General features: G+C 35.5%; 1 pseudogene; it reads right to left on the reverse strand.

Annotated features, from left to right (window-relative positions):
• Window positions 1–15,556: 15,556 nt before the first annotated feature.
• LOC138856009 (uncharacterized) lies at window positions 15,557–76,640 on the reverse strand (annotated as a pseudogene).
• Between the last annotated feature and the right edge of the window lie 67,539 nt (window positions 76,641–144,179).

The following is a 144,179-nucleotide window of genomic DNA, read 5'->3' on the forward strand; positions in this document are numbered from 1 at the left end:
ATGCTCAGAACGTTTTGACTTACTAGTGCTATTTGTGTTGTTTACAGTGACTTAAAATATTATCTCAGCCTAGCGCGATTATTTTTTACAACTTTCGACATGGATTAACTCAGCAATAGTGCATCGGTCAACTTAATTCAAATCAGTTGTTGTTCCGGAATTTATTGATGTTGTGCGCAAACTGATATTGCAATATCGTCATGTGACCTATCCTGAGTTTGAGGGACCTATAGGCATTAGTGGCACCAGCATCCGTTCAATATTGCATGAATGTTTGTAATATTATTGAAAAAAATTTGTTCACATTGGATCCCACACAATTTGTCAACCACTCAAAAAATGGCTCGAGTCGATTAGTGGAGGAGAGAAATGTCATCGTGAGAGGTGAAAAATCGTGAATTTGCGCGTATGAGCCCAGCAGTCGACTGTATGGGTGTATCAAGATAAGCCGAATCCGTCAAAAGTTGTTCGCTCAAAGCACGAAAAACTGGACATGTCGCAACCATACCACTAGAACAACGCAGAACAGTAAATTCTGAGTGGTACACAGCCATTTGTTTGCTAGTTATCTTTCAAGAAATCTGGAAAATCAACTGCCGAAGACGGATCACTCTTCACCACGACTTTGCGAGCTCTCACTCATCGACTGAAACAACTACATTTTTGAGCACTTAAAACTTCGATTTGATGAGTCATCCACCGTGTAGTTCTGACTTTGACCGAATGACGTTTTTTTATTCCCGTACGTAAAACATACACTTAAAGGTCAATGTTTTTCGGCACCTAAAGAGGTGGTTGAAGCGTTCAGGAACGCATGTTTTGGAGATCAGTCAGAGTGGCAAAGAGCTTCGACTAAGTAGTCGGGTACTAAGTTGCACCAAAACACTCACCGCTTTCACTTGCTCCCGAATAAAAAAGAACAAATATGGTTAAAAATGTATAAAGGATTTTCCAATCCGCAATTTTATTATAGTCTTTGAAACTATAAAGTTGTTGAAAAACGATCTGAAAAACGATGTAAAAATATAGATTTGCGGGGTGGCGCAGAAAGTATTGGTGTGTGGTGTTTTCAGGAGTGGATGGTATTGTTGTGGTGTGTTGGAATGTATCAGTGTTGCTTGTAAAGTGGGGTGTGGTGCTTGTGCAGGGATGTTTGCTGGGAAGACTGATAGTTCATTTAGCCATCCCGGCCCCCCTAGGCGAATGTTTAGCCTAAGAGTCTTTGCAGCTGTCGCAGTGTTGCTCAGTCCCGTAAAGCGGCGATATTGCGGCCTAGAGTGCCGGCACATCATCGGTGCTTCGTTTCGGTGACTCCTTAATCGGGACACAGGAGGTTCTGCTGGTTGTCGGTGTTGTATTGCCCAAGTCGATGGTGGTTGTCTACATAGAGGGCGGCTGCGCGGGGAAGGCGGCCGACCGATGTCACGTCTCGGGTTGCGATGGAGCAACGTATGATGCAGCCTGCCGCATATTTGGCACAGATTGACGGACGTGCACTCCTGAGTGTTATGTGCCGCTGTCAAGCAATTGAGACAATGCCCATGAGCCTGGGCAATTTGCTGGCGTTGCATCGGTTGCATGCCTCTAAAAATGTTGCAGTGTTGTAGTCGGTGAGGGCGGCGGCAAATGATGCACCGGACGCGCTGCCGTTCCCTGCTTGGTGTTGGTGATGGTCGCGCGATACTTCGAGGAGCGGCTGTAGGAGCGGTTGCAGTTACAGATCGGGGTGCTGGAGAAACCCCAGGACGCGGCACATTGATAGCCGACCGAATAGCAGGCGTTGGCATAGGTGCATCTGCGTCCATAGTTATCTGTGTAGATAAGATTATTGGGCTTTATAAATTTGTATGATATAAGTTGAAATAGGCATTCTACAACTCTTGGTATCATGAAGGGGTGGTCATATTGATCGACTCGTTAGTTTATATACTTATATATACGAATTGCTGTCGAGTTTACGAGTTATTGTCTTTTTGATTTATTGAAACGGTTATGAATTACGTTTTCGGGATTATTATCGGGTTATCTTTTATCATTTGCTTTATTGTTTATATCTGCGGTTGGTAGAAAGCACAGCTTCACGAGCGGTCTGGTTAGCATTCCGCTTTGGGTACGGAGACCAACTACTCTTATATGTAATGTAGCTTTTCTATGCAACGAATCCGCCATTCGGTAGGGGGTAGACAATCATCATGAGTAATGACACAATCTCCAAGCTTTGGCGCTTGTTCAGGAGTCTTCCAACAATATCTTTTATAGAGATCCTTTATGTACTCTTCTTTCCATCGGCGGCTGAAATCGTGATGGAGAATTTTAATTCTTTCCTAGCGATTTAATAAGGATAGCGACTCCACGCCTGGCTCAGGTATGGCCAGAATGGGTTTTCCTTTGAGAAAATGCGCTGGAGTTAAGGCTGTGAAATCTGAGGGATCTTGCGAGAGGGTGGTGAGAGGCCGTGAATTGAGAACGGCCTCAATTCTTATTAATAATGTAGTGAATTCTTCATAATTGAATTTGTAATTTCCAGCTACTTTTTTAAAGTGGGATTTAAAGTTTTTTAGCACTGATTCCCATAAACCACCCATATGAGGAGCGCCTGGGGGGCTAAAATGCCAGTTAATGCCTTGTGGTGCGTACTTTTGTACGATCTCAGGTGAGACTTGTTGGATAAAGTCCACAAACTGTTTTTCGGTGGCTCTTTGAGCGCCGATAAAGGTTTTACCATTGTCGCTCATTATCTTCGATGGAAAACCGCGTCGACGAAGCGAGCAAATGCCGCAAGGAAAGCCTCCTTTGTCAGATTAGTACAAAGCTCAAGGTGTACTGCTTTTGTCGTAAAACAGACAAAGACAGCCACATAGCATTTCATCAGAGTGGGAGACCTTAACATGGACGCCTTTATATGAAAAGGCCCAGCAAAATCGACACCTGTGATGGAGAAAGGCAGAGCAAAGTTGCAGCGTTCCGGGGAAAGTGCTGCCATAATCTGTGTTCGCATCTTTTGCTTATGCGTGGTGCAGATTTTGCACAAGAAAATGCGCTTATTTATTTGGGGCTTAAGTCGGGGAATGTAAAATTCCTGGCGAACCATATGTTGCATGAGACGATGTTCGGCATGAAGCATTAATATGTGGATATAACTAATGAGCAATGTGGCAAGTCGAGACTTCTGTGGTACAATTATGGGATGGCGTTCGTTATACGTTAGGCTTGAATTGGCGAGCCGACCATTCAGAAGGGTTTAGAACTAAGAGTGGACTTCTCTTATCAATAGGTTTTGATTCTCTCAAAAGTGATATATCGCGGCTGAAGTAGCGCGCTTGATATATGCGATAAGAGCGACCTTTGCCTGTTGTAAGGTTAGGTGCGTCACTGTATCGCATTGAGAGTTTGCTGATCCCTTGACTTTGGTTTTGAGTTGCTCTATAAATCTTGCGAGAGTGTCGATAGTGGCTGTGAATTGAGAACGGCTTCAATGAGAATTAATAATGATGTAAGTTATTCATAATTAACTTTGTAGTTTCCAGCTGCTTTTTTAAAGTGGGATTTGAAACTTTTTACAGCTGATTCTCATAAACCACTCATATGAGGAGCGCTTGGAGAGATAAACTGCCAGTTAATACCTTGGGGAGCGTACCTTTGTACAATTTCAGGTGAGACTTGTTTGACAAAATTCTCGAACTGTGGCTCTTTGAGCTCCTATAAATGTATTGCCATTCTCGCTCATGAATTTTGACGAAAAATCGCGTTGTCCGACGAAGCGAGCAAATGCCGCGAGAAAAGCCTCCTTTGTCAGATTCGTACATAGCGCGAGGTGCACTGCTGTTGTCGTAAAACAGACAAAGACAGCCACATAGCCATTCATGAGGGTGGGAGACCTTAACATTGATGCCTTTATCTGAAAAGGGCCAGCAAAGTCGACACCTGTAATAGTGAAAGGCAGAGCAAAGTTACAGCGTTCTGGTGAAAGTGCTGCCATAATCTGCGTTCGCATCTTCTGCTTATGCATAGTGCAGATCTTGTACATGAAAATGCATTTCTTTATTATGGGCTTGAGTCTTGGAATATAAAACTCTTGATGGACTATTTGTTGCATGAGGCGATGCTCTGCATGTAGCAATAGAACGTAGACATAGTTAAGGTATAAGGTGGCAAGTTGCGAATTCTCTGGGATAACTATGGGATGACGTTCGTTATACGTCAGGCTTGAATTGGCAAGCCGACCATTCGCTCGGAGTACTCCTTTCGTGTCAATGAATGGACTTAGGACTAAGAGTGAGCTCTTTTTATCTATCGGCTTCGATTCTCTTAGTAATCATATTTCTCGGCTGAAGTTACGCGCTTGCGTAGATGCGATACGAGCGACCTTTGCTTTTTGTAAGTTTAGGTGCGTCACTGTATCCCATTGGGAGTATAATGAAGTTAATTCCTTAAGTTTAATTTTGAGTCGCTCTATGAACTTGAGCATGTAAGCGATTACCCTGAGGGCTTGGGGATACGAGGAAAATCGATCAAAGATGTCATTATCCTGCAATGTTGCGTCAAAGGAGTCGATTTTTCGACTTTCTGGGGCAATTATATTGCGCATGGGCGATTGTGGCCAAGAATCAGGAGATTCTGTTAACCATCGGGGACCATTCTACCATAGGGTGATGGTGACAAGGTGCAGGGATTTGCACCCTCTTGTACCTAGATCAGCAGGATTTTCAACACTGGCTACATGTCGCCAAGTGGCTGATCCTCCTAGTTCAAGCATTTGAGACGTTCGATTGGAAATATACGTCTTCCATGCATGTGGTGGTTTTTCTAACCATGCTAATACAATTTCAGAATCAGACCACAGATATAATTTGTATCTTGTCAAGTCGCGGTAGACTTATTGTTTTTAGAGGAGCTACTTTTGCTTTTGCCACTAGTAAGTGGCTTGTGGTCGCAACGTCGCTTTGTGTGCGAACATATATAGTGGCGCAATATTCCTCAGAGGCGTTACAAAAAGCCGTGTAGTTCGACTTTGTGTTCCGGGGCATAGTTTACCCATCGTGGGATTTGTATCTGGGAAATGTCTTCCAGATTGTTTGCGAACTGGGACCATTTTTCTAAGCGAAGAGGTTTCACTTGTTCGTCCCAGTCGGTTCCGTCTAGCCATAATTCTTGTATCAAGATTTTTGCTTGTATCATAATTGGCGAAAGCCATCCTGCGGGGTCGAAAAGTTTTGCCACAGAGGATAAAATTTGGCGTTTTGTTATGGCGGATAATGCTGATATTGACTCTGTAGTGTATGAAAACTGGTCAGATATCGCGTTCCATTGGATCCACAGAGTTTTTATTGTACTTTCCTTTTCGAATTTAAGGAAATTAGTGTCCATCAGATTTTCTTTAGGTATATCCTTTAAGATATTAGGGTGGTTCGCCGTTATCTTTTTTAACGGAAACCCTGCGGTTTTGAGGGCTTGTGTCACTTGTGCTAGTGACTCGTATGCTTGTGGAAGACTGTGACTTCCAGACAGGATATCGTCTACTTACGTTTGTGTTTTTAACACCTGGGTTGCCAGAGGAAATTCTGACTTTGTGTTTTCTGCCAATTCGTGCAGTGTTCGAACGGCTAAATATGGAGCACAGTTGACGCCAAAGGTAACTGTTTTCAATTTATAGTCGCGGAGTGGACTATTGGGAGATTTTCGGAAAATAATTCGCTGAAAATCTTGATCGTCTTTATGTACGACTATTTGTCTATACATTTTTTCGACGTCTCCGTTAAATACGTATTTGAATATACGCCAATTTAAAATTAGTAGCATAAAATCTTTTTGAAGCATGGGTCCCGTAAATAGAATATCATTTAGGGAATTCCCCGAGCTAGTAGATCTTGATGCATTAAAGACAACTCTTACTTTAGTTGTTTTTTTGTCTGGCTTTACTACTGCGTGATGAGGCAAGTAAAATGAGTAATATTTGCCATTTATGATTTTTTCGCCTCGGCTTACTTCCTCCATGTGGTCTAAATGGTGGTATTCTTCTAACATGCCATCGTATTCTGGCTTAAGCTCACCTTTTTTAAGTAAGTTTTTTCCATACTCAAAAACTGCTGTATTGCAGAGGTGCGAGAGTGACCTAAGGCGAGTGTGTTAGGAAATTGTTGGTTTAGTGGTAGTCGTACGACGTACCGACCATTATCTGATCTAGTAGTTGTGGCTTTGTAAAAGCTTTCACAATACCGATCTTCAGGGGTTGTGATTGATATGGGGGGGAGCTCTTCTAACTCCCAAAATTTCTTTAATTGTGAATTGAGGTATTTGTTTGAGATTTCCTCAACCTGAGTGGTCATGGTGATAACTGGTTCCGAAACTAGTCCACTTAGGATCCACCCAAAAATAGTATTTTGTGCCAGAAGTGTATTTGAAATTTTCTCAATACCTTCGAGTATTATCTGTGGTTTTTTCGAAGCATATGGCAAATACTTGTTTGTTCTACGAGTAAATATACGGTAAACTTAGAACCGTTCGTTTGGGTTTTGCACATCAAATCCTCCAATAAGACTGTCATTCATTTAAACGGATTAAAATCGGAGCATACGTGTGGAAAACTGCTTCGCAGCACCCACTGACTCGCTTTCTGTCTCTCTGCACAGTCCTCGTATTGGGTTATTGGTTCAGTGCGAGCGAAAAAGAGAATGAAATTTGATTTACCGAACACGTAAGTAACAAGTGAACATTGTTTGCGGTCGGCTGGTGGTCGAGATACTATTGTACCGCCGGGCGTTGATCGAACAGATGATTTTCGTTGCTTGTAGATGTGGATGTGGGTTGTAGTGGTGTGGCACAGCGGTTGCTTCTGGGCACTATGTGTTTCTTTGTTTTCAGTTGTTTAGATGGCTAAGCGGATCATTGTCAAGAGCTGGTTTAGCATTTGCTGCATGCAGTTTAATAAATCGGGTACTAAGTTGCACCAAAACACTCACCGCTTTCACTTGCTCCCGAATAAAAAAGAACAAATATGGTTAAAAATGTATAAAGGCTTTTCCAATCCGCAATTTTATTATAGTCTTTGAAACTATAAAGTTGTTGAAAAACGATCTGAAAAACGATGTAAAAATATAGATTTCCGGGGTGACGCAGAAAGTACTCGGAAGATGCACATACGATGGCGATCGAACGAAAAAAGAGAGCCGTGTCCAGTCGTCGATCCCTTTTGTTGGTTGGGTAGGGTGGGGAGATCGTGGGTGTGTTGGTGGTGTGGTATGTGTTGGTATCCCTCGGTGAGTTGTGTAAAGTTGTATGTATTGGCGTGTGGTGTTTTCAGGAGTGGATGGTATTGTTGTGGTGTGTTGGAATGTATCAGTGTTGCTTGTAAAGTGGGGTCTGGTGCTTTTGTTGCAATTGTTTTATTAGCTTTAGTTGATCGGAAATCATTGCTTTAGTTTCTTCGAACTGGTCTAAGCAATTTTCATATTATATTTGGCTAAGCCGAGGACTTAAAATTTTCTGGTAGATCTGAGTCGTCAGATTCGACTATGGCGTCATATGAAGCTTGGAAACAAACTTATCGTATGTGTACTACGATTCGTAAATGTGCACTCTCGGTATATAAATGATTTTCTTTACCTCCCTCTCTCTTCTTTTTTTTGTAGTTAAATTATGTTAAGAATATGTATATATGTATGTACTTGCATGCGCTCAAAATTATGAGTTTTTAACTATATATGTATGTATATGTTATGTCAAAATATGTATATAATGAGAGATTTGGTGTATGTATATAATGAGATATATATATATATATTATATACTTATATATATAAATTATATAATTATATATATATAAATAAAAATTATAAATATAATTATATATATATATATATATATGTACATTATATGTATTAATTTTTTCGGTAAAACCCATAATACCGCAAATACAACAGTTTGGCAACCGGTTTTGAAAACCGTAATAAATATACATGTACCCTGCAGTAATAAAGTACAAAACGGAATCGATACAACTCACTTGAATATCCGTCAAGGGATTTTGGGGACTATAGCTTGTATTTTGTATGCGGACTTCCTGTAGATGTATCCAATCCTTTTCTGGGATGTTCCAAGGGGTTTTTGTTGTATTAATTTCGCGCCCATTTTATATGTTAGTATCTATATATACATATATATGGGTTTTAATTCGCGCCCGTTTTCATTTAATTGTATTTTGTTTTTCCGTTTTATTTTTGTATAAGTATTGTTTTTTTTTTTGTTCACTGCACTATTAATTATGCACCAAAAGCATATGTATATATTTTTTTTTGTTGTTGTGGTCACTGCACTTTTTTGTCTTCTTTTTTCTCTTCGAATTGATTTTAGTTATTGAGGTGAATAGATCTTTCAGGCATTTACATAAATTTTAATTTTTAAGCTGTTCACATGAAAATGGAATGGAAAACAAAACAAACTATAATATTTATAGAAATTAGCAAATATATAACATATAATAATATTTATTATTCTATAATACTTTTTTATATGATATATAAATTACAATAATTACATCTATGACTTACACTTTATATTATAATACAAACTTAAATTTAATAATATTGAATCTAACATATATCTATATATATAATATATCTATTTTCTAAAGCTTAAAAATATTCCGACATGATCACTGTATGGTGTTTCATATGTTATACCTGAGGTCATTGCAGAATCCATGTTTGTCCATACCCAATCTATTGCTGTTTCCTGTTTTGTTGTGGCGACCTTAGCCAATGAAGATTGAAATCCTAACTGTTGTAATCAAGCCTCCAAATCATCACCAAGGACTACTGACGGTCCATTATACTGTTCATTTATCTTACCCCTGCGGGCAGGGGATAGAATATCCCCCCCGCGGCAAGGCATGCCTGTCGTAAAAGGCGACTAAAAGCCAATATGCACTATGACTGTTATTATATACCTTGCTCAGTAATATCAGCATAGTATGTGGAGTGATAGTGCTATAATACTCAGCTTGAACTGATATTAGAAACACTTTAAATGAAAAAAGCGAATAAAAAGACATTTGAAGTTCAAGCGACAAATGTCACCAGTCATTTGAGTAATGGGGAGCTCAACTGGCAGTAGTTTAGGCTACGCAGTCTGACCGGAGACTTTCCGGTACCACGGGGAGCAGAAAGCCCTTGGACTTCTGTTCAATCTGCTCATTGGGTTCGGCCCTTTGGGGAGTATCGTGGTGGCTGTGGTTTAGACCTAAATGCTGGAAGGACTGAATTTTCAGTTCGAAAAAAGAAGTTGCACAAGTAACTGGGTGCCGTACCCAAAAACGGAAGAGGTTTTAGGTCGGCCTCGAATCACACCAAGATGGTAGTGTGGACCCAGACACACTGCCACTGGTATCCAAATAAATACTTGCAAAAAGCTCGTATTGTTTGGGGCGCTGATCAACGCATTGTATTGATACGTTCTGTTTTTGAACACCGTGAGGTAAGGCCGTCGCCGGCAGGTACTCACGTAAATCTACAACGAAAGTTGTTCATTTATCTGACGGATATTATTTTCCACTTGGTTTCTAAATTCCGGAAGTCTATAGCGGGGGTTCCTGTAGACAAGTGATATGGAAACTGTTGAACTGTTTACGTTTAACAGTTGGTAAACGTTTGTTGAACCGGTGTTGTTCCTTGAAAATGTTCCATCTGATACACCTAGGCACCTATCTTGTTTGTAGTATATTATAAGGCCGTTGGCAGGCCGTCGTCGGGATGATCTTGTTTCTCCATCAAGGCGTGCGATAACACTGTACCCTTCTATCGGGAATTCTTATTGAGGTAAGGCCCATGTCTCGGCAAAGCACAGAATATCAGCAGAACAAATCAGCTTGTCTGATCTGATATCTTCAATATGCTTGTTTAGGCTCCATACATTTTGATAATAAATAGCTAGGCGTTGTTCCGATTTTTCAGTTAAAAATCTGTAGCATGTCGTCAATGCTCCTTCTGTCTTCAACCTTTTAAGTTGAGTTTTAATTGGATCCTGCGGTCCAAATGGGTTCGGGGGAGAAAATGTCCCGCTTATATATAATCCATTGTCACTTGTGGCTCTGCTAAATCCTACATATAAAGCTGATCTGCTTACTCTACCCTCTAGATGAACAGCAACTTGTATGTATGTTCCACCTTTACTTTTATGTATCGTAATGGCTTCAGCTGGAATGACCGGAAACTGTCTGCGTTCTATGGTTATTTGCTCATTTCTCTTCTATAGGAATGATGGGACCACGCTCATTATTGGTGTTCAATCTGCATTGCGACTCTGAGGCTGGTTGGAACGTGCAAAGCTTCCAACTCTTGATTCTGCGAATTGTATCCATAGTCACACCACTGAACTTTCAGATCTTTGTTATTCGGAATCAACCTGCATTAGTTCCCCCATTGATGACACCATCACTTATGCTTAGGTTGACTGTCACCATATATTTGATCGAAGTCTTGAGCTGCAATGTATAAAGCATTCCTTGTGTTTCCGATGGCTTAAAAGACTCCACAGCTTCTAAAATGTTTGCCCTGTTGCGTTCTCTTAAGGAACTTGACTTAATTGTATCCCTCGCAGTCAAAATGAACTCCTCGGTCATCGTGTTCGCCAGTTTAGTTACATTGAAATCATTTACTCCAGAATTTGAATAAAAAAGATTTTTTCAAAAATTACTAACTGTTCTGTAATTTCGGTCAAGGCTTTATCTTGCTGGAGAGTAGTGTATATATGTATTCTAGTCTATGTAGTCTAGATATATTTAGATCAAGGAAAACCGTATCTGAAATATTCCAATTAATTTTCTTCATCCAACCGAAATTATTTTCTGATTTTTCCCAAAATCCTATGCACGTCTTGTTGCCAAACTCATTAGTGAGGGCTCATTTCAAAAAATTCCAATCAAGCAACCCGGTTAAATAAATTTGTACCTCATTCCAATGTACTATTTGTGTACTTTCTTCTATCTGGCCGATTAACTTTTGTATATCGGAGGATCTTTAAGGGTAAAATCTGCACGATCTACGGGTGCAGGTGGCTCAGAACGTTTTCGAAGAAAATCATATTCTGATTGGTTCGACTGCATAGTACCCTTTTCACCGTTGGAGAGGTCTTTCCCTGAGCTCAGGTTTTCGTCCACTTACTCCTAGTCCCATTTCTCTGAGCTTAGCTTTTAAAGTTAGCAAGTCATTTTTAAAAAGCGTCCGCATCAATTTTATTGTCGCTATTCATGTTTAAAAACGTTTATAATAACTTTATTAAATATGAATAAAGTAGTTAAAATTATATCCTCCAAATTTCTTCTTCTCTTTCCTCTTCTTGCTTTTTTCTTCTTGCAATTTCTCTTTTGCAATGATTTCGCGAAATTTCTTTACCTTAACTTCATCTTTTACTTCTTGTTTATTTCGACTAATTTCTTTATCTACTGCTCTGGTCGTAACAACCTTTAAAGTTGCTGCTGATGAAAACCGCTCTGCTTACAATTCTTAGCTGCGAAGCTCTGCAAAAACCACTTTTTCGCTTATAATATTAGCCACAGTTTCATGTGTAGATTCTGCTGCTTATAGAACAATCTCGACGCATTTCCCTAGTTTATTAATGATAAGTGTGTTGTTGTCGTTCCAAAGAAAATCGCCTTTGTGGAAGCGATATTTGATTGTAAATATAAGCGTGTTTATACATTATTTTCCAAGTTGAAATGTTGGCGCCACATAAATGTTCAGTTTTTGCACTAAAATAAAATTATCCAACATAAAGGGTGTGTTCGAGCTGTAATTATTGCGGAAGTGTTCACATTTATAAAAGTACATCACGTTCTTTGGTAAAATTTCGACAACAATGGCAACATCAAGCGTTCGATAAGTAATATGTTGACAATCTGTTGCTCATCTCTAATAAATCAAACGCAATTGTAATGGATTTCTCGATAAGTCTTCCTTGTAACTCTTGAGTTCGATTACTGGATTGTTAAATAAAAGTCCCAATTTAATGGCTATACACTTATCTTTACTTCTAATTCCAACAACTTCACACTTTTGCTCTTTATTTGAGCTTACAACTTCTTGCTTATGCCTCAATTGCTCTGAAAACGACAACATTCTAACTAGAACTTGTACACACAGTTTGGTAGCTCTTATGTAGTAGATCTTTAACAAAACATCGCCTCTAAACGATTCTGGCAACTACGAATTCGCTATCTAGTTGCTTCTGGCAATTTATTCTCGATTCGATTTTGTTCTATCATCTGTGTTCGTCACACTTCCCTCCACCTAAGTTTGATCGTCCCGATTAAACATATATGCGGTACCAAACACAAAGCTTTTATGTCCCTCATCTCGTATTCTAGGCAGGTGTTAACTTCCTTAGCCGTCCTTTTCTTCTTGGAGTTAATTCCATCCGTTTTCTGGATATTCAGTTTCTAATACATCCTTTGACTTCAAGATTCTTGATCAAAACTTATCTCTATTGGAACATTGAATCTCAGAAATTCTAACCTTTGAAACAACCATAAGTACTTGGGAGGTTTGCCCATTTTCGATTTTCCATACACGATGCAACCAACCACACACCAACTTTAAACTACTCCGCTCTGCCCAATATGCTTTTGCGACTGAGCTTTCTGAATTTATTTCACCACTCGTTGTGCATTGGTTCAACTCCACTTCATTTATTACACCTTCCAATTCTGGACCATCTTGCAAAGAGTCATCCGTTTCAGCTTTAATTTTATGCTGCTCTCCCAACTGTGAGGACCCTTGTGCTGGTATACAACTTCTGGCTTCTGGCTCTTCTGACTATGAGGATCCTTTTACTAGCGCACACGCTCCCTCCTCTTCCAACTGTGAGGACACCTGCGCTGACAAACACACGTCCAACTCTTTCGCTGTTGACAACTGTGCTGACAAACTCTCAAAGAACGATTCCAACGCAGCACAAATAACCTCTAATTCTGGCAACTATGAATTCGCTGTCTAGTTGCTTCTGGCAATTTATCGTAGATTCGATTTTGTTCTATCACCCGTGTTCGTCACAATATAAGAAATGGTAGCTCGTTTTATAAAATTGTCTAATATATAGTTTTAGTTTCAAATTAAGCGTAACGGAAACCAAGTCTATGGAACTTGATATTCCATTTCTCCGCCAGCTCAAAATCTTCAATATACATTTAGTGCACTAATTGATAGAGAGCAAGTAAGGAAGGGCTAAGTTCGGATGTAACCGAACATTTGATACTCATGCAAAGTCAAATGGTATACTCGTTATATATTTCTTTGTGGATCTTGCCGCCTTATTCTATGTTGACCGATATTTACGGTAAAAAGTCAACTATAGGTACTGGGGTCCACATATTCAATACCTAGGGGCTTGAACAGTTTTGGTTCAATTAAGACAATTTTTGGTCACAAGGGGCATACTTTAAACGCATCATTCACGCAAAGTTTTACCCCGATACAATCGTTGTTGCTTGATTTGCATATTGGGAAGTGAAAGAATCAAGTAGAATTTTAAATGGTGTCATATGGGAAATAGGCGTGGTTGTAGAGGTGCTAAATTCATTTGCTTCCAGTGAATTTTGTTATTATAGCTTTAGTGGTTTAGGAGATATGCACATTAAACTTATTAGGGAGCGGAACCACGCCCACTTTTTAAAAAAAATTTTAACAGCAATTTATTTGTTTTTGATTAATGGCGTTTTGTGGGCGTGGTCCGATTATGCCCATCTGCAATACCAACAGTCTTACGGTACCAAGAAACATGTGTACCAAGTTTCATAAAGATATCTCAATTTTTACTCAAGTTACAGCTTGTAGGGACGGACCCCTCCCTAATGTAATCTCGTGTCCCAAATAACAGTCTTGTATCTTACTGCGGAGCTTAGTTATGACAATTTATTTGTTTTTGATAAATGGCGTTTTGTGGGCGTGACAATGGTCCGATTACGCCCATCTGCAATACCAACCGTCTTCCTGTACCAAGAAACATGTGTACCAAGTTTCATAAAGATATCTCAATTTTTATCACCCGGATTTCAACTCGTCTCTTTATCCTGATCATTTATATATATATAACTCTATATCTAACTCTATTAGTTTTAGATGATACAAACAACCGTTAGGTGAACAAAACTATTATACTCTGTAGCAACACGTTTCGAGAGTAACATTGGGGAACAATTTGCATGAATTTTTTGTATAAGAAGCTATTGAAGAAAAAGCAAGGCACAATGATGTGATTGCGTTGGAAGAATAAAAATTACTAGTGGAGAAAGAAAAAATTAAGAGCATATTAGAACAAAGGGAAGTTTTAGAAAGATTTGTAAATAAGTGACAAATGTGTTTTCTATGTTTTCTATAACCCAGAATTTATTTTCTGAAATTGATGAAATGCGCCCTTTTTTTTTAATATTTGCAGTGTTTTTATACTCTCGCAACCTGTTGCTACAAAGTATAATCGTTTTGTTCACCTAACGGTTGTTTGTATCACCTAAAACTAATCGAGCTGGATATAGTGTTATATATATATCAATAATTATAATGTAGAGATGAGTTGAAATCCAGGTGACTGTATGTCCGTCCGACCGTCCGTCTGTGAAAGCTGAAACTTGAGTAAAAATTGAGATATCCTTATGATACTTAGTACACATGTTTCTTGGTAATGTAAGACGGCTGGTATTGCTAATGAGCGTAATCGGACTACTGCCACGCCCACTAAACGTCATTAATCAAAAACAAATAAATTGTCATCAGTAAGCTCCACAAGAAGATACAAAACTGTTATTTGGTACACAGGATCAAATTAGGAAAGGGCATCTGCAGTTTAAATTGTTTTTAAAAAGTGGGCGTAGTCCCGCCACCAAATAGGTTTAATGTGCATATCTCCTAAGTCGCTAAAGTTAAAATAACAAAATTCACTGAGAGCAAATGTTTTTATAACTTCTATCTACAGTGTGAAAAACTACTAAAAGCGATAAATCAAGCACTAAACACGCGCGAGTCAGTAAATTTTAACTCAGGGATGGTATGAGATGGCTTTATAGGAACCGCGATCAAAATTAGACAGTGGGCGTGGAACCGCCTACATTTAGGTGAAAACCCATATCTTGGGATCTGCTTAACCGATCCACATTCGGTACACAACATTATTATGGCTTTTCCACGTCACAGTGTGAAAATGGGTGAAATCAGATAACAACCACACTTATTTCCCATATAACACCATTTTAAATTCCACCTAATTCTTTCACTTTTCACTATATAAATCCAGAAACAATGATTGTATTGGTGTAAAACTTTGCGTGAATAATGCGTTTAAAATATGCCAGTTTGTGACCAGGAACTGAGTATGTGGACCCCAGTGCCTATAGTTGACTTTTTACTAAAAATATCGGTCAAAGTGTAAGATATATAATTGAAATTCATATAATAAAATAAATAAATGAAACTCTCGATAATAGTATGTCTTTATGTCAAAAATGGGTTGAATCAGATCAATACTTCGTTGAATATTAAGTTTTGCCAACACCTGAAGTAACTTCCCGGGCTTTGATCCTTGCAAAGTGCGAGAGTATAACATGTTCGGTTACACCCGAACTTAGAACTTCCTTACTTGTTCGGCTAAAATTACAGCACAACTTGCGATTTGAACTTGACCAGTTGTTATGCTCTTATATATAGGACTATTTTTTGAAACATCAGCGTGACAACTTGCAGGAAATCCGGTAAACACATCAAAAACCGAAGTTAGTTGTCACACATAGCCTAAAATGAAATAAGAAAGAAAACTTTATATATATATATTATATATGCTAAATTACATATACATATGTATGTATATTTATATAGACATGATTTCTAACTAGCCTGCATAATTAAAGAATGATTCCCTTGCGGTCGTAATAGCTAATTTTTTGGTGCATTTATCTTAAAGTGAATTCTATCCATGCATCCGATAACGTACTTAAAAGAGTGCGTCCTGATCATTTGTCATTAAGTGTTGCTGCTCAATAATGGTTGGCCAAGAAATTTAATTCTTTAAGCAACGTATTGCCTTAATGGTTCTAAAAACCAATTTATGGGATGTTCCTTTCCCAACATTGAAACGATCGGAAAGCTTTCGATAAGTAACCCAGCTGTTACCAAGTTTCCACAATGGGATATGCAAACACTGTTCCATTGAACACTTGGTATCCATCGTGTGCCAAAAAGGGCTATCTCTAACATTTATGTGTGCATATTCATAACTAATAGCTTACAACAAATGTGTGTCGAGTCGTCCGAAAATTTCTTATCAAGTTTGGTCATGTCTACATTTCGCTTCGTGTCCGAAATATTTATCTTAGAATCATTCTAATTAACTAAAATGCGATATACGTCTGTGAAAGAAAATCATTCAAAGACGCTAAATTTAATGCATTGGGTATATTAGGAAAAATTCATCCAAATAAACGGAAGTCATTATATTAGAGATATGAGGTCCGATTCGATTCATATTCAACACTAAAGCACATTATTTTTAAGAAATCTACTTTATTTCGTTAAAATATCACACACACATTTTTGGAAATTAACTGTAATATTATAAGTTCACTAGATTTTGGTAAGACATGTTACTAATTGACTGATATATGTGGGGGCTAATGCTAGTGGGCCCGAGTTTTTCCTTTTTAGGCACAAGGACACACTATTATTAAGTGTGAAGTTGTTGGAATTAGAAGTAAAGATAAGTGTATAGCCATTTAATTGGGACTTTTATTTAACAATCCAGGGATCGAATTCAAGAGTGAGTTACAAAGTAGACGAATTATCGGGAAATCCGTTTGGTGTCAGAAGTGGGATTGTCAAATAAATTCCCAAGAAGATAATTATTTGAAAATGGCCAAGTTTAACGATCTGAAGATTCCACAACTGAAACAGGAGCTGGAAAAACCTGGTTTGGCGAAAATGGAGTAAGAATTGAACTACACTCACGGTTGCGAGAGGCCATGGAGGCAGAAAACATTAATGTTGAAGAATATGTATTTCAGTTGGAATTTGAGGAAGGAACCACAACGATAAAAGAAAAGGAAGAGATGCGCTCATCAAACGCTATGAAAATTAACATGATTTTGGCTGCAATGTCCCAGACCTCAAGGCAGATGTCAACGCAAATATCGACACAGTTTAAAGAGCAGTTCGCAGCTCAAAAGCAAATTACAGTTTCGTATCTTAATTTTTTAATTAGTTATAGCAGTTTATAGGTCCAAAATTAATGGCTTTTAGTGGGCGTGGTATTGGTCTAAGGAATACGTCGTAATGATATGTCCCGCGCAAATTTGGGTGTTATAGCTTGAGTGGTTTGGCAGATATACACATTAAACCTAATAGTAGGCGAGGCCACGGCCACCTTGTAAAAATTTTAAAACCACAGTTGCCCCTATCTTAATTTTTGGCTTATTTATGGCAGTTTATACGTTTTTAATGAATGGCTTTTAGTGGGCGTGACATTGGTCCGAATTCGTTCTCCCGATTTGATCAAGCAATACGTGTACAAATTTTTGTGACGATATCTCAATTTTCACTCAAGTTACGCCTTGTCATAATGATCATTTATATACCATATGTATATAACTCTATATCTATCTCGATTAGTTTTAGGTGTTACAAACAACCATTAGGTAGAAACAAAAGTTTAAAAATGTTGCGAAAAATTCATTATTCGAAAAAATCGAGAATGGGTTATGATCAAATACTTATATTGAAGGTCATAGACTTAGTCTATGGCTTAGTATTACTGTTATATTTTATGACAGTTCGTATTAGCTTAAACTATATTAGCGCTAAACTAATTTCATTTAAATGTATGTATGACACATTTAGACTATCCTAAACGGTTTAAAATCAGGTGCAAAGTTAAAGATCATTATGTAGGGTATATCGGGGCAGAGAAAGGGAATTGCAATAATTTTAACATTAATCGTGTATATTTAAGAACATACTTTTAAACAATTTTATACATATATAACGCACACACTCAACGACTTATTGTGGTAAAACTTGTTAGAATAACGAATATCATTCTAAGTAGTATATAAATAAAATGCTACCTGGGTTTTATTCAGGTATCTCACATACCATCACCAATATAGTACATGGCAAATCTTCTCCTGGTTTCATTCACAAATATGCACTGTTATTAGAAAAATTCAATTTTGAAATATACATAAATATATCCATCTCACACATTGACCGATACTGTGACATGGAAAAGCCATAATAATGTTATGTACCGAATGTGGTTGAATTTTGTAGAATACTTGTAGGTCCGAGAATATGTTATTTCATCTAAAGTTGGGCGGTGTCACGCCCATCGTCCAGTTTCGACATGGGGTCCTATAAGGCCCTTTTGTATTATCCCGGATGTAAAATGTGTAATGTCTTTGATGCATTTAGTTATTGATTTCTACTTTTTAACAAATTCGTTACATTGGGAGTGGACGGGGTTGTCCTCCGATTTCACCTATTTTAAAATTTGGGACATTTTGCTTAAATTGTTTGGGAGATATAAACAATAAACCTAATAGGGGGCGGGATTTTCTAACCACAGGTTCATCTCCCTAATTCGATTCGTTGTACCAAATAACAGTTTTGTATCTTAATTGACGGCTTAGTTATGGTACCTCATATGTTTCCGATTAATGGCGTTTTGAGGGCGTGGTCCAATTCTGCCCATGTACAATACCAAACTTCTTACAATTCCAAGGAATATTTTTACCAAGTTTCATCAAGATATCTTAATTTTTACTTAAGTTACAGCTTGCACGAATGGACGCAGGGACGAACGGATGGACAGACAGACAGTCACCCGGATTTCAACTCGTCTCATCATCCTAATCGTTTGTTTATGTATAATATGTTATATAATATATAACTCCATATCTATCTCGATTAGGTTTAGGGGAAACAAACAACTGTTAGGTGAACAAAACTGTTATACTCCGTAGCATGTTGCAATAGTATTAAAATGTTACGAAACAATTCAACCTAATAACTCCAGTGAGACATGCATATGTGATATATACTCGATCAAAGTTTAATACAAGGGGTTTATGAGGAAAACATCGACCACGGGATAGGAAATCCCAATTTCATTGTAATAATATCTTTCACTTAATTTCGCTAAGATATTGTACATAATGACCAATATATACGGTATAAAGCCAACCAGATGTTTGAAGTACTTATATACGAATATGTGATTCTTATAAAAATTTTTTATTAGGTAGATGGGAGCTAGGGATCTTTGACTCAATTGCATCCAGTTTTGGAATTACGACATATCATTACCAGAAATAGATGACCTTTGAATTTCATCAGGAAACCTTACAAATTGACCAATATATAAGGTAAAAAGTGAAAGCGTATGTTTTAAAATCCGTATATTTAGTATATGGGGACTAGAGGAAGTATTGCCCTGTTTCATCCATTTTAGGTAAGAGGACACGCTGTTTGGAAAAAGATTTCTTCTGAATTTCATTTAGATTTCTTACATATTGATCGATAGATAAGGTATAAAGTCAACCGGAAGTTTGGAATACTGTAATGGCAGAAATATTCTCCCCGAATTTCAATATTAGCACTTACAGAATAACCGATATATTCGGTAAAAAATCAGCCAAATGTACTGCGGTACAGATATTTGGTGTCTGGGTCCATGAAGAGTAATAGCCCGATTGCGAAACTTTTTGCCACAAGATTAAATACCGCGAGGGTACTACTTGTGCAAATTTTTATTTCAATATATTTATTTATGCTTGACTTGTATACTGGAAGTGAAAGAATCATATGGAAATTAAAGTTGCGTTATATGTTGTTGTCCGATTTCGCCCATTTTCACAGTGTATGATAGGTATGGTCAGAAAGTTCTGAGATATATGATTTCACATAAAGGTGGACGGTACCATGCTCATTGTTCAATTTTTACATATGATCTTATAAAGCTCTTCCCCGCCATCTTGGTTGTGAACTCTAATGTTTGTGGCTCTTTTACTCAGTAAGTTATCGCACTTTAAGTAATTTTCAACATAACCGTTAGATGTGGAGTTGGAGTTATTATCTGATTTTATCCATTTTCACAGTATATGAAGAGATGATACGATAGCTCCTTTTCAGCAAGTTTGTTTAATTAAGCTTTACCGTTTTGGAAGATATATACATTAAACCATTTAAGGGGAGGGGCCACGCCCACTTTTCAAAAATTCATAACCAAGTGTCCCTTGCTATTAGGATCTCATATACCAAACTATAGTTATGTATCTTAATTTAGTGCTTAGTTATGGCACTTTATAGGCTTTCGTTTAAAAGAGTTTTGTGGGTGAGACTGTGGTCTGATTACGCCGTCATTTAAGATATAAATCTGTAATTTGGTACACAGGCATGGGTAAATGTACATATATTTCTACTCGCTAAAGCTAGCTCAGCCAAACTTGCTGAGAAGAAATTTTTCTTCACACTTCCTTATACTTATATATATTGTGAAAATGGGTGAAATTACATAATAACCACGCCCTCACCATATATAACGGGAATGATGAAAACTACTACCTACCTTTACATGAACCAACCAAATTTAATGTGTGTAATTGTTCAAACATTCAAATCAAACATCTATGAACTTATAATAGAAATTTGCACAAACAGTGACCTCAAGCCATTTTATCTTACGCCCAAAAATTGTTAGACTATAACTTTTCAAGGACCCAGACACCAAATATGGCGACCCCAGTGCATATGACTTTTTTACCGAACGTATTGGATAAAATCAGCGAAATTGACTAAAAGTTTATTATTGAAAATACCATAGTTTAATGCTGAAAAATTAAGATATCTGGATGAAACTTGGTTCACATGTTTCTCGGCACCCAAGGAGGGTTGATATTGCCGATGGGTGTAATCGGACAAGTTCCACTCCCATAAAACGCAAATAATAAATCTACAAATTTCCATAAGTAAGCTCCACAGTAAGATGCTACACTGTTGTTTGGTACAACGAATCGCATTACGAAAGGACATCTGCGGTTTCAAAAAATTAAAAAAAATGGCCGTGGCCGCGCTCCCTTATATTATATGTTAAGTGCTCCCTTATATTATATGTTAAGATATATATTATACTCCTAAGCCATTTAAGCTATAACACCCAAATTTGCACAGGATAAATCATTTACACACTTTTTACGATAGTGTGAAAATAAATGAAACGGATGACATCTCCGCCCACTCCCCATATAAGTTATCTTAAAAATTACTGAAAGTGGGATAAATAAATACGCCATAGACATAAAATTATACCTGAGATGGTACGAGACGGTTTTTTTTCCCCAGTATGTAAACCCAGTACCAAAAATGTATCGGGACAAAATTTTTCCCAAATAGTGTGCTTAAAGTAGGCCACCTTATGAACAACAACTTACAAAATCGGACTACAACTGTTCAACCCCCAAATACTAAATATGTGGACCCCAGTTCTTCCAGCAAACATATTATCCAAAATATCAGTCAACCTGTGAGATATGTTATTGAAATTCGGAGAAAATCATTTCCTGATAACAGTATGCCTATATGTCAGAAATGAATTGAATCGGATTAGCCGCCATATACTTAATACAAAGATTTTCGAACTTCCGGTATACTTTATACCGCATATATCAGCCAATATCTAAGTTATCTTAGTAATAACGAGAGAGCGTGTTTTACTAATAACATTGTATCTTTGTGCTTAAAATGGATATAATCGGGTGGAGATTTGTCCTAGTCCACATACAGCTAATATTACGATTTTAGAACATCAAACTGACTTTACTCCATATACAATATACCTATGTGTGATGGTAAGTATCTTAATGAAACTCTGTGAGCATATTATTAGTATGTGGAATATTAATTGTATGTGTTATTCCAAAAATAGACTAAATCGGGTCAATACATCCCTTAGACCCCATATACCTAATATACAGTTTTCAAACATCCTGTTCGTCTTATACCATATATATGAATTACCCCCATCCTGCATGTGTGTGAGTTTTATGAGCTTCGTTTTTCTTACAAGCCTTATGACGAATATATCGTTCAGTGTATCAGTTACGAGTATATACTTGTATTTCTAAAATTACTTGCAAATGTGTTCTCAAGTATTTTAAGCGGGGATGATTCAAAAAAAAATTTTTTTTTTATTACATAAATTGTTAGTACAACTATTCAAAAAAGTGTTGCTTAAGTTTCAAAACGAAATTCCAATTAGTTCCGATGATATGAGCACTAAGGTAAACACCGTTTGACTCAGTGCCGAAGCGCACTTTTTATACTCTCGCAACTTGTTGCTACAGAGTATAATAGTTTCGTTCACCTGACGGTTGTTTGTATCACCTAAAACTAATCGAGTTAGATAAAGAGTTATATATACATATATAAATGATCAGGATGAAGAGACGAGTTGAAATCCGGGTGCCTGTATGTCCGTCCGTCTGTGAAAACTGTAACTTGAGTAAAAATTGAGATATCTTTATGAACCTTGGTGCACATGTTTCTTGGTACCGTAAGACGGTTGGTATTGCAGAGGGGCGTAATCGGACCAATGCCACGCCCACAAAACGCCATTCATCAAAAACAAATAAATCGCCATAACTAAGCTCCTCAATAAGATACAACACTGTTATTTGGTACACAGGATCACATTAAGGAGGGGCATCTGCAATATAATTTTTTTTAAGTGGGCGCCCCTAATAGGTTTAATGTGCATATCTTCTAAACTGTTAAAGCTATAATAACAAAATTCACTGGAAGCACCTCTACCTACAGTGTGAAAATGGGTGAAATCGGTGACACCGAGGTACGGCAAAATCGTAGAAAAATATTCTAAAAGCAAAGCCACAATCCAAAAGGTGATACAAGGCCCCACAAGGGTTATCACTGCCTACGAAACAACTTAAATAATTAAAGTAGTAAAGAAAGACCCGATATATTCATCAGAGCCTGCAGATCAATGTTTTTGAAGTTTTGATATTATCACTAATCAATAAATACATGTGCGCGCACTGCTCTATATATAAGTATGTTGTATGTACAAATATTCGTATGACCTTGCAAAATAAGTAATGCATACACAAATCTACATACACATACATATGTATATATGCGTACAAATGTAAGTATGTGAGCCAATAGAAAAAATACAAAAATTGTTGTACAAAAACAACATTTCTCTCAAATAGCATGAGCACCAGAAATCCATATAGCAGCCAAATCCTAAATTTGTAGTAAATCACACAACAACACCATTTTAATTCATGAACGCTGGCGCACATGCAATAAGGTAAGTCGTTTTATTCATAAAACCAACGTCTTACACATCTCCCCGAGCATGCGTTTGCCTAGAAGCGTTTTTTCGCGTCAATGGCAAAAGTTAGAAATCATAAATTGAACAAATTTTTGATGTTCCCTCTAGAAGGGAAAAGTGACAACCCTGCAAGCCCACAAAGCACAAAAAAAATTGACAAAAGTGGCAACAAAGCTTTTGTCGATTTAAAATATTTTACAATTCTAAAATATTTTTCCGTGACTCGCAAAAATATACGTCAATATGTATGCATGTTCATATTAAAACATATGTGCATATTTACAATGATTTGTAGGCACAGCTGAGCGACAAGGGAAGCGATAACAATCGGCAACCAACGTCTTACACATCTCCCCGAGCATGCGTTTGCCTAGAAGCGTTTTTTCGCGTCAATGGCAAAAGTTAGAAATCATAAATTGAACAAATTTTTGATGTTCCCTCTAGAAGGGAAAAGTGACAACCCTGCAAGCCCACAAAGCACAAAAAAAATTGACAAAAGTGGCAACAAAGCTTTTGTCGATTAAAATATTTTACAATTCTAAAATATTTTTCCGTGACTCGCAAAAATATACGTCAATATGTATGCATGTTCATATTAAAACATATGTACATATTTACAATGATTTGTAGGCACAGCTGAGCGACAAGGGAAGCGATAACAATCGGCAAGCATTTGTTTATTTTTTCGGCACATCTCGGAATTTCTACCAACAACACAATGTGGAAACGTTTTGTCATCGCGTCAGTCCTTCGACAGATTGACTCTTTGACATGAAAGCAAAAAACGTAAGCTCCGGTTATTGGTTGACCGTGTCAACGGAGATTTCACATGAAGTAATGAGTGTACATATCTACATACATATATTGTTTGTAGATAAATTTACAAATATCTATCTTTCATATGTACAGCTGTGTTCACAAAAATAGCAGTGCGAGAAATGCAATCAAGTAATGTTATTTTTTTTCAAGCTCCGTTACGATTATTCCAACTTCTACGCATTGTTGTTGTAGAATGGAATGTGTATAAGGAAGAAACGAAAAAATCCCGTTAGATTTGCGATTGTTAAGCAAATTAACAACTCTTTTTGCTAGAAGCACCAGTCTTTGGCTGTTCATTAATGCGTATCTTGATATGCCAAAAAAATTTTGTTAGACGTTTAATTGATAAAAAGTAAGTGGTTTTGTGTTAGTGACTATTATTAACATTAGAAAACAGTAAAATAAATTTATATTTTTTAACTTAGTGTTCAGGGGCAAACATTGTACTCCTGAAAAAAGAAATATTATAGTGCAACTCAGAAACCTGGGAAAAGCATATAAAGACATCCAAGAAATATGTGGATGTTCAGCTAAAATGATTCATATTGCTTTAAACTTTAAAAAAATGCCTGAAAATCGTGGTATCCAACGTAAAACCACGCCTCATGAGGACCGATCTATTGTGCGATAAAGCAGGGCGCAGCCTTTTGCATCGTCCAGCAAGATAAAAAATGACTTAAGCTTGAATGTTAGTGGCGTTACTATTCGGCGACGTCTTAAAGAACAAAATCTCAAAGCGTGCCATCCACGAAAAGTTCCACTGTTAGCCACCAGACATGTCAAAGCACGTTTGGAATTCGCCAAAAGTCACCTTAATTGGCCCATTACAAAGTGGCGAAATATTTTATGGAGTGACGAAAGTAAAATTGTGTTATTTGTGGAAAGGGCTCCAGATAATATGTCAGACGTCCACCTAACACAGAATACGATCCTAGGTACACTTTGAAGACAGTTAAACACGGCGGATTGAGTATTATGGTATGGGCATGTTTTTCTTACAGTGGAGTGGGTACTATATTCATGATTGATGGGATCATGGATCGATCTGTATATGTTAACATATTAGAAAATGTTATGTTTCCTTATGCCAATTGGAAAATGCCACTAAAATGGACGTTTCAACAAGATAACGACCCCAAACATACAAGCAAACTGATCAAAAGCTGGATGGCATCAAAGCGGATCGATCTTATGTCATGGCCTGCGCAGTCTCCGGATTTAAATCCAATTGAAAACATATGAGGAGATGTTAAACGATATGTTGCAAATGCAAATCCAACATCTCGATCACAGCTTTAAGAGGTTGTTCAAAAATCATGGGAGCGGATCCCTGTCAAGCGCTGCCAGGACTTGGTGGATTCTGTGCCTCGCAGATGCCAGGCCGTAATAAAAAATAATAGGTACACGACTAAGTACTAACACAAGCAAACAAATTAAAAAAGTTTTTTGGAGTTCAACAATGTTTTTTTCAACTACTTCCACTGTTTTCATTACTCACTGCTATTTTTATGAACAGCTGTAAACAGCACTTTTTTGTTTAAATTAATAATGTAAAAAAAATTAACAACATTTTGAATAAAAAATTGATTTGTTTTTGTTTAAAATAATCACAAAGTTAAAACAAAATTAAATTTGTGAACATTCATTTACTTTTTGATATATAAAATTAAGTTTATAGTTGCAGCTCATGAGCACTGCTATTTTTATGAACACAACTGTACATGTAATGATATGAAAATGCCGACGGCAAAACGCAATTCTGTACTTTTGTGACTCCAAATGGTGTCAAGTACATGAATTATTTTAAGAAATTTATCAAAATACTTTGAAATGATTACTAATACTTCATAATAAAGTAAAAAAGAATTAACATAAAATAAATTTAAAAAAATAATAAATAATAGTTCAATAAAATTGAATATATTTCAAATGGCAAATCAATATTCCCTGTTTGGCGTACATATCTATATATATTCTCTTCAATCTCCACCGCTTGGACACCAAACTGGGAACTAAAGTCTTTTTCTTGGAGCTGATTTCCTATTGTAGTCCCTGTAGACATTAAACAAATGTTCATGTCTCCAACAATTAGCACATTTTGATTGCATAACTCAGAAGTAAGGACTTCTAGTAGTTCTAGAACTACATTAAATGTCTGACAGAGAAAGCTGATTTTCTAAATAGAACCAAAATATTAATATTGAAATATTTAAACAAAACCGCTTCTAAAACTTTGCGGCCTGAATAAATTTTCTCTCCAACCTTTGATTCTATAGAGTTAGCAATACTATGCTTTGCATATATTATAATGCCCCGTTTATTTCTGTTTCTTGTTTCCGTTCTATCTATCCTCAGCTCGTAAATTGAAGTAAATTCTGGTATATTTCGCAAGGATAATTCCAAGTTTCTACAAAACATAAAATATCTGATGATATCATAGCATCATATCATTAAAGTTAGCGTGAAGACTCTGAACATTATGGAATAAAATATGATGTCCTGATGTTCGGGAAATCATAAAATTGAAACTTGTTGTCAAAGCTTTATTTGTGTTCAATTACCTCAGTTCCCTAAATACAGGATCCGATTCAGAAAATTTGTTAGGAGGAATAAAATTCCCTATGATGAATAGACCTTCTGCAGAAGTCTACAAGCGACATATATTGAAGCTCTAGGCATTCTGGGTCGAGTATGAACTAGAACTTTATTATATGTGGCACCCTGACTTTTATGAATAGTTATTCCCTCAGCCGGAACAACTGGAAACTGATTTCTTTCAATTGAAATTTGTTCATTTCTTTTATATTGAAAAGATTTTATAACTTCGTCAATTGATGTCCAAGAACTTTCTAGAGGATGAGGCTTTTTTGATCGTGCTATCAAACCAATAGAAGGTTCCAAAAATTTAAACCACGGAATTGTAGGTTTAACTCTTTCCTAAATATTCTCATTTTCACTTATACCAATTCCTTAAACTGAGTCTTTTGCAGTTGAAAGGATATCTTCAGTTGAGATTCGACTGAGATTAAGGGCATTGAAATTATTTGTCTCTTCATTGGACCAACCAAATGTATGGCATCATCGGGAACTTCTTCGAAATTAACTACTCGAATTTCAATGAGTGCTATGTCCTCACTGGTCATAGTACCAGATGCCATAATGTTTAATGCAATTGCAAACGCCTGGTCCTCCCATAGTCTCATTATTTCTGTCAATTCAAAGTATTTAAATAACTCATACAAAGGAGAGCCAACTAAGGAGCTGTATGCATCATTGGGATTAGGGGAGAATATCCACCTATCTCCAACAGGTGAGAGTTGCTTCAAATCACCAAACACGATGATCGGTATAACACCGAAGAGGCTGTCTGTTTTGAAAATTTGTTTTAATCTCGCATCAACAGAGCTAAACATACGAGCTACCATCGATATTTCATCAATTATGATTAATTTTAAATCGATAAGTCTGAAATACAATGAATTAAATGTGTCATTGCTAAGTGGCCACAACTCTCTATTCAACTGATTAACAGGTAAAGATAGATATTGAATGAAGGGTCATTCCACCTATTTCAAATGCTGCTTTATCCGTAGGTGCGCAAAGAAGAACTTTTAAGGAACTTGGATTGGATCGAGGTGTAGAATTGTAATGATGGTTAAGTGCTTGATATATTGCAGATATCAAACGACTCTTTCCTACACCTGCACCGCCGCCAATGAACTCATAAAATGGGCGACTTGTTTTTAGCTGGTGCATCAAATGTGTCAAATAGGTTCTTTGCTTAGAATTTAGACTTTGAACTATAGAAAATAATTCCTCAACTGGAATTAAAGGGGGTAGTTTAATAAGTCTAATATTGCAATCAGATTCAGTGCCATTATCTGTTGAATCTTTGCCATGCAAGTCCAGCAAATTTATATTTGGGTTTATTTCTGGAAGTGCCAACACAATTTTTCACTATAGGTAGTTTATTTTGAGCACCTTCCTCTAAGTCCATTTCATTACAAAGACTTTCTAGAACATTTTCAAGTTCTCTTTGATCAAAAACATCTTTGATTTTCCATGGATAGTAAAGCGTTACCATTTCGCGGCATAACTCAACTCTGGCTAAATCTGGGTTAAACCTTCTGTACCGAATTATACCAGGTTTGGTACGTTTTTTCACAAAACCGCTACCGTCTTTAAGCGGCATGACAACCCCGCTTTCTGGTAAATTGTCGTCTTCCCTCTCTTCTTTTTCATGATCACTGTCTTGTGCTCTTCTACTAGATTTAAAATATTTATACCTTGATGCAAAATCAGCTAAACAAAGAGTTTCTAACTGATCGGATCTTTGAACATAACGGTCTAAAAAACCGGCTACGAATATTCCAGTCGAACCTAAAGGAAGGTTCGGAAGTTCCGCTATAAGTTTTACCATTCGAACACGTTCCTCAGGTCGAGAGGTATTTATAAATATTTCTACATTACTTGCTTCCGAAAGATGGAGCCCAATGCAGCAATATACTGCTTCTTGTGCAGACATTTCTGTGCCTGAAATAAATTTGTGATCTATATGTGTAAGTTTTTGCTTAATAGTATAATTTCCAGCATTTACCTCTGATATAGCTTCATTTAAGAGCCTAGAAATTCCCCTGTTAGACATGTTAATATAATTAATTATATATGAACAGCAAGCATATGCATCCAGTATATATTGGATATCCCTATTTGCTCTATGGAGTTCCAATATCAGAGGATTATGCAACGATCCTGTAATTTTCTTTTTAGAAAAATTTTTTGTTTTGTTAAACTTGATCTAAGGGCTAACAAATAGTTATCAAAAGACATATTTATTCTACTATCAGACAAGAAATGTTCAAAATCGTTTAAATTAGAGATGTCTTCTGTAGTCATATTTGAATTTAAAAGGTTTTGAATTTTGAAAAAGTTTTCCTTGTGTCTTTCTGAGTTTTGACTTGTTTCTGTATGAGGTAACAGTATTTGCGTTGAAGGCATTGGTGGATATGGTATACCAAAACGATAAAACTATTTTCCTCTTATTTCCCTAGTACAAGACCGACTGTGGTTATGCTTTTGATAACCCAAATAATTTTCTAAGTGGCTGATCGAATCATCTGTAGAAATATAATTGTCAATAAAACTAATGACATCAGCGAATGTCTGAGGATCTTGTAGGTTGATCCTAGGAGCATTGTTAAGCCAATACATTCCATGTACATGCGGGGAACCTCTCTGGTGAAAATCGACTCTCCATTAGAAATTTGTGAAATGTTTTCCCAAAATGCCGGCATTATCTTTAAAAAGCTTAAGAATTTGTCGATAGCGGTAGTCAAAATATCTAGCACAAGTAACCGCGTCTGCCCGAATTAAGCGATATCTATCTTGGGTTGTTAAACTGTTGGCTTCCTCTTCCGAAATATCTTTAGGATCAACAGTTTTAGAGAGGATGACCAAAAGCTCAACCCACTGAGATTCTGCAACCGATAAAGTGATAAAGAAGGTTGGAAGTCAAATTGGCGAATAATAGCGATTGCCTTTTTCTTCTCAGCTTCCCAGTGCGCAGGTGAGGATCTAACGCCTTTCAAAACCTTGTAACCATCATCGTGTTGAATTAAGTTTTGAACAAAGTTTTCGTTTAATAGATTTTTGGCCGTAACTCGGTTGTGACCTGAAAACTTTCTAAGGCAAATGGATGTACTATTCTTAATTTGTAGCAGTTCTAATTTTTTGTAATCATAGAACAACTTTGGAATGGTACACGCTCTTCTGTCAAAACGGCGAATTTCAGAACGTATTATCTTGCTATACGTTTCAGAGCATGTACGCTTCTGCCCAACGTATATTGTTCCAAATGACAACTCTTATGAATTATTATCTTGAATTATGTCAATTGGTCTTTGTCCTTCACCTGGCGCTATAACTAAACGGTTATAGTTTAAGTTTTCTACAGGAATATTGTCCAAAAGAGTTTCTTGACCGCCTGGATTTAGCTCTGAAGGTAAAAGACCCGTGGGAATATTATTACCTGAGGGATTATCATGAGAAGTTTGTGCCGCATGAAAAGATTGAACCAATCGGGAATCCTCTGCAGATGCAAAAAAAGGAACTTCTTCTTGGTTATTAAATTCTGAAATCCAGTTCTCGTTAATATGTATATTGTGCTCACGATACAGAGAGGTATTCACTAAGAATTGCAAAGCTTCCATAATCATATAATCCAAATATGGTATCGATCATGTAATCATGATTGTACTCCAAACGCCTTCTTCAGTGAATTTGTATCACATGAGCATCATCAAAGGACCTTGGTAGAGGTGTCACAATATTGTTAACAGAAATTGTTATATTAACAACAGCACCTTTGAGAGAACTCTATCCTTGATATCCTAACGGACGGATTGTCATAAAAGGCAATCTAGGCATTATGAGTCGTTCTTCAATTGGGTTTAAACCTTTCAAACAATCCGGTATTTCAGGAAAGTCTAGACCGTTAGCTAAACATATTTTTGGAACGTTCTTTTTAACAATTTTGCAGGTAGCAGAAAAAATTGTAATTTCCATCTTCTGAAGGAAATTTTTGCATTAAAAAGAAGGCGGATGCAGCATTCGAGTGACCTTGCGCAATAGTTTCGAAATTTAATTTGCGAACTTGGTGTGAAAATCATAAGCCGCCGCAGCAAATACATATTTCAGTATTGGATTCATTGGAAATAAATGTTTTTGAAATCTGTTAAAATGCCACTATTATCAGTTTCTACAACATTATTTTCTCTCGTTAATCGGATTCGTTGGGACTGCCGTTGGTTTTCAATTTGTTTATTGAGTGGGTTATCTCTACGAAGGCGAACTTGACCTTGTCTAAGACGTCTCTGATTCAAAATTTCTTCCCTCATACCCCTCCTACTAAGCTGTCGACGTTGTGTTTCTCTATCACGTTCCTCCCTCCTTATTTCAGGATTTCTTCTTGCATGTTCTCTTTGCATTTGATCACGAATGCGCTCTCAATTCCTATACTCAGGATTTCCTGCGCGAAGTTCTCTATGATCCCTAGTGTTCCTACTTTGCTCATCATAACGTACCTCGGGATTTTCTAGACAATATCTGTGATCTCGAGTATTTCTTATTTGCTCTTCAGAGTGAATTTGGGGATCTTGCTGCCTTGTTCTATGTTGAACAGTATTTACAACTTGCTCAACATATCGTACCTCGTGATTTTCTCGACGAGATCTATGACCTTGAGTATCTCTTATTTGCTCTTCAGAGCGAATTTGTGGATCTTGCCGCCTTGTTCTATGTTGAACAGTGTTTTCAACTTGCTCAACAGATCGAACCTTGGGATTTACGGGCCGAAATCTATGTCCGCGAGTATTTCTGCTTTTGTATTTTTTCGGACAAACGTACATCTCTATATAAAAAGTTAGCAAGAAGAACTCTCATACGTGTTCTATTCTGAAGACGACTTAAAAATACATATTTTCTACTTAATCAAGGCATAATTAATAAAAAATAAATGGCTTAATATATAATATTAAATACTTATATAAATATAATACTTATATAATTCCGTCCGTCCGGGTGTGAAAAGTTAGATCCTAGGTGCTGCTCTCTTTAACTGTAATTGAGTCCTTGGTATGACTCCTTTCCTGTTCGGTGTATGGGTACTAAGGTGTACTGGTGCACATACATATGTATATGTATTCGCTCGCTGTATATAATAATAGTTTAAACTATATAACTAATACCCTGAAATTAGTTTGAAGAAAGCACTTTGCTGGTCAAGAAATGTAGTGTAACTGAAACTACAAACACAGTGTAGTGATATTTATTATACTCTACTATAACAGTTTTGTTATGGTGTATTTTTGTACACACAGCTTACATGCTTTTGTATACCTATGTATATATTACTTAGGTATTCACTAACATAATAATACCTAATATTTAGTTATATTTATATTTTAGAAATTAGTAGTTTATTTCATTGTATTGAAATTAAGTTCTCGGAAAACCCTTTTTAAAACAGGGAGATCTATGGTACCTCTTTTGAAAGGTCTGCCCATGAAGGCTAAAGTAACATATAATAAAGTATGGTATACACATCTCTAGAGCAGGGATGTAGACTTTCCTCTTTTTGTCTTAATATCTAAACCTTTAATAAGCTGCCAACGGCGCTAGGTAAAAATGTAATTTTCTTGAGTTTACAGTTCACCTCATGACATTCATATTAAAATGTGGCGTAAAACTGAAAAAATAGACAGTAGCATGTAAACCTTTTGATACTACATTACTAATATTTATTTCATGCGATTTTTCAATCATTCAAAACTCAAAATCTTTATAGTAGGTATATGAGGGCTATAAGAAATATTGATCCGATTCAACCCATTTTTGACACAAAATCATAATATTATCGAGAGTTTCATTTATTTATTTTACTATATGAATTTCAATCATATATCTTATACATTGACCGATACTTTCGGGTAAAAGTCAACTATAGGTACTGGGGTCCACATATTCAGTCCCTAGGGGCTTGAACGGTTTTGGTTCGATTTAGACAAATTTTGGTCACAAGGTACTTTAAATGCCTTATTCACGGGAAGTTTTACCCCAAGACAATCATTATTGCTTGATTTGCATAGTGGAAAGTGAAAGAATTAGATGGAATTTAAAATGGTGTTATATGGGAAATAGGCGTAGTTGTAATCCGATTTTGGGATAATTTTTGCACTACAACATACACATATAAGAGGAATATTATGTACCAAATTTAGTTGAAATCGGTTAAGAAGATGACAAGATATGGCTTTTCACCTAAGAGCGCGTGGTGCTACGCCCACTGTTTAATTTTGAACGTGGTTTCTATAAAGTCATCTTATAGTTCTTTTAGTTTAGTGCTCGATTAATCGCGCTGTGCCGTTATGTGGGGAGTGGGCGGGGTTGTCCCCCGATTTCACCCATCTTCACACTGTCAATAGCGGTGCTAAAACCTTTGTTCTCAGTTAATTTTGTTATTATAACTTTAGCGGAGATATGCACAATAAACCTTTTAGGAGCCGGGACCACGTCCATTTAAACAAAATGTTTAAACTGCAGGTACCCCTCGCTAATGCCTTGTATCTTATGGTGGAGCTTAGTTACGGCAGTTTATTTGTTTTTGATTTATGACGTTTTGTTGGCGTGACAGTGATTCGATTACGCCTATCTGCAATACCAACCGTCTTACGGTACCAAGAAACATGTGTACCAAGTTTCATAAAGATATCTCCATTTTTACTCAATTCACAGCTGGCACATACGGACGAACAGACAGACGTACATCTCTTCATCCTGATAATATATATACCCTATATCTAACTCGATTAGTTTTATGTGATACAAACAATCGTCAGGTGAAAAAAAAGGTGAAGTAAAAAGTTCGTTCCGATTTTATCTAAGAGACGTTGAAAGCGTTCGTCAAAGATGGACACCAGCAAAGAGAAAATTCGCTATATTTTACAATTTTTCTTCGATCAAGGCGAAAAAGCAGCCAAAGCGGCTGAAAAAATTAATTTAGTTTATGGGCCCGATACTGTAAACGAACATGTAGCACAAAACTGGTTTGCTAGGTTCCGTTCCGGTAATTTCGATGTCAAAGATGCACCACGCGTCGGGAGGCCTGTCGTCGAAAATTGCGATAAAATCATGGAAATAGTGGAAGCAGACCGTAACGTGCGCACTTATTTTATTGCTGAGGAACTAAAGATAAGCCAGAAAACCGTTTGGAGCCATTTTCATAACCTTGGATTCAAAAAGGAGCTCGATGTTTGAGTGCCACACGAACTAACGCAAAAAAATGATGGACCGAATTTCCATCTGCGAATCGCTGCTGAATCGCAACAAAATCGACCCGTTTCTAAAGCGGATTGTGACTGGCGATGAAAAATGGGTCACTTACGACAACATCGAGCGCAAACGGTCGTGTCAAAGCTCGGGGAAGCGGCCCAAACGGTGACCACGACCGGATTGACGGCCAGGAAGGTTTTGCTGTGTGTTTGGTGGGATTGGCAAGTAATCATCTACAAGGAGCTGCTCCCCTATGGCCAAACGCTCAATTCGGCCCTCTACTGCCAACAACTGGACCGCTTGAAGGCAGCACTCATCCAGAAGAGGCCATCTTTGATCAACAGAGGCCAAATTGTGTTCCATCAGGACAACGCCAGGCCACACACATTTTTGGTGACGCGTCAGCAGCTCCGGGAGCTCGGATAGGAGGTCCGAATGCACCCACCTTATAGTCCGGACCTGGCACCAAGTGATTACCATCTTTTCCTGTCAATGGCGAACGCGCTTAATGGTGAGAAGTTGGCCTCAAGAGAGGCCTGTGAAAATTGGCTCTCCGAGTTTTTTGCCAATAGGGACGCAGCCTTTTACGAGAGGGGTCGTTGGCAACAAGTTTACAAACAAAACGGCGCATATTTGAAATCGGACAAATGGACACAAAGTTATCATCTTTTCAAAAATCAATAACAGACCGAACGAACTTTTTACTTGACCAATATTATGAGCCCTTGACACGCCTCTGTGCATGGTGGCAAGCCAACTAAATAACGGCGATTTCGCGCGGACATTGTATTGAAAAAAACGAAAAGACGACTTTGGTAACAAACATACATATATACATACAAACATATGAGCTCGCATACATATTGACACCAAATTGTGCGAATCGTCGCGGAGTTGACAAAATATGTTTCAATCGTCATTTTTACGACAATGTCGGTCGGCTGCAGCTTGTTTGCAACATGCAAACGCAAGGAGATAGGTAGGATTTTCAGTGGTGGCTGTCAAATTGTAAATTTGAATTTTTCTCGTTTTACTGAAACCATTCAAATTCAATTTCATTCATTCATTTTATAAACTTAATTTTCACACATTTGAGTAGGAATTCCATATGAAAACCAAATGTGGTTGACCAGGCGCACAGAAAAAATAGCGCGGCGCAGAGTTATGAACGAACGCACTTTGCTTTGAAGCAGACCCACATTCCTTATGAATGAATTTGTTGTCGTTGTAATATAAAATACTTAGAAAATATGGTGCGAGTTAGCTCGAATCTTATTGGTCGATAATAATGCGTCTGCAATATTTTTTGTGGCTTGCGCGAATCTTTGATTTTTTTACAAAAGGCGTATCGAACGGCCTACATACATACATATGTACATCTGTATAAATAAATACTTAAAGAACACATATGACTCTTTTTAATTGTTTAGATTTTCCAATTGAACGAACTGTTCCATTAAACGCGTATGGTTTAATTGATTTTCGGTTAATTGAACCGAAAATTGAGCAACTTTTTAAGTGCAATTATCAGGGGCATACTGTATAATAGGTTTGGTCACGTAATGGCTGTTTGTATCACTTAAAAATATTCGAGTTAGATATAAGGTTATATTAATATGAATGATCAGGAGACGAGTTTAAATTCGAGTGGCTGTCTGTCCGTTTGTCTGTGGAAGATGTAACTCGAATAAAAATATATCCCAATGAAATTGAACCACTGTCAAGGCCACAGAAGCTATTAATTGAAAACCTATCAAATGCAATAACTCAGCAATAAATTAGGTTTAAAATTGTAATTTGGCACAGGCTATCACTAAACATTTTGAAAGAGTAGAACAAATTCTATAAAATCCGCCCTCTCCCCATATAACGGTTTTGTTAAAAATTACTAAAAGCAAAATAAATCAATAAGCAACTGCACCACCAAGAGAGCGTCATAAGAGCCGTTTTCGAAATTGGATGATAGGCGAGGCACCGCCTACATTTAATGCAACTCGGTGGGTTGCATTATTATGACATTCTTATATTGCAGTGCGAAATGAGCTCGGATTAGAATCATGCTTACTTACCATATAACACAATTTTAAATTCCATCTAATGCTTTCACTTTCCAGTGCACAAATCAAGCACTAATGAATATATTTTGATAAAACTTGGCATAAATAGTACCTTTGAGGTATGCCATCTCCCGTCTAAAAATCGTCGAAATCGGACCATAACTGTTCAAGCCCTCACATACCGAATATGACTTTCTGTCGAAAATATCTATGAGATATATTTCTGAAATTCGGGGAAAATTTTTCTCTGATAATAGTATACACTTATGTCAAATATGGGTTGAATTGGATCAATACTTTTCTTAGCCCCCATATAACTAATACAAAAATTTTTGAACTTCCAGTTGACTTTATACCACATACGTATGTTCAAGGAAACGGTGAATTTAGAAAAGTACTTATTTATTCATCAGTATACATTTTGACCCCTTCAAAGTAATCCCCCTCGGATATAATACACTTGTGCCAACGCTTTTTCCAATTCTCGAAGCACCTCTGAAATGTGCTTTTCGGTATGGCCATCAGCTCTCTCTTCGATTCTGACTTGATCTCATTAATTGTAGCAAAACGCTTAAATTTTATTGGGTCTTCAGTTATTGGAATAGGAAACAGTCGCAGGGAGTCAAATCTTGTGAATACGGTATTTCGGTTTTGTTTTTGGCCAAAAATAACTCGAATAAGCATTGATGTGAGAGCTGTTGCCTAATCGTGAAGCAGAATCCACGATTTGTTCTTCCGCAATTTCGATCGTTTGAGCCGTATTGCTTCAATCAAACGTTGTATAACTTACTGTAGTATTCCTTATTAACTGTACGACCTTTTGGCAGGAACTCATGATGCACCAAACCCTTGTAATCAAAGAAAACACTGAGCAAAATCCCACATTTGATCGAACTTGGCGTGCCTTTTTCGGTCTATTGCTCATCTGACAGATTCCATTGGGATAATTGTGATTGGGCCTTTGTTTCGATGTCATAACTATATACCCGCGTTTCGCACCAGTTATGCCGTTTGAGCAAACCCGGATCGTTGTTGACGTCATTCAACAACTCCTGAGCGATACTAACGCGACGTTGCTTTTCCTCAAAATTGAGCAAAATTTATCAAAAATTGAAGAGCACACAAAAACGTGACTAACCTTTCGTTGTAAAAAACAATCTATTAATCGAAATTGGCTCATAATTATAACAAAAACAAAATATCGATAATCGAATGTAAACAGCCAACGAAAAACTTCACGTGGGAGTTATTTTAATGAAATTGAGAGAGTGTACAATATATATTTATAAAATTGCTTGAAAATAAGTTTTCAAATATACTCGAACAATGACAAAAATGTATGCAACCAGAACTTACATTTCTCTGCCCCCAATATATCCTATACATATAATGATTTTGATTTGTTGATTTGTTTACAAAAGGCATGTTGAAGGACATACATACATACATACATATGTACATATGTGTGCACGTATGCAAATATATTTAGAAATGCGAATGGAGGAAAGGCACTTTCGGGAATATTCACATACAAATTGGTCATTTGAAACTAGTAAACGACAAAGCTGTTTGAGTTCATAGATTAGACATTGGTTTTCAGTAGTTGTCTGTGGTACTGCTTGTATAGCAAAGCTGCTTTTTGCAAATTCACATCAAATATTTGCCTGAGTTCACATCCTAGCACACATGTGGTTTTATTCCTTTTTTAATATTTATAAACCTTTTTTATTAAATTTATTTTAATTTAATTTTAATCTTTTCCTCATTATATAAATGTTCTTCAAAATGTGAAAATTTGCTTGGTTCCTGCTTAGAGTGGTGTAGTTTGTTGAATTCGATTATCATGAGGGGAAGATACCTTTTTGATATGGTGTAATTGATCTTTCGAATTTGCGCATTTTCGATGTTCCCTTTTAATAGTTTACATTTTAGCACATCTAACATTTGCGCCTTCTCTATGAATTAACATTCTCTGGTTTCACAGTCAGTGCCGGTTTTAGTACTACCAGCGCCCTGGGCGAGATTTCTACGGCGCCCCCTAACTGCAATTTAAACCCATACGAAAAAAGGCGAAGGATAATAATGAAATAACCATTTATGAAAATAAATAAACATTTATTAAAAAATCAAAAGTCGATGTTTTCAGCAATTTCATTTTCGATTGACAAAGTTGCCAAGTTTGTCAATCTAGATTGAGATATTGTCGATCGCAGATAGGTTTTTATCAGCTTAAGCTTTGAAAAACTCCTCTCTCCACTAGCAACCGTTACGGGAATAGTTAATAATATTCGTAATGCTATCCAAACATTTGGATATAGTTCTTGTAAGTTGCGGTCTTTGATAAAATTTAAAACAAAAACAGGAGTAACCACTTTCTGATCAGGCAAAAACGATTTCAGACTTACGAGTTCATCGCACAACATACATCCATCTATATCTGATTTGGAATTTACATTTAATTTCAATTGAAGATCACTACAGAGTTTGATAAGGTCGTGTTTTTCTAGAATCTGTTTTAAATGGTACAAAAAAGACCAAGATTCCGAGTACTCACATAACTGTTCAAATCTTTCGGATCTTTCTGGAGAAGTTATAGGCTCATCTTGGGCAGTTTCACCAGCTTGGTGCTTAACACGTCGAATTCTTGTTGTCGCTCTAAACACAGGTTCTATTTCTAACTCTTCAGCCAATTCCTTCGCAGTTAAAATGGCGCTTTTAAAGCCTGTATTTCTATATTCTTCCAAGAAATTTTTTCAACATGTCTGTGCATTTACCGAGATCCATGTCTGTTGATTGTAGAGATTTACTAACGACATTAATTTGAAAAAGTATGTCATACCAGACAACCAATGAAACTATGAAGCCGAAATCTTTTAGCTGTTCGGATAGAGTAGTAGCTTCATGAGAGACTTGAACATCAGTTTGCTGAGTTTCAATAGCCAAAGTGATTAAAGCGTCATGGACGGCGCTAATTTAATAACGGACTGCTTTAACACTGCCTATTCTTGCTTCCCAACGCGTGTCACTGAGTTTTTTTATAGTGTACAATCCCAAGTGATCGGTCAGAATTTTCCATCGATGAACAGAAGCTGAAAACAACGTAAACAACCGCTGAAGTACTCCAAACAAAGTGACAGAGTCTGTAAAGACTTAGCGGCATCGCATAGTACGAGATTGTAGCTATGACAGCCACACGGTACATATACAGCTAAAGGATTTATGTCCAGAATTCTCCTTTGAACTCCAATATTTTTTCCTTTCATGTTTGTTCCGATGTCATAGCCCTGACCTCTACAATCGTTCAATTCCAGTCCGTATTTATTTAAAATATCAATAATAACTTCAGTCAGCCTTTCACCAGTCGACTCATTAACAGGTAAAAATTCTATGAAATGCTCTTTTACTGATATTTTATCGACATCTGATGATAAATCAACAAATCGTATTGTCAGTGAAAGCTGTTCTATATGACTAATGTCCGGAGTACAGTCAGCTATAATAGAATAATATTTCGATTTCTCTGCACGTGATATGATTTCTGACTTCACTTTTTCACCCATCAGCTCTATTAATTCATTTTGAATGTCTTTTCCGCAGTAGTGGTCAGAAACATCACCCTTTACAGCTAATCGCAAGTGCTCCTCCATAACTGGATCAAATTTGGCTAATAGTTGTACTAAACCCAAGAACTTTTCATTATTTGGCGTATATAGTTCGTCGGAAGTACCTCTAAACGCCATATTGTTTTCAGCTAAATACAGTGTAATATGCATTAATCTAGACAAAATATTATTCCACCTTGTAGTTTCCTTTCTAATCAAATGTTGCTCTTGACAATCTATTGTTTTTCCCGTTTTTAATCTTAGTTCAGCCTCAATCCATGAGAGGTAAAACTTCTTATGAAAAGTGCTACTTTCATGAACTTTTAACATTTCTGATAAGTGTTTCCAGTCGTTATATCCTTCAGATGCTAAATTCGACGTTAAGCTGCTATCAAATAGCCGGCAACAAAAACAGTAAACTCGATTTTTAGAAACTGAGTATATTAACCAACGACGCTGAATTATTTCATTGTTTGCAAGTTTTTTGGTAAAATGAGAATTTGAAAAATGTCGCCCTGTATCATTCTTTGGATAATTATCAATGTGAGTTTGCACTGGGCCATTAGTTATTATATGATCAATAATTTTGCTATTTCGAGTGAGTGTCCAAGTGGCTGGATCCGATATATTTGGAACAAGAGAACTAACGTCATCTAGAATTTGTATTTGTTGTACATCACCAATAGTGTCATCCTGAGCAGCATCTGTAATTGTAACACAACTTGTCTCCTCACTTCGGGAAACTTCGTCCACAATCTGTTCAACAGCTAACTGATCTGACTTGTCAGACAGAGACTCCACTACCGATGCATTCGCTTGTATTTCAGATGTAGATGCCACATTAAGGTCTTGATTTTTTGTTGTGATATATTTGCCTATATTCATAAACTTTTTTGTTTTTTCAAATTCCTTCTCTTTTTCTGCTTTTCGTTTTCTATATTTTTACCCAGATGGTTTTCTTTTGAAAGGATCAACATGTTCAGACATTTTGTACTAATCAAATCTGCAACAAACTAAATCTGCGTAAGTCCGATCATTTCTATAAATTAATTAAATATAACGCTATTGAGTGAGGACGACCAAAAACGCTTTATATTCAGGAAAGCGTTAGCATACACGTGAACTACGATCGAAAAATCTAGGTAAGGTAATATTGTCATGGCAGCGGAATAATTGTGAAATGTTATATTTAAAAGCTTGTGTTACGTGATAGTGCTTAGATTTGTATGAAAAAAATCACGATCATCCACTCGTTCCCGAAAAATGACTTCTATGTACAGTCAGATGCAAAAGTCGGTGGACACTTTTCACCTTTAACACAAAGGCTTACGAATGAACAGTGTTCATCCACTTTTACACTTGACCGTACCTCCTCGAGATTCATTTATTATCTCCGTGTTAAAATTTCATCAACATTATATAGTCAGTTCCAGAGATATTTTATAATATATAATTTACTTTAAATAGATTACCCCACTCCAAACATAACATAAACAAACAAACAAATGTTACCTCTTTAGTATCATAAGTAAGGATAGTTAAAATAAAATTGTACTTACCTAATTAGTGAAATAATCCGTCATAAAGCAAATACCTACTTAAACACTATTTGTATTTCAACTTTTTGGATAAAACCTATGTCACTCTGTAGTCGGCGACAAAAAGTAAAAAACATGCACTTCGTAACTTAGCGTGGACCGCCTGATTACTGCGTCTGTTTGTTTTAAAATATGTAATTGCGATAACTGTTTTTAAGAGCGTGCACCGATTGAATGAATAAGAATGAGCTGTGTTCCGCTCCATCAAAAATAATGCCAACTCTTTTGAACTAAAATGTTAAAAAGAGATAGATAATGTGTTTCTCTGTGGTCGGGGATTCCCAGTAAAATGAACTGTATGTATGTAGTGCTCCGACCGAACGGATTGACGCCGGTACTGTTCACAGTTTATAAATGTAACCACTATTTTAAGGTAACTAAATTAAAAAATAACAGAATTGAGCATTTTCACTGATAAATGAGAAAAATAATGCTAATTTCAATGTTAAGAAATGTACGTTTACAAATTCGTTTATTTACAATGCGCAAACGAGTCTGCATATAATTTATAGATAATTTCTATGTATATATTATTATTAAAAAAAAAAAATAAAATAAAATAAAATAACACAAAAAAAAAAAAAATTTTACAATAGGTGTTTATCATTTTTTTTTACAACTACACACATGTAGTTTTATTCCTTTTTTAATATTTATAAACCTTTTTTATTAAATTTATTTTAATTTAATTTTAATCTTTTCCTCATTATATAAATGTTCTTCAAAATGTGAAAATTTGCTTGGTTCCTGCTTAGAGTGGTGTAGTTTGTTGAATTCGATTATCATGAGGGGAAGATACCTTTTTTATATGGTGTAATTGATCTTTCGAATTTGCGCATTTTCGATGTTCCCTTTTAATAGTTTACATTTTAGCACAGCTAACATTTGCGCCTTCTCTATTCATTAACATTTTCTGGTTTCACAGTCAGTGCCGGTTTTAGTACTACCAGCGCCCTGGGCGAGATTTCTACGGCGCCCCCTAACTGCAATTTAAACCCATACGAAAAAAGGCGAAGGATAATAATGAAATAACCATTTATGAAAAGAAATAAACATTTATTAAAAAATCAAAAGTCGATGTTTTCAGCAATTTCATTTTCGATTGACAAAGTTGCCAAGTTTGTCAATCTAGATTGAGATATTGCCGATCGCAGATAGGTTTTTATCAGCTTAAGCTTTGAAAAGCTCCTCTCTCCACTAGCAACCGTTACGGGAATAGTTAATAATATTCGTAATGCTATCCAAACATTTGGATATAGTTCTTGTAAGTTGCGGTCTTTGATAAAATTTAAAACAAAAACAGGAGTAACCACTTTCTGATCAGGCAAAAACGATTTCAGACTTACGAGTTCATCGCACAACATACATCCATCTATATCTGATTTGGAATTTACATTTAATTTCAATTGAAGATCACTACAGAGTTTGATAAGGTCGTGTTTTTCTAGAATCTGTTTTAAATGGTACAAAAAAGACCAAGATTCCGAGTACTCACATAACTGTTCAAATCTTTCGGATCTTTCTGGAGAAGTTATAGGCTCATCTTGGGCAGTTTCACCAGCTTGGTGCTTAACACGTCGAATTCTTGTTGTCGCTCTAAACACAGGTTCTATTTCTAACTCTTCAGCCAATTCCTTCGCAGTTAAAATGGCGCTTTTAAAGCCTGTATTTCTATATTCACTGTTCACAGTTTATAAATGTAACCACTATTTTAAGGTAACTAAATTAAAAAATAACAGAATTGAGCATTTTCACTGATAAATGAGAAAAATAATGCTAATTTCAATGTTAAGAAATGTACGTTTACAGATTCGTTTATTTACAATGCGCAAACGAGTCTGCATATAATTTATAGATAATTTCTATGTATATATTATTATTAAAAAAAAAAAAATAAAAAAATAAAAAAAAATAAAAATAAAAAAAAAAATTTACAATAGGTGTTTATCATTTTTTTTTACAATTTTTTATATTGGTATATTTTTTCTTGCATTTTGCAATTTCTTTGCCAATTACTAATTAACCGTCTTCTTGTGTGATTGCTCTTACTTCATAATATTTGCAATCATTTATAATTTTTGGATACTTAATATTAATATAACAATTACATCTTTATTTTGTAATATCTTAAAGTTAGAAATGTCCATTAAATCAGTTATAGTCAATCGTCCGTGTTCATTTTGAATTATATATTATTCAGGATTTAATATATATATTCAATATTTAAAATAATCTTTATGTAATATTCTATTGCTGTAGTTAATTGTAACCTTATTCCCTAAATCTTCTTTCTCCCCTATTATTTTTTCATATATAATAACTCCACATAAATATGTTTTGTTAAATCTTTTTTTATTTTGTCTTTCTAGCATCCTAGTTTGTGCTAATAAGAGTTTGTCTGGTAAATTATCATGAGAGACCTTATTATAAAGGACTTCGAATGGTTTCTTATCAGTTACCGAACGTATAGTTTTATTGTATTGGTGAGCGGCTCTATGTATTCATTCCGAAAAGCTGATTAAATTATATTCTCTTTTTATACATCGTGATATTTCAGTTATTTTTGAAGGTACCCTCGCTATCTGACCATTTGTGGTGCTATGACTTGGGTTGCAGAAATAAATTTAAATCTGAAGTCTCTGCATCAGGGATTTAAATTGTACCGTAGTAAATCCTGGTTCATTTTTAATTGTTATTATCTTTACATTAGGGAACCCTTGTAATATCTCTAACACTTTATCTTTAAATTAATCTTATCTTCAATTTGTTTAATAACCAAAAACTTTGAATAACTATGGATACATGTCGTGAATTTTAAAGATTATGCATAAAATATATCTATGTATGTGTATTTGTATTCCCTCCAAATTAGGTATGGGGGCCTCTCCAATATGTATTTTTATGGGATGTCTATCATATTTATTTTTATTACAAATTTCACAATTTCTAATGTATTCTTTTAATTGTTTATGAATTTCTGGTCAATAGTAAAAAGTTGAGATTTGTATAATATTTTCGTCTAAGCCCCTGTGCGCTCCGTTATGAGTTTGCTCTATTATTGTTCCCTGGTCTTCCTTGTTTGGTATATCCATGGGAAAATTTTTTGTACATAAAAGGTTGTTAATAAATGTTTCTTTTAATTTAACCTTTATTTCATATATGTCTTCAGGTGTACAATATATTCGAGTTACAAGATTTGGTTGTAAGAATTCTTTTAGAATAGTCATTAAATTTTCAAGTGTACCATATTCAATAATATGCCTAGTTTTATTAAAATTATTAATAGATTCGTGAATGGAAAAGCAACCTTTACTAAGAAGTATTTGTTGCTTGAATTGGTACAATGGTTTTTTAGTTTCTTGAATGTGTGTATTTTCAGAGCTCTCTGCTGAATGATGTGTGTCCATTTTTGAAGAATCATCAGTTATATTAATTAAGTTTTGTCGGGATAAGGCATCCGCGACTATATTAATTTTTCCCGGTTTATAAAACATTTTTGGAGCATATTCCTCAATAATGGTATGCCATCTTTTCATTTTTACATTAGGATTTCTCGAAGAGACCGCGAAAGTCAAAGGTTGGTGATCTGTATGTATTTCTAAATCTGATACTCCATAAAGGTAGTTTCTTAAAGTTTTTAATGCCCAAACTATGGCATAAAGTTCTTTCTCATTCGTTGCATAGTTCTTTTCTGTGGAATTCAATGCTTTAGAGATAAATGTAATAGGTTTTCCATCTTGACTTAAAACACCAACTAATGCATCATTTGAAACATCGGTTGCTAATATAATTTTTTTATTAAAGTCTGGTTAGTTAATTCTACTTGATTGGTTAGTAATTGTTTTAATTTTTTAAATGCTAAAATTGCGTCCTGCTCTAATCGAACTTCAATTTTCTTTGACATATGCTGAGATACATGTCCATTGTGACTTTTCTAATGTTATTTTCATATTCGAGTTTTTAAGTATGTTGATTGCTTGATTCAAATGTTTTATGTGATCGATTAAGTTGAAAAAACAATTACATCTTCAATATATACGTGACAGAATTTTCCAATAAATTCTCTTAATACATTATCCATAGCTCGTTGGAAAATACTTGGTGCATTAGACCAAATAACATTCTTAAAAATTCGTATTATTCATTATTTGCTGAAAATGCAGTTTTCTCGATGTCCTCAGGCTTCATTAAAATCTGGTGGAATCCTGATTCTAAATCGATTGTGGAGAAATACTGTGATCCTAGATTTGCAAGTATAACATTTGTATCTGGTATCGGATATGTATCCGAAATAGCAATTTCATTTAGTTTTTTAAATCCAATGCCATTCTTAGTTTGTTGTGTCATCATCATTGATTCCCTTTTTTGGTACCACCCAGATTGGAGAATTATAAGGACTATTACTTGGTCGTAGAACTTCGTTTATTAAAAGATTATCGATTTCTTTATTCACAAAAGCATTTGATGCTAAAGGATACTGATACTGTTTACTCCAAATTGGAGTATTTACCGAGGTTCTTATTTCCGCACGAATATCCGTTCGAAACGGTAAATTCATGTTTATTAAAGAATGTATTTCATTTATTTTATTTCTTATTTTTTTCCTCAAGTATTCAATTTTTTCTTTATTTATGGCGGTATTTTCTTCGGCTGGTGCTTTCGAGAATTCTTCCTCCAAAGTAATTTTGTTTAGATAAAGATAGAGTTGTAGAACTTTTTTGTTCCACAGTATATTTTTTATTTTTATTGCCGGTATTACCATCGGCTGGCGTTGTAGATCTTTTTTGTTCAATTTTATATTTTTTATTTTTGTTGCCGGTTTTACCATCGGCTGGCGTTGTAGAACTTTTTTGTTACACATTATTATACTCTCGCAACATGTTGCTACAGAGTATAATAGTTTTGTTCACCTAACGGTTGTTTGTATCACCTAAAACTAATAGAGTTAGATATAGGGTTATGCATATATAAATGATCAGGATGAAGAGACGAGTTGAAATCCGGGTGACTGTCTGTCCGTCCGTCCGTCTGTCCGTCCGTGCAAGCTGTAACTTGGGTAAAAATTGAGATATCTTTATGAAACTTGGTACACATGTTTCTTGGTACAGTAAGACGGTTGGTATTGCAGATGGGCGTAATCGGACCACTGCCACGCCCACAAAACGCCATTATTCAAAAACAAATAAATTGTCATAACTAAGCTCCGCAATAAGATACAAGACTGTTATTTGGGACACGAGATTACATTAGGGAGGGGCATCTGCAGTTTAAAATTTGCATATCTCTTAAACTACTAAAGCTATAATAACAAAATTGGAAGCATATGTTTTCATCCCCTCTACCTACGGTGTGAAAATAGTTGAAAGCGGTCGGCAACTCCGCCCACTCCCAATATAACGGTACTGTTAAAGACTACTAAAAGCGCGATAAATCAAGCACTAAACACGTCAGAGACATTAAATTTAATCTCAGGGATGGTATGAGATGACTTTATAGGAACCGCGTTCAAAATTAGACAGTGGGCGTGACACCGCCCACTTTTAGATGAAAACCTTATCTTGGGATCTTTTTAACCGATTTCAACCAAATTTGGTACATAACATTCTTTTTATATTTCTATGTTATGGTTATTATATAGTATTATATTATTATATTTTTCCATATGACACCATTTTAAATTCCACTTGATTCTTTCACTTTCCACTATGCAAATCAAGCAACAATGATTATATCGGCGTAAAACTTTTCGTGAGTAATACGTTTAAAGTATGCCACCTTGTGACCAAAAATTCTTTAAATCGAACCAAAACTGTTCAAGCCCCTAGGTACTGAATATGTGGACCCCAGTACCTATAGTTGACTTTTTACCGTAAATATCGGCCATTGTGTAAGATATATGATTGAAATTCATATAATAGAATAAATAAATGAAACTATCGATAATAGTATGTCTTTGTTTCAAAAATGGGATGAATCGGATCAATAGTTCTTGTAGCCTTCATATATCTAATATAAATATTTTTGAACTTCCGCGTGACTTTATACCGCATATGTTAGTTATCTCAATGAAAATGAGACAGCGTGTTTTACTCATAACAAGATCAAATCGGGTGAAAATTTTCCTTAGCCCAATGTAACTTCGCAAATTAAATTTAGAAACTATTGCGCAAGGTCACCCGAATTCTGCATCCGCCTTCTTTTTAATGCAAAAATTTCCTTCAGAAGATGGATGCTACTTGCAAAAATGCGAATGTTAAAAAGACCGTTCCAAAAATATGTTTAGCTAACGGTCTAGACTTTCCTGAAATACCGGATTGTTTGAAAGGTTTAAACCCAATTGAAGAACGACTCATAATGCCTAGATTGCCTTTTATGACAATCCGTCCGTTAGGATATCAAGGTCAGAGTTTGCTCAAAGGTGCTGTTGTTAATATACCAATTTCTGTTAACAATATTGTGACATCTCTTCCAAGGTCTTTTGATGAGGCTCATGTTATACAAATTCACTTAAGAAGGCGTTTGGAATACAATCATGATTACATGATCGATACCATACGCCCCGCAAGGATTATGGAAGCTTTGCAGATCTTAGTGAATACCCCTCTGTATCGTGAGCACAATATACATATTAATGAAAACTGGATTTCAGAATTTATTAACCAAGAAGAAGTTCCGTTTGTTGCATCTGCAGAGGATTCCCGATTGGTTCAATCTTTTCATGCGGCACAAACTTCTCATGATAATCCCTCAGGTAATAATATTCCCACGGGTCTTTTACCTTCAGAGCTAAATCCAGGCGGTCAAGAAACTCTTTTGGACAATATTCCTGTAGAAAACTTAAACTATAACCGTTTAGTTATAGCGCCAGGTGAAGGACCAATTGACATAATTCAAGATAATAATTCATAAGAGTTGTCATTTGGAACAATATACGTTGGGCAGAAGCGTACATGCTCTGAAACGTATAGCAAGATAATACGTTCTGAAATTCGCCGTTTTGACAGAAGAGCGTGTACCATTCCAAAGTTGTTCTATGATTACAAAAAATTAGAACTGCTACAAATTAAGAATAGTACATCCATTTGCCTTAGAAAGTTTTCAGGTCACAACCGAGTTACGGCCAAAAATCTATTAAACGAAAACTTTGTTCAAAACTTAATTCAACACGATGATGGTTACAAGGTTTTGAAAGGCGTTAGATCCTCACCTGCGCACTGGGAAGCTGAGAAGAAAAAGGCAATCGCTATTATTCGCCAATTTGACTTCCAACCTTCTTTATCACTTTATCGGTTGCAGAATCTCAGTGGGTTGAGCTTTTGGTCATCCTCTCTAAAACTGTTGATCCTAAAGATATTTCGGAAGAGGAAGCCAACAGTTTAACAACCCAAGATAGATACCGCTTAATTCGGGCAGACGCGGTTACTTGTGCTAGATATTTTGACTACCGCTATCGACAAATTCTTAAGCTTTTTAAAGATAATGCCGACATTTTTGGAAAACATTTCACAAATTTCTAATGGAGAGTCGATTTTCACCAGAGAGGTTCCCCGCATGTACATGGAATGTATTGGCTTAACAATGCTCCTAGGATCAACCTACAAGATCCTCAGACATTCGCTGATGTCATTAGTTTTATTGACAATTATATTTCTACAGATGATTCGATCAGCCACTTAGAAAATTATTTGGGTTATCAAAAGCATAACCACAGTCGGTCTTGTACTAGGGAAATAAGAGGAAAATAGTTTTATCGTTTTGGTATACCATATCCACCAATGCCTTCAACGCAAATACTGTTACCTCATACAGAAACAAGTCAAAACTCAGAAAGACACAAGGAAAACTTTTTCAAAATTCAAAACCTTTTAAATTCAAATATGACTACAGAAGACATCTCTAATTTAAACGATTTTGAACATTTCTTGTCTGATAGTAGAATAAATATGTCTTTTGATAACTATTTGTTAGCCCTTAGATCAAGTTTAACAAAACAAAAAATTTTTCTAAAAAGAAAATTACAGGATCGTTGCATAATCCTCTGATATTGGAACTCCATAGAGCAAATAGGGATATCCAATATATACTGGATGCATATGCTTGCTGTTCATATATAATTAATTATATTAACAAATCTAACAGAGGTAAATAAATATCTCTTTTGATGACTATTTGCTAGCCCTTAGATCAAGTTTAACAAAACCCAAAATTTTTCTAAAAAGAAAATTCCAGGATCGTTTTATAAACGATTATAATCCCCTAATTTTTGAATTCCATAGAGCAAATATGGATATCTAATGTATACTGGTTGCATATGCTTGCTGTTCATATATAATTAATTATATTAACAAGTCTAACAGGGGAATTTCTAGGCTCTTAAATGAAGCTATATCAGAGCTAAATGCTGGAAATTATACTGCTAAGCAAAAACTTAAACATATAGGTCACAAATTTATATCAGGCACAGAAATATCTGCACAAGAAGTAGTATTGTGCTGCATTGGGCTCCATCTTTCGGAAGCAAGTAATGCAGAAATATTTATAAATACCTCTCGACCTGAGGAACGTGTTCGAATGGTAAAACCTAGAGCGGAACTTCAGAACCTTCCTTCTGGTTCGACTGAAATATTCGTAGCCGGTATTTTAGACCGTTATGTTCAAAGATCCGATCAGTTACAAACTCTTTGTTTAGCTGATTTTGCTTCCAGGTATAAATATTTTAAATCTAGTAGAAGAGCACAAGACAGTGATAATGAAGAAGAAGAGAGGGAAGACGATAATATACAAGAAAGTGGGGTTGTCATGCCACTTAAAGACGGTAGTGGTTTTGTTAAAAAACGTACCAAACCTTGTCTAATTCGGTATAGAAGGTTTAACCCAGATTTGGCCAGAGTTGAGTATTTCCGTGAAATGGCAACTCTTTACTATCCTTGGCGGAATGAACAGCAAGATCTTATTGAAAACGATAATGAGCAGACTTGCATAACACATCGTATTCTAATTGAGGAAAATCAAAGAAAATATAATGTTTTTGAGCAAAGAGAACTTGAATATGCTCTAGAAAGTCCTTATAATGAAATAGACTTAGAGGAAGGTACTCAAAATGAACTACCTATCGTGGAAAATGAGTTCAGAGTATTGGCACTTCCAGAAATAAACGTAAAATTTAAATTTTTGGACTTGCATGATGAAGATTCAACAGATAATGGCACTGAATCTGATTGCAATATTAGACGTATTAAACTACCCCCTTTAATTCCAGTTGAGGAATTATTTTCTTTAGTTCAAAGTCTAAATTCTAAGCAAAGAACCTATTTGACACATTTGATGCACCAGCTAAAAACAAGTCGCCCATTTTATGAGTTCATTGGCGGCGGTGCAGGTGTAGGAAAGAGTCGTTTGATATCTGCAATATATCAAGCACTTAACCATCATTACAATTCTACACCTCGATCCAATCCAAGTTCCTTAAAAGTTCTTCTTTGCGCACCTGTGGGTAAAGCAGCATTCGGAATAGGTGGAATGACCCTTCATTCAATATTCTCTTTACCGGTAATCAGTTGAATAGAGAGTTGATGCCAGTTAGCAATGACACAGTTCATTCATTGTATTCCATACTTATCGATTTAAAATTAATCATAATTGATGAAATATCGATGGTAGGTGCTCGTTGTTTAGCTCTGTTGATGCGATATTAAAACATATTTTCAAAACAAACAGCCTCTTCGGTGGTATACCGATCATCGTGTTTGGTGATTTGAAGCAACTCTCACCTGTTGGAGATAGGTGGATATTCTCTCCTAATCCCAATGATGCATACAGCACTTAAGTTGGTTCTTCTTTGTGGGAGTTATTTAAATACTTTGAATTAACAGAAATAATGGGATAACGGGAGGATCAGGCCTTTGCAATTGCATTAAATCATGTGGCATCTGGTACTATGACAAATGAGGACATATCACTCATTGAAACTCGAGTAGTTAATTTCGAAGAAATTCCCGATGATGCCATACATTTATTTTGGTCCAATGAAGAGACAAATAATTTCAATGCCCTTAAGCTCAGTCGAATCCCAACAGAAGCTTTCCTTTCAACTGCAAAAGACTCAGTTAAAGGAATTGGTATAAATGAAAATGAGAATATTTTGGAAAGAGTTAAACTTTTCAAAACTTCTGTAACGCAGGGACTGCCCTATGAATTGACACTAAAAACCTCCGAAAAATATATGATTACAGTAAATAAAAACACGTGTAATGGCTTGGTTATTGGGGCAGCTGGACAATTTATGCAAACTGATTTCCATTGTTCTTTTCCAACAATTCTGTGGATTAAACTTTTGGAACCTTCTGTTGGTTTGATAGAACGATCAAAAAAGCCATCATTTTATTCCTCCTAACAAATTTTCTAAATCCGATCCTGTATTTAGGGAACTGAGGTAATTGAACACAAATAAAGCTCTGACAACAAGTTTCAATTTTATGATTTCCCGAACATCAGGACATCAAATTTTGTTCCATAATGTTCAGAGTCTTCACGCTCACAATAATGATATAAAAAGCGACTGTTTGATGCTATCTTCAGATATTTTATGTTTTGTAGAAACTTGGAGTTATCCTTGCGAAAGTTTTGATATACCAGGATTTACTCCAATTATCGAGCTGATTATAGATAGCACGGAAACAAGCTACAGAAATAAACGGGGCATTATAATATTATATATGCAAAGCATAGTATTGCTAGCTCTATAGAATCAAAGGCTGTAAAGAAAATTTATTCAGGACGCATAATAGTATTTGTGTCCTATTTCGAATTTAAGTTTTCAGACTTAGTGCAATAGTTCTTCATTTTTTCAAATATAATCGAATTGGAATGGTATAGCAATTTTGACAGTAGTTTTTAATACAATTTTAAGAAAAATATGTAAAAAATATAATTAAGAAAATTTAAATTAGTATAATTTGCTTTTATATAAGACATTATTGTATTTTATAAATATATGAAAGAAATTAAATAGTATAAGGAAAAAATAAATATAATTTGGATATATGTATAAGAATCTCTATAAAAATTTATGTTAAATATTGTAAATATTATCTACAAATTAATATAATAATATAATTTTTAAAATTGTTAATATTTATTATTTTTAAACGAAACATGTATAATAATATCGATATAATAAATAAAAAATGTTATTCATTGTCCAAAAACGATTTCTTTTCATACTCCTCAATACTGTTGTAATTCATTCTATATAAATTCAATTATAAGCCTATACAACGATTTCTTATGATTTGGGTAAATTTAGTATACAAATTGCTTAAATTAATTTCACTGTGAACGAAAATAACTAAGGCAACAGCTCCTACTTCTAGTTTTTAAAATATATAAAGAAATCTCAAACGAGTATACCACTTGACTTTCCGAGAGTATAAAATGTTCGGTTACATCCGAACTTAGCCCTTCCCTACTTGTTTTTTTTATAATTTTTTGATCCTTTCTAGGAAAGGAAACTCTTTTATTCTGGAGGGTCTGCAGTCAGAATCGCAAAATTGAGTTTGTGTTATAAACCGGAGGGTCTCTCTTTTGGTGGTGAACCAGAGAACTTAGAAGAACGAGAAGGTGCAAATCTAATTTTGTATGATGCTCGATTGAACGGCTAACAAAGTTGAAAAATTCCGATCACGGAGTTCACCATTTTCTGCTGTTATTCAACATAAATGAGACCTTATAACAACTTTCTCTGACAAAATACGTATCTACCAACATAAAGAGAAAAATGAAATTCTTTGAACAAAAAATACAAATCCCACTTCAGATATGCATGATTATTTTTTGCCATATAAACGATTTTTATGATAAAAATTGATAAAATATGATATTTTTGCACAAATGCTACATTGATAAAATGCGAAAGATTATGCGAAAAAAATATATTTTACTTTTTTAATAATTTCAATTGTTACAGAATTAATATTAAATGTATATACATATGTACATCAATATGTTATATTATATAATATAATTATATTATATACTTATTATCAGAGAATGTTAATGAATAGAGAAGGAGCAAATGTTAGCTGTTCTAAAATGTTAATTACGATGAGGGAACATCGAAAACGCACAAGTTCGAAAATAATATTTCACCATCCTGTCAATTTACGCAACGAACTACAGCACTCTCTAAGCAAAATGTATATACATACATATGCACAGATGTTAATTGGTATGCGCATAAACAAAAATTTAAATAATAAAAACGAAAGAAATTGACTTCCGACAAGAAAATATAAATAATGAGGGAAATAATATGAAAATAGAATTAAAATATCATTTGATAAAAAAGAGCTATACAAATAAAAAAAGAGTATATAAAAATATCTGATAGGATTTGAACCAAGGCAAAATATTTCACATTGCAATAAAGAAGTGTGCTATAGATGCAGCACCACAGACGATATTCGAGCAATTATGTCTAATCTGTGAAATCAAACAGCTATTGTTGTTTACTTGCTTCAATGTTCATATGGCTATATGTGAATATTCTTGAAATTGCCTTCCTTCATTCACATGTCCAAATATATTTGCATATATGTACCAATATGTACATATGTATGTATGTTCCTCATTATGTCTATCGTAAAAAATCAAACATTCGCGCAAGTGACAAAAAAACGTGGACCATCATCGGCCAATAATATTCAAGCAAACTCCCGGCATATTTTCTAAGTATTTCATATTACAACGACAACAAATTCATTCATAATATCAGAGAACGTAAATGAATAGAGAAGGAGCAAAAGGAGGCCCCAGCTTCTTTGCATTATGCAAACGCGAGGGGGATGGTAGGATTTTCAGTGATACAAATTGTAAAATTGAAATTTTGCTGATTCTTCAATTTTACTGAAGACATTCAAATTCAATTTCATTCATTTTTATTTTCGCGCATTTGCGGTAGGAATTCTATATAAAAACCAAATGTGGTTTACCAGGCGCACAGAAAAAATAGCGCGGCGCAGAGTTATGAACGAACGCACTTTGCTTTGAAGCAGCGCACGTTCCTTATGAATGAATTTGTTGTCGTTGTAATATGAAATACTTAGAAAATAAGCCGCGAGTTCGCTTGAATATTATTGGCCGATGATGGTGCGTCTACGTTTTTTTTGTCACTTGCGCGAGTGTTTGATTTTTTGCGAAAGACATATTGATGGACATACATATGTACATATGTCTACATATATGCAAATATATTTGGACATGCGAATGAAGGAAGGCAATTTCAAGAATATTCACATATAGACATATGAACATTGAAGCAAGTAAACAACAATAGCTGTTTGAGTTCACAGATTAGACAAATATGTTCTAATATCGTCTGTGGTGCTGCTTGTATAGCACACTTCCTTATTGCAATGAAATGTTTTGCCTAAGTTCAAATCCTATCATATTTTTATATATTATACTATTTTTTATTTTTATAACTCTTTTTTATTAAATGATATTTGAATTCTATTATAGTATTATTTCCCTCATAATTTATATTTTCTTCTCGGAGGTCAATTACTTTCGTTTTTATTATTTCAATTTTTGTTTATGCGCATACCAATGAACATCTGTGCATATGTATGTATATACATTTTGCTTATAGAGTGGTGTAGTTCGTTTCGTACCCTGATAGTTGTGGTGAAATTTTATTTTCCAATTTGCGCGTTTTCGATGTACCTCCATCGTAATTAACATTTTAGTACTGCTAACATTTGCTCCTTCTCTATTCATCAACATTCTCTGATAATATATACACTAAGCCAGCCATTTGCTCCTTCTCTATTCATTAATATTCTGTGACTAAGCACACTCCATGTAGTATTTTTATATGTTTACTTATTATCATTATTTCATAGTTTGTCGATTTATCCCATTTTATCTAAATGCGAAGCTATGAAAATGCAGCCCGATCGGTAATCGCAATATTTCAAAAGAGCATAAGTCAACTTTCAATAGCAAACCACTGCAAAAAGGACAAACGAGACAACATAGCCGATCGACATTGTCGTAAAATTGTCGATTGAAACAAATTTTGTCAACTCCGCCAGATGCGCAAAATTCGGCGTCAATATGTATGCGAGCTCATCTGTATATATGCATGTTTGTCGACAAAGTCGTCATTTGGTTTTTTTCAACAACACAATGTCTGCGCGAACTCGCCGCTATTTCGTTGGCTTGCCACCATGCACATAGGCGTGTCAAGTGAGGGCTCATAATATATTATTATATTATGTTGCTTAATGAGTATTGAAAAATACTGATGCATAAATGACTTATTTTCGTAATATAATAATAATAATCGTAAAAATATAAATACAAATAAATGCATACCTATAATCGTTTTTAAACTACATTCGATAAATAAAATATATATCTGAAATAATTATGTGGCAGAGCGCCCCTGACCCCTTCTTGCTTGCGATCGTTCAACTTGTTTCTCGCAAAAAGCAAAAAGTGTTGACAAAAGTCATTGCTTTTGCAAGGCAAGAAGAAGCTAGCATCAGCGTACGTGTATTTAAGAATGTATGTGTGATTATCACATTTGTGTAAATACGCATAATAAGGAAATATTCAATAAACCTACACATATGAACATATTTTCCTGATATATTTTAATTATATCAGGAAGTAAAATATGCTATTAATGTAGTTGAGTTATGATATGCTTAGATTCCAATTAATAAAATAAAAAATTAAATAAAATTTCAGTTTCATAAGTTTTAGGATTCGAACGTATAAGTTCGTATTCGGATTGTACTTAACCCCTTCCGGCTTACGACCTCAGCCACCCCAAAGTGGAAACGCGGCCGCATAGCCACCGTTCCATTGTTATCCTTTTCGCATATTGTGTGGTGTATTTTTATACTCTCGCAACCTGTTGCTACAGAGTATAATAGTTTTGTTCACCTAACGGTTGTTTGTATCACCTAAACCTAATCGAGTTAGATATAGGGTTATATATATATAAATGATCAGGATGAAGAGACGAGTTGAAATCCGGGTGACTGTCTGTCCGTCCGTCCGTCCGTCCGTCCGTGCAAGCTCTAACTTGACTAAAAATTGAGATATCTTTATGAAACTTGGTAGACATGTTTCTTGGTACCGTGAGACGGTTGGTATTGCAGATGGGCGTAATCGGACCACTGCCACGCCCACAAAACAACATTAATCAAAAACAAATAACTTGCCATAACTAAGCTCCGCAATAAGATACAAGACTGTTATTTGGTACACAGGATAACATTAGGAAGGGGCATCTGCAGTTAAAACTTTTTTTTAAAAATTGGGCGTGGTCCCGCCTCTAATAGGTTTAATGTGCAAATCTCCTAAACCGCTAACGCTATAATAACAAAATTCACTAGAACCAAATGTTTTTAGCACTTTTATTGACGGTGTGAAAATAGTTGAAATCGGGTGGCAACTCCGCCCACTCCCCATATAACGGTACTGTTAAAAACTACTAAAAGCGCGATAAATCAAGCACTAAACACGCCAGAGACATTAAATTTTATCTCTGAGATGGTATAAATTGGCTTTATAGGAACCGCGTTCAAAATTATTCAGTGGGCGTGGCACAGCCCACTTTTAGGTGAAAACCCATATCTTGAGATCTGCTCAACCGATTTCAACCAAATTCGGTGCATAACGTTCTTTTCATGTTTCTATGTCATAGTGCGAAAATGGGCGAAATCAGACTACAACCACGCTTACTTCCCATGTAACACTATTTTCAATTCCATCTGATTCTTTCACTTTCCACTATGCAAATCAGGTAACAATGATTATATCGGGGTAAAACTTTGCGTGAATAATGCAATTAAAGTATGCCACCTTGCGGCCAAAAATTGTCTAAATCGAACCAAAACTGTTCAAACCCCTAAGTACTAAATATGTGGACCCCAGTGCCTATAGTTGACCTTCTACCGAAAATATCAGTCAATCCACAAAGAAATCTCAAACGAGTATACCATTTGACTTTGCGAGAGTATAAAATGTTCGGTTACATCCGAACTTAGCCCTTCCTTACTTGTTCTTTTTTTAAGATATATTTTTCGATGTTCCCTCATCTGGAATTACAAATCAGTACTCAAAAAGATTTCATTTAACATTTGCTCCTTCTCTATTCATTTACGTTCTCTGATATTATCACTTATCAATAAATACATGTGCGCGCACTGTAATAATAATAAGTAATGCATACGCAAATCTACATACATATATACATATATATGCGTACAAATGTTATTATGTGAGCCAATTGAAAAAATACAAACAGTGTTGTACAAAACAACAATTCTCTCAAATAGCATGAGCAGCGTCAGAAATCAATATGGCAGCCAAATTCACAAATCCTAAATTTGTAGTATATCACACAACAACAACATTTTCATTCATGAACGCTGGCGCACGTGCATTAAGCTAAGTCGTTTCATTCATAAAAGCAAACGCCTTACACATCTCCCCGAGCATGCGCTTGCCAACAAGCTTCTTTTCGCTTTTTTGTGTTCCGTCTAGAAGGGAAAAGTGACAACCCTGCAAGCCCACAAAGCACAGGAAAAAGGGACAAAAGTGGCTACAAAGCTATTGTCGATTTAAAATATTTACAATTCTAAAATATTTTTCCGTGACTCGCAAAAATCTGCGTCACTATGTATGCATGCTCATATATTGACATACATATTTACGATGAATTGTTGACAAAGCTTTTAGAGCGGCAAGGGAAGCGGTGACAATCGGCGAGTGTTCGCGTATTTTCGGCACATCTCGGATTTTCTACCAACAACACAATGTTGTGACGCTTTGCCGTCGCGTCAGCCCTTCGACAGATTGACTCTTTCTAATAAAAGCAAAAAGCGTGAGCTTCGATCATTGGTTGACCGTGTCAACGGAGATTTCACATGAAGTAATGAGTGTTCATATCTACATACATATGTTGTTTGTAGACAAATTTACAAATATTTTTATACTCTCGCAACCTGTTGCTACAGAGTATAATAGTTTTGTTCACCTAACGGTTGTTTGTATCACCTAAAACTAATCGAGTTAGATATAGGGTTATATATATATAAATGATCAGGATGAAGAGACGACTTGCAATCCGGGTGACTGTCTGTCCGTCCGTCCGTCCGTCCGTCCGTGCAAGCTCTAACTTGAGTAAAAATTGAGATATCTTTATGAAACTTGGTAGACGTGTTTCTTGGTACCGTGAGACGGTTGGTATTGCAGATGGGCGTAATCGGACCACTGCCACGCCCACAAAACGCCATTAATCAAAAACAAATAGCTTGCCATAACTAAGCTCCGCAATAAGATACAAGACTGTTATTTGGTACACAGGATCACATTAGGGAGGGGCATCTGCAGTTAAAACTTTTTTTTAAAAAGTGGGCGTGGTCCCGCCTCTAATAGGTTTAATGTACATATCTCCTAAACCGCTAATGCTATAATAACAAAATTCACCAGAAGCAAATGTTTTTAGCACTTCTATTGACGGTGTGAAAATAATTGAAATCGGGTGGCAACTCCGCCCACTCCCCATATAACGGTACTGTTAAAAACTACTAAAAGCGCGATAAATCAAGCACTAAACACGCCAGAGACATTAAATTTTATCTCTGAGATGGTATAAGATGACTTAATAGGAACCGCGTTCAAAATTAGTCAGTGGGCGTGGCACAGCCCACTTTTAGGTGAAAACCCATATCTTGAGATCTGCTCAACCGATTTCAACCAAATTCGGTGCATAACGTTCTTTTCATGTTTCTATGTCATAGTGCGAAAACGGGCGAAATCGGATTACAACCACGCCTATTTCCCATAAAACATCATTTTAAATTCCATCTGATTTTTTCACTTTCCAGTATGCTAATCAAGCAACAATGATTATATCGGCTTAAAAGTATGCCACCTTATGACCAAAAATTATCTAAATTGAACATAAACTGTTCAAACCCCTAAGTACTAAATATGTGGACCCCAGTGCCTATTTCAATTCCATCTGATTCTTTCACTTTCCACTATGCAAATCAGGTAACAATGATTATATCGGGGTAAAACTTTGCGTGAATAATGCAATTAAAGTATGCCACCTTGCGGCCAAAAATTGTCTAAATCGAACCAAAACTGTTCAAACCCCTAAGTACTAAATATGTGGAACCCAGTGCCTATAGTTGACCTTCTACCGAAAATATCAGTCAATCCACAAAGAAATCTCAAACGAGTATACCATTTGCCTTTGCGAGAGTATAAAATGTTCGGTTACATCCGAACTTAGCCCTTCCTTACTGGTTATTTCATATTTCTTTACATCTACACATGATTCCCAAAATGCCGACGGCAAAACACAATTTTGTACTTTTATGACTCCATAATAGTGCGAAGTACATGAATTATTTTAAGAAATATATCTAAATACTTTATTAGTAAGAATTTAAAAGTATATAAAGTATGATATATTTCTCATAAGAAGCAACACTTCAAGCTCTTAAGCTGTAATTTTATAGCTGTGTACATTTGTGTTTTTATTTAAAAAAATTCTTGAAGTTTAATTGATTTTTATTACCGTGTTAATACAAATTTTTAGTGATTAAACTCTCAGTTTCATGATAAGTATTAAATGTTCTGTTTTGTGCGGTATTAAAAAGTATTAAAAAGTTTAAACTTTCCAATTTTTGGTGCCGAGTCAGCCTTTTGTTTCATATTATTCTATTTTCTCACTTTGTTTATCTTATTTACTTCTTTATTCACAGCTGTGTTGCGTTTAGCTTTTTATTTGTTACAGTGCTTCTAAAACTGCTCGCTATATTGCTTCTTCAAATTGTCTTGGTTTTAAACTTTGATAAAAAAAAATTGTTCTTAATTGAATTTATTATTATTAATATTTTATTAACACACTAATTTATTATTTATCTATTAAATTTTGTTCTACCTACTCTTTTATTTGATCTTCATTCTTGTGGTTTATTATGTCTTGTAACTTCCCCAATTGTATTATTAAAGGCGAGTCAGATCGCTACGTTTCATGCTGGCTTTGTGATGGGCTTGCCCATATTAAATGTGCTGGACTGACTGGTAGAATCTTAGATTCTATTATCGACTGTAAGGGATTGCTTTGGTCCTGTTTAAATTGTAGATCTATTGAAATCGATCTATTTAAAGTTTATAGGGAGACACGCAATGGCTTTAACGAAATCGGTCGTGATCTTGTAACCCTCACTGAAAAATTTAGGCACTATGAAAAATTGTTCAAATCTTTTAAGTGCCTGAATGATTCTCACGAATCCTCTAAACCTGCTCCTAAGCGTAAACGTCCTTCCGATGAAGTAACACTTAGTTCTTCTGTTCAGAAAAGAACGTCTCCTCCCAATGACCTAATAAATCTCTCTTCTCCTTGCCCTTAAGGTGATAAGCCGTCAACTTCCAAAGAGCTCAATTCCCCAAAAGCTCTATCTAATAGTAATAAGTGTCTCACAATTCCAGAGGCTAGCCCTATTAACTTAGTAGTTAATAACTTGATAGTTATTCCACCTAAAAAGTCTATATTTATTTCGAGACTTGCCAAAGATACCTTGGTGGAGGCCATTAAATCTTACATTTCGTCACGTTTAAAAATCGATGATATCAATATACGTAAATTTAACTTCAATTATGATAGAAGTATATCATCGTTTAAAATAGACGTATCTCTTGAAACATTCAAAAAGATCTTAGATAGTTCATTCTGGCCACCTGGGACTTTTGTACGCGAATTTAAACCTAAACTTAGAAGTCAAACTGAGGAAAACATTGTTAAATTACCAAAAGCAACCACCGATATAAAAAACTGATTGGTAGAAATTCGCTAAGCATTTATTATCAAAATGTTAGAGGTCTTAATACAAAATTAACTGAGTTGTATTTGAACAGTTCCAATTTTAATTTCCATATAATTGGATTTACAGAAACTTGGTTAAAACCTCACATTTTTGATAATGAGATTTTAAACAGCGAATTTCAAATTTTTAGATGTGATCGACTGAACAGAATCGGTGGAGGTGTTCTATTTGCCGTGCATTCCTCTATCCCATCTGAAAATATTCTTGTTCCAGGGACCGACTCATTTGAATTTAAATGTATTAGAGTATACGTTAATAGTTGCTTTATTTATTTAACCCTATCTTATATACCACCCCATTCGGACTTATCTGTATACATGCAGCATGCTTCTTTAATAAATAGTGCTACCTCGATGGCAAATAATGCAGATTCAATAATTGTATTAGGTGATGTCAATTTACCGTGTGCTTCGTGGAAACCTTTCGATGACTATATCGTGCCGATTTGCAATCGGTCATGTCTTAATGAGTTTTCCGAAAAAATATCCGAGTTGGGTCTGAACCAAATTAATTTGATTCCGAATAAATTTGGTAAATGCTTAGATTTAGTATACGTTGATACCTCTGCAAAGTGTTCCGTTATTCAGAGTAATCCTCTAGTTCTACCAGAGGACTCATATCATCCTGCTTTGGAAATATCTGTCGAAATCTCAGGCATTGTACGGGATAATAATCATCAAACTTCGTGCTTCTATACTCGGTTTAACTTTGCAAAAGCTAATTTAAAAAAATTAAATACAGAACTTTCTACAATAACATGGCCTAATTATAATGGTGACATTGAATTGAGTGTCTCTCATTTTAATAACATTATTATGAAATTATTTGAAAAGTATGTTCCAATAGTAACTGTTAATAAAAGCAAAAGTATAAGTCTGTGGTTTTCGAAAGAGTTATATAAATTGAAAAACAGAAAAACTCGAGCCTTTAAACATTTTAAAAAAACCGGTTCACTTGTCGACTATTCTAAATATTCTCTATTGCGTCGACAATATTTTGACCTAAACAAAAAATGTTATAATAATTGCTTAAATAAAGTAAAAAAAAATATTGTAAGTAATCCAAAATCGTTTTATGATTTCGTCAACTCCAAACGCAGGATTTCCAAATTTCCGTCCGCGATGAAATACAAATCTATCATTTCAAGTGACAATGATATTATATCCAATATGTTTGCAGAATTTTTCAAGTCAAACTACTGTAATAATTCTTCCAAAACTTTTTCTTATCAGCAAGTGCTGTGTTCGAATACTTTAATTAACGCTCCAATTATTTCTGAAGAAGACGTCCTATTTAATTTAAATAAGTTAAAACCATCTTTTAGTTATGGCCCAGACATGATACCCTCATGCTTCCTAAAAAATAGTGCCAAATATATTTACTTGCCTTTGACAAGGATATTTAATTCCTCTCTTAAACACGGTATATTTCCTTCAATATGGAAACAGTCATTTATGATCCCTTTGCATAAAAGTGGATTTAGATACAACATTGAAAACTATAGAGGTATCGCAAAACTATCAGTTATACCTAAACTTTTTGAAACTATCATCACTGACCATATAACCTTTTCGATTTCTCCGTTAATTTCCTCATCTCAGCATGGATTTCGTAAAGGGAACTCGACTATAACAAACTTACTTGAATTTGTAAACCATGTATCATTGGGTTTTAGGGAACATAAGCATACGGATGTTATATACACAGACTTTAGCAAAGCTTTCGATAAAGTAAATATCTCGATTCTCATACATAAACTTGATCTGCTGGGCTTTCAGCCAAGATTCCTTCAATGGGTATCTTCCTATCTTTATAATAGAACACAACGAGTGATATTTGAGAATACACCTTCAGATACAATTAATGTTTCTGCTGGTGTTCCGCAAGGTAGTCATCTTGGCCCGATTCTGTTCTTGTTGTTTATTAACGATATCTCTTCAGTAATAGAATTCTCAAAAATTCTATTATACGCTGACGATTTAAAGCTTTTTAAATCATACACTTCAACTGAGGAAAGGTGTCTGTTGCAAACAGACTTAAACAATTTGGTTGCATGGTGTGATAGAAATGATTTGCCATTGAATCTCAATAAATGTAAGACGATGTGCTTTTCCCGTAGATCTGTGCACCCCTCTTCTTATGTAATAAAACACCATATTCTAGAGCAAGTTTTAAACTATGTTGATTTGGGAGTTAATATGGACCCTAAGCTTAATTTCAGTCTTCATATTGATACCATGGTCTTGAAAGCAAAAGCTGTCCTCAGTTTTGTTAAACGTTGGTCTAAAGAATTTAGAGATCCGTATATTACTAAAACACTTTATACAACTTTGGTTAGACCTATATTGGAATATGGCTCTGTGGTATGGAACCCTAGCTACCAAATCCATTTTGACAAGTAAGAGTCGGTTCAAAAACAATGTTTACTTTTCGCCTTAGCGCATTTCTGATGGGATGCTAGGGTAAGTCTACCTCCATACACTAGTCGTTTAAAACTTATTAATCTACCTACACTTTCTAGTCGTAGGGAAATGCTTAGCATAATATTCTTAGTGAAACTTTTGAATGGAACTGTTTGCAGTTCTTTTCTCCTGTCTGAAATTAAATTTAATATCCCGGTTCGCCTTTCGAGGCAGTTTAGACCTTTACTGCTAAAATCCTGTAGATCAAATTTTGAACTAAACGAGCCATTTCGCCGTATATGTCATGATTTTAATTCTCATTCCAGCACATTTGACTTATCTGACTCACTTTTCAAAATTAAAAAGACTTTATTGTTTTCTCTTAATAAATGAATATGTAACAATTTATTATATTGTAACTTTAGATCTTAGCTGTTGAAATTTTTGTTTCTGTAGCTGAGCAGTTTTAGATCTCAACACTTAAAAAACTCTCTTGCCTTTTCTGACTCGGCTAATTCCGCACGTATGCGGATTGCGCCCCTCGCGTCGGTTGGGCGGGAGGAGGGTAATCGTTGGGTTATTATAATAAAGTAAAAATGAATTAACATAAAATAATTTAAAAATAATAAATAATAGTTCAATAAAAGAGAATATATGTATTTCAAATGGCATATCAATATTCCCAGTTTGGCATACATATTATAAGAGAACGTAAATGAATAGAGAAGGAGCAAATGTTAAATGAACTCATTTTGAGTACTAATTTGTAATTCCAGATGAGGGAACATCGAAAAATATAACTTCGAAAAAGAAATATACACCACGCAATGTGCGAAATGCTATAAATAGATACAACGATTTATTATCATTTAGATTTATGTTTTCAATTTCTATGATATGACAAATTTGTAACTATGAAAAGCTTTCTGAATTAAAAATCTGTATTATCGGTAAAAACCCCAGAATTCATAATAAAATAAGAATTTAATAGGCAATTTTTCCAACTTATGTATGTGCGTTGCGTGAGTAATTGCTTATTGAGGAAAGGATAACAACAACGGTAGCCGCAGGTTTCGACTTTTGTGGTGGCTTGGGTCGTAAGCGTGAAGGAGTTAATCATCAATCTCATTCCGAATGCGAGCATATAAGTTCGAATCCTAAAACTCATGTAAATTATATTTAAATAAATTTTTTTATTTTATTAATTGGAGTCTAAGCACATCATAATTCAATTACTTTAATAACATACATATTTTACTTCCTGATATAATTAAAATATATCAGGAAAATATGTTCATATGTTTAGGTTTATTGAATATTTCCTTATTATGCGTATTTACACAAATGTGATAATCACATATACATTCTTAAATTCTTGCTTCTTCTTGCCGCGCACAACAAAGACTTTTCTCTACACTGTTTGCTTTTTGCGAGTTGAACGATTGTTGGCCAGGAGGGATTGGGGCGCACCGCCACATAATTATTTCAGATATATATTTTATTTATCGAATTCAGTTTAAAAACGATTATAGGTATGAATTTATGTGTATTTATATTTTTACGTATATTATTATTATATTACGAAAATAATTCATAAATGCATCAGTATATTTCAATACATATTAAGCAACATATTAATATATTATGAGCCCTCACTTGACACGCCTATGTGCATGGTGACAAGCCAACGACGTAACGGCGGGTTGCGCAATTTTACTGAAGACATTCAAATTCAATTTCATTCATTTTTATTTTCGCGCATTTGCGGTAGGAATTCTATATGAAAACCAAATGTGGTTTACCAGGCGCACAGAAAAAATAGAGCGGCGCATAATTATGAATGAACGCACTTTGCTTTGAAGCAGACGCACGTTCCTTATGAATGAATTTGTTGTCGTTGTAATATGAAATACTTAGAAAATATGCCGGGAGTTTGCTTGAATATTATTGGCCGATGATAGTGCGTCCACGTTTTTTTGTCTCTTGCGCGAATGTTTGATTTTTTACGAAAGTCATAATGAGGAACATACATACATAAGTACGTATGTGTACATATATGCAAATATATTTGGACATGCGAATGAAGGAAGGCAATTTCAAGAATATTCACATATAGACATATGAACATTTGAAGCAAGTAAACAACAATAGCTGTTTGAGTTCACAGATTAGACAAAATTGCTCGAATATCGTCTGTGGTGCTGCATCTATAGCACACTTCTTTATTGCAATGTGAAATATTTTGCCTAAGTTTAAAGCCTATCAGATATTTTTATATACTCTTTTTTTATTTTTATAACCCTTTTTTATTAAATGATATTTTAGTTCTATTTTCATATTATTTCCCTCATTATTTATATTTTCTTGTCAGAAATCCATTTCTTTCGTTTTTATTATTTAAATTTTTGTTTATACGCATACCAAAGAACATCTGTGCATATGTATGTATATACATTTTGCTTAGAGAGTGCTGTAGTTCGTTGCGTAAATTGACAGGATGGTGAAATATTATTTTCGAATTTGTGCGTTTTCGATGTTCCCTCATCGTAATTAACATTTTAGAACAGCTAATATTTGCTCCTTCTCTATTCATTGACGTTTTCTGCGTTCTCTATTCATTAGCATTCTCTGGTATTTCTTTCTTTTTCTAGGATATCACTTAACAACACATGCCCCACGTTGTTGGGCGCCAATTAACTTCCTTCGTTTAGGAAGTGTTAAAAAAATATAGTTTTCCGCAAACGCGCGGAAGAATTTAAATATGATAGTTTGAGTGATCCTGATGGATAACTGATCTCTTTATTTCAATTTACTCTTATTTATACAAATTTCTTATTTGCTTAATTCTTACAATACTTGTAAGTGTCAGTTCCATTATTCGCTTATTCAGTAAATGGCTTTATTGTTTACATTTTGTGGGTGGTCTTAGCTTAATGAAAAAGAATATTGATTACTTAAATAAGAAAAAATGCTTATTAAGAAGCTGTATTATTGCTAAGTGCAAAGAACCAGTTTTGTTTATAATTAGCGTAAAGGAACTGTGTGGAGTTGCTGCCGTTAACTCGCCCTCTCTAAGATGAATCGTCCCCGATTAAATATCATTTTTCGATAGGTTATTTATTTTATCCAAAATAGCGTTATATGATATTTTTTGAGATTCCAAATTTCTTTTAATTTAGAAGTTTTATAAGATTTTTTAAATTTTACAATCCTATAAATTATGTACATTATTAACAAAATTACAAGTATGTACCATAAAAATGAATGATGTTTAAAAACTTTCATTCGTTCAGCTAAAATATTTATGTTTTCAAGTTTCATTTCTTTATTTTTATACTCTCGCAACATGTTGCTACAGAGTTTAATAGTTTTGTTCACCTAACTATTGTTTGTATCACCTAAAACTAATCGAGTTAGATATAAGGTTGTATAAAGCTAAGTATAATAACAAATTTCACTGAAAACAAATGTTTTAAGCACCTCTATCGACAGTTTAAAACTGGGTGAAATCGGGTGACAACCCCGCCCAATCCCCACATAACGGTACTGTCAAAAACTACTAAAAGCTATACATCAAGCACGAAACACGCCAGAGACATTAAATTTTATCTCCGCGTTGGTAGGAGATGACTTTATAGGAACCGCGTTAAAAATTAGACAGTGGGCGTAGTACAGCCCACTTTTAGGTGAAACCCCATATCTTGAGATCTGCTTAACCGATTTCAGCCAAATTCGGTACATTCTTCTCATATCTCTATGTTATAGTGCGAAAATGGGCGAAATCGGACTACAATCATGCCTATTTCCCCATATAACACCATTTTCAATTCCATCTGCTTTTTTCACTTTCCACTATGCATATCAAGCAACAATGACTATATCGGGGCAAAACTTTGCGTGAATAATACGTTTAAAGTATGCCACCTTGTGACCAAAAATTGTCTAAATCGAACCGAAACTGTTCAATCCCCTAAGTACTAAATACGTGAACCCCAGTGAATATAGTTGACCTTCTATCGAGAATATCAGTCAATCCACAAAGAAATCTCAAACGGGTATACCATTTGACTTTGCTAGAGTATACAATGTTCGGTTACATCCGAGCTCAGCCCTTCCTTACTTGTTTTATATTTCGCTTTTGTTAATAACTACATTATATACGAAGGAGGAATATATTAAATTTTTAACTCGGGTATTCTCCTTTTATGAATTGTTTTTATATAACTTACATACTTATGTATAGGTATATGCACTAATAGAAAACGAAACTATGTACTTCGCGAAAATTATGTAATGAACGGTATTGCAATATTGCTTAGAATATTATTTAAGGAGAAGAATTTTGCAAATTAAGTTAGTCTAATAACTGACCACACATAGCATCATTACTCGGCCCTTTGTATTTTATCGCTGTTACAACTTCGCTTAAATATTTCGATTTTTCGATATTTGCGCGGCTACAAAAAAAGCTTTGTAGCCCTACAATGATTTTTATTAAATAATCCGCGTTTTATTTACCGAACCGTATTTATGCGAAATGTTCCGATTGGTTTTCTTATAGTTGTACCAGAGAATGTTAATGAATAGAGAAGGAGCAAATGTTAAATGAAATCTTTTTGAGTACTAATTTGTAATTCCACATGAGGGAACATCGAAAAATATAACTTAGAAAAAGAAAAAATGCTATAAATAGACACAACGAATATTCCTAACTGAAATATTGTTGCGCATACCTATTTAGATTTATGTTTTCAATTTCTATGAAATGACAAAATTTATAATTATGAAAAGCCTTCTGAATTAAAAAGCTGTATTACCGGCAAAAACCCCAGAGTTTATAATAAAATAACCATTTTATAGGCAATTTTTCCAACTTATGTATGTGCGTTGCGTGAGGATAACAATAAAAGGATGGCTAAGCGGCCGCGTTTCGACTTTTGTGGTGGCTGAGGTCGTAAGCGGGAAGGGGTTAAGCACAATCCGAATACGAGCCTATACGTTTGAATCCTAAAACTCATGTAAATAAAATTTTATTTAATTTTTTTATTTTAAAAATTGGAATCTAAGCATATCATAATTCAATTACATTAATATAATAATAAATAAAATATATCAAGAAAATATGTTCATATGTTTAGGTTTATTGAGTATTTCCTTATTATGCGTATTTACACAAATGTGATAATCACACATACATTCTTAAATACACGTACGCTGATGCTAGCTTCTTCTTGCCTTGCAAAAGCAATGACTTTTGTCAACACTTTTTCTTTTTGCGAGAAACAAGTTGAACGATCGCAAGCAAGAAGGGGTCAGGGGCGCACTGCCACATAATTATTTCAGATATATATTTTATTTATCGAATTTAGTTTAAAAACGATTATAGGTATGCATTTATTTGTATTTATATTTTTACGATTATTATTATTATATTACGAAAATAAGTCATTTATGCATCAGTATTTTTCAATACTCATTAAGCAACATAATAATATATTATGAGCCCTCACTTGACACGCCTATGTGCATGGTGGCAAGCCAACGAAATAACGGCGAGTACGCGCAGACATTGTGTTGTTGAAAAAAACCAAATGACGACTTTGTCGACAAACATACATATATACAGATGAGCTCGCATACATATTGACGCCGAATTTTGCGCATCTGGCGGAGTTGACAAAATTTGTTTAAATCGACAATTTTACGACAATGTCGATCGGCTATGTTGTCTCGTTTGTCCTTTTTGCAGTGGTTTACAATTGAAAGTTGACTTATGCTCTTTTGAAATTGATTACCGATCGGGCTGCATTTTCATAGCTTCGCATTTAGATAAAATGGGATAAATCGACAAACTATGAAATAATGATAATAAGTAAACATATAAAAGTACTACATGGAGTGTGCTTAGTGTATATATTATGAATGAATTTGTTGTCGTTGTAATATGAAATACTTAGAAAATATGCCGGGAGTTTGCTTGAATATTATTGGCCGATGATGGTGCGTCCACGTTTTTTTGTCACTTGCGCGAATGTTTGATTTTTTACGAAAGACATAATGAGGAACATACATACGCATATGTACATATGTGTACATATATGCAAATATATTTGGACATGCGAATGAAGGAAGGCAATTTCAAGAATATTCACATATAAACATATGAACATTGAAGCAAGTAAACAACAATAGCTGTTTGAGTTCACAGATTAGACAAAAATGCTCGAATGTTGTCTGTGGTGCTGCTTCTATAGCAGACTTCTTTATTGCAACGTGAAATATTTTGCCTTAGTTCAAATCCTATCAGATATTTTTTTATACTCTTTTTTTATTTGTATAGCTCTTTTTTATCAAATGATATTTTAATTCTATTTTCATATTATTTCCCTCATTATTTATATTTTCTTGTCGGAAGTCAATTATTTTCGTTTTTATTATTTCAATTTTTGTCTATGCGCATATCAGAGAACATCTGTGCATATGTATGTACATATATACATTTTGCTTATAGAGTGGTGTAGTTCGTTGCGTAAATTGATAATTGTGGTGACATTTTATTTTCGAACTTGCGCGTCTTCGATGTTCCCTCATTGTAATTAACATTTTAGAACAGCTAACATATTCTCCTTCTCTATTCATTTACATTCTCTGGTTGTACCGTATGTACATATACTTGTATAGGGTATATAAATATTAGCGGATTGTATACTGTATCAGAGAATGTTAATGAATATTCAATTACATTCTCTGCTATACTATGTTCGCACCGAATTGAAATCCTCTTGAAAAAATTTGTGGATTGTGGAACCAAAGTCGTTCTGAACGACATTGTGTGTTTTCGATGAGTTTTTATTGACAGTTCACACATCTATTTGTTTACATTTGTTATGTACCCTACAAGAACAGTGACGGTCATCTGATGCGTAATATGACAGTCAAAGCAGAAAAATTTTTGTCAGCGCGCAGAACAACGTTTCTATCATTTTCTTAAGATCCTTGTTTTTTTTTTGTTTGTTTGTTTTGTTGTTTCTGAATCATTGCTGACCATAAATCCGTCATAGCTGAAAATTGTCAGTTATGACTGAAACGCTATCAGAAGTGAAAAATTATTTTGCGCAGTAGATAATATAATTTTTATTCGGTTTAAAATATTTTACAATTTTAAAATATTTTTCCGTGAGTCGCAAAAATCTTCGTCAATATGTATGCATGCTCATATATAAACATACATATTTACGATGATTTGTGGGCAAAGCTGTTAGAGCGGCAAGGGAAGCGGTGACAATCGGCGAACGTTCGTTTATTTTTCGGTACATCTCGGATTTTCTATCAACAGCATGTTGTGACGTTTTGTCGTCGCTTCAGTCCTTGGACAGATTGACTTTTGACATAAAAGCAAAAAACGTAAGCTCCGGTTATTGGTTGACCGTGTCAACGGAGATTTCACAAGAAGTAATGAGTGTACATATCTACATACATATGTTGTTTGTAGACAAATTTACAAATATTTTTATTTCATATTTCTTTACATTTACACATGATATCAAAATGCCAACGGTAAAACACAATTCTGTACTTTTATGACTCCATAATAGTGCGAAGTACATGAATTATTTTAAGAAATATATCAAAATACTTTATTAGTAAGAATTTAAAAGTATTTTGATATATTTCTCATAATAAAGTAAAAATGAAATAACATAAAATAATTTAAAAATAATAAATAATAGTTCAATAAAAGGGAATATATTTCAAATGGCATATCAATATGCCCAGTTTGGCATATTATAAGAGAGAGAAAATGTTAAATGAACTCTTTTTGAGTACTAATTTGTAATTCCAGATGAGGGAACATCGAAAAATATAACTTCGAAAAAGAAATATACACCATTCAATGTGCGAAATGCTATAAATAGACACATCGATTTATTATCATTTAGATTTATGTTTTCAATTTCTATGATATGACAAATTTATAACTATGAAAAGCTTTCTGAACTAAAAATGTGTATTGTCGGTAATAACCCCAGAATTCATAATAACATAAGAATTTAATAGGCAATTTTTCCAACTTATGTATGTGCGTTGCGTGAGTAATTGCTTATTGAGCAAAGGATAACAATAAAACGGTGGCTAAGTGGCCGCGTTTCCACTTTTGTGGTGGCATTGTTGTTGTAGAATGGAATGTGTATAAGGAAGAAACGAAAAAATCCCGTTAGATTTGCAAGATTTAAGCAATTGAACAACCCTTTTTGCTAGAAGCACCAGTCTTTGGCTGTTCATTAAAATAGCAGTGCGTATTATGATAAGCCAAAAAAATTTTGTTAAGACGTTTAATTGATAAAAAGTAAGTGGTTTTGTGTTAGTGACTATTATTAACAATAGAAAACACTAAAATAAATTTATATTTTTTAACTTAGTGGGCAGGGGCAAACATTGTACGCCTGAAAAAAGAAATATTATAGTGCAACTAAGAAACCTGGGAAAAACATATAAAGACATCCAAGAAATATGTGGATGTTCAGCTTAAATGATTCATAATGCTTTAAACTTTAAAAAATGCCTGAAAATCGTGGTATCCAACGTAAAGCCACGCCTCATGAGGCCCGATCTATTGTGCGATATAGCAGGGCGCAGCCTTTTGCATCGTCCAGGAAGATAAAAAATGACTTAAACTTGAATGTTAGTGGCGTTACTATTCGGCGACGTCTTAAATAACAAAATCTCAAAGCGTGCCATCCACGAAAGGTTCCACTGTTAGCCACCAGACATGTCAAAGCACGCTTGGAGTTCGCCAAAAGTCACCTTAATTGGCCCATTACAAAGTGGCGAAATATTTTATGGAGTGACGAAAGTAAAATTGTGTTATTTGTGGAAAGGGCTCCAGACAATATGTCAGACGTCCCCCTAACACAGAGTATGATCCTAGGTACACTTTGAACGCAGTTAAACACGGCGGATTGAGTATTATAGTATGGGCATGTTTTTCTTACAGTGGAGTGGGCCCTATATTCATGATTGATGGGATCATGGATCGATCTGTATATGTTAACATATTAGAAAATGTTATGTTTCCTTATGCCAATTTGGAAATGCCACTAAAATGGACGTTTCAACAAGATAACGACCCCAAACATACAAGCAAACTGGTCAAAAGCTGGATGGCATGAAAGCGGATCGAACTTATGTCATGGCCTGCGCAGTCTCCGGATTTAAATCCAATTGAAAACATATGAGGAGATGTGATAAACGATATGTTGCAAATGCAAATTTAACATCTCGATCATAGCTTTGGGAGGTTGTTCAAAAATCATGGGAGCGGATCCCTGTCAAGCGCTGCCAGGACTTGGTGGATTGTGTGCCTCGCAGATGCCAGGCCGTAATAAAAAATAATGGGTACACGACTAAGTACTAACCCAAGCAAACAAATTAAAATAGTTTTTTGGAGTTCAACAATGTTTTTTTCAAATAATTCCACTGTTTTCATTACTCACTGCTATTTTTATGAACAGCTGTAAACAGCAGTTTTGTGACTCGATTATGGTGTCAAGTACATGAATTATTTTAAAAAATATATCAAAATACTTTATTAGTAATAATTTAAAAGTATTTTGATATATTTCCCATAATGAAGTAAAAAGTAATTAACATAAAATAATTCAAAAAATAAAAATAATAGTTCAATAAAAAGGAAAATATTTCAAATGGCATATAAATATTCCCAGTTTGGCATACATATTACCAGAGAATGTTGATGAATAGAGAAGGAGCAAATGTTAACTGAAAACTTTTTGAGTACTAATTTGTAGTTCCAGATGAGGAAACATCGAAAAATATAACTTCGAAAAAGAAAAATACACCACGCAATGTGCGAAATGCTATAAATAGACACAACGATTATTCCTGAATGAAAAATCGTTGCGCATACCTATTTAGATTTATGTTTTCAATTTCAATGATATGACAAAAATTAAAATTGTGAAAAGCCTTTTGAATTAAAAAGGAGGATTACTGGCAAAAACCCCAGAATTTATAATAAAATAAACTTTTAATAGGCTATTTTTCAAACTTATGTATGTGCGTTGCGTGAGCAATTGCTTATTGAGGAAAGGGTATCAATAAAACGGTGGCTAAGCGGCCGCGTTTCCACTTTTGTGGTGGCTTAGGTCGTAAGCGCGAAGGAGTTAAGCTCATTCCGAATACGAGCATATACGTTCGAATCGTAAAATACATAAAATTAAAATTTAATTTAATTTTTTTATTTTATTAATTGAAATCTAAGCATATCATAATTCAATTACATTAATAGCATATTTAACTTCCTGATATAATTAAAATACATCAGGAGAATATGTTCATATGTTTAGGTTTATTGAATATTTCCTTATTATGCGTATTTACACAAATGTGATAATCACACATACATTCTTAAATACACGTACGCAGATGCTTGCTTCTTCTTGCCCCGCACAAGCAATGACTTTTGTCAACACTTTTTGCTTTTTGCGAGTTGAACGATCGCTGGCAAGGAGGGATTGGGGCGCACTGCCACATAATTATTTCAGATATATATTTTATTTATCGAATTTAGTTTAAAAACGATTATAGGTATGAGTTTATGTGTATTTATATATATATATAATATATATTATAGTACGAAAATAATTCATAAATGCATCAGTATTTTTCAATACAAATTAAGCAACATAATAATATACTAAGAGTCCTCAGTTAGAACGCCTCTGTGTATAGTGGCAAGCCAACGAAATAACGGCGAGTTCGCGCAGACTTTGTGTTGTTGAAAGTAACCAAATGACGATTTTGTCGACAAACATACATATATACATATGAGCTCGCATACATATTGACGCCGAATTTTGCGCATCGTGGCGGAGTTGACAAAATTTGTTTCAATCGACAATTTTACGACAATGTCGATCGGCTATGTTGTCTCGTTTGTCCTTTTTGCAGGGCTTTGCTGTTGAAAATTGACTTATGCTCTTTTGAAATGCTACGATTAACGATTGGTCTGCATTTTCATAACGTCGTTTGTAGATAAAATGGGCAAAATCGACAAACTATTAAAGAATGATAATAAGTAAACATATACAAGCACTATATGTAGTTTGCCTTGAATATATAGAAGTAATAAAGGATTTCATATAAATGGCAATTTTAGATAAATTTTATAATTTAAAACCATATGTAGTATATTAAATTATAATTTAAAACCATATATGAAAATTAAAAAACAAAAATATTAAATCGGCAATGACCCAAGTTGCCATTTTTCTCTTCTGGAGTAAACATCAGAAAATTCTTCAACTTCTGATTTTTAGTATCACCATGAAGAAGCAGCTTTTGGGCAACTTGTAGAATATGCGCGTTCTTATGAATGAATTTGTTGTTGGTATTATTTGAAGGCGTAGATATATGAATGAATTTGTTGTTGGTGTTATTTGAATGCGTAGATATATGAATGAATTTGTTGTTGGTGTTATTTGAATGCGTAGATATATGTATGAATGAATTTGTTCTTTTTGTTTGAATATATGGCATATTGAAGAGCATATGACGTGTGTACATACAAACAGACCTTGACATATTCACGTTTTTATGTATGTAGATATGGATATGCAGGAATGAATTTTTTATTCTTGTAATTATGAATACAAGTATATGGCATATTGAATTGTTTGTATGTATACCTATTTATTATCAAAACCTCAAATATTTAACGAATTAAATGCAAATAAATTAATTTTTTTTTATTCATATTTTATTAATTAATTTATTATTTAATTAAAATAATAGTAAATTATACTTATAGGTATTTCTTAATTATATTAATCTAAATAAAAATCTGAAATGGAAAAATAGAAAACACTGAAAATAAAAAAAAAAACAAATGCATATAAGTAATTTTGTTATTTATATTGTAACGATAAAACAAAAAAATATTTTTAATTGCACACGATTTGCGAATTTGCCTCCTCTTCAACCACAAATTCTCACACGATTTTTTCTATTTACATAGATTTAATCAATAATTCACCTGTTTTATAAAACTAGGCTCATGTGCAATAAAACTAGAAAAACTACACCACAACTAAAACTAATTATAACTAATTTCTACATATAATTTAAATACATTTTTAACTACTTAAACCTTCTAAATTAAACTTATTTACACCTGAAAATATACAAAGAAGAGCTGAATAGAAGAACATCAATGTGGAAGAAAAATGTATAAAATATTAATAAATTTGTATTAAATATGTATGTATATGATACATTACTTACACAAAAAAACACACCTAATACCTATTGCCTTCAATCAATAGAATTTTAGATTAAAATAAGTGCACCATAATCCCTATTTCTTATATATTTAATTTTTTTTGTTTACGTATTTTTCGGCGTTGCACATTATCTTGCCTCTTTTCTTCAGCCAGCCATTTCGCATTTTTATACAACAACACTGTTACTAAGGACTTTAACAGTTGTTGTCGGTGGACCAAGCATTCGCCAGCTTCTAAAAACCATTCTGGAAAAACGTTTTTAGTGCTATCATCTCGATGAGCTCTCGAACTCCATAGTAATGCGCATATTTTCCGAATAGCTCTTTATACCACTTCATCTGTATCTGACAAATTTCGAAAACTCTGTCAGTCGGATTTATTAGTCGCAGATCGGTGCAATCTTTATTCTTAGAGCGAATTAAAGACTCGGAGTGCTTATTTAAATCTCCTTGAGTCTTCAACAGCTCTTTTGCACAGTTATCGCATCTGGACTTGCAGAGAAGTTTTTGGTATATCGAGTATCCAGTGTAATACCGCTGTACTTGAAGCTCCGCAGTATTTTCTTCGGTTTCTGCAAAGTGCTCATCGGGAATGTCAACTATATCAACGGCATGTTGATCGGAATCATCGAGGGAGTTATGATCTTCCTCGCTGATATTCCAATCAAGATTCAGGTCGTCATCGTCTTCGCAGTTTGAGCCTTTATTATTAAATCTGCGTCTCAATATTTTCATTGAGATAAGACGAGCGACTATGAATTTAATATCATAGGCCGATGGATGAGTATTTACCCCCTGACTAGCCCTAATTTTATAAAAAAAGTTTTCTAGCGCGTCTTGGTTTAGTTTTCCTAACAACATAAATTTGACATCTTTGTGATTATCAAAGATTTATTTCGATAAATTTATCATTGCTGTCAGGGTTATGATAAACCCTGAAAAGCATTGAGTATTTATATTGTTAGGAACCTGGATATGCGAAATGAACTGCAGGTGGTCCTTCAGCCTATCAAACTTTGCCGAAGTGTTTCGCCAAATGGGACACCTGAACGGGTTCTTGCTGTGGAGCACCTTACAATCAAGCTCATCGAACAAGTCGTTCATACGTTTTACCAACATTTGTGTCGCTTTGACGCATTTCAATATACATGCATCCGTGCCCAATAATCCCTGCCTGAATGCCATGTCGATGCCAGCTGCTACTGATTTGCTGAGCACCTGTGTAGCTCTAGAAACGCTCATTTTCTCGAAGTTATTGGGATATATGTGGGAGAATGTCAACTTCGGACATATTTTAAAATGATGACTTACACTATCGATTGCATACAGTTTCCTTATAACCTTGAAGCTAACTATGTCATCGATAGTTTTTAAGTCGTGCTTTAATAAATTATTCCTAACTGACTTAATCAAATGGCAATAGTCATATAGGCAATGAACTTTTTTACCATTGATTATAACATATGGTTCGGATTTTGTAACTTTTAAATTACTATATAATCGGACATTCACCGGACCTTGATCACAAATGATCGCTTTTACATTGAGTCCTATCATTTCCAAGACTTCAATGTTTTTCTTCAATATTACATCTAAATCTACTGCGGACAGCCCTCCTTTTGCCACATAATACGAAATTACGTATTTCCAATTAGCTGCTATAGCTTTCGCCATGAAAAAGCAGCATTTGTCGGCAATATTTAATTCCCTATTTCCGTCTCCCTTGTCAACGAAACCATCCTTACTTTTGTTATAAACGAGATCTTTTGTTATTGTAATATCATCGAATATAATTACATAGATCCGTTCGTGTTCGGACATTTCCACATTTTTCAAGTTACCTAACCTCTAGGATCACTCCCTGCCACGACATATCTAATTGGGAGCGCAGTAGAGATTTTGGATGTGGCAGCGCAAACTGAAGATCATCCCTCAGGAAGTTATATGCCTTCGTTGACATATAATTAATATTTTGCGCTAAATTTTTTTGATCTTCAGTGTATGTATTGATTGTACTGACAATCATCCTAGCAAAATTTATTGCATCCTCAGTAGCATCTTTGGATGCAATAATTGTCCTATTCTCTAATTCAAATATTTTTTCTTTCAAAATCCTATTCTCCTGCCTGAGCGCATTCATGCGTTCATTTTGCTTAAGGGCATTCTGCTGATAAGCCCGCACAATCCGAGCGCAAGATTCGCGGTCACATTTTGAGGAGTCGAGGTTGAAGGAAACACTATCTTGTTTACGCTTCACCTGGAGATCCGAATATTATTCGAATTCCTCAAAACTTAAATCTTCCCCCGCTATCTGATTCCTACGTGAGTATTGCCGCTTAATAGGCAGAAGGACCCTGTTTGAAGAAAAGCTACTGGAACTGCCTGCATTTTCGTCAACAAATATTTTATGCTTAGGACAACTTTTTACGGTCGGAGTATGATGCACTTATTTTTAATGCTAAAACCCAGCTGTTGAAGGCAATCTCATCTTGGGGGAATGAAAAAAGGATTTTTTTTTCATTCGATGGACATCCTTCAACGCAGCAGGTTCGCCTCTCCGTTTTCGATTGAGGAACAATATCAATCGAATTTCCTATCATATTAATATATTTAATATATGTATAATTAATATTATTTTATGTTTATATACATAATGTGAATATACACAAAAAGTCATTCGAAATGAAAAATATTATTATATTTAAATTTGTTACTTACCAAGATTTAGTGTGGGTATAGCTCCAATCCTCAATTTTTTAGCCCCCATTGCATTTTCTGCGAAATGCGCAGCACAAACAAACGTGTTTGAGGGGGCTATGGGTAAATTGTCGAACCCCAAGTTTCGCCTCCATATAAGTGCAATTTGTTCATTTTTCGGCCAAATGAACAAATTGCACTTTCCACTGTCATTTTTACACTCGCGCACACAACATTTTCGCACTCGCTGCATTTTTATAAATTTTTTTTTAAAAATAAAACTGATTTAAAATTTGTCACCCGCACTACAAGAAGCTTTTATTATAACTGATGGTTTGGAATTTCGTTTCTCTGATTTTACTATTCTTTCTTTTATATTTTCGCACTTACCCAATTTGAATATTTTCTCAGTTAACACCCATTCAAGTCATGAGAAATTTATCCAACAGGTACATCAATAAAGGAGAATATCTCCCTCTTCTGATCTAGTAAGAATTTTTGCAATTTGCCAATGGTCAAATCCCACCCACGTGCCAAAAAATTTAATAACAATTTATATTTTTTACATTTTTTTTATTTATATTTCTTTTTTTAAACTATATTTTAACTACTTTACTTATTAAAACACTACTTTATTTATTAAAACATATAATATATCCTACATATGTATATACTTGGGTACATATGCACATTTAATTCTAACATTGAAATTTCAATTTTCTCCTTTTCTATTTAGATGCAATTTCAAACCAATTCACAACTATTTTCTGATTTGCATTTATTGGATTTTCTCTTCCTTTATTTTGGCGCAATTTCACACCAAATATTAGCTGTATTTCTATTTTGGCCGTTAAAATATGACCAATCAGGTGCATACTCTCTTGCGTCAGATTCTATCATACGATTGATTATTCATATCAATAGTATATTCACATACATACAAATTAGTCATTTGAACAAGTAAAAAATTATTGATGTTTGAATTCACATATTAGACTATTTCAAAAGGAAGTTATTTGTGGTGCTGCTTGTATAGCACACTTCCTTATTGCTATGTGAAATATTTAATATATATATTATATCTAAGTTCAAATCCTATCAGATATTTTTTTATACTCTTTTTTTTATTTTTATAACCCTTTTTTATTAAATGATATTTTAATTCTATTTTCATTTTATTTCCCTCATTCCTTATATTTTTTTTTCATAAGTCAATTATTTTCCTTTTTATTATTTTAAGTTTTGTTTATGCGCATATCAAAGAACATCTGTGCATATGTATGTATATACATTTTGCTTATAGAGTGGTGTAGTTCGTTGCGTAAATTGACAGGTGTGGTGACATTTTATTTTCGAACTTGCGCGTTTTCGATGTTCCTTCATCGTACTTAACATTTTAGAACAGCTAACATTTGCTCCTTCTCTATTCATCAACATTCTCTGATATTACATTCTCTTCAATATTCGCCAGTTGGCTATGTTAAGAGAGCGTATGTGTACAGATTCACCGCTGTTATAAAAGCGAGAAATGTTATTTGTTTATCCTACAGGTGAGGTGAACTCCTTGATAAAATTTTACAAATGTTCGCTATCGAACCTGCACCTTCTCGTTCTTCTAAGTTCTCTGGGTGAACCGCGGCTTCAAATATTTTGTTATATGGCTGGTCGAGCCTTTATTTACAACATTCTTTTTATATTTATATTATTGAATTAAAAATAAGAGAAAGGCAACTTACAGACTATCCTTTGTTGTAGCCACCTTGGCATTTTGTCCCATGTTGTCCTTCGTAGTAGTTACTTTAGAATTTGTCCCTCGGTGGCCACGTTTTGGCTCAGCGTGCAATGCCTTGATTCATCTTTTTTGTGTTTAATTTATTTTAAATTTTCACTTTGTTGACTGCCAGTTCTGAATTCGTTACAGTTTGGTTGTTTTTCATCTTTTAATTTATTTTTAGAACACTTCATTTCACTTTTCTTTTGTTTTTGTATTTATCTTTATGTTTCTATTTATTTAAAATCACTTTGTTGACTGCCAGTTTTGAATTCGTTACAGTTTGGTTGTTTTTCGTCTTTTAAGTTATTTCTGCAACCCCTCACTTCACTTTTCTTTTGTTAATTTTAATTTCGTCCTGGCATAAGAATAGTTTTAATTATTTACTCGATACCAGAGCTTTTACCGTTCTCACTTGATTTGTTTCTACTTTCTCCTCCCGAGAGGATACTTGATTGTTGAATTTTGGTTTTTGCACGCCTCACTGTATTATTCCTTTCGGCTAGGGATATTTGGTATTTTCTCCCTCTTTTTTTGCCAAGGATAATATTATTACATGTTACACATGCCCCACAATGGGCGCCAATTATCTTCCTTCGTTTAGGAAGTGTTAAAAAAATATAGTTTTCCGCAAACGCGCGGAAGAAATCAAATATGATAGTTTGAGTGATCCTGATGGATAACTGATCTCTTTATTTCAATTTACTCTTATTTATAAAATGTTTTTATTTGCTTAATTCTTACAAAAAGTGTCAATTACAATATTCGCTTATTCAGTAATTGGTTTTATTGTTTACATTTTGTGGGTGGTCTTAGCTTAATGAAAAAGAGTATTGGTTACTTAAATAAGCAAGCATGCTTATTAAGAAGCTATATTATTGCTAAGTGCAAAGATACAGTTTTGTTTATAATTATTAATATTATAACTGCAATTTAAACCCATACGAAAAAAGGCGAAGGATAATAATGAAATAACCATTTATGAAAAGAAATAAACATTTATTAAAAAATAAAAAGTCGATGTTTTCAGCAATTTCATTTTCGATTGACAAAGTTGCCAAGTTTGTCAATCTAAATTGAGATATTGTCGATCGCAGATAGGTTTTTATCAGCTTAAGCTTAGAAAAATTCCTCTCTCCACTAGCAACCGTTACGGGAATAGTTAATAATATTCGTAATGCTATCCAAACATTTGGATATAGTTCTTGTAAGTTGCGGTCTTTGATAAAATTTAAAACAAAAACAGGAGTAACCACTTTCTGATCAGGCAAAAACGATTTCAGACTTACGAGTTCATCGCACAACATACATCCATCTATATCTGATTTGGAATTTACATTTAATTTCAATTGAAGATCACTACAGAGTTTGATAAGGTCGTGTTTTTCTGGAATCTGTTTTAAATTGTACAAAAAAGACCAAGATTCCGAGTACTCACATAACTGTTCAAATCTTTCGTTGAGTGAAGTTAACGTCGTGTCCAAAAGACAGTTGAAAAATTCAACCTCAAATTTTTTTTCTGGAGAAGTTATAGGCTCATCTTGGGCAGTTTCACCAGCTTGGCGCTTAACACGTCGAATTCTTGTTGTCGCTCTAAACACAGGTTCTATTTCTAACTCTTCAGCCAATTCCTTCGCAGTTAAAATGGCGCTTTTAAAGCCTGTATTTCTATATTCTTCCAAGAAATTGCAGCATTTTTTCAACATGTCTGTGCATTTACCGAGATCCATGTCTGTTGATTGTAGAGATTTACTAACGACATTAATTTGAAAAAGTATGTCATACCAGACAACCAATGAAACTATGAAGCCGAAATCTTTTAGCTGTTCGGATAGAGTAGTAGCTTCATGAGAGACTTGAACATCAGTTTGCTGAGTTTCAATAGCCAAAGTGATTAAAGCGTCATGGACGGCGCTAATTTAATAACGGACTGCTTTAACACTGCCTATTCTTGCTTCCCAACGCGTGTCACTGAGTTTTTTTATAGTGTACAATCCCAAGTGATCGGTCAGAATTTTCCATCGATGAACAGAAGCTGAAAACAACGTAAACAACCTCTGAAGTACTCCAACATAAGTGACAGAGTCTGTAAAGACTTAGCGGCATCGCATAGTACGAGATTGTAGCTATGACAGCCACACGGTACATATACAGCTAAAGGATTTATGTCCAGAATTCTCCTTTGAATTCCAATATATTTTCCTTTCATGTTTGCTCCGTTGTCATAGCCCTGACCTCTACAATCGTTCAATTCCAGTCCGTATTTATTTAAAATATCAATAATAACTTCAGTCAGCCTTTCACCAGTCGACTCATTAACAGGTAAAAATTCTATGAAATGCTCTTTTACTGATATTTTATCGACATCTGATGATAAATCAACAAATCGTATTGTCAGTGAAAGCTGTTCTATATGACTAATGTCCGGAGTACAGTCAGCTATAATAGAATAATATTTCGATTTCTTTGCACGTGATATGATTTCTGACTTCACTTTTTCACCCATCAGCTCTATTAATTCATTTTGAATGTCTTTTCCGCAGTAGTGGTCAGAAACATCACCCTTTACAGCTAATCGCAAGTGCTCCTCCATAACTGGATCAAATTTGGCTAGTAGTTGTACTAAACCCAAGAACTTTCCATTATTTGGCGTATATAGTTTGTCGGAAGTACCTCTAAACGCCATATTGTTTTCAGCTAAATACAGTGTAATATGCATTAATCTAGACAAAATATTATTCCACCTTGTAGTTTCCTTTCTAATCAAATGACAATCTATTGTTTTTCCCGTTTTTAATCTTAGTTCAGCCTCAATCCATTAGAGGTAAAACTTCTTATGAAAAGTGCTACTTTCATGAACTTTTAACATTTCTGATAAGTGTTTCCAGTCGTTATATCCTTCAGATGCTAAATTCGACGTTAAGCTGCTATCAAATAGCCGGCAACAAAAACAGTAAACTCGATTTTTAAAAACTGAGTATATTAACCAACGACGCTGAATTATTTCATTGTTTGCAAGTTTTTTGGTAAAATGAGAATTTGAAAAATGTCGCCCTGTATCATTCTTTGGATAATTATCAATGTGAGTTTGCACTGGGCCATTAGTTATTATATGATCAATAATTTTGCTATTTCGAGTGAGTGTCCAAGTGGCTGGATCCGATATATTTGGAACAAGAGAACTAACGTCATCTAGAATTTGTATTTGTTGTACATCACCAATAGTGTCATCCTGAGCAGCATCTGTAATTGTAACACAACTTGTCTCCTCACTTCGGGAAACTTCGTCCACAATCTGTTCAACAGCTAACTGATCTGACTTGTCAGACAGAGACTCCACTACCGATGCATTCGCTTGTATTTCAGATGTAGATGCCACATTAAGGTCTTGATTTTTTGTTGTGATATATTTGCCTATATTCATAAACTTTTTTGTTTTTTCAAATTCCTTCTCTTTTTCTGCTTTTCGTTTTCTATATTTTTACCCAGATGGTTTTCTTTTGAAAGGATCAACATGTTCAGACATTTTGTACTAATCAAATCTGCAACAAACTAAATCTGCGTAAGTCCGATCATTTCTATAAATTAATTAAATATAACGCTATTGAGTGAGGACGACCAAAAACGCTTTATATTCAGGAAAGCGTTAGCATACACGTGAACTACGATCGAAAAATCTAGGTAAGGTAATATTGTCATGGCAGCGGAATAATTGTGAAATGTTATATTTAAAAGCTTGTGTTACATGATAGTGCTTAGATTTGTATGAAAAAAATCACGATCATCCACTCGTTCCCGAAAAATGACTTCTATGTACAGTCAGATGCAAAAGTCGGTGGACACTTTTCACCTTTAACACAAAGGCTTACGAATGAATAGTGCTTATCCCCTTTTACACTTGACCGTACCTCCTCGACATTCATTTATTATCTCCGTGTTAAAATTTTATCAACATTATATAGTCAGTTCCAGAGATATTTTATAATATATAATTTACTTTAAATAGATTACCCCACTCCAAACATAACATAAACAAACAAACAAATGTTACCTCTTTAGTATAATAAGTAAAGATAGTTAAAATAAAATTGTACTTACCTAATTAGTGAAATAATCCGTCATAAAGCAAATACCTACTTAAACACTATTTGTATTTCAACTTTTTGGATAAAACCTATGTCACGCTGTAGTCGGCGACAAAAAGTAAAAAACATGCACTTCGTAACTTAGCGTGGACCGCCTGATTACTGCGTCTGTTTGTTTTAAAATATGTAATTGCGATAACTGTTTTTAAGAGCGTGCATCGATTGAATGAATAAGAATGAGCTGTGTTCCGCTCCATCAAAAATAATGCCAACTCTTTTGAACTAAAATGTTAAAAAGAGATAGATAATGTGTTTCTCTGTGGTCGGGGATTCCCAGTAAAATGAACTGTATGTATGTAGTGCTCCGACCGAACGGATTGAGCACTGCGTTCCATTCTAGTGTTGCCAACACATCATTTTTTTTTTCGCTTACAGAGATGGGAATATAAAGGGGCGCCGCTTAACGGCGCCCCTGGGCGGTCGCCCAACCGCGCCCTACCCTAACGCCGGTACTGCGTAAAGCTACTGTGTGGAGGCTGCCGTTAACTTGTATGTATAAATTTAGTTAAACTAAATATAAGTTAGAATTTAAGATTGATGCTACAAATTATTGGCAGTTCCATCGTGAGAGAAGCTGCTCCAAACAACCATCCTTCGTCTTTTTGTACAAAAAATTAAGAAACTGCACCGAATTGCCTCCATTGCCTTCAATTACAAAGGTTTTAGAGTTTATAATAAGACAAGAATGTTGCCCGCAAGAATGTTGATCAGCAACTTCACGATAAAAACGTTAGCTATGCAGATGTAACAGGAGAAAAACTTAGTTCTACTACAACCAACATAAATCATGGAAAAATTGAGAATATCGAAGAATTAATTGCAAAACAAATAGAATTAACCACAACATTAATAATTATAATGTCTTTTCTTTTAACCAAGCTATGCAATTAAGTAAAAAAATAGCAATTTGAACTGCCAGTCAACTAAGTAGCCATAGACTGGAAATTGAACATTTTATAAATACCGGCTAAATGAGCCTATGTTGTCCCGAAAATTATACACACCAACACACCGCCCACATCAACTAACACAATCTATATCACACACCACCGACACGCAATATTCACCACCTAACTTCTCGAAACATTCACCTCACTATGACACTACCCCCCAGGATAACATAACACACCGGTCGATAACCTCACCAACCATCAACAAAATCACAGACACTTGAAGGGGCTGGACTCGTTTGGAGTATCCAATTCGAAGCGAACACCTCGTCAACTTTTGATTCCCGTCGCAGTATTTTACATCAGCGGACCAGAGCCGGACACTTCCATTTCTTTTCTATATATAAAACATTTTTATACAGTTTTGCGCTGCGTCGCAAGTGATTGTCACATTAAGTGGGTTTTTAAATATATTATAATTTTTTCTTTTTTTTTTCTTACTAAATTTATACATACAAGTTAACGGCAGCCTCCACACAGTAGCTTTACGCAGTACCGGCGTTAGGGTAGGGCGCGGTTGGGCGACCGCCCAGGGGCGCCGTTAAGCGGCGCCCCTTTATATTCCCATCTCTGTAAGCGAAAAAAAAAATGATGTGTTGGCAACACTAGAATGGAACGCAGTGCTCAATCCGTTCGGTCGGAGCACTACATACATACAGTTCATTTTACTGGGAATCCCCGACCACAGAGAAACACATTATCTATCTCTTTTTAACATTTTAGTTCAAAAGAGTTGGCATTATTTTTGATGGAGCGGAACACAGCTCATTCTTATTCATTCAATCGGTGCACGCTCTTAAAAACAGTTATCGCAATTACATATTTTAAAACAAACAGACGCAGTAATCAGGCGGTCCACGCTAAGTTACGAAGTGCATGTTTTTTACTTTTTGTCGCCGACTACAGAGTGACATAGGTTTTATCCAAAAAGTTGAAATACAAATAGTGTTTAAGTAGGTATTTGCTTTATGACGGATTATTTCACTAATTAGGTAAGTACAATTTTATTTTAACTATCTTTACTTATTATACTAAAGAGGTAACATTTGTTTGTTTGTTTATGTTATGTTTGGAGTGGGGTAATCTATTTAAAGTAAATTATATATTATAAAATATCTCTGGAACTGACTATATAATGTTGATAAAATTTTAACACGGAGATAATAAATGAATGTCGAGGAGGTACGGTCAAGTGTAAAAGGGGATAAGCACTATTCATTCGTAAGCCTTTGTGTTAAAGGTGAAAAGTGTCCACCGACTTTTGCATCTGACTGTACATAGAAGTCATTTTTCGGGAACGAGTGGATGATCGTGATTTTTTTCATACAAATCTAAGCACTATCATGTAACACAAGCTTCACAATTATTCCGCTGCCATGACAATATTACCTTACCTAGATTTTTCGATCGTAGTTCACGTGTATGCTAACGCTTTCCTGAATATAAAGCGTTTTTGGTCGTCCTCACTCAATAGCGTTATATTTAATTAATTTATAGAAATGATCGGACTTACGCAGATTTAGTTTGTTGCAGATTTGATTAGTACAAAATGTCTGAACATGTTGATCCTTTCAAAAGAAAACCATCTGGGTAAAAATATAGAAAACGAAAAGCAGAAAAAGAGAAGGAATTTGAAAAAACAAAAAAGTTTATGAATATAGGCAAATATATCACAACAAAAAATCAAGACCTTAATGTGGCATCTACATCTGAAATACAAGCGAATGCATCGGTAGTGGAGTCTCTGTCTGACAAGTCAGATCAGTTAGCTGTTGAACAGATTGTGGACGAAGTTTCCCGAAGTGAGGAGACAAGTTGTGTTACAATTACAGATGCTGCTCAGGATGACACTATTGGTGATGTACAACAAATACAAATTCTAGATGACGTTAGTTCTCTTGTTCCAAAGGAAAAAGGACAGGAATTGGAAAACAGAAGCACAAATAGACGTACGTACACGTAATTACACATATACATATATTCCACAAAAGCCCTTGGAGAAAAATAAAGTGAGTCAATTCGATTCCATTTTCTTATATTTTTGCACTTACGTATGTACATATATTTATTGCAAATTACAGTTTATATTTTGTACAAAAAAAAAAACTGTAATAAAAAGCAAAAAAACCGTTCAATATATTGGTAACGGTTGGCAAGTTGGTCTCACTTACCGGTTTAAACTACGGGTTCAAATTACGAAAAACCGTTTATTGTAATATATATGTATGTACATGCAAATGTTTGTATATAATATATAACAATTGACTGCCTGTACATACTTACCTTCGTGTATTCAAATACAATATACAAAAACTAAAAATTTAAATATTTAAATACTTACAATATTTTCCGGCAATAAGGGGTATTGCTTAATTAAGCAGTAAGCAGGATTGCGTTATATATGTGAGCAAAGGTAAAGTCAAACTTAAAGCATAAAAATCAAAATAAATGCATATATAAAATAAATGAAGTTAAACGAAAAAAATAAAAAACAAGAAAAAACGATAACTTCGGTTGCGCCGAAGCTATAATACCCTTCACAAAAACAAAGGACCCTTACAAGAACTTGATTCCGAACGTTCAATTTGTATGGCAGCTATATGATACAGTCATCCGATCTGAATAATTTCATTGGAGATTACATTGTTGCCTCAAATAATAATCCGTGCCAAATTTCGTGACGATACCTCTTCAAATGAAAGAGTTTTCCATACAAGCACTTCATTCCGATTGTTCAGTTTGTATGGCAGCTATATGCTATAGTGGTCCGATACGGGCCGTTCCGACAAATGAGTAGCTTCTTTGTTAATAAAGGACAGGTGCAAAATTTCAGATCGATAGCATACAAAATGAGGGACTAGTTTGTATATATACGGACGGACAGACGGACATGGCTTAATCAACTCAGCTCATCATGCTGATCATTTATGTATATATTTTATAGGGTCTCCGACGTTTACTTCTGGGTGTTACAAACTTCGTGGCTAACTTAATATACCCTGTTCAGGGTATAAATATATATACAGTGATATGCGATAAAATAAAGCCACACAATCGCTGACGATGTTACTTCATGCAAAAGTTTTTTGTAAACCTAATATTCTATGAACTAACGATAGATAAAAATACCATCGTCTTTGAATATTATTCAAGTATTTCTGAAGTCAATTGAGAATTCATTTTTTGCAAATCAGTGAAAGTGTGCTATTGACTGTGCAATGACGTGTGCGTTAAAATAGAGCCAAACGATAAAATTAAACATTTTGCGAAGAGAAAACATTTTGTTTGATAAAATTTTCAACAAAACGTGAGTAAAGGGTTTTAATTTTGTACATTTAATGTAAATTTTGTTGTTTCATATAAATTAAGTATAACAATAAAAAACGTTAACTTCGGTTGCACCGAAGCTATAATACCCTTCACAAATACAAAGACCCCTTACATGAACTTGATTCCGAATGTTCAATTTGTATGGCAGCTATATGATATAGTGATCTGATCTGACCAATTTCTGCGGAGAATAGTTTGTTGCCTTAAGCAAGAACTCGTTTCTAATTTCGTGAAGATATCTCGTCAAATAAACAAATTTTCCATGCAAGCACTTTACTCCGATCGTTCAGTTAATGTGGCAGCTATATGTCATAGTCATCCGATCTATACAAATTCTTCGGCGATTAGATTATTGCCTTAAATAATAATCCATGTCAAATTTCGTGAAGATTCGTCGTCAAATGAAAGAGTTTTCCATACAAGCACTTCATTCCGGTTGTTCAGTTTGTATGGCAGGTATATGCTATAGTGATCCGATCTATACAATTTCTTTGGAGCATACAAGCACTTCATTCCGATTGTTCAGTTTGTATCGCAGCTATATGCTATAGTGATCCGATCTATACAATTTCTTTGGAGATTGGATTAATGCCTTAAGTAAAAATACATGCCAAATTTCGTGAAGATACATCGTCAAATGAAAGAGTTTTCATACGAGCCCTTCATTCTGATTGTTCAGTTTGTATGGCAGCTATATGCTATAGTCACCCGATCTGAATAATTTCTTCGGAGCTTAAAATGTTGCCTTAAATAATAATCCGTGCCAAATTTCGTGAAGATACCTCGACAAATGAAAGAGTTTTTCATACAAGCACTTCATTCCGATTGTCCAGTTTGTATGGCAGCTAAATGCTATAGTCATCCGATCTGAATAATTTCTTCGATGATTAGATTAATGCCTTAAATAATAATACACGTCAAATTTCATGAAGATACCTCGTACACTTGATTCCGATTGTTCAGTTTGTATGGCAGCTATATGCTATAGTGGTCCGATATCGGTCGTTCCGACAAATGAGCAGCTTCTTGGTGAGAAAAGGACAGGTGCAAAATTTCAGATCGATAGCTTAAAAACTGAGGGACTAGTTTGTATATATACAGACAGACGGACAGACAGACAGACGGACATGGCTAAAGTAACTCAGCTCATCATGCTGATCATATATATATATATTTTATAGGGTCTCCGACGTTTCCTTCTGGGTGGTACAAGCTTCGTGGCAAACTTAATATACCCTGTCCAGGGTATAAAAACGGTTAAAATTTGCTGAATGAAATCAAAGTGCATTTATTTAATTCAAACCAAGGTAGTCTTTCTGTGCGAAGACCGCCCAATACCGAATTCCTTCCACAACACAATAAAAATACGATAAAACATTGCGGGATATGGGAGTATAATATTATGGTTTGGGGGTGCTTCTCATATTATGGAACAGGTCCGCTATTTCGGACAGAGGGTAGAATGGATGCATTACAATACACCAAGATTTTAAATGAAACCATATTACCTTATGCGGAGTTTAATATGCCCCTTCAATCGGTCTTTCAACAAGATAATGATCCGAAACAGACATCGAAGCGGGCAAAGGAATGGTTGAGACAAAACGGCATCGCAGTTTTAAGCTAGCCTCCGCAATCACCAGACCTAAATCCTATTGAAAATTTATAGCGGAAGGTTAATGTGGCTCTGAGAGGCCAAAATCCATCCAATAAAGAGCACTTTTGGAGGCTGGTGAAGGCCGCATGGCATAAAATTCCAGCTGTTATGTGCCAGAGCTTAGTGGATTATATGTCCAGACTTTTCACTGCAGTTATAAAAAGCAATGGATACTGCACAAAATATTAATGTAACAGTTATTATTCTTTATCCCTTCTATTGATTATTTCATCAAAAATTACAGATTTCAAATAACCGGAAACAAATAAATTTAAATATGGTCTTCTGGCTCTATTTCAAAGCACAGCCAAAACTGGACATGCTAATGAGTTTTAAATTCTGATTTTAGACTAAAGACTTTTAATTGGTATCTTAATATATACTCCATACTTTGTTTCTTTTCTATCAATAAAAAAAATCCTGAAAAAAACAAAATTTCTTGAAATATATTGATTTAAAAGATATCTATAGTACTGGCTCTATTTCATCGCACATCACTGTATATACGTATATAAAGGAGTACTTACATTTACTTCTAACGTATATATAAAAATTACATATATCGACATATATATACAGCGTGCATAATTATGTATACACACATATATATTTTCTCATATTAAATATTTAATATTATCATATATCGTATTTTACATACATATCTATATATCCTACAAGCATACATCATTTATACATACAATTACAAACTTACATACGTATATACAGATCTTACGAAAAATTGCGCTACTACCTGCTATTGCCAATTTCTCTCTCGCGCTCTTTTACGATTATACATAATTCGCTTAGTTGCGTTTACATACAGTCAGAGAATATTAATGAATAGAGCCACATAATTATATCAGATATATTTTTATACTCTCGCAACCTGTTGCTACAGAGTATAATAGTTTTGTTCACCTAACGGTTGTTTGTATCACCTAAAACTAATCGAGTTAGATATAGGGTTATGTATATATAAATGATCAGGATGAAGAGACGAGTTGAAATCAGGCTGACTGTCTGTCCGTCTGTCCGTCCGTGCAGTTGAGTAAAAATTGAGATATCTTTATGAAACTTGGTCGACATGTTTCTTGGTACCGTGAGACGGTTGGTATTGCAGATGGGCGTAATCGGACCACTGCCACGCCCACAAAACGCCATTAATCAAAAACAAATAAATTGCCATAACTAAGTTCCGCAAAAACATACAATACTGTTATTTGGTACAGAGGATAACATTAGGGAGGGGCATCTGCAGTTAAAAATTTTTTTTTAAAGTGGGCGTGGTCCCGCCTCTATAATAACAAAATTGACTGAAAGCAAATGTTTTTAGAACCTCTACCTACAGTGTGAAAATAGTTGAAATCGGGTGGCAACTCCGCCTACTCCCCATATAACGGTACTGTTAAAAACTACTAAAAGCGCGATAAATCAAGCACTAAACACGCCAGAGACATTAAATTTTATCTCTGGGATGGTATGAGATGACTTTATATGAACCGCTTTCAAAACTAGACAGTGGGCGTGGCACAGCCCACTTTTAGGTGAAAACCCATATCTTGGGATCTGCTTAACCGATTTCAACCAAATTCGGTGCATACCGTTCTTTTCATAGTTTTATTTTATATTGCGAAAATGGGCTAAATCGGACTACAAACACGCCTATTTCCCATATAACACCATTTTCAATTCCATCTGATTCTTTCACTTTCCACTATGCATATCAAGCAACAATGATTATATCGGGGTAAAATTTTGCGAGAATAATACGTTTAATGTATGCCACCTTGTGACCACAAATTGTGTAAATCGAACCAAAACTGTTCAAGCCCCTAAGTACTATATATGTGGACCCCAGTGCCTATAGTTGACCTTCTACCGAAAATATCAGCCAATCCACAAAGAAATCTCAAACGAATTATTTTGAAAACAATTATAGGTATGAATTTATTTGTATTTATTTTTTTATACTCTCGCAACATGTTGCTAGAGATAATAATACAGATAATAGTTTTGTACACCTAACGGTTGTTTGTATCACCTAAAACTAATTGAGTTAGATATAGTGTTATGTATAGATAACTGATCAGGATGAAGAGACGAGTTGAAATCCGGGTGACTGTGTGTCCGTCCGTCTGTGCAAGCTGCAACTTGAGTAAAAATTGAGATATGTTTATGAAACTTGGTACACATGTTTCTTGATACCGTAAGACGGTTGGTATAGCAGATGGGCGTAATCGTACCACTGCCACGCCCACAAAACGCCATTACTCAAAAACAAATAAATTGTCATAACTAAGCTTCACAATAAGATACAAGGCTGGTATTTGGCACCTGCGGTGAAAATGTTTTTTAAAAAGTGGGCGTGCTTCCGCCTCTAATAGGTTTAATTTGCCTAAACTGCTAAAGCTATAATAACAAAATTCAATGAGAAAAAATGTTTTTAGCACCTCTATCTACGGTGTGAAAATGGGTGAAATCGGGTGACAACCCCGCCCACTTCCCATATAACGGTACTGTTAAAAACTACTAAAAGCGCGATGAATAAAGCACTAAATACGCCAGAGTCATTAAATTTTAACATAGGGATCGTATGAGCTGACTTTATAGGAGCCGCGTTCGAAATAGGACAATGGGCGTGTCACCGCCCACATTTAGGTGAAAACCCATATCTTAGGATCTGCTTAACCGATTTAAATCAAACTCTGTACATAATAATCCTCTTATATTTCTATGCTACAGTGCGCGAAATTGAGCGAAATCGGATGACAACCACGACTATTTCCCATATAACACCATTTTAAATTCCATCTGATTTTTTCACTTTCCACTATGCAAATCAAACAACAATGATTGTAGCGGGGTAAAACTTTGCGTGAGTAATGCATTGAAGTATGCCACCTTGTGATCAAAAATTGTCTAAATCGAACTAAAACTGTTCAAGCTCCTAGGTACTGAATATGTGGACCCCAGTACCTATAGTTGACTTTTTACCCTAAATATCGGCCATTGTGTAAGATATATAATTGATTTTCATATAATAGAATAAATAAATGAAACTATCGATAATAGTATGTCTTTATGTCAAAAATGGGTTGAATCGGATCAATAGTTCTTATAGCCCTCATATATGAATATTTTTGAACTTCCGCGTGATTTTATACCGCATATGTGAGTTATCTCAATGAAAATGAGAGAGCGTGTATTACTCATAACAAGGTATCTTTGTGCCTAAAATGGATCAAATCGGGTGAAAATTTTCCTTAGGCCTTATGTAACTAATATCAGGATTTTCGAACATTTGTCTGACTTAACTAAATTTGATTGGTGATGGTATGTGAGGGACCTTAATGAAACAGTGGGAGCATTTTATTAGTCTGTGACATGTTAGTAGTATGTAGTATTGGCAAAAATTGACAAAATCGGGTTAATGCTACCCTCTACTTCCATATACTACTTAAAATACTTCTCGTTTGACGGTCAGTGAGTATTAAAATTTTTTTTATACTCTCGCAACCTATTGCTACAGAGTATAATAGTTTTGTTCACCTAACGGTTGTTTGTATCACCTAAAACTAATCGAGTTAGATATAGGGTTATATATATATAAATGCTCAGGATGAAGAGACGAGTTGAAATCCGGGTGACTGTCTGTCCGTCCGTCCGTCTGTCCGTCCGTCCGTCTGTCCGTCCGTCCGTCCGTGCAAGCTCTAACGCGAGTAAAAATTGAGATATCTTTATGAAACTTGGTAGACATGTTTCATGGTACCGTGAGACGGTTGGTATTGCAGATGGGCGTAATCGGACCACTGCCACGCCCACAAAACGCCATTAATCAAAAACAAATAACTTGCCATAACTAAGCTCCGCAATAAGATACAAGACTGTTATTTGGTACACAGGATCACATTAGGGAGGGGCATCGGCAGTTAAAATTTGTTTTTAAAAAGTGGGCGTGGTCCCGCCTCTAATAGGTTTAATGTGCATATCTCCTAAACCGCTAATGTTATAATAATGAAAGTCACTGGAAGCAAATTTTTTTAGAACCTCTACCCACAGTGTGAAAATAGTTGAAATCGGGTGGCAACTCCGCCCACTCCCCATATAACGGTGCTGTTAAAAACTACTAAAAGCACGATAAATCAAGCACTAAACACGCCAGAGACATTAAATTTTATCTCTGAGATGGTATTAATTGGCTTTATAGGAACCGCGTTCAAAATTAGACAGTGGGCGTGGCACAGCCCACTTTTAGGTGAAAACCCATATCTTGAGATCTGCTCAACCGATTTCAACCAAATTCGGTGCATGACGTTCTTTTCATGTTTCTATGTCATAGTGCGAAAATGGGCGAAATCGGACTACAACCACGCTTACTTCCCATGTAACACCATTTTTAATTCCATCTGATTCTTTCACTTTCCACTATGCAAATCAGGTAACAATGATTATATCGGGGTAAAACTTTGCGTAAATAATGCAATTAAAGTATGCCACCTTGCGGCCAAAAATTGTCTAAATCGAACCAAAACTGTTCAAACCCCTAAGTACTAAATATGTGGACCCCAGTGCCTATAGTTGACCTTCTACCGAAAATATCAGTCAATCCACAAAGAAATCTCAAACGAGTATACCATTTGACTTTGCGAGAGTATAAAATGTTCGGTTACATCCGAACTTAGCCCTTCCTTACTTGTTATGTATAAAATTGCTTCAAAATATGTTCTCTATGCTCGAGTATAGCTGAGCAATGTAAAAATTAATATCTTTCTCTATCCCCAATATATATATGATTTCCGTCTTTCCTCTTGACTTTAAACTGATTCGGTTGATCAAAATGTGATATTTCAATGTAATTAAGTGGATAAGTTTTCTTAAAAATTATGTGGTTTGACGCTGAATTAGAATGAAAATACTATATACCTTGATCTAAACCTCACACCTTCATATAATGAACAAGCTTATAATATAAAATTTAGCCACTTTGGTCGAGTTAATATCACATTCATACTTATGTATATCTCACTTGAAGATGTTTTTTGTTTTTTTTTTTTAATATAATTTTCGCTGACGCAAACTAAAATATAGCAATAAAACTGAGACTAAGTTTATGGCCTTTAAAATAAGTCATGAAGATACCAAATTTGATTGTAATTTAATCACGATTTCATTTAACAATGGATGTTTAATTCTTTCTCAACTTTGCCGCACCTGAAGGAATTTAATGGCCTTTGATTCTTGCGAATTACAAGAATATAAAATTCTTGGTTCCGGGCTAGTACCCATTATCGGGTATATATTGACCCTAGCTCCAACATACTTTATGTAAAAAAATGTTAAAGTTAACATTTCGGAGAAAAAATAGTATCTATCTAAAATAGTAAATCTATGATCAATAACATAAGTTAATAAGATATGTACACAATAATAACCGAACAATATATGTTGAATTCTTTCGCCACATTTTTATACTTTCGCAACATGTTGCAACAGAGTATAGTTTTGTTCACCAAACGGTTGTTTGCATCACCTAAAAGTAATCGAGATAGATATAGATTTCTATATATAAATATTTCTTCCAATCGTTGGTGATAATCAGTGGATAAGTATATTTTTACAGCCATCATGTTGAACTTATAACAAAATATACCAGACAACAATGTAAAATAGTTCCTTAGAGTGCTGGACTTTGTATAGAGCAAAAATATCTTTCTAGAAAAAATCGCGTGAGATAAATATTAGTAGTGTAGTATCAAAAGTTCTAAAGATCCTTTTTATGTGGTAATAGATAAACTGCGACCCCATCGGTTAAAATGCTATTATCTATTATTTCAGTTTTGCGACACATTTTAATATGAAGGTCATGAGGTGAACTGTAAACTCAAGGAAATTACATTAAAGTACTTTTTTGGATTTAACCAGCCCGTTGGCAGCTTATGAAAGGCTTAGATATTAAGACAGAAATAAGAAAATCTACATACCTGCTCTACATATGTGTGTATCATACTTTATTATATGTAAGTTATTGTTAATTTAGCCTTCATGGGTAGATTCTTCAAAATAGGTACCATAGATCCCCCTGTTTTAGAAAGCGTTTAACAAAAGTAATTTACAGAGGGGTTTTCCGAGAACTTAATTTCAATACAATGAAATAAACTACTAATTTCTAAAATATAAATATAACTAAACATTATGTATTATTATGTTAGTGAATAGCTAAGTAATATATAGGTATACAAAAGTACGTAAACTGTACCAACATGTTGCAAGAGTATAATAAATATCAGTACACTGTGTTTGTAGTTTCAGTTTCACTAGATGTCTTTACCAGCAAAGTGCTTTATTCAAACTAATTTGAGTGTATTAGTTATATAGTGTTTAAAGTATTATTATATACAGTGACGAGCAAAACCGTATTATATACAGTGGCGAGCACACACATATACATTTATGCATCAGTATGCCATAGTACCTATACACGGAACAGGAAAGGAGTCATAGCAATTACTTACAAGGAATTACAATGAAAGAGAGCAGCACCTAGGATCCAACTTTTAACACCCGGACGGACTGAATTATATAAGTATTATCTGTAAGTATTTTATATAGTATATTAATTCATTTATTATCAATTAATTATGCCTAGATTAAGTAGAAAATCTATATTACTAAGTCGTCTTCGGAATAAACGACGTATGAGAGTTATTCGTGCAAACTCTTTATATGGAGATAGTGAGCAGCCACAAAATACTGTAAGTCACGCTAATCGTAGATTAGATTCCGATGTCTAAAATATAAATATAACTAAACATTATGTATTATTATGTTAGTGAATAGCTAAGTAATATATAGGTATACAAAAGTACGTAAACTGTACCAACATGTTGCAAGAGTATAATAAATATCAGTACACTGTGTTTGTAGTTTCAGTTTCACTAGATGTCTTTACCAGCAAAGTGCTTTATTCAAACTAATTTTAGTGTATTAGTTATATAGTGTTTAAAGTATTATTATATACATTGATAAGCAAAACCATATTATATACAGTGGCGAGCAAACACATATACATATGTGCACCAGCATACCATAGTACCTATACACTGAACAGGAAAGGAGTCATAGCAAGAACTTACAAGGAATTACAGTGAAAGAGAGCAGCACCTAGGATCCAACTTTTAACACCCGGACGGACTGAATTATATAAGTATTATCTATAGGTATTTTATATATTATATTAATCCATTTATTATTAATTAATTATACCTAGATTAAGTAGAAAATCTATATTACTAAGTCGTCTTCAGAATAGAAGACGTATGAGAGTTATTCGTGCAAACTCTTTATATAGAGAGAGTGAGCAGCCACAAAATACTGTAAGTCACGCTAATCGTAGATTAGATTCCGATGTCTGTATGAACAAATTATCAATACAAATTAACAATACAGATTAACGGGAAAATCTCGAGGTACGGTATTTTGAACAAAATTTAAATACTGTTCAACATCGAACAAGGCGGCAAGATCCCCAAATTTGCTCTGAAGAGCAAATAAGAGATACGCGAGGTCATAGGTCTCGGCGTGAAGACCCCTAGGTTCGATTTGTTGAGCAAGTTGCAAATACTCTTCAACATAGAACAAGGCGGCAAGATCCGCAAATTCGCTCTGAAGAGCAAATAAGAGATACTCGAGGTCATAGGTCTCGGCATGAAGACCCCGAGGTTCGACCTGTTGAGCAAATTTTTAATACTGTTCAACATAGAAAAAGGCGGCAAGATTCGCAAATTCGCTCTGAAGAGCGAATAAGAGATACTCCAGGTCATAGGTCTCGGCGTGAAGACCCCGAGGTTCGATCTGTTGAGCAAGTTGCAAATACTGTTCAACATAAGTAGAACAAGGCGGCGAGATCCCCAAATTCGCTTTGAAGAGCAAATAAGAGATACTCGAGGTCATAGGTCTCGGCGTGAAGACCCCGAGGTTCGATCTGTTGAGCAAGTTGCAAATACTGTTCAACATAGAACAAGGCGGCAAGATCCGCAAATTCGCTCTGAAGAGCAAATAAGAGATACTCGAGGTCATAGGTCTCGGCGTGATGACCCCGAGGTTCGATCTGTTGAGCAAATTTCAAATACTGTTCAACATAGAAAAAGGCGGCAAGATTCGCAAATTCGCTCTGAAGAGCAAATCAGAGATACGCGAGGTCATAGGTCTCGGCGTGAAGACCCCTAGGTTCGATTTGTTGAGCAAGTTGCAAATACTGTTCAACATAGAACAAGGCGGCAAGATCCGCAAATTCGCTCTGAAGAGCAAATAAGAGATACGCGAGGTCATAGGTCTCGGCGTGAGGACCCCTAGGTTCGATTTGTTGAGCAAGTTGCAAATACTCTTCAACATAGAACAAGGCGGCAAGATCCGCAAATTCGCTCTGAAGAGCAAATAAGAGATACTCGAGGTCATAGGTCTCGGCATGAAGACCCCGAGGTTCGATCTGTTGAGCAAATTGCAAATACTGTTCAACATAGAAAAAGGCGGCAAGATCCGCAAATTCGCTCTGAAGAGCAAATAAGAGATACGCGAGGTCATAAGTCTCGGCGTGAAGATCCCGAGGTTCGATCTGTTGAACAAGTTGCAAATACTGTTCAACATAGAAAAAGGCGGCAAGATCCGCAAATTCGCTCTGAAGAGCAAATAAGAGATACTCGATGTAATAGGTCTCGGCGTGAAGACCCCGTGGTTCGATCGGTTGAGCAAGTTGCAAATACTGTTCAACATAGGACAAGGCGGCAAGGTTCAAAAATTAGCTCTAAATAGCAAATAAGAAACTCTCGAGATAATAGATCTCGTCTAGAAAATCGCGAGGTACGTTATGATTAGCATAGTATGAAGACTAGGAATCATAGAGAACTTCGCGCAAGATATATTGAATATAGGAATTTAGAGCGCATTCGTGATGAAAATCAAAGGTAACATGCAAGAGGAAATCCTGAAATAATTAGAGAGGAGCGAGACAGAGAAACACAACGTCGACAGCTTAGTAGGAGGGGTATGAGGGAAGAAATTTTGAATCAGAGACGTATAAGACAAAATCAAGTTCGCATTCGTAGAGATAACCCGGTCAATAGGTTCGCAAATTTAATTTCGAAACTATTGCGCAAGTCACCCGAACGCTGCATCCGCCTAGATTGCCTTTTATGACAATCTCTCCATTAGGATATCAAAGTCAGAGTTTGCTCAAAGGTGCTGCTGTTAATATACCAATTTCTGTTAACAATATTGTGACATCTCAACCAAGGTCCTTTGATGAGGCTCATTTAATACAAATTCACGTTTGGAATACAATCATGATTACATGATCGATACCATACGCTTCGCAAAGATTATGAAAGCTTTGCAATTCTTAGTGAATACACCTCTGTATCGTGAGCACAATATACATATTAATGAGAACTGGATTTCAGAATTTAATAACCAAGAAGAAGTTCCGTTTGTTGCATCTGCAGAGGATTCCCGATTGGTTCAATATTTTTTTTGCGGAACAAACTTCTCATGATAATCCCTCAGGTAATTATATTCCCACGGGCGGTCAAGATACTCTTTTGGACAATATTCCTGTAGAATACTTGGACTATAACCATTTAGTCATAGCGCCAGGTGAAGGACAAAGACCAATTGACATAATTTAACACAATAATTCAGAAGAGTTGTCATTTGGAACAATGTACGCTGGGCAGAAACTTACATGCTCTAAAACATATAGCAAAATAATACGTTCTGAAATTCGCCGTTTTGGCCGAAGAGCGTGTACCATATCAAAGTTTTTCTATGATTACAAAAAATTAGAACTGCTACAAATTAAGATTAGTATATTCATTTGCCTTAGAAAGCTTTCAGGCCGCATCCAAGTTACGGCCCAAAATCTATTAAACGAAAACTTTGTTCAAAACTTGATTCAACACGATGATGGTTAAAAGATTTTGAAAGGCGTTAGATTCTCTCCTGCGCACTGGGAAGCTGAGAAGAAAAAGGCAATCGCTATGATTCGCCAATTTGGGCTTTCAACCTTCTTAATCAATTTATCGGCTGCAGAATCTCAGTAGGTTGAGCTTTTGGTAATCCTCTCTAAAACTGTTAATTCTAAAGATATTTCGGAAGAGGAAGCCAACAGTTTAACAACCCAAGATAGATATCGCTTAATTCGGTCGAACGCGGTTACTTGTGCTAGATATTTTGACTACCGCTATCGACAAATTCTTAAGCTTTTTAAAGATAACGCCGGCATTTTTGCAGAGCATTTTGTCACAAATTTCTATTTATATAGATATATTTTATTATATTGTATTATAATTACTAGAGAGTGGAGTTTCAAGAGAGGTTCCCCGCATGTACATGGAATGTATTGGCTTAATAACGTTCCCAGGATCAACCTACAAGATCCTCACACATTCCCTGATGTCATTAGTTTTATTGACAATTATATTTTTACAGATGGTTCGGTTAACCACTTTGAAAATTATTTGGGTTATCAAAAGTATAACCACAGTCGGTCTTGTACTAGGGAAATAAGAGGAAAACAGTTTTGTCGTTTTGGTATACCATATCCACCAATGCCATCAACGCAAATACTGTTACCTCTTACAGAAACAAGTCAAAACTCAGAAAGACACAAGGAAAACTTTTTCAAAATTCAAAATCTTTCAAATTCAAATATGACTACAAAAGACATTTCTAATTTAAACGATTTTGAACATTTGATAGTAGAATAAATGTCTTTTGACGACTATTTGTTAGCCCTCAGATCTAGCTTAACAAAACCTAAAATTTTTCTAAAAAGAAATTTACAGGATCGTTTTATAAACGCTTATAATCTTCTGATTTTGGAACTCCATAGAGAAAATATGGATATCTAATATATACTGGATGCATATGCTTGCTGTTCATATATAATTAATTATATTAACAAGTCTAACAGGGGGGTTTCTAGGCAATATCAGAGGTAAATGCTGGAAATTACACTGTTAAGCAAAAACTTAAACATATACTTAGGTCACAAATTTATATCAGGCACAGAAATATCTGCACAAGAAGCAGTATATTGCTGCATTGGGCTCCATCTTTCGGAGCAAGTAATGCAGAAATATTTATGAATACTTCTCGTCCTGAGGAACGTGTTCGAATGGTGAAACCTAGAGCAGAACTTCAGAACCTTCCTTCAGGTTCGACTAAAATATTAGTAACCGGTATGTTAGACCATTATGTTCAAAGATCCGATCAGTTAGAAACCCTTTGCTTAGCTGATTTTGCATTTATGTATAAATATGTTAAATCTAGTAGAAGAGCACAAGACAGTGATCATGAAGAAGAAGAGAGGAAAAACGATAATTTACAAGAAAGCGGGGTTGTCCTGCCTCTTAAAGACGGTAGCGGTTTTGTTAAGAAACGTACCAAACCTTGTATTATTCGGTATAGAAGGTTTAGCCCAGATTTGGCCAGAGTTGAGTATTTCCGCGAAATGGTAATACTTTACTATTCATGGCGGAATGAACAGCAAGATCTCATTGTAAACGAGAATGAGCAGACTTGCATAACACATCGTATTCTAATTGAGGAAAATCAAAGAAGAATGATGTTTTTGAGCAAAGAGAACTTGAAAATATTCTAGAAAGTCTTTATAATGAAATAAACTTAAAGGAAGGTGCTCAAAATGAACTACCTATAGTGGAAAATGAGTTCAGAGTGTTGGCACTTCCAGAAATAAACCCAAATATAAATTTGCTGGACTTGCATGGTGAAAATTCAACAGATAATGTCACTGAAACTGATTGCAATATTAGACTTATTAAACTACCCCCTTTAATTTCAGTTGAGGAATTATTTTCTTTAGTTCAAAGTCTAAATATTAAGCAAAGAACCTATTTGACACATTTGACGCACCAGCTAAATACAAATCGCTCATTTTATGAATTCATTAGCGACGGTGCAGGTGCAGGAAAGAATCGTTTGATATCTGCAATATATCAAGCAATTAACCATTGTTACAATTCTACACCTGGATCCAATCCAAGTTTCTTAAAAGTTCTTCTTTGCGCACCTATGGGTAAAGCAGCATTCGAAATAGGTGGAATGACCCTTCATTCAATATTCTTTTTACCTCTTAATTAGTTGAATAGACAGTTGATGCCACTTAGCAATGACACAGTTAATTAATTGTACCTATTCCAGACTTATCGATTTAAAATTAATTAATCATAATTGATGAAATATCGATGGTAGGTTCTCGTATGTTTAGCTCTGTTGATGCGAGATTAAAACAAAATTTCAAAACAGACAGCCCCTTCGGTGGTATACCGATCATCGTGTTTGGTGATTTGAAGCAACTCTCACCTGTTGGAGATAGGTGGATATTCTCTCCTAATCCCAATGATGCATACAGCACTTAAGTTGGTTCTCCTTTGTGGGAGTTATTTAAATACTTTGAATTAACAGAAATAATGGGATAACGGGAGGATCAGGCCTTTGCAATTGCATTAAACCATATGGCATCTGGTACTATGACAAATGAGGACATATTACTCATTGAAACTCGAGTAGTTAATTTCGAAGAAGTTCCCGATGATGCCATACATTTGGTTGGTCCAATGAAGAGACAAATAATTTCAATGCCCTTAATCTCAGTCGAATCTCAACTGAAGCTATCCTTTGAACTGCAAAATACTCAGTTAAAGGAATTGGTATAAGTGAAAATAAGAATATTTTGGAAAGAGTTAAACTTTTCAAAACTTCTGAAACGCAGGGACTGCCCTATGAATTGACACTAAAAACCTCCGCCAAATATATGATTACAGTGCATATAAACACGTGTGATGGTTTGGTTAATGGGGCAGCTGGACAACTTATGCATATTGATTTCCAATGTTCCTTTCCAACAATTGGAAATTTTTGGAACCTTCTGTTGGTTTGATAGCATCATCCTTTAGAAAGTTCTTGGAAACCAATTGAAAAAACTTTAAAAATGTTTTCAATATAAAAGAAATGAACAAATTTCAATTGAAAGAAATCAGTTTCCAGTTGTTCCGGCTGAGGAATAACTATTCATAAAAGTCAGGGTGCCATATATAATAAAGTTGTAGTTCATACTCGACCCAGAATGCCTAGCGCTTCAGCGGAGGGTCTATTCATCATAGGAAATATTATTCCTCCTAACAAATTTTCTGAATCGGATCCTGTATTTAAGGAACTGATATTCCATAATGTTCAGAGTCTTCATGCAAACATTATAAAAAGCGACTGTTTGAGCTATCTTCAGATATTTTATGTTTTGTAGAAACTTGGAGTTATCCGTGCGAAAATTTTGATATACCAGGATTTACTCCAATTAACGAGCTGAGGATAGATAGCACGGAAACAAGCAACAGAAAAAAACGGGGCATTATAATATATGCAAAGCATAGTATTGCTAGCTCTATAAAACCAAAGTTCTAGAATCGGTTTTGTTTAAATGTTTCAGTATTAATATTCTGGTTCTATATAGAAATTCAGCTTTCTCGGTCAGACATTTAATTGAAGAACTTCAGGAAGTCCATACTTCTGAGTTATGCAATCAAAATGTGCTAATTGTTGGAGATTTCAACATTTGTTTAATGTCTACAGGGAATTCAATAGGAAATCTGCTCCAAGAAAAATACTTTAGTTCCCTGCTTGGTGTGGAATATTCAACTACACCTGCCGGTACACAAATTGATTGGGCATGTCGGGTGAATACGGGGAGTGGTTGATTGTTAAAATGTGATTTTTGGTCAAATCATCGGCCACAAGCGTCGATCGATGAGACGACGCATTAAACGCTTCAAAACTCCAAGGTAGAATACCGCATTAACGTTTTGGCCTGGTGGAACAAATTCTTTGTGGACAATACCCTTGGAATCATAAAAACAAATCAGCATTGTCTTCACTTTTGACTTCTCCAGGCGCGATTTTTTGGGTTTCGGCTCATTTCTCATTTATGTCCTCACGACCACTTTGAAAATGTTAAAACCACTCGTCCACTCTGCTACGGGATAGGCAATCATCGCCATAAACTTTTTTTCATCAATTGAAACGTTTTGGTAAAAGTTTTACCAATTTAAAACAAAATTTAATGTTGGCTCTTTGTTCGAAGCTCATTTTCGCACCGATGACAAAAACATACTGACACTTAAAACGCAATAACTTCACTTCCAATAGATGAAATGTCATGAAATTTTTACTGGAAGTCGATAAAGGATAGCAGATTCTAACGCACTATCGGCATATAGTTGGACTAGATGGACCACTAGCGTTTACTTTTTTACTGTTTACTTTGGAGAGCACCTTGTAGTTTTGTTTACCTAACTTTTGTTTGTATCACCTAAAACTAATCGAGTTAGATATAGGGTTATATATATATATATATAAATGATCAGGATAAAGAGACGAGTTGAAATCCAGGTGACTGTCTGTCCGACCGTCTGTGCAAGCTGTAACTTGAGTAAAAATTGAGATATCTTATGAAACTTGGTACACATGTTTCTTGGTATCGTAAGACGGTTGGTATTGCAGATGGGCGTAATCGGACCACTGCCATGCCCACAAAACGCCATTAATCAAAAACAAATAAATTTTCACAACTAAGCTCCACAATAAGATACAAGACTTTTATTTCCTATACCACCATCGGGTGACAACCCCGCCCACTCCCGATATAACGGTACTGTAAAAAACCACTAAAAGCGCGATAAATCAAACACTAAATAAGCCAGAGACATTAAATTGTATCTCTGGGATGGTATAAGATGATTTTATAGGAACTAAGTTCAAAATTAGATAGTGGGCGTGACACCGCCCACTTTTAGGTGAAAACCCACATCTTGGGATCTGCTTAACCGATTTCAAACAAATTCGGTACGTAATATTATTCTCATATTTCTATGTTATAGTGCGCGAAATTGAGCGAAATCGGATTACAACCACGCCTATTTCCCATAAAACATCATTTTAAATTCCATCTGATTTTTTCACTTTCCAGTATGCTAATCAAGCAACAATGATTATATCGGCTTAAAAGTATGCCACCTTATGACCAAAAATTATCTAAATTGAACATAAACTGTTCAAGCCCCTAGGTACTGAATATATGAACCCCAGTGCCTATAGTTGACTTTTTACCGAAAATATCGGTCAACATAGAACAAGGCGGTAAGATCCACAAAGAAATCTAAAACGATTATACCATTTGACTTCGCGAGAGTATAAAATGTTCGGTTACATCCGAACTTAGCCCTTCCTTACTTGTTACGTAAGTATATATTAGTTATGTTACGAAAATAAGTCATTAATGCATCAGTATTTTTCAATATTCATTTTCGTACTATAGCATAGAAATATGAGAAGATTATTATGTACCGAATTAGGTTGAAATCGGTTAAGCAGATCCCAAGATATGGGTTTTCACCTAAAAGTGGGCGGTGCGACGCCCACTGACTAATTTTGAACGCGGTTCTTATAAAGTCATCTCAAACCATCCCAGAGTTAAAATTGAATGTCTCTGGCGTGTTTAGTGCTTGATTTATCGCGCTTTTAGTAGTTTTTAACAGTACCGTTATATGGGAAGTGGGCCGAGTTGCCACCCGATTTCAACTATTTTCACACTGTAGGTAGAGGTTCTAAAAACATTTGCTTCCAGTGAATTTGGCATTATTATAGCAATAGCGGTTTAGGAGATATGCACATTAAACCTATTAGGGGCGTGACCACGCCCACTTTAAAAAAAAATTTTAACTGCAGATGCCCTTCCCTAATGTGATCCTGTGTACCAAATAACAGTATTGTATCTTATTGCGGAGCTTAGTTATTGCAATTTATTTGTTTTTGATTAATGGCGTTTTGTGGGCGTGGCAGTGGTCCGATTACGCCCATCTGCAATACCAACCGTCTCACGGTACCAAGAAACATGTCTACCAAGTTTCATAAAGATATCTCAATTTTTACTCAAGTTAGAGCTTGCACGGGCGGACAGTCACTCGGATTTCAACTCGTCTCTTCATCCTGATCATTTATGTATATATAACCCTATATCTAACTCGATTAGTGTTAGGTGATACAAACAACCGTTAGGTGAACAAAACTAGTATACTCTGTCGCAACAGGTTGCGAGAGTATAAGAAATGGGAACGCAGCATTGCAAGAGGCTGCTTACATATTAAGCGTACTTCATGTTAAATGGGACTAGCTAATGTGCACAAACAAATACTCATATAATTGCGTAGACGAAAACATAGCGGTAGCATAAGTGTACAAAGCAAGCAATAAATATGTAAGTACAGGGTCCGCCAACGGATTAGTATTGATTTCAAAAAAACATAATTCGATTATTTTTGCAGATATATTTTTATTTCTGGTCTTAAAATGTTCCCAAGAAGGGGGATTTTTATGATAAAGTCACGTTCCATCAGCAGTAATGCATGAATCGCGTCTCGAGATGAAGCTCGTAGCCACACTGCCCAACATGGCCCGAGGGATTCTTCGGATTTATTCACTGATGGCCTCCTTCAACTCGTGCAGGGTCCTCGGCTTTTCTCTGTAGACTCTCTCTTTTAGGTATCCCCACAAAAAAAGTCGCTTCATCACTCGTGAAAATAGTGATGTTGTCGTTCTCGTTGAACAACGATTGCATTTGCTCACAAAACAACTTACGCTGGTTGTAGTCCCCTTCTAACAATTGCTGGGTTATCACCAACTTGTATGGATGGAATTTGAGGTCCTCCTTCAAAATTCGACGCACAGTTGTCTGAGACAAATTAAGATTGGACGCACGAAGTCGGACAGAACGGTTGGGGCTCTGGAGGGCAGCGACCCTGACTCTGTCAATATTCTCCGGAGTTCGTGCAGTTCCATTTCCTCCCGTTCTTCTTTTCATAAAACTTCCCGTTTTGTTTAAAATTTTCACCCATACAATTATTAAATTCCGATTGGGGATAGTTCCGCGGTGGGGAATGTTAAAATGCCGACGGAAGTCACGCTGAGTCTGGACGATCGATCCGTTAACCAAGAAACGACTTACGGCGAAAACACGTTGCTGCATGGTCCAAACCATCTTGAGTACTGACCTGAAAAAACCTCCCCTTCGTTGTGAACACAATGAGATCAACCCCACCACTCTGAGGGGCCCAGACGCCGAGTACTACCCATTTGAAAAACATACTAATCCGTTGGCGGACCCTGTATTTGTATGTACACAAAGCAAATACAATTATTAACTGCATTGAGGTGAATTACTTCTAATGCTTGCCCTTGAATGTTAGGCAAATAAGTAGAGAACAAGAAATAGCAAAAATATATAGAACATATTACCGTATAATGCATTGGTTTTCAATCGGTGACCCAACATCCCGGCCCCGTTGAAAGGCATTTCAAACAGGTAGAAGGGCTTGCTTGTGAATTAGTCGCCGAATGATTCCCTTCGTTGTTCGAATGTCCACCACACGCACTTTAGAGTCCTTTCCTGGAATACAGTTAATAACTCTTCCAATATGCTATTTTTGTGGTGGTAAGTTGTCTTCATGGATGATAACCATTGAGTTGTTGTTGATGTTTGGTCGCTCCGTAAACCACTTTGATCGTACTTGAAGTTCGTTGATGTATTCATTTGACCACCTGTTCCAAAACATCTGTTTAATGCTTGTGACCTGATTCCATCGTTGCACGTTGCTGATGTTAGCTGACAATCTTCGCTCTGGGAGGGCCTTAAGTGAACTGCCAATAATAAAATGCCCCGGAGTTAATACTTCATAATCATTTGGATCCGATGACATTGGTGTTATTGGACAAGAATTTAATACAGCTTCTATCTCAACCAGGACTGTTGTTAGTTCCTCAGCTGTGAGTCTTGCATTTTTGATGGTGCGGTTAAGGTGACCCTTAGCCGATTTGACTGCTGCCTCCCAAATACCGCCGAAATGAGGTGCTCTTGGAGGAATAAAATTGAAATTTATAAATTCATTAGCACAATATTTTATAATTGCATCTTTGTTTTCGGTTTTAAGTAAAAATGACTTTAATTCAGCTAGTTTGTTGCAAGCACCCACAAAATTTGTTGCGTTATCGCAAAAGATGTCAGAGGGTAGACCTCTTCTTCCAATCATGCGCTTCAATGACGCTAAGAAAGCGTCCGTGGATAGATCCGATACTAGTTCGATGTGAACCGCCTTTGTCGCTAGACAAACGAAGATCCCAATGTACGATTTATAAGGTGTTTTGCCTCGAATATGCAAATATACGTTGACTGGTCCGCAGAAATCTATACCGCACCGCGCAAAAGGACGAGATGGAGTTAAACGCTCGACAGGTAACTGTCACATTACTTGGTTCATCAGCTTTGGCTTGTAGCGTATACAATGTGTGCACGATCCGACGATACGTCTTGCTAAACTTGCATTGACTATCCAAATCTGAAGTCTTATCAGTGCTACGAGTGCCTTTGGTCCTGCATAGTAGTGTTTTCGATGTAAATGATGAACGTAATGCACAACAAATTCGCATTTGTTTATCAACAGCATTGGGTGTTTCCTTTCTTCTGGAATATCTGCTGATTCCAATCGACCTCCAACTTTGAGTATTTGAAATCCTTCGATATACTCGAGAAAAATATTTAAATAACGTAACGGGCCATTTATCGTAAGCTCTTTCTGTAAAAGATGAGTTTCATTAGCGAAATGTATGTGTTGAATATTCCAAATTATGCAAAGAAAGGCGTGATGTAACTCTTGTGGTGAAAGTGTTAATGAGTCATTAAGATTAGATCCATGCCGAAATTTATTGATGAAGCGGAACATCCAAGCTATTAATCGAAGGCTGCTGGTGTAGTTACTCCGCTGATTCACAATTTCCAAAATGTAATTGGTGCTAACAATTGTATTGAATGCTGATTTTCGTTTCTCCCTATCGACAACTTCCATGTCGATATCATCGCAGCTATTCTTTGGCCATTTATCTGAGTTTTCGTATAGAAACTTTGGTCCGGTGTACCATATTGAATTAACAAGTTCCTTTACAGTACATCCTCTAGAGGCAACATCCGCCGGGTTACAATGCGTTGGTACATGTCTCCAATGAGCGCCTTTGGTTAAATTTTGAATTTCCGAAATTCGATTACCAACAAAAGTCGAAAGTGTTGCAGAATGCATCTTAAGGCAATGTGATACTATTTGTGAGTCTGTCCAAAAAAAAATGTTAAAAGATTTGTTAGAAATTGTTGGTTTAATTTTTACTAAACGACGAGCAAGAAGAAGAGCGCCGCAAAGTTCTGATCTGGGTAACGAACAGTGAGTAGGCGAATGGTAGTAGTAGTGCCACATTTGTTGAGAACGTGAGTATATATTGCGCAGCCATATGCACGAATCGATGCGTCACAAAATCCATGTATCTGAAGAGATTCCACAACTGTCGAAAAACAGTGCCTCGGCACTTTAATTTGTGAAAGATCCGATAAGCAGTTAAGAAATTTTTTCCAAGCAAATTCGATGTTCTGTGGCACAGATTCATCCCAATCCAACTTTAGTAGCCATATTTCTAGCAACAAAATTTTTGATGTTATAATAACAGGAACCAAAAGTCCAAGTGGGTCGTAAAGTGATGATGCAACAGAAAGGTTGGAACGTTTTGTAAGTCGTCCAATCAGTGCTAGTTTGGCTTCAAATGAAAAAATAAAACAATCAAGATTTTGTTTCCATTTTAGTCCAAGTGTACTAGTGATGGATGTATCTACGTTTAGATCCTTTATGGAGTCGTCTTCTCTAAATTAATAATAATTGGAATGCCACTTTGTTGATTTAAACTGTCCTAATTCTAACAGTTGTATTACCTCTTGCTTTATCTGTGCAAGTTCGGTTAGAGTATCAGCACCCCAGAGTAGGTCGTCTACGTAGAATGATCACTTCACGATTTTTGCGCCAATTGTAAATTGTTCTGAATGTTGCTCAGCTAGATAGAACAAACTCCGTATAGCAAGATATGGTGCAGCAGCCATTCCATACGTTACATTATTTAGTTGATACGTGAGAATATCTTCAGTTGGTGAACTCCTCCACAGAATATACTGGAGCTTTCGATCATCTTCGTGCATTAATACTTGGCGATACATCTTGACTATTTCGGCAGTAAGTGCAAACCTGTGGAATCGGAAACGAATAAGAAGAAGAAAAAGTTCGCATTGAATTGTAGGGCCAACCATCTGAATATCGTTCAATGATTTTTGGGATGTGATTCGACAGGAAGCGTCAAATACAACTTGAAGCTTTGTTGTTGTACTTGTTGGTTTTATCACACAATGATGTGGTATATAAGAATGCGGTTCGCTGAGATTTGGATTTTTTACAACGCTCATATGAACCAAACTCTCTTAGTCGCTCATAAATTCAACGTAGTGTGTTTTCAATTGTGGTGATTTGGCTAATCGACGTTCTTGTGCATTAAATCGTCTCAATGCCGTAGTATATGACTCGCCCAAACATGTCGGATCATCCTTGAAAGGTAATTTGACAACTATTCTGCAGCAAGGTCTTCTTGACACAGTTGAATTGTATATGTTCTGTTGTTCACGAGTCCAAGGCTCTGGTATGGTAGTGATTTCTTCCAATTTCCACAACTTTTCCAATTTGGTATCTAAAGATTCATTGGCTAAAAATAAACAAGATGGTTTGGATATGCTGTTACTGCCCGTCTTATAGCGTCCTGAAACAATTCAGCTTAAGAGCGTTTTTTGCAAGATTGGTAAATTAGATCCGAGATTGATTTGTGAATCCAGGTATTGGCAGTGTCTTTCCAAAACTGCGATGCAATCCTGCCATGACGGTAGCGTTCTGAAATCTAGCGACTCCTTCCACTTTTTGTTGGTCTGTTTATCAGACTTCTGCAAAATTAAATGAATAAGCATAGCTTGCGATATTTGGCTGTCAGTACCTAGCGATGTCAAGGAACCATAAATAGCTGAAGCTTTATCAATTAAACTTCTTAGCTGAATGCCATTTGGTTTAAAAAGTGGTTCCCATCAAATTCCTCTTAAGGAATCTGACGTTCAGAAAACAGCTTTTTCTGTGAACAACGGAAAATATGAGTTCACTAGACTACCATTTGGACTAAAGAATGCCCCATCCCTATTTCAAAGGACATTAGACGATATACTCAGACAACACATTGGAAAAACATGTTACATCTATATAGATGACATAATAATATTTAGCAAAGACGCAAAATCACACTCAGAACATATAGACACAATTTTCGATACACTCCGTAAAGCTAATATGAAAGTTCAAGCAGACAAATGAGAATTCTATAATGATCAAGTAGAATTCTTAGGATTTATAATTTCATCTGCTGGAATTTCCACAAACCCATCTAAAGTAAAAGCCATAGAAAATGTCCCATATCCCAAAACACTCAATGACCTTATATCATTTTTAGAACTCTCAGAATATAACAATAGACAACGGACCAGCAAAATTGCAAACAGGGAATTTTAAAATTATTCATATTATAGAGACAGAACAGTACGAAAATATAATTAGTACTGTTGAAACAATAGTAATGGAAAAATTAATGGCACACCCTCTTCATCCCATTCTATCATCCCTGCTAAACCAATCCAAAACCTACTTAAATTCAATTAAAATTAATAAAAAATTACAAAAGAGATCACTAGATTTTATAGGCACCGCGTGGAAATGGATAGCAGGAAATTCTGACCATAGCGACTATAAGATCTTAACTAACAAAATGAATAATGTTTTAGAAAATAATAACCAACAAGTTATTATAAATAAATTAATGAATAACAAAATAAATGAATTAATTAATATCACGAATAAATTAACAAAAACAATTGAAAAATACAAAAACGTGAAATATGACTTAGTTCTAACCATCAAATTCAAATTAGAAATTATAAAAGAAGAATTAATCAATACGGCTTACGCAATTCATTGGGCCAAAGCCAATATAGTAAATTCTTTTATATTATCAGATAAAAAAATGAATATAACAAAAATATTTATAGAAAATGAAAATATACCATTTTTTAATATAGACGAAGCGTTAGAATTCGCTGAAGTCAAATTAGCAGCAAACGAAAATTGCTTAATTTATATTGTAAATGACCAAAATAAATATTGCTTTTGTTTATTTAAGTCTGTTTATTCAAAGTATACATTTTATTTAATTGAATAATCCTCGCAACTCGCGCTACGTTGCCTTTCCGGTCTCGTTGCCTCGTTTCGACTGACTACTCGTTGTCTGCCTTGCCACACCGTTCATCCTCTGCCGTATTGCCATCTAACGTTGACAGCTCGGCCACTCCTGATGGATCGTCTCTCCTGGACGATTTTCCGTATGCGTCGTCGTTGATGCTCTCAAATGAACATTTTGTTTCATAATCATCATCAGTCATACTCAAAGCGCACCAGGGCTTCATGTTGTCATTCGTAAATATTCCTGCATAGCGCTTTCGCTGGTTTGTTATATCTGGTAGATCTTCTACCACATAACGATCGTTGGGTAAAACCTTTGTTACCAAATACGGACCTTTGTATAACGGATCAAGCTTATGAGACGTACCAGTTGAAGGAGGTACGTAATCGATTACTACCAGATCTCCTTCGTTATACTGTCTCGGCTTATGATGTTTGATGTCGAAACGTTTTTTCCATTTAGCCTTTTCTATGTTAATTCGTTCGGCCGCTGATTTCAGTCGGAAGTCTTCATGTTGAGTTTTTCCGTCATCGTCGTCATCTGTGATAGCTTGGAGTAATCGATTCGTTGTGACGTCGCGTGGCTTATAATTGAAAACTAAGCTATTGGGGCTTTGTTTCGTAGTTGCGTTGCTTTGGAAGTTTATGCTCCATTGAAGTTGTGGTAGTGCTTCGTCCCATTCTTTATCGGCTTTAATGCTGCATTTGAGTGATGCCAAAACTGTCTTATTGACACGCTCGGCTTGACCGTTGGCACGGGGCGTGCGCACTGCTACTTTGACATGCTTGATGTCATACCTGTCGGTGAAGCTCTGAAATTCCTTTGATGTGAAAGCTGTGCCCCTGTCGGAAACTATTTGCCTCGGGCACCCATAGATTGTAATGTAATCTCGTAGTGTGCTGACAACGGGAGTTGTTTTCGTATTACGTAATGCTTTTAGTATAACATATTTCGTGAGAGCACACACAATGACCAAGATGTATACATTGCCATGTTTACTTCGTATAAAAGGCCCTAGATGGTCAATATGTATGCATCTAAATGGTATTGGCACCACTTCGCTAACATGGAGCTGTGCTTCCTTCTTGCCACCCGATGCTTTGTTAATGCAACATTCTGGACACGATGCAATTTAGGATTTCACATACGGTCGCATACGAGCAAACCAAAAGTCTTTGGATAATCGTTCGCATGTCTTATCCAGTCCAGAATGTCCCGCGTCATCGTGACATGCTCTCACTAAACGCCATTTTACGCCTCTCGGGACCACTAGCCTCTTGTTTTCCTGTACTTTGCGATATAACCGCTGACCTTGCCATATATAGTCATCTTTCAGTTGCTGTGCGTTAAATGTTTCTTTGCCGTTTAAAACTTTGATGATTTCTTTTAATGTCTCGTCTTGTCTTTGCATCGGTGATACCCAATCGTTGTCAATTTTCACCACGCTATAAATTGATTCAGCGATCGTTGTTGGTTCTACTGATGGAAGCGTTGGACATCTGCTTAACGCATCAGCTAACGTATTCTTTGTACCTGCGCGGTGAACGCATTGAAAGTCAAACTCCTGTAATTTGAGCCACCACCTCGCCACTCGCGGTAGCAGTGGTGTTGTCGCTTTAGTGACCACCACGGCGTTGCAGTCTGTGATTACCTTAAACCTATGTCCAATCAAATACATTCGGTAACGTTGCAGTGTTTCAACTATCGCCAGAACTTCTAATTCGTGGCTAGCGTAGTTGAGTTCTGCGTCATTACACTGTCTGCTGAAATAGAATACCGGTTTCCACTCGGACCCCTCGTCGTTCTGCATTAGCACTCCGGATAACCCTGCGGAGCTGGCATCCGTGTGCACCTCGTGGGCTTTTGTTGCGTCGTATATAGTTAAGACTGGCTTGGTTGTTATTAGACTTTTAAGCTTTTCAAATGCGTCGTTTTGTTCTTCATTCCAAACAAACTCTGCGTTCTTCTTTAGTAACAATGTCAATGGTTGTGCCAAAATGCTGTACCCTTTAACAAACTTCCGGAAGTAACCAGTTATACCCAGAAATTGTCGTACGGCTTTTGTTGTTGTTGGTTTCGGAAACTCTTCGATTACTTTGGTTTTGATTTCCTCTGGTCGTATGCCTTTACTATCTATATCATGCCCCAGGAAACGTACATGCTGCGCTAAAAGTGTACATTTGGATGGTCTAAGCGTAAGACCTGACGCTTTTACGGCTTCAAGAAATTCTTTAAGTACCTCGATACCTTCGTCGACTGTTTTTGTGGCTATGATGACCTCATCTACATAGTTGACCACTTTGTCCCGATGCTTAAGTGTCTTGATTAAATTGACAATAATTTCCTAGAAAACCATGGGAGCGTTTACCAACCCAAAAGGCATAACGTTATGCTCGAACAATCCCTCACGTGTTAAAAATGCTGTGAATTTCTTTGATTCTTCGTTCATTGTTACTTCATAGTAACCGGATGTCATGTCCAGTGTTGAAAAGAACTTATTTCCCGATAACCGTGAAAGTTGCTCTTCGACTATCGGCATTACATAGTTTTTCTTAACAGTGACTTCATTGAGTGTCGGTAGTCAATACACATTCGACTTTCGCCGTTGGACTTCTTCACTAAGAGAACTGATGCTGCGTGTGGTGAATTACTCGGGCGGATGATGTCGTCGACTAGCAGTTCCTTTAAAACCTTTGATAACATTGGTCGCTGTGAGAACGGAACTTGATAACGTTTGCCCAGAATAGGCAGTAACTTCTATCGTCATATGCGCGTTGTTACATCTACCGATTTGGTTGATACTTTCTGCAAAACAATTTTTATAAGTCAACAAAATATTCATTGCCTTGCCTCGTTCCTGCTCCGATAAATCGCTGGATACGTTGAGGTCTACCCTTTTAGCTTCTTGCAGATGTAGCACCCCCTTTCCATTTACCATTTGATAACCGTTACTTTGTAGAACGTCTCGATCCACTAAAATATCGTAGGGTAATAACTCATCCTGAACTAGGTATAGTGTCACTTCATGTTTGGCGTTGTCGATTGCTGCAACTACGTTGACCTGACGTGTCACCTTTACTTTGGACCCGCCGAAACCCATGAAGCATCTGTTAGCTTCCTGAGTCTGCATCCCGTTGGCTGCCGTTTCCCGTATCAACGAGCATACGCTGCCCGTGTCGATGAACGCTTCAAATTTATTCCCATTAAGCTCCACTATTTTCATAAGTGGAGGAGCCCCGTCGTCTTCCTGGTGATTGGTAATTTTTGCAACTTATGCCTTTTTACTGCATGTTTTAGCTTCATGACCCATTTTTGAACATATCGAGCATCGTAGTTTCCGTTGTGGTTGCGGGCACTTGGCTGCGATGTGTCCCAACTCGTTGCAATTGAAGCACTTTATTTATGTGTACTTCCCATTGTATTTAATTTCGGTCTTCGTTGGCTGGTTTGGTGGTATTGATGTTACCGATGCACTACCGATTGCTGATAAATTCTTTAATGCAACCAATAGTTCACTACACGTTGTAAAATTCATCGTTGCTAATGGCTTAGTTACTGCGCTATCATTGAGACCGCTGATGACGTGCATGTTGATAGATACGTCATCCACCCTACCTTGCCTACCTATGGTTAGCATAGAGTAAAAATACTCTACATAGTCTTCGCCGTTTTTACGTTTGCGTTTCATAAGCAATTTATGAATCTCTGCTGCATTGTGCGTTGTTGGAAAATCCGCTTTAAATGCGTACACAAATTCTGACCAGGTCTGAAAAACTGATTGTGCATCCAGCCAACGTTTGGCCATGCCTTTCATTTTGAGTTGCACTGCGATCAAAACTCTGTTTTCCTTCCAGCCGTAGCATTGTTGCAATTGTTCAGTTCGCGTTATAAATTGTGTTGCTGACGTTGAACCTTTTATTGGGTCGAATTCAGGCATAATCCCTATCATGTCCTGAATCGACATCTCTCGCTGTATTGGTCTTCTTAAATCATGAGCTGATTCCCAAGTTGATACACTTGACCCTGGTGACTCTAAGTCGTTGTTGATTGCCGCTTGTTGAATTTCCTCGATTTGCGATTGCTTCTTTTAAACTGTTGAGTTGCCCTTGTAGATCACTTGTAGGACTGGAACTTTCATCTTCAATGTCGATTGCTTCTACTTCGTCGGCACCTAGAACCTCTTGCAGTTTTGATAACTTGATTGCCTTGGTACCCGTCAGTGGTAAATCGTTTGCTCGTAGAAGTGTATTAAGCTGACTGACCTTTAGCGTATTTAATTTGATCATCTTGCGTCTTTTGTTTTGAGCTTCTAACTCGTTGCTCTTCTAACGTCGCCTTACTCGTGCTCGATATTGATGTTTCGTTTCACTTTCTTGTGTTTGTACTCTTCAGTACCTTGCTCTCTCTTCTTACCAGATGCTTGCACCCGTTATTACGTTGTGTGTCTATTTCTCTTAAAATTTTATCCGTTAACTCGCTGATGTAGTGACGTTGAATTGGTGTCGTTTCGCTGCTTCGGTTCACAACTTCGTAGCAGCGCAGTTGATATTTTATAAGCAGAGAAGTTCGCGACGCCCGTTGCACGTTCGAGCTTGCTAATTTTCTGCTGCTTAATCGTTTTGTGTAAAAATGCCGGTCCTTTGTTGTTGTGTGTCTGAACTTGCACGCTGTAGGTATGACCAATGTACTGTTTGTGGTTTGCACGCGTTGCAAATACTTCGTTTGTCTTATTTCGTAAGACGTTGATATTTCGCAGAATTTGCTGCGCCGTTGAAATTCTGCAAAACAAGGAACTTCCCCGTTGCGCCGTTTTGCAATTCGTGCCGTTTTGCGCTGCTCAACCCTTGCATCGCTGAAAAACACTTGTTCCTCTCTTTTACGCCGTTACACCACTGCTACGTTTTATTTGTCTCCTTTGTGGACTATTGGATACACTAATCCCACTTCTGAGATGTAAATGACCAAAATAAATATTGCTTTTGTTTATTTAAGTCTGTTTATTCAAAGTTTGTTTATTCAAAGTATACATTTTATTTAACTGAATAATCCTCGCAACTCGCGCTACGTTGCCTCGATTCGACTGACTACTCGTTGTCTGCCTTGCCACACCGTTCATCCTCTGCCGTATTGCCATCTAACGTTGACAATATAATAAGTTTACCGACAACGGGAATTGAAGAATGTAGGTCTACAGAAATACGACCAATAAAGAAAAACGAAGTAATAAATAAAATAATGTTTAAACTATTATGTCCAAACAAAGTTTATGGCATATATATATTATATTCCAATTGTAAATCATATAATATAACAGCATATCAATTTGCCCTAAAAACGCAGTAAAAGATATATCAGATGATGCATTTATTAAATAGTAAAACGGAAAATTGTACGAAAATTAAAAATGAACATATAAAATCGGTCGAAGAAATTTCGAGCGACTTAATATTTTAAAATCAATGTAATGATGTAATAAAAATTAATAATGAAAGTTTAATGGTAAATGGCACATCTATACTAATATTATAAAGAGGAAAGGTTTGATTTTTTGTTTGTTTGTTTGTCTCGAATAGGCTCTGAAACTACTGCACCGAATTAAAAAATACTTTCACCATTCGAAAGCTACACTATTCCTGAGTGACATAGGCTATATTTAGTTTTCAAAAAAAAAAAATGATTCGTTACCAAAACTCCGATAATGTAACCCAAGATGAAAAAAAAACCTAAAAACTTTCTTTAATCGCGAATGCTGTTAAAACTACTGAATATATAACAAAGTGATGTATTACAATTTTGTAGAACTTATCACTATTTACAAAAAACATCATATCTCTAACTATTATAGTTTTGTGACAATAAGCGATTTTTTGTATTAAAAAAAATAATTAAAATACAACTGCTTGAAAAGGCTCTTTATTTGTACCGTGGTATTATTCCTTAACAAAATAAATTATTTATTATTTAAGATTGCTTTTAAACCTTTATATCACTTTTTGAATTATTAGATTTTGACATTCCATTCAAAAGATATCACGAGTAAATTTTTTTTTTTAAATAACCGCTCTGCGGCTAACTATGCGCTGTGGAGTGGCAGGCGTCACTCGGGTACGGAGGTACGGGAGGGGGGTTAAGATCACAAAATAATCTGCCGCGCGGCTCACTCGCGCGGTCGGCTCACTACTGAATGGTCGTGTGCGGAAATAAAAAAATTGTCGCTTGATAATATTTTGTCGCTTAGTTAGTAGTTAATAATTCGTTAACAGGTAACTAATACCATTCAAAAAGTTCTTTTCAGAGCTAAATTCTAGCATATAGCATAGATATTGTATTTATTATAGTTATCCTAAGAAATTATTACTTGAATAATTTTTATGATTTAATAAATATTTAGTAGTTGTGTACGTTGTTGTAGTGAGTAGCTCAAAGATAGATATAGGTAAATATTTAGTTCGAAGAAGTTTTTTTCTTTTATCATTTTAAAATGCCCAAAAGATCAAGATCTCAACTTTCTAGAAATAATTCTCAGGCCAGGGCCAAAAAAACATGTCGAAATAAAGAATCTTTATCTGAAACTGAAAATCGTCTTTTACGACGTGCGCGGAGTCCAGTATTCAGCAGTCACAACGGCTCGCTGAACAAAATGTGAGAACTTCTCGAGTTCGCGCGCGAGAGTCAAGTACTGAGCGTTCGCAGCGGCTTGAAGAGCAAAATTCCAGAAATATACAATCCCGCACTTGGGAATCAAGCTCAGGGCGTTCCCAACGCCTTCAAGACCAGAGAGAATGACAACAGACTACAAGAGCTAGAGTTCGCAATCGAGTTGTAGCTCACAGTAACAGATCGGCTTTTAGATACGAACCACAGATTGATAATGCTCAACAGTCTTCTGTCCAAATCGGCGACATGAATAAGATTTGCCCTAAATGTTTTGCCAAAAAATGGGTCGATGAAACTAATGGCATGTGCTGTGCTTCTGGAAAAGTTAGTGTCCCCAATATTCAAGAACCACCACAGCCAATAAAAAATCTTTTTGACAAATAATCATTTCGCTATCTAGACATTTCCTAACCAACATCCGTAAGTACAATAGTCTTTTTCAAATGACTTCGTTTGGCGCAAAAGAAAAAAGAGAAGGTTATTTTATGCCACTTTTAAAATAGAGGGCCAGGTATATCATCTTATTGGTAGCCTTTTACCACCATCAGGCCAAAATCCACAATGCTTACAGATATATTTTATTTCAGACGCAGATCAGCTATCGTTAAGGGCAAACATAACAACGCTTAAAATAGACTTAATCAACGAACTACAGACCGCACAGAAAAGCCACAACGTATATATACGAAGCTTTAAACAAAATATTGAACGCAACTCTTCGAATAATTTAAAGCTAATTATTCATTCCGACCGCCCACCGCAGACTACTCACCCGGGTAGATACAATTCTCCAGCTGTAAACGAGGTAGCTGTTCTCTTGGTTGACGAGAAAAAGGCCCCAGAGATATAGTGCTGCACGGAAGAGACGGCCAACTTAAAAGGGTTTCCGAGTTACACCGATCGTATGATCCTCTACAGTATCCCTTAATGTTCGGTAAAGGAGAAGACGGTTATTATTTAACCATTCCACAGGAAGGTACAGCGCGTAACAAAACTGTGACATGCATGCAATTTTATGCATTCAGGTTGATGGTTAGAGCTAACAGTTTTAATCCTTTACACTATTACAGGGACTTATTTAGTCAATATATTGTCGATATGATGGCAAAAATGATATCGGAACGATTGAATTACATATGTCGTAACCAACAGAGACTAAGGTCTGAAGAATACATTCATCTCAGAGATGCTTTAAATCAAGACGGAAATGTTGACCAATCAAATATCGGTCAGCGCATAATCTTACCGTATTCATTTACAGGTTCTCCGCGTTACCTGCATGAAAAAACCCAAGACGCGATGACGTATGTCCGAAACTACGGGAGACCAGACTTATTTGTCACGTTTACGTGCAATCCTGAATGGCCTGAAATTAAAGCGGAACTACTATCTGGTCAGCGATCTTTCGATCGTCACGACATCATTTCAAGGGTGTTTCACTTAAAAATGAAGAAATTCATAAAATTATTCAATAAAGATGAAATATTCGGCAAAGTGAAATGTTACATGGCGAGTGTTGAGTGGCAGAAGCGAGGTTTACCACACTGTCATATGCTTTTTTGGCTAGAGACAAAAATCCAACCAGACGAAATTGATAGGGTCATAGTTGCAGAACTTCCCAACCAACAAAACGATCCAATATTGTACGATATCGTAACTAAAAATATGGTGCACGGACCATGCGGAGAACATAACTTAACAGCACCATGTATGAAAAATGGCATTTGCACAAAAAAATACCCGCGACGTTTGGTCAACGAAACTCAAACCGGAGATGACGGATATCCAGTATATCGTCGTCGTGATGCTGCAAGTGGAGGACAGAGTGCATCGCTCAATATCTGAGGCAGTAGTTTCACAATAGATAATAGCTGGATTGTCCCTTATTCTCCACTTTTGTGCAGGACGTTCAATGCTCACATAAATGTAGAGTTCAAGCTATCAAATATATAGTTGGACATCCAGGCATAAAAAAAGATGCAGGTTTAGGTAGAGTCTACGGTGTCCATCCTTCTCAATCCGAGTGTTTCTATCTTAGGATGTTGCTACATCACGTACGGGGCCCAACCTCATTCCAGTACTTAAAAACCTTTGACGGAGTTCTCAAAGAAACATATCAAGCTACTTGCCGTGCTAGAGGTTTGCTAGAAAAGGATGACCATTGGGAAAATACTCTCAGAGAAGCTTTGCTTTCTCAATGTTCACAACAACTGAGAGAATTGTTTGTAGTCATACTTTTATTTTGTCAGCCATCGGAACCATGAAAATTATGGGACATTTTTAAAGACGATTTATGTGAAGATATTAGACACAGAATCAGACAGCAAAATCTTTACTTCACGTTACCATACAATGCGGAAATTTACAACCGAGGTTTGATACAAATAGAAAATAAACTGATGCAATTAAATGACAAAAGCCTAAGTGACTATGGATTACCATGTTCAGTTAATGGAGCAGAGACAATAACTAATCACTATGATACAAATAATTTGACCGCTTTTGTAAATGAAAACCTGCCAAAATTAGTCCCTGATCAAAAATATGCTTTTCAAACTATCATCGATAGCGTCATTAATGACAAAAGAAAAGTTTTCTTTTTGGATGCACCCGGTGGAACAGGAAAGACGTTTCTTGCTAATTTGATACTTGCTAAGATAAAAGAATCGGGAAAGATAGCAATGGCAGTTGCTTCCTCAGGAATTGCTGTTGAATATAGAGGCCGTGAACAGAACCTTACAGGATCTAAGGAACTCCTCTGCAGTCATGGGCGGGATTACTTTTGTTTTTGCGGGAGATTTCCGACAAACTCTCCCCGTTATTAACAGAGGTACGCGAGCAGATATCACCAAGGCATGCTTGAAATCGTCACCATTATGGGCTTCAATTGAAACATTAAAATTACGAACGAATATGAGAACTCATGTTCATAGAATCACTGATAGCGATTTCCCACAACAACTAATAAACTTGGAGAAGGACTCTTTCCCACTCCAAATTTAAGCGGTGATTGTGACATTCTTCTGTATGAGTCTCTAGGTCAAATACTCCATAATTTAGAAAACTTAATAGATGCTATTTACCCTGATATCGACAATTTGCATGAGAAAGATTTTCATTGGCTATGTTCTAGGGCTATAGTGTCACCTAAGAATGATACTGTTAATGAAATAAACAATCTAATAGTTAAAAAAGTCCCCGGCCAAATAAAAACATGCAAATCGATCGACTCTGTGACTAATATCGAAGACGCAGTCCATTATCCAAAGGAATTTTTAAATTCGTTGAACCCTTCTGGACTGCCACCACATGCGTTGTCGTTAAAAATCGGAATCCCAATAATGCTTAAGCCCTCCGAACATGTGTAATGGGACGAGGCTGCGTATTAAAGAGTCAAAGGACAATTTAATTGTAGCAACTATTATCACTGGCCCAGCAGCTGGTCAACTGGCTCATATACCGAGGATACCGATGATCCCGACTGATCTGCCAATCCCACTTAAACGGCTTCAATTTCCGGTAAAAACATCTTTCGCATTAACAATTAACAAGTCCCAAGGCCAAACCTTTGAATTGGTAGGGATCGATCTGCGAAAGAAATGTTTTACTCATGGTCAACTGTATGTTGGACTATAGCGGGTCGGAGCCCCTGAAAAACAATTTATTTTGTTGCCACAAAATAAAACAACATCAAATATTGCTTACATGGAAGCTCTATCACAATAAAAGGCTTATATTTTCATGTTATGACCTCTTTGCAATAATTAAAAATATAAACAAAAAAAACCTGAAATTGAGAAAAAAAAATTTTTGTATAAAACAAAAAAATTAAAACGCAAAAAAATATAAACACTAATAATAGAAAATACACAAAACAATGAAAAAAGTACAAAAAAATAAATTATATATAAGATATAAATTTCCCATTTTGTTTAAATTCGACGCGAAAAATTGAGAATATGTGTTTCATGTTTAGTACCCGTGTGAAGCCGGGACGGGCCGCTAGTATTTAATAAAATATCATAATGCTAGCTTAGAAATAGATGGAATATTGTACAACTCCAATATGATAACAGAAAAAAAGCCATTACCAGCAATATTACAGCCACTATCTTAATATAATAATTTAGAAGAAATATTGTCATTAGAATCAATAAAAAATTTTAAACTAACGAAACTATACATTTGAATCTATTAAAAAAACAAAATAATGTATTTTTTTCAATAAATATATTATCAATGTTTGTAATATTAGTGTTCAAAAAAAATGAAAATTAAAAATAATTCTAATATAACTGAAACCAATACAAATGAAATTGGTATTCAAAATTTGTCAAGAATTTTTTTAAGAGCGTCGAACGGGGACGTTCGAATTTAAGGTCGGAGAAGTTAGTACCAAATAAGCTATCCCTCCTTAATAATACCAAACTCTCAAATTAAACGTAAAGTGCAATACGACTCTTCACCTGAAGGCCATATTGCACGCGCAATTGAAAAGTGCTGACCAAACACTTGTTTCCTGTGGGAACGGAATGTCAACCGTTTCCCATAAACAACAGCGGCAGCGCTGCTTTAGAAGTTAAGCTTAATGTTAAGTGAAAATAGAAGTAAGATTTAGTGTTAATTAAGATACCACTCAATAAAGGAGCTATGCTTCACTAAAAAATATATTTTTATATATATTTTTATATTTTTTACTGGTTTTAACCAAAGAAAATCTAACTTGTACAAACAAATATTCATATCCCTTGAATATTAGGCAAATAAGTAGAGAACAAGAAGTAGCAAAAATATATAGAACATATGACCGTATAATGCATTGGTTCTCAATCGGTGATCCAACAATCATACTACATCATATAAAAAATACCAAATTGTGAACAATATACATACATATTGGTTCAAACTAAATTTATATTTTATATTCAAAGTCCACTTTGGCATACATTCTGCAATACCCCTTGCAGCAAGCAAGAAGGATTGCGTACAAAACTCTTCAGCACAAGTAATTCGTGCTTACTCGTACATAGGTACAAACTGCATTGATCTCTTTAACGAGCTCTCAATTGCACAAGTTCATATATACATACCTACAAGTCCACGCATTTGGGTGTACCTACATACCCCTAAATAAGGACATAAAAAACCAAAATAAATAAAAAGTTGTCAATAAATTGTTAAATAAAATCAAATTAAAAGTAAATACGAACCGGTATCTTTAACTACTAAATCCGGGCACTTCTGTTATTTATTTCAAATTAAGAACGCTAATTAACAAATAAAAAGTTTCGTTTATACATATATACGGAAATTAATATTAATTTTGTTCGAAGTGAAAAACATTTACTGAAAAGAGCTTTCGTTCACACATTTATATATACGAAGATATTTCCTGAATTATCCATCAGTTGGCACTGAGGAATTTTAATTTATTTCAATACACTTTCTAAATGAAAGATTCTAAATCTACACAACTATTAAAAGTACCAAAAATGATTTCGAACGAAAAAAGTCCATGTACACCTACAGAAAGTACACGCTCAAAGCAAGGTGCTACAAAACAAAAAAGGGGGAAAGACATTACATACAGTAAATTCATTGCTGATAGTGACAGTTTAATAAGATACTGCACTCGATTTTCATCTTCTCCGATTCAAGATAATTCTGAATCGGTAGATTTCCAAGGAAAATATTGATAATTTCTGGACACGTCTCCAAGCAGCATATGACGCCATAGTAGAATCTGACGACTCAGATCTACCAGAAAATTTCAAACCTTTGGCTTACGTTAAATACGAAAACTGCTTAGACCAGTTCGAAGAAAAAAATGCAATGATTTCGGATCAATTAAAATTAATTAAAGCAATTGCACCTACTCCACATCCGAGAGTAGAGCTGCCACAAATTCAAAGTCAAGAGGCATCCATCTCAAGGTGCCCGCATGTGACACAGAAATATTTCATGGTGGTTATGAACAGTGGCCGTCCTTCCGGGACATGTTTACAGCCGTCTACATAAACCATAATTTAAATTTGGCTTGGGAAGCTCTTAAATCAAGATACGAAAATGAAAGAATATTGGTCGATAAACAAATATCGATACTAATGAACTTGGCAAAAACTCAAAAGGAATCAAATGAAGAATTTATCAAACTTCAATCCATTGTTTCAAATTGTTCGTCGGTTTTATCGACACAAAATATTCCCACAGACAGCTGGGACCCTACACTGGTAAACATATGCACCGCCGCATTACCGCCGCAACCACAATCGCTCTCATAACGAAGAAAATGCCCCACGTGGCATCAAATGAAAGATTTCTTAAAAAAAATTTAAATAGAAGCTTTTTAAAAATCAATCGTTCACATCTGAACAGTATAAACAAACGTCATGCGAACTGTGTACAGGAGGGCATAAGCTCAAATCTTGCGAGAAATTAAAAAAATTGAATACTATCGAACGAAATAATTTTGTGATAACAAAAAGACTTTGTACAAATTGTCTGTCACATGTGCATGCACTTAAAGAGTGCGAAATCAAATTTAATTGCGTTTATAGTCATAAACGACATCATTCTATGCTTCATTATAACAATTTTTCCAACTCAAATAAAATCTGCCCCATTACCTTAATTTCCCCCCAAGCGGATAAGCACATACAAGCAGAAGCTATAGTCTTACCGCAACTTACAAATATGCTTCCAAGCTATCATATGAATAGCAAGCATTGGCAAAAGGTTTCACATTTAAAGTTAGCAGATCCCAACTGCAACACTCCCGTTCAAATAGATCTTCTATTAGGCAGCGATCTCATGCCACAGATAATACTCGAAGGTATTGAGAAAATTTCAAATACATTTCTGGCACAAAATACTATTTTTGGTTGAATCCTAAGTGGACTAGTTTCGGAACCAGACGAACACCTCAATTCACAATTGAAAACATTTTGGCAGTTAGAAGAACTTTCCCCCATTTCAATTACAACCCCAGAAGATCAGTATTGTGAAGCCTTTTACAAAGCCACAGCTACTAGATCAGATAATGGTCGGTATGCCGTACGACTACCACTAAAACAACAATTTCCCAACACAATCGCCTTAGGTCCCTCTCGCACCTCTGCAATACAGCAGTTTCAAAGTATGGAAAAAACCCTACTTAAAAAAGTCGAACTCAAACCAGCATATTATGGTGTGTTGGAAGAATACTTCCATTTAGACCACATGGAGGAAGTAAGCCCATACGAAAAAATCATCAACTTCAATTACTACTCATTTTACTTACTGCATCATGCAGTGGTAAATCCAGACAAAAAAAAACAACTAAAGTAAGAGTTGTCTTTAATGCATCAAGATCTACTAACTCGAGGAATTCTCTAAATAATATCCTATTAACGGGACCCACACTCCAACCAGAATTAATACTCCTCATTTTAAATTGGCGTATATTCAAATACGTATTCAATGGGGACGTTGAGAAAGTGTATCGACAAATAGTCGTACATAATGACCAAGAATCAGCGAATTATTTTCCGAAAATCTCTCAATAGTCCACTACGGGACTATAAACTAAAAACAGTTACCTTTGGCGTCAACTGTGCTCCATATTTAACCATTCGAACACTCCACGAATTGGCAGAAAACACCAAGTTAGAATTTCCTCTGGCAACCCAGGTGTTAAAAACACAAACGTATGTAGACGATATCTTGTCTGGAAGTCACATTCTTCCACAAGCATACGAGTCACTATCACAAGTGGTACAAGCCCTCAAAACCGCAAGATTTCATTGAAAAAGATAACGGCGAACCACCCTCACATTCTAAAAAATATACCTAATGAAAACTTGTTAGATACTAATTTCCTAAAATTCGAAAAAGTACAACAAAACCTCTGGGGATCCGATGGAATGCGATATCTGACCAGTTTTCATACACTACAGAGTCAATATCTCCGCCATAACAAAGCGACAAATTCTATCTTCTCTGTCAAAACTTTTCGACCCCGCAGGATGGCTTTCGCGAATTACGATACAAGCGACAACCCTCATAAAAGAATTATGGCTAGACGGAACCGATTGGGACGAACAAATGAAACGACTTCGTTTAGAAAACTTGTCCCAGTTCGCAAACAATCTGCATGACATTGCACAGATACTAATACTACGATGGGTAAAATATTCCCCAGACTATAAAGTCTAACTACACGGCTACTGCGACGCTTCTGAAAAGACATATTGTGCCACCATCTATGTCGCACACAAAGCGACACTGCGACCACAAGCCACTTATTAGTAGCAGAAGTAAAAGTGGCTCCTTTAAAAACAATAAGTCTACCAAGACTTGAATTATGTGGAGCGCTATTGTTAGCGAAACTAGTGTCACCACATGCATGGAAGACGTATATTTCCAATCGAACGTCTCAAATCCTTGACCTAGTAGGATCAGCCACTTGGCGACATGTAGCCAGTGCTGACAACCCTGCTGATCTAGGTTCAAGAGGATGCAAACCCCGCATTTTGCCACTACCACCCTCTGGTGGAATGGCCCCCGATGGTTAACAGAAATATATAATTGCCCCAGAAAGTCGAAAAATCGACTCCTTTCACACAGCAGTGGAGAATACTGACATCCTTGAGCGATTTTCATCGTTCTACCGAGCCCTCAGAGTAATCGCCTATATGTTAAAGTTCATAGAGCGACTTAAAATTAAAGTTAAGGGAGTTCCCTCAGAGTACCCCCAATGCGATACATTAACGCACCTACACTTACAAAAAGCAAAAGGCGCTCTTATCGCATCTACTCAAGCGCGCTACTTCAGCCGAGAAATATCGTCATAGTCAAACAGTTCTTGGGCGCATATTTGACTTTAATCGGACAAATATACACAAAGTTATCATCTTTTGAAAAATCAATAAAAAAAACCGAACGAACTTTTTACTTGACCTAATATTATACTCTGTAGCAACATGTTGCGAGTGTATAAAAACAACGTATAGGGTTTAACAAATTATTAATTACACTAGCGAGAAACCTAAGCAGAAACCATAAATAAGAACAAACGAGCCCGAATTTTTAAACAAAAAACAATAACACAACATACCTGTCAGCAGCTGGAGAACAAGCACAGGAATTGGCACGAAACAAGCATGTATATATAAGTAAACAAAAGTTAACTTATCTAGTCTTTTGAGCTGCCAAAACTGCAATGTATGCAGTTTGATCGCGCATGATTCAAATGAATTGTATGACCGACAGCCGTAATTCAACACACTGCAGTAGCCACCGACCGTGTGACCGGCGGATGTAACGCAATGACTTACACAAGCTTATTCGTCAGCAGAAATTTAGAAAAGCAGCGTCAATGGCAGTAGCGGCAATAGTAACAGTAGATTATAAATAAGGGAAATTTAATCTTAATAAATCAGTTTTAGAACGGAACTCAAATTGTGTTTATTTAAAATAACATAATTCCGTGGTAGTCGACAACACCGTCGCTATCGCATAAACGAAATATTATTTAAATAGCTCGTGGGTAGTCGACAACACCGTCGTTACCGAATAAAGTAACAGTGACCGATAATAAAAAAATAACTTATACAAACCTTATACCCTGCAAAGTGAGCGTATTTTTTTCATTTAACTATCTGCGCATAAAATAGCAAATGTATGTAAAATGGCAGTTTCATATACTATAATATAAAACCTATAATAGCAAATCCGTTTTAACAGCATAAAAAACGGTTACCAAACTGTCACAGTTTAGAGTTTATTTTGCGTGAAAACCCGAATACAGTCTAGTATAACGTATTTTTCAAAATACATACTTATATTCAAAAAAAATTATATTAACTTATTGCCCAATTAATAGCTTACTTTCGTGTATTCAAACACACCATCAAGAAACAAAAAACAAATTCAAGTATATACTTGCACATTACTCCAGCAATACCCCTTATGCTTAATAAAGCAATAAGCAGGATTGCATATAATAATTAAGCAAAGGCAAAATAGCAAACCTAAAAAAAGACAGAGAAACAAATAAAAACATATCAAACAAAGATATCGAACATATGCATATCGAATTAACGCTTACATATTACATCTACATATGTATATCGTTAAATATATATTTTTAATAGACATCTATGAACATACGAAACATATTTACAAAGTCAATAACAAGCATAAACAATAAAACAAGCTTACAAACATACATTTATACATAAGTGTTTATGGAAAATACCTGCAAATTAACTTCTTTCGTTAAGGAAGTGTTAAATAAATATAGTTTTCCGCAAACGCGCGGAAGAAATCAAATATGATAGTTTGAGTGATTCTGATGGATAACTGATCTCTTTATTTCAATTTACTCTTATTTATGCAATTTTCTTATTTGCTTAATTCTTACAATACTTGTAAGTGTCAGTTACAATATTCGCTTATTCAGTAATTGGCTTTATTGTTTAAATTTTGGGGGTGGTCTTAGCTTAATGAAAACTTATATTTCTTACTCAAATAAGCAAAGATGCTTATTAAGAAGCTGTATTATTGCTAATTGCATATATACAGTTTTGTTTATAATTAGCGTAAAGCTACTGTGTGGAGGCTGCCGTTAACTCCCCCCCTCTCTAAGATGAATCGTCCCTGATTAAATATCATTTTTCGATAGGTTATTTCTTTTCTCCAAAATAGCGTTATATGATATTTTTTGAGATTCTAAATTTCTATTTATTTTAGAAGTTTTATAAGATTTTTTAAATTTTACAATCCTATAAATTATGTACATTATTAACAAAATTAAAAGTATGTACTATAAAAATGAATGATGTTTAAAAACTTTCTTTCGTTCAGCTAAAATATTTATGTTTTCAAGTTTCATTTCTTTATTTTTATACACTCGCAACATGTTGCTACAGAGTATAATAGTTTTGTTCACCTAACGGTTGTTTGTATCACCTAAAACTAATCGTCTGACCGTCTGTCCGTCCGTCCGTCTGTCCGCCTGTGCAAGCTGTAACTTGAGTAAAAATTGATATATCTTTATGAAACTTGGTACACATGTTTCTTGATACCGTAAGATGGTTAGTATTGCAGATGGGCGTAATCGGACCACTGCCACGCCCACAAAACGCCATTAATCCAAAACAAATAAATTGTCATAACTAAGCCCCACAATAAGATACAAGACCGTTGTTTGGTACACAGAATCACATTTAGGAGAGGCATCTGTTCAACGTGATATTTTAACGAAATTAAGTGGAAACGATTTCTTAATAATTATGTGGTTTGACGCTGAATTAGAATGAAATTAGTATATACTAAGTCTAAACCTCACACCTTCATATAATGAATTGCGATTCTCTGGTTGACGTTTGCCACCTAAGCTTATAATATAAAATTTAGCCACTTTGGTGGAGTTAATATCACATTCATACTTATGTATATCTCACTTCAAGCAATAAAACTGAGAATAAGTTTATGGCCTTTCTTATAAGTCAAGAAGATACCAAATTTGATTTGTAATTTAATCACGATATCATTTAATAATGGATGTTTAATTCTTTCTCAACATTTTTTGAAATAAGGTTTGAAGAAATTTCCTGGTCTTTGATTTTCCCAGCTCACATGTACTACTTACATGTATGGTATAATTTTTTTCGTCAATTTTATAATTTCATGAAATTAAATGGACAGTTTTTCTTAAAAATAATGTATATCGCTGCATACGAATGAAATTGGTCTAGACCTTTTTTAAACCTTATAACCCTAATATACTGATTTCCGATCCTCTGGTACAACAGCAACCTCATATACCCCACCGTTCCCACGACAGTCGGGTCTACGTAACCGGAACGGACCCGGATTTATTCCGGCCAAGGACTGTCAACTCGGTAGAATTCTTCCTACAACAACAACAACAACCCCACATATTAAATCTAACCCCTTTGGTTCAGTTTATATCACATATACCATGTTTGAGTTAAATAGCTTCTTTTTATAAAAGTTAACATTTCGGAGAAAAAAATAGTATTGACACAAAATAAATCTATGATCAATAACATAAGTTAATAAGATACCAAATAATAATCGAGTAATGAATGTTGAATTCTTTCGCAACATTTTTATACTTTCGCAGCATGTTGCAACGGAGTATAGTTTTGTTCACCAAAGGGTTGTTTGCATCACCTAAAACTAATCGAGATAGATATAGATTTCTATTTACAAATATTTCTTCTAATATTTGGTGATAATCAGTGGATCATGTTGAACTTAATACAACTATATACCAGGCAACAATGTAAAAAAGTTTCTTAGCGTGGTGGACTTTGTATAGAGCAAAAAAATCTTTCTAGAAAAAATTGCATGAAATAAATATTAGTTATGTAGTATCAAAAGGGATAAAGATCCTTTTTATGTGGTTATAGGTAAACTGCGACCCCATCGGTTTACATGCTACTGTCTATTATTTCAGTTTTGCGACACATTTTAATATGAAGGTCATGAGGTGAACTGTAAACTCAAAAAATTGCATTTTTACCTAGCGCCGTTGGCAGCTTATGAAAGGTATAGATATTAAGACAGAAAGAAGAAAATCTACATACCTGCTCTACATATGTGTATACCATACTTAATTATATGTAAGTTATTGTTAATATAGCCTTCATGGGTAGACCCTTCAAAATAGGTACCATAGATCCCCCTGTTTTAGAAAGCGTTTAATAAAGTAATTTACGGAGGGGTTTTCCGAGAACTTAATTTCAATACAATGAAATAAATTACTAATTTCTAAAATATAAATATAAATAAATATTATGTATTATTATGTTAGTGAATAGCTAAGTAATATATAGGTATACAAAAGTACGTAAGCTGTACCAACATGCAAGAGTATAATAAATATCAGTACACTGTGTTTGTAGTTTCAGTTACACTACATGCCTTTAACAGCAGAGTGCTTTATTCAAACTAATTTTAGTGTATTAGTTATATAGTGTTTAAAGTATTATTATATACATTGATGAGCAAAACCGTATTATATACAGTGGCGAGCAAACACATATACATATGTGCACCAGCATACCATAGTACCTATACACTGAACAGGAAAGGAGTCTTACAAGGAATTACAGTGAAAGAGAGCAGCACCTAGGATCCAACTTTTAACACCCGGACGGACTGAATTATATAAGTATTATCTATAGGTATTTTATATATTATATTAATCCATTTATTATTAATTAATTATACCTAGATTAAGTAGAAAATCTATATTACTAAGTCGTCTTCAGAATAGAAGACGTATGAGAGTTTTTCGTGTAAACTCTTTATATAGAGATAGTGAGCAGTCACAAAATACTGTAAGTCACGCTAATCGTAGATTAGATTCCGATGTACGTCTGTACGAACAAATTATCAATACAAATAACAATGAACCAGGCGGGAAAATCTCGAGGTACGGTATTTTGAACAAAATTTAAATACTGTTTAACATCGAACAAGGCGGCAAGATAACCAAATTCGCTCTGAAGAGCAAATAAGAGATTCTCGAGGTCATAGGTCTCGGCGTGAAGACCCCGTGGTTCGATCTGTTGAGTAAATTGCAAAAAGCCTGAGTATAGGAATTAAAGGCGCATTTGTGATCAGATGCGAAGGGAAAATGCAAAAAGAAATCCCGAAATAAGGAGAGAGGGGCGTGATAGAGAAACACAACGTCGACAGGTTAGTAGGAGGGTTATGAGGGAAGAAATTTTGAATCAGAGACGTCTTAGACAAAGTCAAGTTCGCCTTCGTAGAGATAACCCGCTCAATAGGCAAATTGAAAACCACCGAATTCGATTAACGAGAGAAATAATGTTACTGAAACTCATAATAGTGGCAGTTTAACAGATTTATAAAACATTTATTTCCGAATATAAATAAGGGCCCTACTGAAATATGTATTTGCTGTGGCGGATTATGGTTTTCACACCAAGTTCGCAAATTAAATTTCGAAAGTATTGCGCAAGGTCACCCGAATGCTGCATCCGTCTTCTATTTAATGCAAAAACTTCCTTCGGAAGATGGAAATTACAATTTTTGTGCTACTTGCAAAAATGCGATTGCTAAAAAGAACGTTCCAAAAATATGTTTAGCTAACGGTCTAGACTTTCCTGAAATACCGGATTGTTTGAAAAATTTAACCCCAATAGAAGAATGTCTCATAATGCCTAGATTGCCTTTTATGACAATCCGTCCGTTAGGATATCAAGGTTAGAGTTTGCTCAAAGTTCTGTTGTTAATATACCAATTTCTGTTAACAATATTGTGGCATCTCTTCCAAGGTCTTTTGTTGAGGCTCATGTTATACAAATCCACTTAAGAAGGCGTTTGGAATACAATCATGATTACATGATCGCTACCATACGCCCCGCAAAGATCATGGAAGCTTTGCAATTCTTAGTGAATACCCCTCTGTATCGTGAGCAGAATATACATATTAATGAGAACTGGATTTCAGAATTTAATAACCAAGAAGAAGTTCCGTTTGTTGCATCTGCAGAGAGTTCCCGATTGGTTCAATCTTTTCATGCGGCACAAACTTTACCTTTTACCTTCAGAGCTAAATTCAGGCGGTCAAGAAAGTCGTTTGGACAATATTCCTGTAGAAAACTTAGACTCTAACCGTTTAGTTATGTTTAGACATAACTCAAGATAATAATTCAGAAAAGTTGTCATTTCAAACAATATACGTTGAGCAGAAACGTACATGCTCTGAAACATATAGCAAGATAATACGTTCTGAAATTCGCCGTTTTGACAGAAGAGCGTGTACCACTACAAAGTTGTTCTATGATAACAAAAAATTAGAACTGCTACAAATTAAGAATAGTACATCCATTTGCCTTAGAATGTTTTCAGGACGCAACCGAGTTACGGCCCAAAATCTATTAAACGAAAACTTTGTTCTAAACTTGATTCAACACAATGGTAGTTACAAGGTTTTGAAAGGCGTTAGATCCCCACCTCCGCACTGGGAAGCTGAGAAGAAAAAGGCAATCGCTATGATTCGCCAATTTGGGCTTCCAACCTTCTTTATCACTTTATCGGCTGCATAATCTCAGTGTGTTGAGCTTTTGGTCATCCTCTCTAAAGCTGTTGATTCTAAACATATTTCAGAAGAGGAAGCCAATAGTTTAACATCCCAAGATAGATATCGTTTAATTCGGTAAGACGCGGTTACTTGTGCTAGATATTTTGACTACCGCTATCGACAAATTCTTAAGCTTTTTAAAGATAACGCCGGCATTTTTGCAGAGCATTTTGTCACAAATTTCTATTTATATAGATATATTTTATTATATTGTATTATAATTACTAGAGAGTGGAGTTTAAGAGAGGTTCCCCGCATGTACATGGAATGTATTGGCTTAATAACGTTCCCAGGATCAACCTTCAAGATCCTCAGACATTCCCTGATATCATTAGTTTTATTGACAATTATATTTCTACAGATGGTTCGGTCAGCCACTTAGAAAATTATTGGGATTATCAAAGGCATAACCACAGTCGGTCTTGTACTAGGGAAATAAGAGGACAACAGTTTTGTCGTTTTGGTATACCATATCCACCAATGCCTTCAACGCAAATACTGTTACCTCTTACAGAAACAAGTCAAAATTCAGAAAGACACAATGAAAACTTTTTCAAAATTCAAAACCTTTTAAATTCAAATATGACTACAAAAGACATTTCTAATTTAAACGATTTTGAGCATTTCTTGTCTGATAGTAGAGTAAATATGTCTTTTGATGACTATTTGTTAGCCCTTAGATCAAGTTTAACAAAACCCAAAATTTTACTAAAAAGAAAATTACAGGATCGTTTTATAAACGCTTATAATCCTCTGATTTTGGAACTCCATAGAGCAAATATGGATATCCAATATATACTGGATGCATATGCTTGCTGTTGATATATAATTAATTATATTAACAAGTCTAGCAGGGGAATTTCTAGGCTCTTAAATGAAGCTATATCAGAGGTAAATGCTGGAAATTATGCTGTTAAGTAAAAACGTAAACATATAGGTCACAAATTTATATCAGGCACAGAAATATCTGCACATAAAGCAGTATATTGCTGCATTGGGCTCCATCTTTCTGAAGCAAGTAATGCAGAAATATTCATAAATACCTCTCGACCTGAGGAACGTGTTCGAATGGTACAATCTAGAGCGGAACTTCAGAACCTTCCTTCAGGTTCGATTGAAATATTCGTAGCCGGTATTTTAGACCGTTATGTTCAAAGATCCGATCAGTTAGAAACTCTTTGTTTAGCTGATTTTGCATCTAGGTATAAATATTTTAAATCTAGTAGAAGAGCACTAGATAGTGATCATGAAGAAGAAGAGAGGGAAGACGATAATTTACAAGAAAGCGGGGTTGTCCTGCCTCTTAAAGACGGTAGCGGTTTTGTTAAGAAACGTACCAAACCTTGTATTATTCGGTATAGAAGGTTTAGCCCAGATTTGGCCGGAGTTGTGTATTTCCGCGAAATGTTAATGCTTTACTATCCTTGGCGGAATGAGCAGCAAGATCTCATTGAAAACGATAATGAACAGACCTGCATAACACATCGCATTCTAATTGAGGACAATCAAAGAAAATATGATGTTTTTGAGCAAAGAGAAATTGAAAATGTTCTAGAAAGTCTTTATAATGAAATAGACTTGGACGAAGGTGCTCAAAATAAACTACCTATCGTGGAAAATGAGTTCAGAGTGTTGGCACTTCCAGAAATAAGCCCAAATATAAATTTGCTGGACTTGCATGATGAAAATTCAACAGATAATGTCACTGAATCTGATTGCAATATTAGACTTATTAAACTACCCCCTTTAATCCCAGTTGAGGAATTATTTTCGTTAGTTCAAAGTCTTAATATTAATCAAAGAACCTATTTGACACATTTGATGCACCAGCTAAAAACAAATCGCCCATTTTATGAGTTCATTAGCGGCGGTGCAGGTGTTTGATATCTGCAATATATCAAGCTCTTAACCATCGTTACAATTCTACACCTGGATCCAATCCAAGTTCCTTAAAAGTTCTTCTTTGCGCACCTACGGGTAAAGCAGCATTCGGAATAGGTGGAATGACCCTTCATTCAATATTCTCTTTACCGTTAATCAGTTGAATAGAGAGTTGATGCCAGTTAGCAATGACACAGTTAATTCATTGTATTCCAGACTTGTCGATTTAAAATTAATTAATCATAATTGATGAAATATCGATGGTAGGTGCTCGTATGTTTAGCTCTGTTGATGCGAGATTAAAACAAATTTTCAAAACAGATGATGCATACAGCTCCTTAGTTGGCTCTCCTTTGTATGAGTTATTTAAATACTTTGAATTGACAGAAATAATGAGACAATGGGAGGATCAGGCCTTTGCAATTGCATTAAACATTATGGCATCTGGTACTATGACAAGTGAGGACATAGCACTCATTGAAATTCGAGTAGTTAATTTCGAAGAAGTTCCCGATGATGCCATACATTTGTTTAGTCCAATGAAGAGACAAATAATTTCAATGCCCTTAAGCTCAGTCGAACCTCAACTGACGATATCCTTTCAACTGCAAAAGACTCAGTTAAAGGAATTGATATAAGTGAAAATTAGAATATTTTGGAAAGACCTCCGCCAAACATATGATTACAGTGAACATAAACACGTGTGATGGCTTGGTTAATGGGGCAGCTAGACAATTTATGCAAACTGATTTCCATTGTTCTTTTCCAACAATTCTGTGGATTAAATTTTTGGAACCTTCTGTTGGTTTGATAGCACGATCAAAAAAGCCATCATTTTATTCCTCCTAACAAATTTTCTGAATCCGATCCTGTATTTAGGGAACTGAAGTAATTGAACACAAATAAAGCTCTGACAACAAGTTTCAATTTTATAATTTCCCGAACATCAGGACATCAAATTTTGTTCCATAATGTTCAGAGTCTTCACGCTCACAATAATGATATAAAAAGCGACTGTTTGATGCTATCTTCAGATATTTTATGTTTTGTAGAAACTTGGAGTTATCCTTGCGAAAGTTTGGATATACCAGGATTTACTCCAATTATCGAGCTGATTATAGATAGCACGGAAACAAGCTACAGAAATAAACGGGGCATTATAATATTATATATGCAAAGCATTTATTATTATTATTATTATTGTTGGAATAATATACAAATATTAGACCTAATTACATAGAGGAGCACAAGCAACGGTGGCCATCGGCTCCGAATGTTAATATATTATATAAAGAAAATGCTAAAGTAAAACTTATATTCTATTTTGCAAGTTACATTCTACTAGAAAATTATAAATCTTTGTAATATTATCATAAGATGGTGTAGTTAATAATTTATGATACTGCTCAGTGATGAAGTGATTATTCCTAATACTCTCTAAAGCCAAACAATTGTTGAAAATATGATCGATGGACAAGTTGTTCCCGCAGTAAGGGCAATTTGGTGGCTGCCTGCCGGTGAGAATGTGTTGATGTGATAACTGAGTATGACCTATCCTTAGGCGTGTGAAAATGGTTGATTGTAGGCGACTGATGCTGGTGGGGTAAATGACTTTGTTCCGAGCAGGATTGAGATTTGTGTATCGGTGTTCAAAGCGTCTCCACTCCATAATACTTTTATTGCGACTATGTTCTTGAAGCATTTTCTTAACATCATTTTGGTCCTGGGGCTCATATTGAAAGGTTGGCGCTGATTTGAAATATTTCGCTGCATTATCGGCTTGCTCATTACCGGGAATTCCGACGTGGCCAGGTACCCAGAGCAAAGCAATTTTTTGCTTATGTTTAATGCATAGATCTCGGATTTTTCCAATAACGTTTGAGCTGTTACGTATGTTTGTTACTGCGTTCAAGCAGGAGAGGCTATCCGAGCAAATCACGTATTTACCTTTTTGATGAATTGCGTACTCTAATGCTTTGTAGATAGCAAAAGTTTCGGCCGTAAATACAGACGAGTAAAGTGTAAGAATACCCCCTGTTATAATAGTTCCATTGGATAAGGTGGCTGCAAAGGCAGTATTTGTTGCTTTGGAGCCGTCTGTGTAAATTGGTGTAAAGTTTCTTTGTTTGTAAGTGTCAACTAGCTCCAGAAATCGTTGTTGAAAAGTTGTGTTACTTGTGTTTGATTTTTTTAAGGTGTGAAGTGATGTATCTATCATGGATTGGCTAATAAGCCAATCAGGATGCGTATTGGTTTTATTAAAATTCGGTGGTATATTGATTTTCAAAAGTTGACAATATCTGACGCATCGACGAAGAGTCGACTTTAGCCGGAAATTTCTTTTGTGTCTGGAGGCAGCTATTAAAGTCTTATGAAGTTCATAGTTAGGAGAATGTAAAACTTTTGGAATGAGTTGAATCGTGGTATCGTATACTCTTTGTCGCAATGCCGGAAACCCAGCCTCTCCTAGGATGCATTTTATAGGAGATGTAGGGAAAGCGTTAATACTGCGACGAATTGAGGCGTGATAGATGGGTTCAAGTTGCTTGATGTTTGTGTTGGCGCACCAGCCAAAGATAGGTAAGCCATAGTCGATCTTGGAGAGTATTATGGCTTTTGTAATATTGATGAGAGTATTGGAGTGTATGAATGATTTTTTGCTTGATATATACTTAATAATATTGAGTCTCTTAGAAAGATTTTTTCTGAGGTTAATACATTGATGCTTAAAAGTAAACTTATTATCAAACCATATACCTAAAATTTTTAAATTGGATACCGACTGAATAATAGTATTGTCAAAGACTAGTTGTGGAAAATTACATTTAACTTTTTTGCAAATATGAAGAAGTTTGCATTTGGGTATAGAGATGGATGCTCCTGATTTAAGGCCCCACTTTTTAAATTCTGATAGTACTTTATGGAAGGTCTCATTAACCGCTTGCGTATCTTTTAAGTTAGTATAAACAATGGCATCATCGGCATACAGTGTGAGTTTGACGCTCTTGATATTTAAACAAATATCAGTGAGTTTGTCGAAAGCAATAATAAAAAGTACTACTGATAAGGGCGAGCCTTGAGGTATACCGTTTTTGAGTTGGTGTGTATCTGAAAAGACGTTATTGACGCGAACCCTAAATTTTCGGTGAGCCATGAAAGCTTTTACTATTTGGAAAGCTTTTGGACCAATTTTCCAGGAAGCGAGTTGGCTTAGAACTGCATGAACACCCACGCGGTCGAAAGCTTTCTCGAAGTCGGTAGCTAAAATTGAGGTATGGTTTTTTGTAGAAAGAGAGTCAGAAATAAAGTGCTGGAGTTGAATAAGTGAGTCCATTGTGCTGTGCTTGTTTTTAAAGGCGGTTTGGTTATGTTTGATAAGATTGTTTTTAGTAACAAACCACATCAACCTTTTAGCCAAAATTTTTTCAAACGTTTTGGTGAGACAAGACAGTAAAGAAATGGGACGGAATGACGAGGGTAAATTGATGGGCTTACTTGGTTTGGCTATTGGAATCACTGTGGCTGTGCGCCAAATATGCGGATACGTGCTCTTGGAGAAAATAGAGTTATAGAGAGAAAGTAGCCTATGTTTGGCTAGTAACGGTAGATTAGAAAGCATAGGATAAGATATCCGATCGATACCAGGAGTTTTGCCCTTCGCATGCTTGAGTGCGGCTTCTAATTCGCAAAAGGTTATTTTGTCTTCTACATATTGTGCAGATTGTGAAAGATTCATCGGGTTATATGGTGTTGAGAGCCAGTGCTGCTTTTCGGAGATGTACTCCGCGGGAAAACTTTTGTCATCTGAAAGGTTATGCCAAAAATTGGCGAATGTGGCTGCAATGTCTTCGGGGCTCGTCAGTAACGTATTGTTAGATTGAATGACAGTTATAGGTGTTGGAGGGACTCCAGTTAGCCGTTTAATATCCGACCATATTTTTTTGGGGGTGGAAGATGGTGAAATTTTGGAGGTGAAGATTTCGAGGCTTTTCCTTTTGGCTGTTTTAGCCGCTTTTTTGAAAATGGAGTTGGCCCTTTTATAGGCCATAAGATTTTCGTTTGATATATCACGTCGGAAAATTTTCAACCTCTCATTTTTGTGAGTGCGAAGTTGTAGAAGATCTTTGTTCCACCAAATAGGTGAGTAGTTGGAAAACTTTGGCTTGCTTTGGGGAATCGACTTATTTGCCGCCGAACGTATTATTTTCGTAAGAACTGCTGTTTCTTGATGGATATTATTTGCTGGTGAATTGGGTAGATTGTTTCTAATTTCTGTTTGAAACAGCTCCCAGTTAGCCAGATCTGTTTTGAACTTAGGAAGATGGTTATATTTTATTGAGTGTAGGTTGACTTGAATAGTGATTAAAATAGGGAAGTGGTCGCTACCGTGAAGGTCGGAGCTGACTTCCCAGTTCATTCTGGGGGAGATTTGTGGAGACGAAAGAGTTATGTCAACATTTGTTAAAGATGAGTGTGTTGAAATGTGGGTTGGGGAATCATTATTTAATATGGTTAGATTATGGTTTGAGACAAAGTTTTCAATTAAAAGTCCTCTTCTGTTGGAGTTGCGCGAGCCCCAAAGTCGGTTCCAGGCATTAAAATCGCCGGTCCACAACAGAGGCTCAGGTAGTTGCAGGAATAAATTAATAAGTTCAGCATCATTAAAATCTTGTGAGGGAGGGATATATGTATTTGCAATACAGAGTGTAGAATTAAGTTTTACTTTTAAAGCTATTGTAGACAGGGTAGAGATTATGTGTATCAATTCGTGTGGAATTACCCGTTTTATGATTATTCCAACACCTTGTTTGTTTGTTTCTATATTTTGCAAATTAGCAAAATAACCAAGGTATTGTTTGGGATAAACAAAATTGTTATTGGATAATACACCTATATGAGTCTCTTGAATGCATATAACATCTGGATTTTTCTCTTTAATGAGCAATCAAGCTCATGGTAATTATTAATATAGCCGTTCATGTTCCATTGGACAACTTTAAACGTCATTAAAAAATATAGTGAGAAGCATGCATTTGAGAAGTGGAGATTACTCGTGAGAGCGAAGGGAGAGGGTCGTAAAGAGTTTGGGGTTCAGCAGGGGGATGTGCTGGTGAGAGTATGTTGATCTGTGGTGAAATCATTGTTGGTTTGGTTGAGATATGAAGAATTATATAAAATATTAAGAGATGAGGAATAAGACGAGAAGTCATACTCCTGATTATTTGTTTCTACAAATGAGGTGGGTTCTGTTGCTGAAGAGTAAGGTGTGTTGGTAAGGTCCATAGAAGGGGAACAATTGGAAGAGTTTTTTTCGTTATGAGTAAGATTTACAAATGAGGTGGGTTCTGTTTATGTTGAGTGGGGAGAGTTGGTAAAGTCCATAGGAGGGGGATAATTGGAAGAGGTGTTTTCTTTATGATCAAGATTTACAATTTGGTTATTGTCTTTGTTATTTTTTGTTTCATCTGAATTTTTTACTTCGTTGTTTTTGTTGAGCAAATATGGATATCCAATATATACTGGATGCATATCCTTGCTGTTGATATATAATTAATTATATTAACAAGTCTAACAGGGGAATTTCTAGGCTCTTAAATGGAGCTATATCAGAGGTAAATGCTGGAAATTATGCTGTTAAGTAAAAACGTAAACATATAGGTCACAAATTTATATCAGGCACAGAAATATCTGCACATAAAGCAGTATATTGCTGCATTGGGCTCCATCTTTCAATGCAATTAATGCAGAAATATTCATAAATACCTCTCGACCTGAGGAACGTGTTCGAATGGTACAACCTAGAGCAGAACTTCAGAACCTTCCTTCAGGTTCGATTGAAATATTCGTAGCCGGTATTTTAGACCGTTATGTTCAAAGATCCGATCAGTTAGAAACTCTTTGTTTAGCTGATTTTGCATCTAGGTATAAATATTTTAAATCTAGTAGAAGAGCACTAGATAGTGATCATGAAGAAGAAGAGAGGGAGGACGATAATTTACAAGAAAGCGGGGTTGTCCTGCCTCTTAAAGACGGTAGCGGTTTTGTTAAGAAACGTACCAAACCTTGTATTATTCGGTATAGAAGGTTAAGCCCAGATTTGGCCGGAGTTGTGTATTTCCGCGAAATGTTAATGCTTTACTATCCTTGGCGGAATGAGCAGCAAGATCTCATTGAAAACGATAATGAACAGACCTGCATAACACATCGCATTCTAATTGAGGACAATCAAAGAAAATATGATGTTTTTGAGCAAAGAGAAATTGAAAATGTTCTAGAAAGTCTTTATAATGAAATAGACTTGGACGAAGGTGCTCAAAATAAACTACCTATCGTGGAAAATGAGTTCAGAGTGTTGGCACTTCCAGAAATAAGCCCAAATATAAATTTGCTGGACTTGCATGATGAAAATTCAACAGATAATGTCACTGAATCTGATTGCAATATTAGACTTATTAAACTACCCCCTTTAATCCCAGTTGAGGAATTATTTTCGTTAGTTCAAAGTCTTAATATTAATCAAAGAACCTATTTGACACATTTGATGCACCAGCTAAAAACAAATCGCCCATTTTATGAGTTCATTAGCGGCGGTGCAGGTGTTTGATATCTGCAATATATCAAGCTCTTAACCATCGTTACAATTCTACACCTGGATCCAATCCAAGTTCCTTAAAAGTTCTTCTTTGCGCACCTACGGGTAAAGCAGCATTCGGAATAGGTGGAATGACCCTTCATTCAATATTCTCTTTACCGTTAATCAGTTGAATAGAGAGTTGATGCCAGTTAGCAATGACACAGTTAATTCATTGTATTCCAGACTTGTCGATTTAAAATTAATTAATCATAATTGATGAAATATCGATGGTAGGTGCTCGTATGTTTAGCTCTGTTGATGCGAGATTAAAACAAATTTTCAAAACAGATGATGCATACAGCTCCTTAGTTGGCTCTCCTTTGTATGAGTTATTTAAATACTTTGAATTGACAGAAATAATGAGACAATGGGAGGATCAGGCCTTTGCAATTGCATTAAACATTATGGCATCTGGTACTATGACAAGTGAGGACATAGCACTCATTGAAATTCGAGTAGTTAATTTCGAAGAAGTTCCCGATGATGCCATACATTTGTTTAGTCCAATGAAGAGACAAATAATTTCAATGCCCTTAAGCTCAGTCGAACCTCAACTGACGATATCCTTTCAACTGCAAAAGACTCAGTTAAAGGAATTGATATAAGTGAAAATTAGAATATTTTGGAAAGACCTCCGCCAAACATATGATTACAGTGAACATAAACACGTGTGATGGCTTGGTTAATGGGGCAGCTAGACAATTTATGCAAACTGATTTCCATTGTTCTTTTCCAACAATTCTGTGGATTAAATTTTTGGAACCTTCTGTTGGTTTGATAGCACGATCAAAAAAGCCATCATTTTATTCCTCCTAACAAATTTTCTGAATCCGATCCTGTATTTAGGGAACTGAGGTAATTGAACACAAATAAAGCTCTGACAACAAGTTTCAATTTTATAATTTCCCGAACATCAGGACATCAAATTTTGTTCCATAATGTTCAGAGTCTTCACGCTCACAATAATGATATAAAAAGCGACTGTTTGATGCTATCTTCAGATATTTTATGTTTTGTAGAAACTTGGAGTTATCCTTGCGAAAGTTTTGATATACCAGGATTTACTCCAATTATCGAGCTGATTATAGATAGCACGGAAACAAGCTACAGAAATAAACGGGGCATTATAATATTATATATGCAAAGCATTTATTATTATTATTATTATTGTTGG

This window comes from Bactrocera oleae, chromosome 2, assembly GCF_042242935.1.
Source record: "Bactrocera oleae isolate idBacOlea1 chromosome 2, idBacOlea1, whole genome shotgun sequence".
NCBI lineage: Eukaryota > Metazoa > Arthropoda > Insecta > Diptera > Tephritidae > Bactrocera > Bactrocera oleae.